This window comes from Astatotilapia calliptera, chromosome 14, assembly GCF_900246225.1.
Source record: "Astatotilapia calliptera chromosome 14, fAstCal1.2, whole genome shotgun sequence".
Classification (NCBI taxonomy): Eukaryota; Metazoa; Chordata; class Actinopteri; order Cichliformes; family Cichlidae; genus Astatotilapia; species Astatotilapia calliptera.
The window spans coordinates 5,739,490-5,882,625 of record NC_039315.1 but is presented as its reverse complement, the minus strand read 5'-3'; the positions used below and the strand labels follow the sequence as shown (position 1 = coordinate 5,882,625).

At 41.3% G+C, this 143,136-nt stretch overlaps 9 protein-coding genes, 2 long non-coding RNA genes and 1 pseudogene across 12 annotated transcripts; 7 read left to right on the top strand and 5 right to left on the bottom strand.

Moving 5' to 3' along the window:
• The first annotated feature begins 5,300 nt into the window (after nt 1–5,300).
• Nucleotides 5,301–12,261, top strand: LOC113036181 (cytochrome P450 2G1-like). Its single transcript, XM_026192336.1, has 9 exons — nt 5,301–5,488; nt 5,617–5,779; nt 5,921–6,070; nt 8,947–9,107; nt 9,941–10,117; nt 10,318–10,459; nt 10,604–10,791; nt 10,918–11,059; nt 11,232–12,261. Exons 1-9 carry the CDS (start codon nt 5,321–5,323, stop codon nt 11,411–11,413), a joined length of 1,473 nt encoding a protein of 490 aa, XP_026048121.1. The 5' UTR covers nt 5,301–5,320; the 3' UTR covers nt 11,414–12,261.
• A 1,740-nt stretch (nt 12,262–14,001) lies between these two features.
• Nucleotides 14,002–20,356, top strand: LOC113036184 (cytochrome P450 2C1-like; annotated as a pseudogene).
• An 8,642-nt stretch (nt 20,357–28,998) lies between these two features.
• On the top strand, nt 28,999–29,684 carry LOC113036188 (uncharacterized). The gene is made up of 3 exons (XR_003274427.1): nt 28,999–29,161; nt 29,255–29,432; nt 29,519–29,684. It is a non-coding gene; the product is annotated as an uncharacterized LOC113036188 (long non-coding RNA).
• Nucleotides 29,685–33,708: 4,024 nt separating this feature from the next.
• Nucleotides 33,709–34,811, top strand: LOC113036187 (uncharacterized). Its single transcript, XR_003274426.1, has 3 exons — nt 33,709–34,318; nt 34,412–34,589; nt 34,676–34,811. It is a non-coding gene; the product is annotated as an uncharacterized LOC113036187 (long non-coding RNA).
• An 11,431-nt stretch (nt 34,812–46,242) lies between these two features.
• On the bottom strand, nt 46,243–47,582 carry LOC113036182 (spastin-like). Its single transcript, XM_026192337.1, has one exon. It carries the CDS (start codon nt 47,480–47,482, stop codon nt 46,310–46,312), a length of 1,173 nt encoding a protein of 390 aa, XP_026048122.1. The 5' UTR covers nt 47,483–47,582; the 3' UTR covers nt 46,243–46,309.
• Nucleotides 47,583–52,845: 5,263 nt separating this feature from the next.
• axl (AXL receptor tyrosine kinase) lies at nt 52,846–77,110 on the bottom strand. Of its 2 annotated transcripts, none has more exons than XM_026192332.1 (20): nt 76,426–77,110; nt 73,021–73,231; nt 72,516–72,616; nt 72,243–72,425; nt 69,174–69,254; nt 68,954–69,069; nt 66,986–67,181; nt 62,635–62,774; nt 62,389–62,533; nt 62,205–62,225; nt 61,287–61,416; nt 60,930–61,021; nt 59,059–59,154; nt 58,711–58,788; nt 58,170–58,262; nt 57,623–57,744; nt 56,939–57,048; nt 56,210–56,369; nt 55,447–55,583; nt 52,846–54,695 (listed from the first exon to the last, which is right to left on the bottom strand). In XM_026192332.1, the coding sequence occupies exons 1-20, from the start codon at nt 76,586–76,588 to the stop codon at nt 54,248–54,250; spliced, it is 2,823 nt and encodes a 940-aa protein (XP_026048117.1). In that variant the 5' UTR covers nt 76,589–77,110; the 3' UTR covers nt 52,846–54,247. The 2 variants fall into 2 exon arrangements, with proteins under 2 accessions (XP_026048117.1, XP_026048118.1); XM_026192333.1 differs by having other exon boundaries at nt 62,205–62,222.
• Nucleotides 77,111–80,749: 3,639 nt separating this feature from the next.
• LOC113036186 (uncharacterized) lies at nt 80,750–85,719 on the top strand. The gene is made up of 5 exons (XM_026192338.1): nt 80,750–80,819; nt 83,249–83,507; nt 83,760–83,793; nt 83,938–84,124; nt 84,801–85,719. The coding sequence occupies exons 1-5, from the start codon at nt 80,765–80,767 to the stop codon at nt 85,154–85,156; spliced, it is 891 nt and encodes a 296-aa protein (XP_026048123.1). The 5' UTR covers nt 80,750–80,764; the 3' UTR covers nt 85,157–85,719.
• Nucleotides 85,720–88,169: 2,450 nt separating this feature from the next.
• On the top strand, nt 88,170–95,588 carry LOC113036180 (cytochrome P450 2F3-like). The gene is made up of 9 exons (XM_026192335.1): nt 88,170–88,471; nt 88,663–88,825; nt 88,955–89,104; nt 90,757–90,917; nt 91,095–91,271; nt 93,127–93,268; nt 93,396–93,583; nt 93,690–93,831; nt 95,089–95,588. Exons 1-9 carry the CDS (start codon nt 88,301–88,303, stop codon nt 95,268–95,270), a joined length of 1,476 nt encoding a protein of 491 aa, XP_026048120.1. The 5' UTR covers nt 88,170–88,300; the 3' UTR covers nt 95,271–95,588.
• Nucleotides 95,589–99,363: 3,775 nt separating this feature from the next.
• LOC113036179 (cytochrome P450 2F3-like) lies at nt 99,364–107,219 on the top strand. Its single transcript, XM_026192334.1, has 9 exons — nt 99,364–99,876; nt 100,092–100,254; nt 100,384–100,533; nt 100,968–101,128; nt 101,291–101,467; nt 105,911–106,052; nt 106,175–106,362; nt 106,469–106,610; nt 106,753–107,219. Exons 1-9 carry the CDS (start codon nt 99,706–99,708, stop codon nt 106,932–106,934), a joined length of 1,476 nt encoding a protein of 491 aa, XP_026048119.1. The 5' UTR covers nt 99,364–99,705; the 3' UTR covers nt 106,935–107,219.
• Nucleotides 107,220–110,399: 3,180 nt separating this feature from the next.
• Nucleotides 110,400–111,912, bottom strand: LOC113036219 (uncharacterized protein K02A2.6-like). The gene has a single exon (XM_026192401.1). It carries the CDS (start codon nt 111,900–111,902, stop codon nt 110,508–110,510), a length of 1,395 nt encoding a protein of 464 aa, XP_026048186.1. The 5' UTR covers nt 111,903–111,912; the 3' UTR covers nt 110,400–110,507.
• Nucleotides 111,913–114,641: 2,729 nt separating this feature from the next.
• LOC113036218 (uncharacterized) lies at nt 114,642–117,024 on the bottom strand. Its single transcript, XM_026192399.1, has one exon. It carries the CDS (start codon nt 116,863–116,865, stop codon nt 114,658–114,660), a length of 2,208 nt encoding a protein of 735 aa, XP_026048184.1. The 5' UTR covers nt 116,866–117,024; the 3' UTR covers nt 114,642–114,657.
• Nucleotides 117,025–130,234: 13,210 nt separating this feature from the next.
• Nucleotides 130,235–131,435, bottom strand: LOC113036843 (spastin-like). The gene has a single exon (XM_026193379.1). The coding sequence runs from the start codon at nt 131,418–131,420 to the stop codon at nt 130,302–130,304; it is 1,119 nt and encodes a 372-aa protein (XP_026049164.1). The 5' UTR covers nt 131,421–131,435; the 3' UTR covers nt 130,235–130,301.
• Nucleotides 131,436–143,136: the final 11,701 nt, after the last annotated feature.

Genomic DNA, 143,136 nt, shown 5'->3' with positions numbered 1-143,136 from the left:
GAATCAATTTTATTGGAATTCCACGTGAAAGACCAATACAAAGTGAGACGTGGAACGAAAATCATACATGATTCCAAACATTTTTTACAAATAAATAACTGCAAAGTGGGGTGTGCGTAATTATTCAGCCCCCTGAGTCAATACTTTGTAGAACCACCTTTTGCTGCAATTACAGCTGCCAGTCTTTTAGGGTTTGTCTCTACCAGCTTTGCACATCTAGAGACTGAAATTCTTGCCCATTCTTCTTTGCAAAACAGCTCCAGCTCAGTCAGATTAGATGGACAGCGTTTGTGAACAGCAGTTTTCAAATCTTGCCACAGACTCTTGATTGGATTTAGATCTGGACTTTGACTGGGCCATTCTAACACATGGATATATCTTGTTTTAACCCACTCCATTGTTGCCCTGGCTTTATGTTTAGGGTCGTTGTCCTGCTGGAAGGTGAACCTCTGCCCCAGTCTCAAGTCTTTTGCAGACTCCAAGAGGTTTTCTTCGAAGATTGCCCTGTATTTGGCTCCATCCATCTGCCCATCAACTCTGACCAGCTTCCCTGTCCTTGCTGAAGAGAAGCACCCCCAGAGCATGATGCTGGCATCCCCATATCTGACAGTGGGGATGGTGTGTTCAGTGTGATGTGCAGTGTTAGTTTTCCACCACACATAGCGTTTTGCATTTTGGCCAAAAATTTCCATTTTGGTCTCATCTGACCAGAGCACCTTCTTCCACATGTTTGCTGTGTCCCCCACATGGCTTGTGGCAAACTGCAAACGGGACTTCTTATGGTTTTCTGTTAACAATGGCTTTCTTCTTGCCACTCTTCCATAAAGGCCAACTTTGTGCAGTGCACGACTAATAGTTGTCCTATGGACAGATTCCCCCACCTGAGCTGTAGATCTCTGCAGCTCGTCCAGAGTCACCATGGGCCTCTTGGCTGCATTTCCGATCAGCGCTCTCCTTGTTCGGCCTGTGAATTTAGGTGGACGGCCTTGTCTTGATAGGTTTACAGTTGTACCATACTCCTTCCATTTCTGAATGATGGCTTGAACAGTGCTCCGTGGGATGTTCAAGTCTTGGGAAATCTTTTTGTAGCCTAAGCCTGCTTTAAATTTCTCAATAACTTTATCATCTATCTATCTATCTATCTATCTATCTATCTATCTATCTATCTATCTATCTATCTATCTATCTATCTATCTATCTATCTATCTATATTTGTTCGTGTTTTGGAGTTTGTAATTGCTTTGTCTCTAGCTGCCACCTTAAATATTAAACTTTTATTTATTCACTCCACATAAAATTTAATAAATAAATTATAAAATTCAAAAACCAATTATTTACATTTCAGCTTTTAACTATTTAAATTTTCAGCTTTTTCCTTTTAAACAAATGTAAAGTGAAACAACATAAAACACTGCAAACCACAATACAATCAAATATAAATTAAAATATGCAAAACAAAATGAAGATGCACACTCTCTGTCATTTAGGCCTGGGATGCTTTTTTGGGAGTGTTTTCCTGCTTGGAATTGCATAGGATTCACTGCATGAATAAACTTTCTGAATCCTTTATCATCCGCAACTGAAAACAGTTGTGGACAATTACTGTACCTTTCTAATGTGATCGTGTTGTCTCTTGTTGTCCCTGGCTCTCTTTCTCTCTCTTTCACTCTGTTCCTGTGCTACTGCGAGTGTAACTACCACCCCACCCCCTCTGCCCAGCGCAAGCACAAGGCTCACGTGCGGAGTGAAGTGAAAAAAAGTGCGAGAAAGTCGGTGAGAGAAAGAAAAAAAAAACGTGTCGTTCACGTCAAGAGCCAGCTCTAAGAGCCGTTTCGTTCGCGACCGACACATCACTACTGGTTTCCTCTTTCTGGCGCGGAGTGGGCGATAAACAAACAATAGAGAAAAGCCGATAATCGGTTTCATGATTGAAGTAGCAACAAGAGAGGGAGGGTCAATCATGACCAATTGGCCAATCCACCACCTTTCATTGTTTATACCGCCACAAAAAGAAACATAAAAACAAAAAATCTTTCCTGCTTGGCTCTGCGTCTTTCTCTAGTCTCGTCTAATTCTGGGCGATGCGATGGGCAAGGCCATGAGTACTCGGACTGTGCTTATTGAACGCAATATGGATAAGATCTTGGAGAAGCTCAAGACTCTGCAACAGGGAATCAATAGGTCTGGGGACCAGTGATGGACATTAGATCAGCTGCGAAATTGGATGCAGTTTGTTTGCACTAAACCTAACCCATCCATCCATCCATCCATCCATCTTCATCCGCTTTATCCGGAGCCGGGTCGCGGGGGCAGCAGCCTAAGCAAAGAGGCCCAGACCTCCCTCTCCCCAGCCACCTCCTCCAGCTTATCCGGGGGAACACCAAGGCGTTCCCAGGCCAGCCGAGAGATATAATCTCTCCAGCGTGTCCTGGGTCTGCCCCGGGGCCTCCTCCCGGTGGGACATGCCTGGAACACCTCACCCAGGAGGCGCCCAGGGGGCATCCTTGTCAGATGCCCGAACCACCTCAGCTGGCTCCTTTCGATGTGGAGCAGCAGCTGCTCTACTCTGAGCCCCTCCCGGATGGCCGAACTTCTCACCCTATCTCTAAGAGAGAGGCCAGCCACCCTTCAGAGGAAACTCATTTCTGCTGCTTGTACCCGCGATCTTATTCTTTCGGTCACTACCCACAGCTCGTGGCCATAGGTGAGGGTAGGGACGTAGATCGACCGGTAAATTGAGAGCTTCGCTTTTACACTCAGCTCCCTCTTCACCACGACGGACCGGTGCAGCGTCCGCATTACTGCAGCTGCAGCCCCAATCCGTCTGTCGATCTCCGGCTCCCTTCTCCCATCACTCGCGAACAATACCCCGAGATACTTGAACTCCTCCACTTGGAGCAGGAACTCATCCCCGACCCGGAGTGGGCACTCCACCCTTTTCCGGCTGAGAACCATGGCCTCAGATTTGGAGGTGCTGATCCTCATTCCCGCTGCTTCACACTCGGCTGCGAACCGTTCCAGTGCGAGCTGGAGGCCCTCACCCGATGAAGCCAACAGAACCACATCATCTGCAAAAATCAGAGATGAGATTCTGACCCTAACCCAAACAACCATTATCTTCATGTGGCTGCCCGGGGCCAGCCAGAAGGCTCCAAGGGCAAATGGCTCCAAGACCGAATGACTGGCTGGCACAACAATTTCTCCCAGATTACAAGACTGTGTTTTGACTCTCTGACCCTATCCTTCAAGCCTCAAGGCCACCTACATCGGCTGGAGGACTGTTGACTTTTTGCTTAACCAGGTGAAAGGACGGTCTCTCTCAGTTGAACATGGGACACACACACACATGCATACATATGCATGTGCACTGAAACAGACACACACTCACCCCCCTCCCTGCTTCCAAACACTTGCGATGCTTACTTCCACCCGATGAAGACGATGGGTCTGCGTCCCATACTGGAGCATAGCTGCAGGACAGGCTGTTGTATACACAGGTTCACTCCATGAAATTAAATTCCTTGCCAGTGCTAGTACATCAACCTTCAGAAAACCAAGAAGCCTATTACATATTACTTGTGAACAAGAGCAAGATATTTAAACTCTTCCACTTGGCTGTAATGCATCCCTTGGAGGGATTCCTTCTGAAAGCAATAGTTTCAAACTTGAAGGTGTTTATTCTAAGGAAGTTATAAGGAGTAAAACAAAGACAGAGCTATATATACACAGGGGCCTGGGGAATAGGGAAAAGATGGGAACATGTGGAACTAGTCACTGATAATGACAAAAGGAGGTAAAACAGCCACAAGACACAAAGAACAAAAGACTACCAAAATAAAACAGGAAGTAACATGATAAGGAAAAATGAGAGACAGAGAAAAAGTCTTGACATAATTCAAGAGAACACAGGAGAGGCACAAAACACTGAAAAACAAAGAATTAAATATGAACCACAAGCAGAAAGTAGATTCCAAAGGGTAACAAAACTATAAGACAAACTGAGAACATAATCATAAAGAAACCAACCAGACGTTTTCTGCTGACTGCAAAGAATACAATACTGTAAATGTGGGCACAGAACACAGTGTCCATGACATTGAATGGTTTAGTTTGCAAAAATCAAGTTCTTTCTAAATATTATTCACTGTTAATAATTATAAATTGCAGTTGCAAGGATTTTATTTAATGATAATTCAGTTATACCTGTCTTTAACAGTCATAATGATTATATAACTTTATATGAATGTTTAAGAATGTTATAATCATTTCCACTTTAAAAAAACATATTTAAATCATTAATCAGCGTTATCCTTTCATATAAAATAGAACATCAGATTGTGTCATAATTTATATAAATACATTCTCTCTGCTCTCTGAACTTAATGGATTATTAATTAATTATCCATTTACTAAATTCAGGTAACTTGTTACTGGTTTCTAAATGGATACATAGTTCAACATTTACTATAGACACATTATTAGGGAATTTTTGACTCGGGTCAAAATTGAACCAAACCAATAAGCACAGGCATGAAATATAAACAGTATGTGTTCCAGTTATAAGTTAACTAACAGCTAGTACAAATTACTTTAGACGTGTCAACAAAGCATAAAGGTTTTTTGAACATCAAATTGTAATTGCTGTTTAAACTTAACAAAACTATGTTTCTCCTTAGTGCTGAGCAGGTAACCCCAGTTTCATATGAAAAAGAAAATAAACAATCCAAATAAAGTCTGAAAAAGACTTGATATTGAATAATTTTGTGAAATGCTGCTTTTAGATCATGAGTATTTGCTACTTAAACAGCATTCACTATTAGTTTATATGTGCCTATGCTGTTACAGACAGCATATAACTGTTCAAACAGGTGTCAGAGCAGTTTGTGGGTCAAATCTTGATTCCAGTAGGGGGCAGTGTAGACTGTCAAATAACTGTCGTTCATGTGAGATTTTATTATCAGTTGTTCTTATCAACAAGGTCTGGTTATATTTTGTGTTAGTTGGCATCATTATCAAGTTTGTAGTGCAGCAAATTTACATTATTGCCAATTATTGTTATGGATATTTTACACCAATTTTCTATTTAAATCTAGCAAAGTTTTTATCTTTATTATTCAAATCAAGTATTGCAAAGGATTTTGTCAATGAGAATCATTAATGAGGTAAAAGTGTGATAAGGTGCACAAGATTACAGCATCATATTGGTCATGTGTGTCCAACCAGCCAAACCTCTGTTAAATATAAACTAGCTACAGGAGCCAATCACAGAGAGAAAGTAGGTATATAAGGAAGGGCAAAAATAAAAAAATGATACAACATTATGGAGTTTTCTGCCACAGTGATCTTGGCAGGGCTAATCTTAGCTCTGCTGTGGCTGTTTAGTGTAAAAAGAAGGAAGTATCGCCTGCCTCCAGGACCTGCTCCACTTCCTCTTCTAGGAAACCTGCCACAAATAGACAAAAATGTACCTTTTAAAAGCATACTTAAGGTGAGTTTGGAATTTTTAATTGTTCAGTAAGAATAAACAAGAGCACCCTCCATTACTGTTCTGGATTTTTATTTTAGCTGCATGTTGACGTTGCATAAATATAAACAAGGCTTTTTACTTTGTCTTAGTTCAGTGAAACCTATGGTCCTGTGATGACACTGTACATGGTCTGGCAGCGGACAGTGGTTCTGGTGGGGTATGATGCTGTGAAAGAAGCCTTGGTGGATCAGGCAGATGACTTCACAGGCAGAATGCCCATACCATTTCTGTTCAAAGCTACCAAGGGCTATGGTAACAAGACACCATATATCATTTTTCAAGACGAGTGATTTCTTTGGCATGACTCTAAGTCAACTTTACATGAAAATAAAGAAATTTCAAATAATAGTTAGTGTAAAAGTTTTTCCTAATCTTGACATTTCATCTTCTCAGGTTTAGTAATCAGTAATGGGAAGCGCTGGCGCCAGCTGCGACGCTTCACACTCACAACCCTGAGAGACTTTGGGATGGGACGCAAGGGGATGGAAGAATGGATCCAAGAAGTCAGCGAACACTTGAGGGTTCACATACGTACATTTAAAGGTGCGTTTTTAGCTATTGTATGGGCACATATTACATACAGGGTGGATTTGAAAAATCATTCATTGCTCAATCATTGCTTCTCTCTCTCTTTTTCCAGTACAGTAGCTTGACTATGACAAAAAAGATTTCAATTCAATATTTACCTCAGAATTGACTGGCAGTTTAAGAAATAAAACATAATAACAAGAACATTTCTAAAACTCTTAATTTGTACCTGCACAAGAAATAGGCTGTAGTAAGAAGCAAAAATAAATATGTAACAAAATGCACCAAATACACATAAAAGTGTTGATAAAATATGTCAAATAATTCAGTAACATTTGAAGTCTATCAGATTTTGCAATTAACATGCAAATCCTGCTTTGTCTGAACTCTTTAACGTTTGAACAGAAGACATGGAATATTGCATAACATGCTAAAACACTAAAGTATCGTTTATAGCGTCTGCTTGCTGTGACATGAGTGATGCACTTGGAAAGGATAAACTTATCCATGCCAATTTACAGTTATATGTTTTAATAAAATTATTTACTTTCAATTGTCATATCCACCTGAAAACTGAGGAAAAATGGATTTTTCAGTCAAACTTTTTTTGTGATTTGTGTGTCAGCTGCAGAGGACTTAACTGAATAGGCTAGGTCTCAGGAGAATATTATCAATAAAAGTTAATGATCTAACCACAAGTTTGGAGCAAAATCAGTTTATACAGAGTGGCCTATATAACAGAGAGTAAGTAGGCGTGAACACAGATAATTTTGTGCCATGCCTAGGAACTATGCTGCTGTTAATACTTAAAGTGTAATTACACTATAATGGAGTAATGCTGCTCTCTGGTTAGTCTGGGCCTTTATGTGAAGAGTTTGCAGCCTCAGAGTCCTCTCACAGTACAAACAAATGGGTTTCAGTGTATTTGTTCATCCTAACCTGGCTGTAGGTGTGTGTTTGTCTGCCTCTTTGTGTTAGCTTTGTGTTAACCTCGTGACTACTGGGGTACATGCTAGAAACAAACAATCCAAAAAAATACTTAAGTATTTACTCCATAGCAGACAGTGAAGTACAACAAAGTATTTGGCAAGTAGATTCCAATGAAGCAACATAGAAGGGTGGAAATTCAGCAATGGCAGGAGATAGCACATGCTGGTGGTAATAATAACACAGCTGGAGACTTGGATGAGCAACAATGATAAAGTGGACATGGCTGAGGGAGATTTTGAAAGGTAGAATGACAGAAAAACACTGAGATTTACACAGAGCAGAGATTTTTTTGTTATGAAAATCAAATCAAATTAGAGAATCAGCGTGATGATGAAAGAATTCGATTTAAAAAGAGGAAAGCAGAAGTGAGAAAAAGAAAAGAATTGCAATCCAAAAGCCCAAAAATCCAGACAAATGATTTCATTATTGAACTTCATGATATCATCATATGATAATTAACCTTAGTGGACTTCAGTTGATTAATGTGAAGAACTTTTTTTGTTTATCATAATGCTCTCTTTTGTCGGTTGTTGTGAAAGTGTAAACAGCCGAATGGCCAGTATATTTGTGGAGCAGACAAAGAAGCAGAATAACAAGAAACAAGACTGGAGTACAACAAAAAGCGAGTTGTTTATTTTGGCTGATGAAAACACAAAAGCAAAAGGCAAAGGCAAAAACTAAACTATAACCTAAACTGGGAAACACTAAGACTAGACAAGAAAAACATTAACATGAAAAGGAGCGTGCAAAAACTGAGACTAAAGACAACATTAAATCCATGGATCATAAGGAGAGGAAAACAGACGAACTGACAGTGAACAAAGGGAGACAGAGGAGTTAAATACACAGAAGGGTAATGTGGGAAGTGGAAACATATGGGGAACACAGCTGACACAAATCAACATGACACCAAAGGGCAAGCAAAACTAATACTGAACATGGAACACAAGACCGTCAAAATAAAGCAGGAAACGTGGAGAGATGTAAACTGGGAAGCACAAGCTTGACACAAGGTTCAAGAGAAAGCAAACATGAGAGACAGACAGAGGGACCGAGGGAGAACAAGAGTGAGGGAGCACTAGAGAGAGAGGGAGACTTAAACAAGGGGCACTTGAGAAAGAGGGAACGAGACATGACAGAAAGGACAGACATGGGACAGGAAGGGGAGACGAGACACCTGGACCAGACAACATGGAAGCAAATGTAACTAAGCATACTGCCAATGCTAAGAGTAAGTTAATACTAAATAATAGAAAACTACATCCATGAAGTTTTCTATTTTTCTTTTATTTAGTGCCAACCACCCATCCATGGTGCAGCACAGTTGCACGGTGGTCAGCTGTTGCCACACAGCAGGAAGGTCAATTCCATCATCAGGCTGGGATCTTTCTGTGTGCAGTTTGCATGTTCTTGCATGTGTTTGTGTGGGTTACCTCCGGGTACTCTAGCTTCCTCCCACCATCCAAAGACATGCAGTTTGTGGGGATATGTTAATTGATTAATCCAAATTGCCCATAGGTGTGAATGCTGGAGTGAATGTGAGCGCGAATGGTTGCCTGTCTCTGTGTGTTAGCCCTGCGACAGACTGGTGACCTGTCCAGGGCGTACCCTGCCTCTCGCCCTATGACAGCTGGGATAGGCTCCTGCGACACTGAAAAGGATAAGCGGAAGCGAATGGATGGATGCATCATTCCAAACAAAAAATTCACAAAAAGACCATAAACTTGAAAATGCTGGGTCACAGACCCAGCCAACTGACAGAAAGTTTCTTACTGTCAAATCTTTCTTCAAAAGAAACTAAACTAAATTAGATGATTTATTTAAATAAAAACCTAACATTTGCATTTTTAATTCGTAACTTTGCAAACTATTTCCAACTGTCTTTTTCCTTTTTTCTCCAGGTAAACCATTTGACCCCCAATTTTTGTTAAGCAGCACTGTTTCTAATGTGATCTGCTGCCTGGTTTTTGGGGAACGCTTCAGTTTTGAAGACAAGCAGTTCCTGCACCTTCTGACCATCATAACTAAGATCATAAGGTTCAACAGTACTCCTCTTGGTCAGGTCAGTGGACATGATTACAAAAAAATTAACATATAAAAAAAATACAACAAACATACTGATCAGATAGTTCTGCATTTTTTACCTCCAAACCAACAACGCTGAAGTGTCACAGTTAGCACTGGCCAACCGTGGGGATGTGAGGAAGGAGGACCCAAATGCTAGACTCTTTATGATAAACAGTGCCTTTATTTACAGTGGTGTAAATAATACACAGAATAATAAATCCCAGTGTGTTCCCTTGACTCCCATGTCGTGTCTTCCACCCACAAGTCCGTGCTCTTCTGCTCCTGTGTGTCCGCGCACCCAGTGCTCGCTGCTCTTGTCTTCCATGCTCCTTCCTGGAGAAAATAACAAAGAAGCAACCGTCAGGACACTCAGGCATGCACTCACTTAACTTGGCTCACGAAGCCCACTAACATGGAGTCTCACACAACGATCCCACACCAAGACGACCAAGACGCGCTCATCCACACTCTTAAGTAGCTCCCTGACTAGGCTTCATTAGCTGCAGGTGTGTGTGATCATCTGCTTTAGGTGTGGCCAGTCTCCAGACGGGACACACCCACCAGGCCTGCCTGAAACCCAGTGCTCACTCACAGACACATCCACTTGCCTATACATACAAGCATGGAGAACACAAGAACAGCAGCACAGTGCAGCCAACATACATAATATATTATATCAGTCCATAGCTGCTCATGGACCCTGGGTCGCTCAGATCCAGGTCCCTGACACGAAGTGTGTTGTCTAAAGAATTAATACTCAGTAATACTGATTGCATATTTTCATACGTCTTTAGACAAATAAAGCTGCTGTGTTTTTCCCTCCTGAAGATGTACAACATCTTTCCCCGGCTCATGGAGCATCTTCCTGGCTACCACCAAACTATTTTTGGGCATGCAGAGGAGGCCAGAGATTTTATCGAGAGGAAAATCCAAGAGCACAAACAGACACTGGACCCCAGCTCCCCCAGAGACTACATTGACTGCTTCCTCATCAGAATTAATCAGGTTGGAAAGAACTGAAGGATCAGTTGCTTTGTTTAGGGCACTTTGCATTGTGTCGTTCTTTTTTCCGTATTTGCATTAAACAGGTTGGAATTATTTAAACTATATTTCGAGCTGGTCTGTTATGTGCTGCTAAAAAGGCATTTGAGTATTTTAAATTTGGTTTCTGTTGAGACAACAATATTCCTAATTTGTCTCCTTAGGAAAAGGACAATCCCTCAAGTGAGTTCAATTATGACAACTTGGTTTCTACTGTACTGAATCTGTTTGTTGCTGGAACAGAGACCACCAGCTCCACCCTGAGATATGCTCTCAGTGTGCTGATTAAATACCCCAAAATACAGGGTAGGTGTACAGAAAAAAGTATTACCAACTTGCTTTTAGCCCTAAATATATTATAGTTAGGGATAAGTCTGTTTGTGAATCTAAAACTTAGCAGTCATTACAAACAGATCAGAGCGGTTATAGTTTTTGTTTTGCTTTGTCCAGAGAAAATGCAGCAAGAGATTGACACTGTAATTGGAAAAGATCGTTGTCCCAGGATGCACGACAGGAAGTCCCTCCCATTTTCAGATGCTGTCATCCATGAGGTCCAACGTTTTCTTGACATTGTGCCCTTCAGCGTACCTCACTATGCACTGAATGACATATCCTTCAGGGGTTATACAATCCCAAAGGTATTCTTAATTCCAAGACATTATACGTATTACAGTCAGTATTAAGTCCATTGTGCATCATGTCAGGGGTTAATGTCAAAAGTATTAAAAGCATCAATAGACTAACAACATATTTGTTCTGAACAGGACACTGTAATTATTCCTTTCTTGCACTCTGTGCTGAAAGAGGAAAAGCAATGGGCCACTCCCAGGTTCTTCAATCCCCAGCACTTCCTGGACCATAACGGCAACTTCAAGAAAAATCCTGCATTCATGCCATTCTCTGCAGGTACATAAAGTCCTGACACAGTTGATAAATTATACAATTTTCAGCTGTAGCTCTATATAAATCAGCTAACCTGGCCTCAAGGCACTTATTATTGTAAGGTAGAAAGCCTAAATTAATAAGAACAAGCAATTTTGGTTACCATAGAGTGATTTGTGATTGTGTGTCTTTACAGGGAAGAGAGCGTGTGTTGGCGAGTCTCTTGCTCGTATGGAGCTTTTTATCTTCGTAGTCTCACTGCTGCAGGATTTCACCTTTTCCTGTGAAGGAGGCCCTGACAGTGTAGACCTCGATCCAGAGTACAGCAGCTTTGCCAATTTACCTCGAAGTCATCAAATCATAGCTACAGCACGTTAAAATGAGAGCCACTCAGTCTGTCATCATTTGCAGCACTATCACTGACATGGATCTCTACAACATGCTGCATTGCGTTAATGTGGTGCAGTAACATTAAATGCACAATTAAAAGTAGAGTTAAATGAATGTGCAATAAATTTTTGCTGTTATGTCTGTGATATAGAAAAAAGACATGAAATAATAATAATATAAGTGAGATGTGGGGTTTTAGCTGGGAAGGCATGATTTCAAATAATGTGCTGAATCTAAGTTCTAAGAGTTTCTGTAGTGTTTTAAACTAAATAGTGAATTTACTGACAAATTGTTGTTGTTGTTGTTGTTGTTTGTTTTTTTTGTTTCTTTCATTTTTTTTTTTTGTCAAAACACAAACACAGAAACACGATAAAGTTACTCATAGGTTTTATATAATAATTTCAACAAGTCTTTCAGAGTTGATGATAAAGAATATCCACGCCCTGAGTCATTCCTGTGAATCATTAACGTGCAATCTTGGTGAAGAGGACGGAGCTGTTTTACATGTTTTGATTATAGAAATCAGGTCAAATGTTGTAATAGCTGTTTGGCAATGAAATGAGAAATAGGTGTACTAAGGTGAACAGGAAGATCACATGGCTCACCTGTGCTCTAATGCGGTGCTCCTGCCAACTCTCTGTCAAACATAAACTAACTAGCAATGAGTATAAACAAACAAGTAACAGAATACAAAGGTTATCTAATAGATGACAGTTGGAATTTTGCTGTATTGCATAGCTCATGTATGAAACCTGCTTTGCCTGTACTCTTTATTCCTTATGTATATCTGGATGCAGTGGATTCAAAATAAAGATACTACATAACCTGCAAAAGCATTACAGCTTCATGCATACCCTTGCTTTTCTAAGAAATCAAAAAAGATCTTTAAAACAAAATTTTAACTGTAACAAATAGCAGTTAATTGTTGCACCAGAGTGGATCAATATATTCATTGTAACCACACTATTACAACACCAACAGTCACAATATCAATAAATGTTAATGATTGAGGAGCTTTAAAAAGGTTACACTGAGTGACCTATGTGCCAGACAGCCAGTGGATGTCCAAGTAAACACATAGGCAACATTATGTCATGTCAGACAAAGCTAAAGACAATACTGTAAATACTGACAGCATTTACAAGTACTGACATGGTAGACCTAAAGTTAATCATTTGAAAACACAATATAATTTTGGATTTTTCTATGTATATATTATTGCTGGGTCTGTCTTAAAATATAAAGCGTCTTGAGGTGATTGTTGTTGTGATTTGGGGCTGTATAAATAAAATTGAATTGAAAATTGAATTGAATTGAATTGAAAATGGTCAAAGCATACCATCAGAGCAGCCTGTTATTACTACTTGTAGAGTGCTCCAATAGAATCCCCATTAACTTAAGAAAAACTAGTCATCCTCTAGTATAGAATTGAAGGATATCTATCTTCTTCCAGAAGCACATTGCTTTATTCTTTGAAGTCAACCTTCATATCTGCTTGTTTTTGCATTGTCATCATGATGCTGAAGCACCATGTCTTTATTTTAGGGCTTTATGTTAATATACAACTGTTTTCTATCAATAATTACAAATGTCATGCTCATTGTTTGCAGTATGACATGACTAGTGGGTTTAATTTTTTTCAAAATAAATGATGTAAAATCTAAAAAATATATTATCTCTGTTTATGGTGTTGAAATTAATAAAAAAAAAATGAATAGTGCATTTACTAATTTCAGGTAACTTGTTGCTGCTTTCTAAATTGATACATAGTTCAAAATTTGGTATAGACACATTATGACGGATTCCTTGACTCGGTTCAAAATGGAACCAAACCAAATGCAAAAGCAATATAAACAGTATGTGTTGCACTTATAAGTTAACTAATAGCTAGTACAAATTACTTTAGGCCTGTCAACAAAGCATATGTTTTTATGTAAACACCTAGTCTTGAACATTAAATTGTAATCACTATGTTTCTCCTTAGTGCTGAGCAGGTAAACCCAGTTTCATATGAAAAAGAAAATAAACAATCCAAATAAAGTCTGACAAAGATTTTTGTGAAATGTTCCTTTCAAATTTAGATCATAAGTATTTACTACTTTAACAGCATTCACTGTAAACATATTTTATGTTTCTACGAGTGAAGCACAGTATTGGATTGCTTGGATTCATTTCACAGAGTTGATTGGTTTGGTAAGAGAGCAGATTTGTATTAGAAACTGAACCTATTTTATAATAGTTACGTATGCTGTTGCAGACAGCGTGTAAATGTTCAAACAGGTGCCAGAGCAGTGTGTGGGCCAAATCTTGATTCCAGTAGAGGGCAGTGTAGACTGTCAAATGAGGATGGTTTACATGTTTTGACTTTATTATTCAAATCAAATGTTGCAACATCTTTTTGTCAATGAGCATCATTAACAAGGTAAAAGTGTGCTAAGGTGCACAAGATTAAAACATCACATTGGTCATGTGTGTCCAACCAGCCAAACCCCTGTTAAACATAAACTAGCTACAGAAGCCAATCACAGAGAGAAAGTAGGTATATAAGGAAGGACAAAAATACAAAATACAACATTATGGAGTTTTCTGCCACAGTGATCTTGGCAGGGCTAATCTTAGCTCTGCTGTGGCTGTTTAGTGTAAAAAGAAGGAAGTATCGCCTGCCTCCAGGACCTCCAGGATTTTTCATATTGTTAAATTGTTCAGTAACTTAAGAATAAACAAGGGCACACTCCCCAAAAGTGGATTCTGTTCATCTGGACGTAGCGTTTTGTGGGAGAAACGTTTCGTCACTCATCCAAGTGACTTCTTCAGTCTCAAGAGCACACTCCATTACTGTCTGGATTTTTATTTTAGCTGCGTGCTGACGTTGCATGAATACAAAAAAGGTTTTTTTCTTCTTAGCTTTGTCTTAGTTCAGTGAAACCTATGGTCCTGTGATGACACTGTACATGGGCTGGCAGCGGACAGTGGTTCTGGTGGGGTATGATGCTGTGAAAGACGCCTTGGTGGATCAGGCAGATGACTTCACAGGCAGAATGCCCGTACCATTTCTGTTCAAAGCTACCAATGGTTATGGTAACAAGACACCATATATCATTTTTCAAGACGAGTGATTTCTTTGGCATGACTCCAAATCAACTTTACATGAAAATAAAGAAATTTCAAATAACAGTTTGTGTAAAAGTTTTCCTAAGCTTGACATTTCATCTTCTCAGGTTTAGTAATCAGTAATGGGAAGCGCTGGAGCCAGCTGCGACGCTTCACACTCACAACCCTGAGAGACTTTGGGATGGGACGCAAGGGGATGGAAGAATGGATCCAAGAAGTCAGCCAACACTTGAGGGTTCACATACGTACATTTAAAGGTGCGTTTTCAACATGTTGAGGGTGGATTTGAAAAAGGACTGCTGTTTTTCTTTTTCCCTCAATCACTGCTCGAGTCTTTCACTCTTTTTCGAGTACAGTAGCTTGAATATGACCAAAAAATGTTCAATTCAATATTTACCTGAGAAGTTACTGTCACTTTGAAAAAAAGGAAACTTAATAACAAGAACATTTCTTGGAAACACTACAAAACTCTTCATTTGTGCCTGCACAAGAAATAGGCTGTAGTAGTAAGAGAGGTTAGGGAAACAAAACTAAATATGTAACAAAATGCAACAACACGCATTAACATTTTGATAAAATACATCAAATAATTTAGTAACATATGGCGAAGTCTACAACTATCAGATTTTGTAATTCATGTACAAATCCTGTTTTGTCTGAACTCTTTAATCTTTGCATAGAAAACATAAAGTATTGCATATCCTGCTAAAACACTAAAGCATCATTTATAACGTCAGCTTGCTGTGACATGACTGATGCGCTTGGAAAAGATTAAATTACCCATGCTGATTTACAGTTATATACTTTATGTGAAGAGTTTGCAGCCTCAGAGTCCTCTCACAGTACAAATAAATGTGTGTCAGTGTATTTGTTGATCCTAAACTGGGCTGTAGGTGTGTGTGTGGCTCCTTGTGTTAGACGTTCACCCTATTACTACTGGAGTACATTCTAGAAACAAACAATCCAAAACAAATATTAAGTATTTACTCCATAGCAGACAGTGAAGTACAACAACATGTTTGGCAAGTAGATTCTAATATAGAAGGGTGGAAATTCAGCAATGGCAGAAAATAGCACAATACCTATGGGCCTCGATGCTGGTGGAATAATAACACAGCTGGAGTCTTGGATGAGCAACAATGATAAAGTGGACATGGCTGAGGGGGAATTCGAAAGGTAAAATGACAGAAACACACTGTGATTTAAAGCACATTGAATAGAGACTTTTTTATTAGAAATTTATAGAAAAACAAATCAAATTATTGAATCATTGTGATGATGAAAGAATTCGATTTAAAAACAGGAAAGCGGAAGTGAGAAAAAGAAAAGAGTTGCAGTCGAAAAGCCCAGAAATCCAGACAGATGACTTCATTATTGAACTTCATGTTATCATCATATGATAATTAGCTTTAGTTGACTTCAATTGATTAAGGTGGATATTTTTCTTTTGTTAATCATAATGCTGTCTTGTGTTGATGGTTGAGACTGTTTCTCATTGTCAAATCTTTCTTCAAAGAGAAACTATAAGCTAAATGAGATGATTTATTTAAATAAAGATTTCACATAGTTGTATTTGTAATTCGTAACTTTGCTAACTATTTCCAACTGTCGTTTTCCTTTTTTCTCCAGGTAAACCATTTGACCCCCAATTTGTGTTAAGCAGCACCATTTCTAATGTGATCTGCTGCCTGTTTTTTGGGGAACGCTTCAGTTTTGAAGACAAGCAGTTCCTGCACCTTCTGACCATCATGCCTAAGGTCACAAGGTTTAACAGTAGTCCTCTTGGTCAGGTCAGTGGGCATAATAAAAAAAAGACAAACATACTGATTGAATAGTTCTGCATTATTACCTCCAAACCAACAAACCTGAAGTGTGTTGTCCAAAAAATTGATACACAATAAAATTTATTGCATGTTTCCACACGTCTTTAAACAAATAAAGCTGTTTTGTTTTTCCCCGGAAGATGTACAACATCTTTCCCTGGATCATGGACCATCTTCCTGGCTACCACCAAACTATTTTTTGGACATGTAAAGGAGGCCAGAGATTTTATCAAGAGGGAAATCCAAGAGCACAAAGAGACCCTGGACCCCAGCTCCCACAGAGGCTACACTGACTGCTTCCTCATCAGAATTAATCAGGTTGGAAAGAACTGAAGGATCAGTTGCTTTGTTAAGGACACTTAGGACTTTTTCAGTAGAGATGATGCATTCAAATATGTATTATTTATTCAAACTATATTTCAAGTGGGTCTGTTGCCTGCTGCTGAAAAGGCATTTAGTTGTTTTTTTTTGTAATTTCTTTTGAGACAAAAATATTCCTAATTTGTCTCCTTAGGAAAAGGACAATCCCTCAAGTGAGTTCAACTACGACAACTTGGTTTCTACTGTATTGAATCTGTTTGTTGCTGGAACAGAGACCACCAGCTACACCCTGAGCTCTCACTGTGCTGATTAAACACCCCAAAATACAGGGTAGGAATACACAAAAAATATTACCAACTTGTAGTGTTGGGAAGGTTACTTTTAAAATATATTCCACTACAGATTACAGAATACATGCCCCAAAATGTATTTTGTAACATATTCCGTTACGTTACTCAATGAGAGTAACGTATTCTGAATACTGTCAGTGCGCCCCAGGGTGGCTGTGGCTACAATGTAGCTTGCCATCACCAGTGTGCGAATGTGTGTGTGAATGGGTGGATGACTGGTTGTGTAAAGCGCTTTGGGGTCCTCATATGTGGATCTCATTTTTCTCAGAAACAAAAATCATGTAAAAAAAAAAAAAATAAAATAAAATCTGGAAATTCTTTGTTTTTACATTCATCAGGTCCCAATCTGCCCAAATAGGAAAGAGAAATTAAAAATGCATGCCATGAAAGAGTTTGGGTCTTAGGAGGTTAATATAAGGTGGACATTAGGCATCTCATATAGAAAACTATTCCACGTGTATATAAAACAGGTCCACGGCTCCGAACTGTAGTAAAGGGACCTCTGGATAATACGTCGGGTTCCGTGTCGGGCTCGTAGCCGAAAACTAGCTTTACTTTGTTGTCGATTACGGCGAAACTCGGGCCGATCCCCAAAATGGTCAAACCTTCATTTCTGGTCTTCGCCATGAAGACATTTTTCATTGTCATTGTCATCATGCTGCTGAAGCACCATGTCTGCAGTCTGCAGTTAACTTGTAATATGTAACTGTGTTATATCAATAATTACTTATTATTTGCTTAATAACAAGACTTTAATCAAAAAAAGTGAGTATTGTAGAAGCTTAATTCACAAAGCTTCTACAATACCTGTCATCTATTCTTCCATTTAAAGGTGCATTTCATGATCCAGTTGATACTTAACATTAGATATTAGATAAATATAACCCTTCAACTAGATGAACTGCAAACTGCTCAAATTAGACTCTTTCAGTCCCCTGGCTAACCACGTGACTTTAAAAAAATAATAATTTTGGACCATCAGACAAAGTAAGATAGGGAACAACAAAAGACACACTTAACAATTACAAAACTCTCATTTAACATAACATGGCAGAAACCTGACAATGGGAGACAGACAGGGAGAGGAACCAAAAATCACAAAGGCCGAACAAAAAATAAAAATTCAAAACACAACACCACAAAACTTGAGGAAAAAGATAAAGTGAGTATTTTGAATTTTGGCTCTATTTTGAGTGTCAAAGCAGTGTTACCAATTTGTCCTCTCAGGACATTATGACAGCTTGCTGTCTGCAAAGCCGGATCTTGGCTGGAAGAGAATCCACCAGTTCTAGCCTACAAAACAAGACAGTTCTAAGGAAGAAACAACTTTGGCATAGCTGAATAACTTTTAACTTTTCTGTTACGGTCATCAAAGAATAAATATGTAACTTCTATGTTATCTAAATAAATCCATAATTGTGCAACACTGCAGTGACACTGCTTATGTATAAACACAACGTCCTCTACCACTTCCATAGAAGATATTTGTTCCAAAGGTTAATTCTTGGAGTAATGCTACTTGTTTGTATGGTTGTATGTTTGAACATACTATTAAACCCAGTAGAAATATTGTTAACCTGAACCCATATTATTCTTGCTCACTCTTGCTTAAAAATACTGATAACCATAGCTTCATAGCGGACCTTGATTGAACATTCAGTAACTGATTCAAAAATTAAAAAACAGGAAAAAAAATATTGACAGATATCAATGACATCACTTGTATAAAGAAGAAAGAAGGATTTAAACTACTTGACCCTGTTCTTCCATTTATTTACTACAACTGTAATACTTAACCTTTGATGTACAAACTAACCTGATAGAACTGGCTTCAGGTACAAACTACAAACCGCAGTCAGTCTAGATTCCTTTATTATGTGTTTTTGTAAATGGCCTGTATTTGTATAGCGCTTCACATAGTCCCTAAGAACCCCAAAGCACTTTACACGTTCAGTCATCCACCCATTCACACACTGGTGATGGCAAGCTACATTGTAGCCACAGCCGCCCTGGGGCGCACTGACAGAGGCCAGGCTGCCGGACACTGGCGCCACCGGGCCCTCTGACCACCACCAGTAGGCAACGGGTGAAGTGTCTTGCCCAAGAACACAACGACTGAGACTGGTCCGAGCCGGGGCTCGAACCGGCAACCTTCCGATTACAAGACAAACTGCCAACTCTTGAGCCACGATCGCCCACAATTTTTAATGGAATCTTGTTTCTTTTTCTATTGTTTTTGTCTGCTGAATGTGTTCCTGTGAATGTTCTTGCTCTTGTGCATTTCCTTGTGAGAGGAAATTGTAATTTAAATAAGACAGCTCATGTATATAATATTTAATACCACAAAATTATATTTTCTTGCTGCCTCTTTGCTGATGCTCCACTCAATTTAATATGACTGGAAGTACTATGTCTAACAAAGAGGTGTTTGTTGTTAGCTCAATTATACGGTAAAGGGCTGACTTTTCATATGTCAACTGGGCCCATTTTGTTGTTTACATTTTTTCACATTTCTTAATTATTCAATGAAAATACTAACTCGTATTTTTACCAGTCTAAAAACAAAATTATTTTTTAAACACAAACCACAAAGTATTTAATACTTGTACTGAAACTCATTATTTGATCATTTGATTACGTCTGTATTTATTAATGTAACTTGTTCTTTTTTCTGTTTGTTTAACCTTTTCAAATAAACCCAGATGATATGACAGATTGGAGGCTAAACAAAAAGGTGCTTCGTATTTACTATGGAATAATGCAAATGTTGCTGCCACTGTCTCTAAGACAAAGGTTATTCCTTGCAGTACAGTGGCATTTTCTGCAGAGCTGATTTCCTTCGCTCTCATGTGGGTGTTTAGTAACATAAGCATAAAAAAGGGGTTTTCCTTCAGGACTTACTGTTCTCAACACCAATCTGAAATTAAACATGTAACCGACAGATTCAAGTATGACTACAAGGCTGAGCATATTGCTCAACAGCATTCTGCAGCACAGCGTGAAATCCAGGCAAAAGGTTGACCAGCGCCTGACAAGCAGCGTAAATGGCTGCATTTCAATTAGTTCTCTTTTGATCTCTCAGCCATTTCAACTCCAGGGAACAGCAAGAGTTTCTGTCCTGGAAAATCATGGAGTTTTCTGGCACGTTGATTTTAATAGGGGCTGTCTTGACGTTACTGTAACTTTTCAGCATCAAGAGTCATAGGCAACTTGCCTTACCTCCCGGACCCTCTGCCCTGCCTGTCATCGGAAATGTGCTGCAAATGGACAAAAGGGCCCCATTCAAAACTATGCTAAAGGTGACTGAATTACTTCTTAACACATAAACCCCCACATAATGTTTAACACAATGTTCTGACTGTTTTGATTGCAGTGTGTATGTGCATGTTTTTGTGCATTCTTATGGAAAAACCACTAAGCTGATTGTTATTTTTATTGTGTAAGACAGCATTATAGTATACCAGTAAACCATTATTTATTTATTTACAGACATCAGCCTCAACTGATTGTCAAAATATTTCATTGCTTGTGGCATAGGATTATGCTTTGGTGTTAAAGATCCCAGGGATTGGTATGTCTGTATAAGCTCACTCATTTTTCCATTTAACCCTTCAGCTCAGTGATAAATATGGCTCGGTGATGACGATGTATCTAGGCCCCCAACGCACAGTGATTTTGTTGGGGTACGATGCTGTGAAGGAGGCGCTGGTGGACCAAGCAGATGACTTCTCTGGCCGAGGACCTATCCCGTTACTTTTCAAAGCTTCCAAAGGCTACGGTAATATAGAGGATTTAATGTTACAATGTGTCTTTTTTGTGAAGGTCATGTTTATGAAACTATGCGTTACTTCTACCTTTCAAAAGGTTTGGGTGTTAGCAATGGAGAGTGTTGGCAACAGCTACAAAGGTTTACCCTGACAACTTTGAGAGACTTTGGGATGGGATGTAAAGGAATGGAAGAGTGGATCCAGGAGGAGAGCAGTCATCTGGTGGGCTGCATTAAAAAGATGAATGGTTGGTATAGAATATGGAAAGGTGACTGTGCTTGTCTTGTGTGTTCAGTTTGTCATATACAGAGTTATAAACTAATATTCACACATTCAAAATAAACTAAACTAAATGATGTTGTACATTTGAGCTTTTGCACCATGTCCATTGTGACTTGCTGTTTGTTTTTTGACCAACACTAAGTGATTTGCAGTCACAAATCATGTGATTATCAAGTTATAAATAAATCAAAAGTTGCTCCAGAAACACCATAATTTTTGGATCTGTTTTTGCACACATATAAGTAAATGTTGCCTATTTTTACATCATCCTAAAAGCTCTCAGGTAAAACAGTGTCATATATTTTGATGCGATTTTGACTGCTGGTAAGCCCAATTCCCAGTAAATATCAGTAAATTTTAAAGTTCACAGTTTCTCAGGGCTGTTGTACGTGTCAGTTGTCATGATGCTCTTTAGTTTTCTGCTGGATTACTGAGTAACAAAAGACAATTTCCTATCATCTGCAGGCGTTTTCTTACACAGGGATAAGGATATGGAAGAATAATGCTGGTCTTTGTGTGCCAGTCTGAGCAAGCCCATGGGAATAGGCACGTGTGTGTATCTGTGTGTGTGCGGGTGTCTATGTGGCACTGGGGTGTGGAAGGTTAAGGTCACTTGGTCAGTCCCTGAGACCGTCCAGTGAGAGAATCACTCGACACCTGTAAATGAAGTCGGGCAGGTGCACAAACCCTCTCGACCAGCGATGGATGTACGCGACAAGATTTTTTTTTCTTTTTAATACCACATCCAGTCCTATTTTAGCCTTAATCCATTTTAGGCATTGTACAAGACTTTGTACCATTATACATGATGACACAAAGTCTGGCACAAATTAAGGTTAGCATAAAGAACTTTTAAATTCCCAGCTGTTGCTTCTGGTGTTTTGTTTAATAATATGTGTGTCATGATCCTGGGTCTGCTGACCCAGCGTTTTGTGTTTAGTTTATGTAGCTTCAGGTTTCCTTAGTTCATTGTTTTCATGCCTAGGTGTTTCTAGTTATTTTCCCCTTGTGTTTCCACTATGTTAAGTCTCCCCTGCTTTTCATGTATTTCATGTCTGTGGCTTATGTTGTCAAGTTCAGGTTGTCATGTCTATATCTCACTGTGTTTCCTGTTTTATTGTGAAGAGGTCTGGTGTGTCTCTGTTCATCATGTTCAGTTACTCTCCCCCTGTGACGTAATTATGTTCATGTGTCAGCTGGGTTCCCATGTGTTGCCACTTCCCTCATTATCCTCCTGTGTCCATTTAGTCTGTGTGTTCTCAGTCATTCTTTGTCAGGTCGCCCGTTGTACTGGTCCGTTGTATTCGTCTGTTGTTACTGCTCCGTTGTTTCTATGTCTCCGCTCCAGGTATCCCTGTCAGTTCGTCATGTTTAGAGTTTTGAATGTTTCGTTTTAGTTCACCCAGTTTAGGTCATTGTTTAGTTTTCATCGATTCCCTATTATTTTGTACCCTCGTTTCTTGCCTTAATAAACGGCTTGTTTTGTTATTCACATCTCATTTCGGTCTGCGCTTGAGTCCTTCCCTGCAACATACGGTCTGCCCTAGCCAGACCGTGACAATGTGCCTAATACTGACTAGAATATATTGAGTCTGGGTTGATCTGTGGAGCATTAAATTCTGATCTTATAGTCTCTTAAAATATTTGCTTCCAGTATATGTTAACAGCAAAAAATGCATTTGCTGCATAATGGATGGGATCAGTTGTTGAACCTGCTGCTTGTCATCCAGCCTTCCCTAAACAGTTAAGCCACAGCCATCAAACGTTCAAACGTCCTAAAAATGAAAAGACATTTTGAAAGAAACACACACAGACACTTATAAACTTAAAATTAGCATCAATTTGGATTTATGTGACCACCAAAAATGAAACAATAAAACTTGCTCTCCTTTTAGCTCTGTTTTGGTTTCTATTACCACCTGAGTGAGAAATCTGGTTCTTCTCTGCATTCACCAGCTAGTTGCTAACTTTATCTGTTTTCATGTTGGGCAACCCACAAGTTTTGAATATAATCTGCCTGTTATCGGCCATGCACGGCCTACCAGTAATCTGTATCACATCATTCAATGCTGAAAAAGTGTAAAAGTCTTCAAACAGTCTCGGCGACTAGGATAGTGGTGTAGTGATTAGCTCTGTCGTCTTACAGCAAGAAGGTGCAGGATTTGTATCCGCTTGCCAAGATTGCCTGTCTCTTTCTAATAACACATAATGCGTGTTGCTCTCTATTTATTACGTATTACAACAGATGATAACCCAAGCAAGATTGGGATACCTACTGGTTATTGTGGCGCTATAACAACTAATCATGGCAATTTGATGGGCTTATAACACATCAATCAGCTGAGGTGATGTGTGCCATATATAGCTGATTTATCATTTTTTTAAGCACTCTTCTGTTGTTCAGTTGTTCCTAACAATGTTCGCATCAATATTCAGGTGATTTTCAGAACATGAGAGACTGAACTTTAATGCATGTGTGGGAATGTCAAGAGCTAATTACTTTTGCCATTTTTGAGTTTAGGCTATAAATAAGCCAATCTTTAATATAAACAGATATGTGCTTTGTTGTAACCAATGACATTGCACAGCCCTCATTAAGAAGCCATACTCGTAATCTTTAACTGCATCAAAGGATTGAACATACCACAACATCACAAAGCCATTACCTATGATCTCCAAAATGTTCATTCCCAGGCCTATGACTCATAAAATTCCCATTTGACAGTGACAATGCTGATCAAGTGTCCTGTCATCAGCTTAGGAATTAGGCTAGTGTGGACTTTTCTGACACTGCATCTAATAAAGCTGCAGATATCCCAGCAGCTATCCCGCACATTCTTCCTGCGTGAAGCAAGCAGAGAGGGAGACAGTGACATGGGGCAGCAGAGGGTGTACAATGTTATGAAAATAGACATGCAGGAGCACACACACACACACACACACACACACACACACACACACACACACACACACACACACACACACACACACACACACACACACACACACACACACACACACACACACATAAATAAAGGCTCTAGAAGTTCCAATAAATACATAGTGATTCTTGAAATTCTGTTAGACACAAAGACAAGGAGGATTAGATTCGTATAAACAAGGTTAAGACAGGTGTGTGTGTGACTGTGTGTGTGTATCTGTGTGTGTGTGCTGGGGTGATTGAGGGGATCACTTCATACTAAGAGGGATTGAGAAGGTAGTCAAGGACAGATAATCACTGTGAGCAAGAGCTGTCAGCTGTACACACAGTGGGAAAGCAAGTTAGAGTTTTGCATAGAGAAGGTCAAAAGAGAAGGGCACCATAGCTGTGTGTGTGGGTGTTCATGTGGGTATGTTTGTGTTTGTGAAAAGGAGACAAATTACCACTGATTCTCAATATTTAAGCGTGTTTCCCTCAGATAAGCAAAAAATGCAAAAAATACACACAGATCCGTGTTGAGGATTGTGACTTTTTGGTAAATGTGCTTTGCTTTCGTGCCAAGAGTTTGATGAGAAGTGTGATACCATTTACATATCTGCCAGGAGATGATTAGCTTAACTTAGCATAATGAATGGAAACTGGAGGAAATGGCTATCCTGCATCTGTCAAAGCAGCAAAGCCTACCTACCACGTTGCATTTTGCGCAACCCCCCCCCCCCCCTCCCCCCAAACGATGTACTATACAATATCCGAAGTGCGGAAACAATCTAAGTCTTAAAAACTAGAGTTAAAGGGGATAATGTACTGGAATATTTCTTGGCTGGTAAATGTGAATTCCCAGCAAGTCATGTAAAACACCAAATTGCTGTTTTTAGACCTGTGTTTTGTTACCTTTCTGACACAGCCAGGCCTGTTCTTTTCATGTTCTCCGCTTGTGCAAAACTAAGCCAACGCTATGCTTAAAGTTGCTCGTAGACATATGAGGGGTATATTAATCATCTCATGTTTTAATCAGACTATTTAACACGATCCTGGTGACTGGTGACCCCTAAAGAGACCAGCTGACAGAAGAAGAAGAAGATCAGTCATTTCATTCACCTCTGTAGGACAGTCTCATTTCTCAAAATGTTGAACTGTTACATAAAGAGTTTTTTCCTTAAGTTTGCTTAGTAAAAAACATATTTTTCTTAGTTTTTAATATGTGCATGTTTAAGTTCAAAATGTGCCTGTTTAGCACGAGGGTAATCAGGAGTGGCTTTTTAGGTGTTTTCTTTTTTTTTAAGCCTCTAGAAATTAGAGGAAAGAAAGCAACCCCTTTTTATCAAGAGTGAGAAAGTTTCAATATTGTCCCCGTTCTTGCTGCCTCGGTTTTGGGTTTGTTATGAAGCCATGCGAGACATTGACAGCGTACAGGGGATCAAACACTGCTTCCTAGGAAATTTTAATCACTGGAGCACCACCAGCTCTTTTTTCCCCCATCACTTGTTGCCAGGCAACAGGTGTGGGAAACCCAAGGTATTCTGTATGTGTGTGCGTGTGGTATATCTGTTGAGAGGAATAGGAGGGTACGCAGATCAGGGTGTGTATAGAAAAACCTTGGGGCTATTTTATTAATCTGCATGGGGAGCCCTTTCTTTCACTGCTCATGCTTTCTAGCAGGCGGCCTGTCTGCCCTCGACTTTTGTCCTGTGATCTTTCAGCTCTGCAGGAACCCATGTCGCCCTCCAAGACAGCCTGTGTGAGAGTAGCTGTGTGAGTGTGTGTGTGTGTGAGAGAGAGAGACTTTCAAAACCCTCCAATCGTTATGGAAAGTTTGCAAAGCCACATCTCTCTGGAAAAATCTAGTTTAACGTGCAAATACTGTTAATCACTTTTGTTGACTTTTTACAGAACACATGGTTCAAGAACAGCCCTCGAGAAATGTCAAGATTACTCACTATAGAAAGTTGAAAGAAGGCAGATGGCCTGAGCTTTATTTTTCTAGTGAACAATTTCCTCTCAATATAAGGGCTCTAATGGAAAGAGCCTGAATTAAAACATGTGTGAAAGTACAATTTCCCCCTTTGCTTCTCACCCAGGCAGAACAACCCTGGTGAACCGCACTGCAAAACGAATTTGTCTTTTTATTAAGTAAATTAATTCAAACATTTCTCCATCCAAAGAAAAAAAAAATTAGGACTCTTTCCCCTTTTCCAGCATTGCTCAGTGTTGGCCACATCTGTTCGGCCCCAATTACCAGTGGCTAATGTTGGGTTGTTGATTTCAGGAACTGTTGAGACAGTGCGGTTTTAACAGTCAACAAATAGCTCCTCAGATGTTCCAAACATTAGGTCAGTGGAGTGATGCTTCTCTGAAATGCACTGGGCAAAACATAAATCCTGTTGCTCTTTTGCCAGTGTTTTTTGACTTGGTTCAGTTGGTTGTTTTTGCAAGGGAAGTATAATTCCATATAACTGGATGCACAAAAACTACCTGTTCCATAGTCAGCCAAGCGCAATTTTCCAAAGAGCTTGTATGGGTGCTACAAACAAGAACACTGAAGACTTTTGAGCAAAACTAACTGCAGACGTGCAATTGGTCCTGTTATTTTGTGCTTACTAGTGCCAAACAAAACATGCTAACAATGAAAATTGTATCATGCTAATAAAATTTTGAGCGCATGTAAGGCTGAACTTGTTCAACTTCTTAGTTCATAGAGTTTGCACTGGCAACATTTATGAGCACTAAACAAAGAAAAAGGTTAGAGGTCAGGGGAATGTCTTTAACTTTGGAGGGATTTGGCCTCCAGATTACTGGAAAAGATCAGAGGTTCTTCTTGTAGTTGACAAGAACCTATATAATCTCCCAGTTTCAATTACAGTTAGTCACTGTAAAACTTCAAAAGTTGATCCTCGTAGAAAAGTTAAGGAGTCACCAAGCCCTTTTCCTGTTAACCATGACTGCTTGTACAACATTGCATGGAAATCCATGGCTGGGATATTTTGTCTGGGTAAGAGCCACAAGATTAATGTGGGGGAAAAAAATCCATATAGTGTTTTTCTTGTTTTGCTATGTCCCCAAATAAATGAAGAGATGAAAGTTTGTTTTTCATTTTGCCCAAGAAATGGCCCGCCTTTTATTATATAATATCTTTGCAATAGTCAGAAACCCAAATACAAGGAGACAGCAATGTTTACAAAAAAGAACAGGAAAAAAAAGCTTCACTTATCTGTCAAAACTCTTTTCTGGTTGAAGTTGGTCACACATTGTTATAGTAACCAACAAAAAAGAAAGAATCTCTCCACCCAGAGGCCAGAGGCTCTAAAAAATTAACAAGTGTTGATTATTTGCACACAAGAAATCCATCTCATGTTTGAAAACCAGTCATATAAAAATACCCGGGACCCATAAAACAGCTGGATTCATGGGCTGGTGTTTTTATAATTAAAGCCAAAGCTTATTTCTACTAATGACCAGAGTGGGAGTGTTTAGCGGGGACAGTACATGTGTGCCGCACACAGGGAAAATCCAAATGATCTGCAGCAGTTATAGGAAATGAAGTAAAATAAGAAAAAGAACAGCAAAAATGATTTAGGGGTTGAAATGTGAGCATGAGGGAGGTCTTTAAATGTTCCTGCAGTGCTAAACTGATCACAGTTTGATGATGACTTGACTTCACTAACAAACTAAGGCAGAGGTTATTAGTGCCAACGCAGTAATCAAACAATATCTGATTTATATTGAAAATATTACTGTTGTTAATAATAATTATTTTCAGTTCTGAAACAGAATATAAAACCTGTAATCACAAGAAATTTGAAAAGGAAAGCACAAAGTTTTCAACACTGGAACTATCAACCACTACAATTATAATAAGGTCATATAAAACTGTGACTGTTCCCAGAATTTTGTTTAAAGTCATCATTACTGTGGAGTCTAATTAGGGATGTTTCTAAATGTGCTCTCAATGTACATGTGAAGCATGCCTACAGTATTTACCCAGAGTGAACCTAAATGCAGCTGGACAGCACACATGTGAAGCACATGAAGCCAGTAAAACAAGACTGATTCTGCATCCAACCAAAAGAGCTGGGCAATTGAATACAGTGGCTGTTTATAGCCAGTGATAATGGCCTACATATAAAAGCAACAGTAGGCTAATTGTGCTTGTGAGCTTGTGACATACGGTAGTTCTGTCCTTAAAGAAGTCGCATGACGCAAAATGTCAAGTACACCCTTTATCTGATATTTTGTGTTAAAATATAATTTTTTTCTTGATGATAAGTGCAGTTTAAGCAAATAACTTCAACATTATGCACTCCACACTGTATATAAATGCCACTTGTTTTGCACATATTCAACTCTGTATATTTTATATATTTTATTATTATTATTATTATTATTATTATTATTATTATTATTAAATTTTTTTTTTTTACTATTTAATTTGTAAAAATGTGTATACACACACACACACACACACACACACACACACACACACACACACACACACACACACACACACACACACACACACGTAGGAAAGTATTTAGTATACACATCCAGAAATGCATACACTATTATATATTGTACATATATTTATTAGTTTCAGGTTGGCCATTCTTGTATTTTGCTCGTTTGTGTTGTTGTGTTTGCACATCTCTGTTGCTTGTGGGGCTCGCACACAAGAATTTCACTCGCATGTGCTGTGCCAGTGTGCCTGCACATGTGATGTGACAATAAAAGTGATTTGATTTGATTTGATTTGATTTGAATTCCAGTGTGGTTAGCCAATAGAAAGTTAGGTAGATAAAAGATCTGGAACTGATTAGAAGTGCTCCAGTTGCATTTGGTGGCTACTCACTGCAACACCCAATGAAGTCCAGTGACATGTGAATGCAAGTGAAGGAGGCCATCATTAATCTGAAAAAATAGAATTGGCTTAATCAACAATGTGGTTCAATGTTAAAAAGAAAGAATTCACTGACCAGCTCTGTCATGGTCCGGGTGTGTGCCAGTGTGTCTCCCTCCGAGCCGGCGTCTCCACCCCTGGGAGGGGCCTCAGTGTTTTTGCTGATCGTTTACATCTGTGGGTAATTAGCCGGGGACTCATAAGGCCAGCGTTCTCAATCTCTCTTCGCCAGATTCTCTGCTAAACATCAGTCAGTGCAGGCCACCACCATAAATTCCCTACGTGTTTTTTTGAATCACCTTGCCTCACTGTATGTTTGTTTTTTGTGCGCCTCCCTTTTCAGCTACACCTAACTGTCAACCCCTGGCGAAGAGCTTCTACTTGGATGCTGGACCTTCTGGTAGTCCCTCAGGCTATTACCAAAATTACCTACCTGCCTCTCTGCCTCCACGCCAGGAGTTTTTGGATTTACACACCCGGACTACTCACCCCTCTATGTCATCTCCGACCTCCGTTGGCAAGTACGCAGTACGAAGGAGGATTCTGAGCCAAATAACATATTCATATGCCTCCTTATCTATGTTTGAACATCTGCATTCTGTTACAGTGACCCCGACCTTTTCCTGGACCCTTTGTGACTTGCTTTCCAGTCCAATCCCCGGAATAGCTGTCCTCTCTGACCCGGACCAGATCGTTATTTAGTTTAACGTCTACGCTCACCTTTTGTTTATGAATATTTTGTGTAAACATTAAACATTATTCTTAAAATATACTTACGAGCTGTTCGGCGTCTTGCGTTTGAGTCCTGTCACTCGTCTGAAACGGTCTCGGCCGTAACAGTAGAATCTGGCCAGCAGTTATGGACTCAGCAGACGCGGAACGGTCAGCCATTCAGAGGCAGGGGGCGATATTAGGAAGTCATGAACAATCTATTCAGTTCCTGTTAGCCCAGCAGCAGACTCTTAGAGATGGTCAAAGTAAAATACTGGAGTCCCTCCAGGCTCTACAAGCGGATATTTCTACTGCTGCTGGTTCCGCCTCGGGCCCCGCGGGCCAAGACTCCGGTACACCAGCTCCTCTGCCTCAACCTGTTGCAGTTGCATCTCCACCTACATCAGCTTTCCGTGATGCTACGTCCCCGGAGCCCGAACCATTTTCAGGGGATCCAGGGAGTTGTAGCGGGTTTTTGCTTCAGGTCGACCTTGTTTTCGGTCGTTCTCCATGCACATTTGTTGCGGATTCTAATAAGATATCTTATTTGGTGGGTAAACTGCGTAATCGTGCACTTAAGTGGGCGGAGGCGTATCTATCGAAGAATCCTTTGTTAACCTGTTCTTATGAGGTGTTTTTGGGGGAATTCCAGAAAACGTTTGCGCACCCCATTTCTGAGGGTAGTTCTGCGCAGAGGCTGCTGGATCTTCGCCAGGGCTGTCAGAGGGTTGCCGATTTTTTGATTGATTTTCGTACTGCCGCCGCCGAAACCGGTTGGCCTGACGACGCTCTGCGTGGGGTGTTTTTCCGGGCATTGAACGAGGGTATGAAAGACCAGCTTGCCTCCCGTGATGAGCCAAAATCTTTTGAGGAACTGGCGTCCCTCTCCCTTCGCATTGACAACAGGTTGCGTGACAGGGAGAGGGACAGGAACTACAAATCCCAGCGCCGTTTACCGCGCTCGTTTCCGGGTACGTCACCGTTGCCGCCTCCGACTGTGGACTCGCATGAGTTTATCGCCTCGGCTTACGTCACTAATCCCGAGCCGGAGCCTATGCAGATTGGCCGGTCACGGTTGACACCGGAGGAGAGGGAGCGGCGGCGTCGGGCTCATGCCTGTTTTTACTGTGGCTCGCTGGAACACTTGATTGCTGCATGCCCGAAGGAGGGAAAAGGTGTCGCCCGCCGGTAGAATTGGGGATACGGGTGGGCGGTTCGAATTCTGGTCAGAAACCCCGTTTACAACTCCCTGTCACCTTGGAGATGCTACAGATTACTCATTCATGCACAGCCTTATTAGATTCTGGTTCTGAACAGAATTTAATCAGTCTCGATCTCGCTGAACGATTAGGCGTTCCGCTCGTGCGCCTTGAGCCGCCCATTCCAGTTAGAGCGATTAATAACCAGGTTTTCACTAAAATTTCTTTTCACACTGGTCCAGTGTCACTGTGCACTTCGGGGAATCATAGGGAGAAACTCACCTTTTTTGTCCTCGATTCACCTGATACTCCACTCACTTTGGGTTATCCCTGGCTGTGCTTACACAATCCGCACTTGGATTGGGAGGGGCAAAGGGTTGTCAGCTGGAGCCCTTTTTGCCACTCCAATTGTCTGACTTCCGCCCGTTTTCCTGGCCCGGGGGAGGCTACGGGGACTGACGAATATGTCACCGATCTCTCAGGGGTGCCGCCTGAGTATCATGATTTGCGGGAAGTATTCAGTAAGATCAAAGCGCAGTCCCTACCACCCCATCGCCCTTATGACTGTGCGATTGATTTGCTCCCCGGAGCGTCCCTGCCCAAGAGCCGGTTATATAGTATCTCTAGGCCTGAACGTGCTGCGATGGAGGAGTATATTAGGGATTCACTAGCGGCTGGGTTAATCCGTCCGTCTTCATCCCCCGTGGCGGCTGGGGTTTTTTTTGTAGACAAGAAGGATGGGTCTCTTCGGCCGTGTATTGATTTCAGGGGCTTGAATGACGTCACTATTAAAAATAAGTATCCCTTGCCACTCATTAGCTCCGCTGTTGAATCGCTACAGGGTGCCACGGTGTTCACTAAGTTAGATCTTCGCAATTCTTATCATTTGGTGCGAATCCGTCAGGGAGACGAGTGGAAGACCGCGTTTAACACCCCCCTGGGTCATTTCGGGTATCTCGTTATGCCTTTCGGTTTAACGAACGCTCCAGCGGTGTTTCAGGCCCTATTAAATGATGTCCTACGGGATTTCCTCGACCGTTTTGTGTTCGTCTATTTAGATGACATTCTTATTTTTTCTAAAACTTTGGCTGAGCATCATTCACATGTCCGAGCTGTCCTTCAACGCCTCTTGGAAAACAGACTGTATGCCAAGGCTGAGAAATGTGAGTTTCATTTGACATCGGTCTCTTTCCTGGGATACATTTTGGCAGGGGGGCAGGTGAAGACGGATCCGGCTAAGGTGAAGGCGGTCACAGACTGGCCTGTGCCTTCTACTCGCAAGCAACTCCAGGGGTTTTTGGGATTTGCAAATTTCTATCGTCGGTTCATAAGGAACTACAGTCTGGTGGCAGCTCCGCTTACACGCCTTACCTCTACGAAGCTTCCGTTCGGCTGGTCCGCCGAAGCAGACAGCGCGTTCACGAAGCTGAAACATCTGTTTTCTACTGCGCCCATCCTCGCTCAACCCGATCCGTCTAAGGCTTTTATTGTGGAGGTGGATGCTTCTGATGTGGGGGTGGGGGCTGTGCTTTCACAACGTGCCGGCCCCTCCTCTAAGCTACGGCCGTGCGCCTTTTTCTCTCGGCGGCTTTCACCAGCGGAACGGAACTATGATGTGGGGGACCGGGAACTGCTTGCCGTTAAGTTGGCATTGGAGGAGTGGCGTCATCATCTGGAAGGCGCGGCGCTACCGTTCCTGGTGTGGACGGATCATAAGAACTTGACGTACCTACGCGGTGCGAAGAGGTTGAATGCACGTCAAGCTCGTTGGTCGCTGTTTTTCGCACGTTTTAACTTTTCCATTTCCTATCGCCCGGGTTCCAGAAACACCAAACCGGATGCCCTCTCTCGGCAGTTTGACTCTGACACGGGTCGGGCGGAGTTTTCCACCATTCTTCCGGCCGGCTGTACGGTGGGAGCTATTACCTGGGAGGTGGAGGACGCCATCAACCGGGGCCTCCGGACGGAACCGGATCCGGGCACGGGACCGACTAACCGGCGTTTTGTTCCCGCGGCTGCTCGCTCCAAGGTACTGGAATGGGTGCACGCTTCGAGGTTTGCGTGTCACCCGGGCAGGGGCAGGACGACTTCTATGGTTAAGAGACATTTTTGGTGGGCCACTCTGGACAAAGATGTTCGGGAATATGTGGCTGCGTGCCCTGTGTGTGCCAGGTGTAAGTCGCGTACTCACCGTCCTGCTTGGCTGTTGCAGCCATTATCTACGCCTCATCGCCCTTGGTCCCACATCGCCCTGGATTTTGTTACGGGACTCCCGGTTTCGGCTGGGAAGACCACTATTCTCTCGGTCGTGGATCGGTTTTCTAAGGCTGCTCATTTCGTCGCTTTGGAGAAGTTGCCCACTGCGGCTGAGACGTCTACGTTGTTGTTGGACCATGTTTTTCGGGTTCATGGCATTCCTGTGGAAATAGTTTCGGACAGGGGTCCGCAGTTCTCGTCCCAGGTTTGGGGTTCTTTTTGCGCTGCTTTGGGGGCCAGGCCTTGTCTGAGCTCTGGTTACCATCCTCAGACGAACGGCCAGACAGAACGTTTAAATCAGGAGCTTGAGGCCGCGCTCCGCTGTGTGACCTGTCATAACCCTGCGACTTGGGCCTCGTATCTGCCGTGGGTGGAATATGCCCACAACTCCTTGGTTTCGTCTGCTACTGGGTTGTCACCGTTCGAGGCCTCTTTGGGTTATCAGCCGCCCCTGTTTCCGGAGGAGGAGGCTGATCTTGCTGTCCCCTCGGTCCAGCATCATCTACAGCGCTGCCGTCGGGTCTGGTCTCGTACGCGGGAGGCGCTGTTGCGAGCTGTGGCTCGCCAACGTCGCTGTGCCGACCGTCGCCGGTCTCCTGCGCCTGTTTACTCACCGGGACAAAAGGTGTGGCTCGCCGCGAAGGACATCCCTCTCAGGGCATCCTCCCGCAAGTTGTCTCCTCGTTACATCGGCCCCTATTCTGTGGACAGGGTCCTCAGCCCTACGGCTGTCAAGCTCCGTTTGCCTGCTGCCTTGCGGGTTCACCCGGTCTTTCACGTTTCTCAGGTGAAGCCGGTGGTGTCTAGTCGTCTGTGCCCGCCTCCGGTGCCCCCGCCTCCCGCCCGGCTCATTGACGGGCACCCTGCGTTTTCTGTCCGGCGCATTCTGGATGTGCGGCGGCGGGGTAGGGGGCTGCAGTTTTTGGTGGACTGGGAGGGTTATGGGCCGGAGGAGCGTTCTTGGGTTCCTCGTTCTTTGATGCTTGACTCTGTGATGGTTTCTGATTTTCTTAGGTCACGTCGTGGGGCGGGTGCTGGTCGGCCGCCGGGTGGCGTCCCTTGAGGGGGGGTACTGTCATGGTCCGGGTGTGTGCCAGTGTGTCTCCCTCCGAGCCGGCGTCTCCACCCCTGGGAGGGGCCTCAGTGTTTTTGCTGATCGCTTACATCTGTGGGTAATTAGCCGGGGACTCATAAGGCCAGCGTTCTCAATCTCTCTTCGCCAGATTCTCTGCTAAACATCAGTCAGTGCAGGCCACCACCATAAATTCCCTACGTGTTTTTTTGAATCACCTTGCCTCACTGTATGTTTGTTTTTTGTGCGCCTCCCTTTTCAGCTACACCTAACTGTCAACCCCTGGCGAAGAGCTTCTACTTGGATGCTGGACCTTCTGGCAGTCCCTCAGGCTATTACCAAAATTACCTACCTGCCTCTCTGCCTCCACGCCAGGAGTTTTTGGATTTACACACCCAGACTACTCACCCCTCTATGTCATCTCCGACCTCCGTTGGCAAGTACGCAGTACGAAGGAGGATTCTGAGCCAAACAACATATTCATATGCCTCCTTATCTATGTTTGAACATCTGCATTCTGTTACAGTGACCCCGACCTTTTCCTGGACCCTTTGTGACTTGCTTTCCAGTCCAATCCCCGGAATAGCTGTCCTCTCTGACCCGGACCAGATCGTTATTTAGTTTAACGTCTACGCTCACCTTTTGTTTATGAATATTTTGTGTAAACATTAAACATTATTCTTAAAATATACTTACGAGCTGTTCGGTGTCTTGCGTTTGAGTCCTGTCACTCGTCTGAAACGGTCTCGGCCGTAACAAGCTCAGTAAAATCAAAAGTTCTGAAAGACCACAGAAGGCAACTAAAGTGCATTTAGAAAAACAACTTTACAACATCTAACCAAGTCAAGAACACTGTTGAATAGGCACGAGTATTATTGTTAAGGATGTCTATGATTAAGAGAAACATTTATGAATGGAATCACAAAGGGTTTACACCAAGGTGCAAACCACTGCTTACTCTCAATACCTAACCAGATTGCACATCGTCAGAAAATAGCTAAAAAAGCTCGGTTCTGCAGAGTACTGAAAAAAATCTTTGGACAACAAAATCTCGGAAACCAAGACTAACTCGTAGCAGAAACAAATGTGGACAGAGACAAACAGTTCGTGATCCAAAGCATACCACATTATCTGTCAAACGTGATGGAGGCAATGTTATGGCATGGGCATGTATGGCTGCCAGTGGAATTGGGTCATTAGTGTTTACTGATGAAGTGACTGTTCATAGAAGCAGCAGGATGAATTGTAAAGTGTAAAGGGACGTACTCTCTGCTCAAATTCAAACAAATGCTTTATAAATCGGACAGAATTTCACAGTGTGAATGGATAATGACCCAAAGCATGCTGCAAAAAGCAAACAAAGAGTTTTCTCAAGGGAAAGAAATGCAGTATTCTTCAAAAAACAGAAATCAAATGGCATCTGAGGGTGGCAGCAGTCGGTGCGTGGCAGAGCATCTCAAGGGAGGAAACATTCCAGGGATCTCACCAAACAAGCAATTTGTGAGATCCCTGGAATCTACACGTCAGGCAAATATTGGCTGCAAAGATGTTTCATTTAATTATTAAACAAAATGATAAAAAATGGTGGCAAGGTGATTAGCACTTTTGTCTCACAGCAAGAAGGTCATGAGTTCAATTCCACCATCAGGCCAGGGTCTTTCTGTGTGGAGTTTGCAGGTTCTCCCCGTGTTTGCGTGGGTTCTCCCCGGTTACTCCGGCTCCCTCCTACAGTCCAAAGACATGCTGTTATTGGGAAATGGATAATTGGAAACACTAAATTGCCCATAGGTGTGAATGGGGGAGCAAATATGAGAGTGAATGGTTGTCTTTGTCTATGTGTTAGCCCAGCGATAGACTGGTGACCTGTCCAGGGTGTACCCTGCCTCTCGCCCTAAGACAGCTGGGATAGGCTCCAGCGCCCCCTGCCACCCTGAAAAGGATAAGCGGAGGCAAATGGATGGACAAAAAACAAAAATAAAATAAAATAAAAGCTGAAAGTCTGACCTCCAATCAGATCTTGCTTGATTTAAAATCCACTCTGATGGTATATGAAGAAAAAAACTTCAAAAGTTACTTAACTGACTAAAAACCTTTGGACCTTACTATAAGATGATGTTTTATTTATTCTTTCCTTAAAAAAGTGAAGATTACAATAATGATTTCTGCACCGATCAGCAATCCCGCTACAACGCCCGGTCGTTTTGGAAGTGTGGACAGCAGGCTGGATTCCAAAATGGGTTTTGGATAATCCCCAAATGACATGAGTTCTAGTGTGCCAGGGCAATTATTTCTCTGACTGAATCTTGAGCGTTTACTGTTTATTAAATGAAGTTTTGGCATATACCATTTTTTTTAATCAGTGGACCTTTATGTTCTCAGAAGAACTCTTATCCAGGTCGAGGGGCAATCTTACCTAGACATACACTGACATGCAATGTGGGACTGGCTGTTGAGAGGGGCTAATGCAGCACAGATCTGGGGGCTCGGAGGGACTATGGTTGGATGTGAGTGATATGGGCAGGTTTGTTGTACTTGGACGATTTGTTTGGCAGAAGATATTCTCATCCTTTATCGTTACTGAAATGAGCTGGCTCTGATGGTTCACACCAGGAAATACCACTTACCTTACTTTACAATAATAAGTGTTTTATAATCAGGTATGCTTTAGTTTACCTTGGGCTATGCAACTGAACAAAAAGAGAAAGGGATCTGGCTGCAAGTGCAGACACACAAAAACACACAGAGAGAAAGAGAGAGAGAGAGAATTTGATGGATATCATCGACCTCCTAAGAGATGACTCATTGTCACTTCAACTTGAACTTACTGGAATATCCAAATTATCAACAGGTGGTAAACATGCTGTGGAAGTGTTTGCCTGTGTGTGTGTCTGCTGTGTGACCTTGTGAACCAAATATGGGGTGCGATTCAGGGAACAGATGGAAACACACGGCTAGGCCTCGAGCACTTTTGAAAACATTTTAGCATGAACATTTTACAGTGCGCAGATATATATTATGACATCAAAAAGGACTAGTGCAGTAGCAGTGGTTAACAGCAGCTTCTTCAGTCTCAGAGTGATTATAAGCAGTGACCTCAAACAGAACTTTTTGCTTGCCTTATCGACAGCCTTGCCCCTTTATTTTCCAGCCGTTAATTTGTCTTGGACTTGTAGTGATTAGTGTTTTCGACAAGTGAAGAAAAACAAAAAGCTCAACAAATTGTTGCCAGCAGCTGTGGCCTAGACTGAATTAGTTGATTCATGTGTTTGTTATAAGGTGTTAAATCAAAGTTATTAGGCTATAATCATATTTTACAAGACATGACTAGCAGCTCAGTTCCTGGCCGCTGTCGTGTCGTGCATGCTTGGTTGTGGGAGATAAAAACATCTTCTATGCTTTTTTTTCTTCTTCTTCTATGCTCTGTGCCAAAAGGAATTTATGATTTCCTTGATTGTTTTTCTTTCTTTCATTCTGGTTTCACAACATCTTCACAGCCAGTGGTTGTTGAATTATTTACATCACGTACCACGTTTCATTTAATGCATTTTTTTTTTACTATAGCACAGAATTAAGACAACAGTCACCTTAAAGCTGGGTAGGGTAAAGCCCCTATAACATGAGAGTGAAAACACCAACAATCAGATAACCCCTTATGACTAAGCACTTGGTGACAGCGGGAAGGGAAAACCAGGCTCAGGTAGAGGTAACCATGACCAGCTAGGGAGTGGAGGGAAAGAGAAGAGAGCAGAGCGAGACAGTACAAGAGATAAACTTAATTAAAAACTATTATTTAATTGCAGCAGTAGTATATAAAGACATGGGCAGTTAAAAGAGGTGAGTGAAGTGGTACTCATATAGTTCTTTTCTACTTTAACTGAGCACTCAAAGTGCTTTACACAACTTGCCTCATTCGCACAAGCACTTTTTTCTATGCTCTTTCTGCATTACACTCTGATGGATGCTTCAGAGAGCAACTTGGGGTTAACATCTTGTCCAAGGATATTTGGCATGCAAACTGGAGCAGATGGGGCTCAAACCACCAGCCTTCTAGTAATTGACTTTCTCTACCACGTGAGCTACATCCACCCCAGCGAGAGAAGGAGGGAAACCCAAGCAGTCTAAGAGATGATTCAGAATCATCAGTGTCAGCCTTAACCATAAGCATTATCTTAAAGAAAAGGTTAAGTCTAATCTTAAAAACAGCAATTGCATCTGTCTCCCAAATCCAAACAGGGAGCTGGTTCCACAGAAGAAGTTGAAGAGTCTGACTTTTAGAAACACTGGGAACTGGATAGCCAGTGAAGAGAAGTTAATATATCAGTACTCTCGCTGCCATGCATCGGATTAACTGAAGCTTTTTCAAGGAGCATTTGACTCCTCCTTGAAACAGCTGACAACTGACAATAATAAATTGCAGGTGTCCGACCTAGAAGACATGAATACATGAACTAGTTTTCAGGATCATTCTGAAAAAGATGTTTCTATTTTTAAATAGAATAAAACAGTCTTACATATTTGTTTAATATACACATTGAAGGACATATCTTGGGTATAAATGTCTCCAAGATTCCTCACGGTGTTGCAATCAGTGGTATCGACTGCTCCTCTAAGGTCTGGCAGGACATGCACACAAATGAGTCCAGTATCAGAGGCCATGATCATCATTCAGAACCGTCAATAGCGCTCTTTCTTGTTTTATTATGCACTGAAATGCTTCAGATACACCACTTCTCTGCAGATGATCACCCAGCTGCTTAGAACTAGACTTTTAAGAAATTAGAAATTGGCCTGTAATTAAGATAGACTCATCATGTTCATAACTGTATTATCAATTAATGGTAAGACTTTGTTGAGAAGTCTTGTAGAAAATGAACTGTAATGGTTTAGTTTAAGTAATTGCTGATGTTGGAGCGAAAGGGTCTAAATAAATACCAGCAGTTTTAAAAGTTGCTGTACTTGATGATACATCAGCAGGACAGCTGTGAATCATTATTTCTAGAATGGTTACTTTTTTTGTGTTAAGAATTTCACAAAGTCATTACTAGTTAAAGCTAGAGGAACGCTTTAACTTTACTTCTGGACTTCAAATATTTACAAGCAGACATTGCAACCAAGTTACTTGGATGTTTTTTGGAAAAGTGGAACATTTTAAAATTGCTGGATTTGTTATGCCAGCTGTGAAATACCTACATTAGATTGTTGGAACTTTAAACACTAAATCATGTGGAACACATAAATGTCATAAGTCTTTTCGTGGTGTTAATATCCATGTTGTTTGCATTACTCGACTATTTCTTTTAAATTCAGCTATGATAGCTTAACAACACTTAATCAAAGACATAACCAGAAAGCGGAAGACAAAGCAGAAAGCTGAGAAAGAGAGGAAGAATGCAAGAAGAGACACAGAGGGTGGGGGAAAGATGAAAAAGCCTCTGTCTGCAAATAAATCACACACCAATAGCATCCTTGTGTGCCAAAGTGAGTGATGACAATGTAATGTAAGACACAGAGAAACTGAATTAAGCAGAGTAACCGTGAGGCAGACATTTTTTGATGTTTTACTGTAGATTAAAAGCCATGAGGTGCATCTCCCCTGGATTAAAATCCACAGTGTGACACTCTCCCAGGCTGCAGTATCAAGTAGTTGCCGTTCAGGTAATCAATGAGTAATTTTTTAGTGTCAGTACTTAATTACTAAAGATTTATGGGTGTGCACAGGGGTGTTGCATGAGAACAGAAAAACATGAAAACATGAAAAGCAGTCTTGCTTGCCCAATCATAAAGCAGAGCAGTGTGAAGAAGATTGACAGGTTTGGGTGGAACTTTACCTTTATGTCCAACTGGTCTCACCAAATCATGTCTGCATGTTTACGTGTTTATCATCTTACCCCTCATTTACGACTACATTATAATGAGCTTAACAGGAATAGCCTATAAATTTAATCTTGAACAGCTAACAGCTACGCTGACAAGTCTGTGTGCGCGCATGAGAACACACACTGAGAATGTACGCAGTCTTGGAAGAACACTCGTTGTCGTAAATATGTCTGCAGTTCGTAATGCAGGGACACATTCCAGTGTTTTCATCAGCACCTGAGTAAACAAATACACTGAACCAAGTGGAGCTGGTGGAGAACAGGTGGAGGGTTCACTGGCAAAACAATCTAAGGTATTTATTTAGCATGAATACTTCCATCATCATTTCATGCATAGCATTTCTATCACAGTTGGACAGCTGCGATAAAGAGAGAACACCCGCTTTCAATTCTAAAGCTTTACATACCAATACAAAACAATGTGGTCCTCAGTAGGTTTTAATACATTCTTGTTTAAATAAATCCTCAAATACAATACAACTGTATTTATAAAGCACATTTAAAACCAAAGGATACACCAAAGTGCTTCACAATAGTACAATAGATCAAAATAAATTAATATAAAAGGCATTAACAAAATACAAAACAAACACTAGCATTAACACTAACAGATGGGAAGCACTAATCAGGTCAGAAGTGTGGGCTAAATAAGCTAGGTATCATACCTCGATTCGGAGATAGGGTCATGTTGTGTGGTGTTAGTTCAGCAGGCATTACACACACATGCATGTAGGAACAGAGGATCACCAGAGATAACTCCTTTCTTTATTTTTCTTTTTTCTTCTTCAAAACCACAACCAGAACAACATACTCACTAGCACCCTCTAGCGCTTCTGGTAAATGCATCTACAGAACAAATGCAATAGTATGTGTGGACACAACATCTCCCCCTTTGAACAAGGATTTCTTATGTGAACCTGACTTCATCATTCTGATGTATGTCACCTAATACACGTTTAACATATTTCACATTACTCAGTAACATTCACTTTCCCATGACAAAGTCTTGGGTCCAGCAAGGTGGGTTCCTCATCCTGGTGGGCCTAAGCCTACTATCAGACTCAGAGTTAGATGCTAGATCAGTTCCTGGTTTATGACAGTCCATTGTTGTGTCAGAATCAGTACCTGTGTTCAGCTCTGACAGAGCCGATAAGTGTAAGGCGTTCCAGGTCCGTCCATCATCCAGCAAATAAGTGTTTGGTCCTTTCCTTGTCATGACAGTCCTTGGTTTGGAAAACTTTAACTCGCCTTTCTTTACCTTCCACGGCTTCCTAACCCGTACCTTGTCACCAGGCTGAAAGTTGGATGGTTTGGCGTGTCTGCGAGCATCAGTGTATTCTTTCATTTTCATTTGCTTATTCTTAAATCTGTCGCACATGGTATGCCTCTCTGTCTGAGGAACAGGCATATCCATTACCTGTAACTTTGTTCTCATTCGTCGTCCATGGAGCAGTTCTGAAGGGGAAACTCCAGTTGTTGAATGAGGGGTTGCTCTGTAGTCCATCAGGTAAGTTCTCAGGAACGATTTCCAGGGTTGTCCTTGAATCGAGGCAGTCTGTAGGCAATCTTTAACGCATCTATTGAATCTCTCAACTTCCCCATTAGCTCTTGGGTAATACACTGAGGATCTCAGTTGTTGGATTCCCCTGCTTTTCAGGAAGTCAGCGAACTCAGCAGAGAGAAATTGAGAGCCATTGTCACTTATCAGTGTCTTTGGATTCCCTTCACGAGAGAAAACTACAGAAAGGAACTGAATGATAGTAGCTGCATCAGCTCGGGAAGCAAAAGCTACTTCAGGCCACTTACTAAAGTAGTCTACCAATGTGATGGCAAATCTACAGTCAGAAGGGGCTATTTCAAAAGGGCCTATGATGTCCACAGACACCTTTTCCCAAGCAGCAGCTGGTAAAGGAATGGGTTGGAGTGGAGCATCATGGGTGACAGTGGACTTGTCATTCTGTCTGCACGTTGCACAGTTCTTTATCAGTGTCTCTATGTGACAATCCATTTTGGGCCACCAGTACAATTCCCTCAGGTGTTGTTTGGTACGTACAATGCCTTGGTGAGTTTCATGAGCTATATCAGTGAGTTTTTTCTGCAACAACTCAGGCACTAGCAATCGATGTGTACCTCTGATGATGCACTTGTTCAAGACCGCGAGTTCATGGCGGATTGGGAAGTACGGCTGTAAGTCAGGTTCCAGTGACGTCTTCCTTGCAGGCCAGCCTTTCTGTATCTGCACACGGAGCTTTGTGAACACTGGACAGGCTTTGCACTCTGACTGGAAGTCATCCTCAGACACAGCACTCAGATCAGTGAGGATGGCTGCAACTGACTCCACATCCTCTGCACATGCCATGTCTGTCTCGGAAAGTGGGAGCCTAGAAAGACAATCAGCAACATGGTTCAATGACCCAGTTCTATATTCCACTTCATAGTCAAACTCCAACAGGCGAGCTGACCATCTGGCTATGCGTAGACCAGCTCTGTTATTGCCCTTAGTAGTCAGTAGTGTTGTAAGTGCTTGGTGATCTGTTCGTAGGAGGAATTTTCTGCCCCAGAGCCATGTGCGCCATTTTTCAGCAGCCCAGCCGCAAGCTAGAGCTTCCTTCTCAACGATTGAGTATTTCCTCTCTGCATCAGACAAGCTGCGAGATGCAAATGCAACAGTATGTTCTGCATCATTACTGTCAAGTTGAGTCAAAACAGCACCTACACCGTAGTCTGAGGCATCTGTTGAGACTATGGTTGGCTTACTGGGGTCGAACATCACCAGGGCAGGGCTGTGCACGATTAACCGCTTGACTTGATCAAACGCTGCTTGAGCTGCTTCGTTCCAGTGGAATGAACAGTCCTTACGCAGAAGAGCTCTCATAGGTTCAACAACTGTCGCATAATTTGGCACAAACTTGCTGTACCATGCACTCAAGCCAAGAAATGAGCGCAGGGTTGCAGGATCAGTAGGGGGCGGAGCTTGCAGGATAGCAGTGACATGAGAGTCATCTGGCAGCAGACCTTCTGGACCGATCTTTTGACCCAAAAAGCTCAGAGTAGTTTGACGGAGTTGACATTTGTCAACATTGAGTTTCAGTCCTGCATTGTTGATTCTGTGTAACACAGCACGCAGGTTGGCCTCATGTTCAGCTTCTGAAGTTCCGTATATGATGACATCATCAAGATAGCATTGCACCCCTTTCTGGCCACGTAGGATTTGTGTCATCATCTTTTGGAAGGCTGCAGGTGCTGAACTCAACCCATAGGGAACTCTGCAGTACTGGTACAGTCCTTCATGTGTAATGAAAGCAGTGAGCCCTCTACTCTCTTCATGTAGTTTCAGCTGATGGTAGGCGGATTTAAGATCCAGGGTGGAGAACATGACAGCCCCACGCAGCTCAGACAGTATGTCCTCTATCAGTGGCAAGGGATGACTGTCAGCGACCACCGCTTTGTTAGGTTCTCTCAAATCAACGCACATGCGTATGCCACCAGTCTTCCTTCTAGTGACTACAATCGGGGAGACCCATTCAGATGCATCGATTTTCTCTATGATGCCATGTTCCTCAAGGTTCTTGAGTTCTGCGGAAACTAGGGCTGCTCAATTAATCGAATTTTAATCACGATTACGATCTGGGCTTTCAACGATCATTAAAAATGACTGAGCCGATTATTAGCCCCTCCCTCATTTATCCGCGACACCTTAAAGGCCGGTCCGTGAAAATATTGTCGGGCATAAACCGGTCCGTGCGCAAAAAAGGTTGGAGACCGCTGATTAAGAGGACCCGAGGGAAGCTCGGAAAGCTAAGCAGAAGTTATTTGGAGAGGAGAGTGACTGCTGTTGGTTGAAAAGAGAGTTTAAAAAAAAAAAACTTCAGTGGTGTTGCACACTATTTTATATTATTTTTTTAAAGTCATTGTTAACCCTTTAAAGCCGGTCAGAGCTGCATGCTCCGTTTTGCGTAACTATTGTTAAATCCCTGTAGAACCTGAACCGTGTAAGCTAGCGCAATAATTTGTTTTGCATATGAAACCGGAGGAGTTGTACTTACATCTGATGCCATCAGCTTGTCCTCGGTCACGGTTTCGTTCCACATATAGCTTTGCAAAAATTGCATAAAAAGCGCTTGCAGGAACAACATAATATTCCAGAAACACGTTTTGCCGTTCCTATCAGCTGTTCGTAACACTTCCCACAGTGAAATGATGCACATGCTGTTTTCTTTGCAAATTTGCATCATAGGATTGTTTTTTGTTTTTCCTGCAGTATATAAAAATTGCTGTATCTCCAAAATAAAACTATGAAGACACTCAAAATAAATTTCCTGTTGTTGTAAACTATTTTTTGCAACTTTATTGTATTTAAAGTTTTGAGGGATAAACCTCTTAAATTTCTCCAAGTAGAAATATATGTAAACAAAACAAAAGTGATTTTCAATTTTTTTTGTAGTTTATTGCACTTTTTTGCAATTTATGTAATTACTATGGACTTAATGCATACATATTATTAAAATATGGGCTATAACAGTTGTATTGATGTATAGCAACTTGAAATGCTCCCACAAATGGCACTACAGCATGTCAGCATCACGGACTGACAGGGGTAAGCGTCGAAGTTTCTGCTGTATTGGCTTCACTTCAGGTCGCACCTTCACTTTATGTACAAAGTCCTTTGCACATCCGAATGCAACTGGAGACTCAGATTCCTGTTTACATTGAGTGGGCAGAGCAGAGGTTTGCTGAAGTGTAGCACAGACCATGGGACTGTCAAGAACTAATTGTCCCCCTTTTATGTGTAGCTGGAGGGCAGTCACCAAGTCCATTCCCAGTATGGGTGTTCCTGTTCTCACAATGTAGAGATCAGTGGAGGCACACTTGCCATTGTAAGTAATGTCAGCTCTAAGACACCCTAATACATCCAGTTTCTCTTTTGAATATGTAATAAGCTGAACAGCTGGATTACTTAACTGAGCCAAAATTTGTGCTGTAAACATGTTCAGGCAGTATGGAAACACCAGACCCTGTGTCTACTAGTAGCTTAACAGTACATGCCTGCGCAGTATTTGGTACAGTGACAGCAACAGTGCACATCAATTTAGCCGGATCACCACTGACACAATTGTCAACAGTTAAAACACACATTTCAGGAACAGTCACTTCATTAACAAGCTTATGAGAAGATTTACACACTCTCGAAAAATGTCCGATTTTCCCACACGTATTACATTTGCAGTCTTTTGCGGGGCAGGATTTATCATTGGTTTTGTGATCAGCTGAACCACAACGGTAGCACGTCGGAGCTGTATCCGTCTTTTTAGCTGCTTTGTATTTTGGCTTGCGCATCTTCTTTTGTACTTGAACAGCGGCAACAGGCTTCGTTTCACCAACAGCAATGGCCTTTGCATCAGCTATTGCAGCCTCTGTACACCTAGCAATTTCCAAAGCTCGATCGAGCGTCAAATCCTCCTCCGTTAGCAGTCTTTCACGTATACGAGCATTATTTGTCTTCTCTACAAGTTGATCCCGCAACATTTCATTCTCCATAGCCCCGAACTTACATTGTTTCACGAGCTCACGCAGTGCTGCAACGTAGTGATCTGTAGACTCACTGACAGCTTGGGCTCGTTGCCTGAAATGGTATCTCTCGGCGACAACATTGACTTTAGGATGAAAGTACGTTTCCAAAGCCTTTACGGATCCCTCGTAATCATCCGTAGCGAGTGATAAGGCGCTGTAGATTCGTTGTCCCTCCATTCCCAAGCAGTGAATGAGCAGGGCCCTCTTCCTCTCTGTAGCAAAGTCATTACCCCCGATCGCCAGCAAGTAGTTATCGAACAACTTTTTCCACGCAGCAAATGGAATTTTCGGTTCGCCCGGGCAATCCAGGAACACAGCCGGGGGTTGCAAAGAGAGCAGAGCCATAACTTAATCACCACTACTCTCGTCGCCACTTGTTGTGTGGTGTTAGTTCGCAGGCATTACACACACATGCAGGTAGGAACAGAGGATTACCGGAGATGACTCCTTTCTTTATTTTTCTTTTTTCTTCTTCAAAACCACAACCAGAACAACATACTCACTAGCGCCCTCTAGCGCTTCTGGTAAATGCATCTACAGAACAAATGTAATAGTATGTGTGGACACAACAGGTCCCAACTCTCTTATTGGGCCAAGTGCAGCATCTTTGGCTAATGCTGTCAAATCGCTCCCTGAATATCCTGCAGTCACTTTTGCAAGACAGGACAGTTCGTTTTGGCTCAGTGGACTCCCGTGCGTTCCCAAAAGATTTTTCAGCAGCGTAAATCTTGTCTAAAGGTCACATATACTCTTTTTGCAAAGTGCCTTAATATTGCTTCATCGAGCTCCTGGGGCCTGTTAGTTGCTCCCATTACAAGTACCCTGTCATCCCTTCCTGACTGCAACCCGTCAAACTCAATGAGGAACTCAGTTTTTAAACGGCGAGAGGCGTCGTGCTCCCCCTCCCTCCTTTCACAGAGCAAGCCGTCCACTTCATCGATGAAGATTACTGAGGGCTGTAACTCTCTCGCAACTGCAAAGAGTGCTCGTACGAGCTTCTCGCCTTCTCCCACATATTTGGAGGTCAAACTAGCAGCACTGATGTTGAAGAATGTTGCATTAGACTCTGCAGCAACTGCTTTGGCGAGCATGGTCTTCCCATTTCCTGGTGGGCCAAATAAAAGCAAGCCACGTGCAGGAGCTCTCAGACCAGTAAAGAGATCAGGTCTTAAGGCAGGAAGGATGACAATTTCTTGAAGTGCTTGCTTTGCCAGATCCTGCCCTGCGATGTCATCAAATGACACAGTCGCTCCACTGTATACAATTTCATTTGTAATTAAGCTGACCAGTTTACTGTCCACATTCTTTTTCATATCCCTCTTCGGGGGCTGTTTCACAGCTGCCGGTCTTCCATTCTGAGTTTTTCCCACCCGAGCGGTTTTCTTTGCATCAGTTATTCTTAATGGAGGTCTTACAGAAGTGGAGGGTCTGATGGTGGTGGAAACACCTGCGGGTTGACTTTTAGGAACTGACTTTGGCTTTGAAGGAGCATGATGTGATGTCCCTTGGGGGTCATTTCTCCTTTTAGAGGCTAGTGTCGTCTCTAAAAGGGTAAGCTTGTCTTTTGCCATGGTGAGTTTGGTGACCATTTTATCCTGAAGTCTCTCTGCTCGGTCATACTGCTCTCCAGCTTGCCCAGTGAGCTCTATTGCAATACCCCTTTCAAGCTCAGAAATCCCTTTCTTGTACCACTGCACAGCCTCCTTCTTCTCACCTGTGTCGTCCTCGTCGATCTTCAGTGCCTTGAATATATACTCAAGCGCCTGCTTGTGGATGTTTTTTATAACTTCAGCGCTGTCTTTTGGCTTACTTGCAATTGTTTTGGTCGACATTTCTCTTGCGCGACTTCCCCCCTGTTCACAGTCATAACACGGTAAACTAGTCATAAACGAAAACGTTTAGGCTATTTATCGCATTTAAAGGTCTTTCTTTGGGACAACGTCACAGAACACAGAAACGTCACAGGGCTTTGGAGCGTGATGTTACAGGAGGCGGGCCACGGCCCCCGCCGCCATCACAGTAGGCCAGACAAAGGATACAGCTTCAGCTATCCGATTGTTCAGTCTGATGTCACTAGCCGTGTCTGGGCCTAAACTCTGCTGCAGGTCCATATATCAAATGATCACTGTGGCATTACTGAGAGTTAAAACACTGTCTTAAGTCTTTCATCTTTAATAAAATTATCAGCGTTCTGCTCTACCAGGTGTAACAACTGAGTTTAACATCCAGGCATCCATGAAAATGGAATTTATGACATTTAACGGAGTTAGAAGTTAGCAGCAAGTTAGCTCGCTAGCTTCTATCTAAATACAATATAGCATGTCCTGACTGCGGGGTTTTGGAAACAAATTAAAACGTACAGCTTTCTTATCACTTCCAACATAAATGAAGACAGAAAACTAAACAGCAGTGATGTTTGTAGGGTTACTGAAGTTGGGCTAGCTGGTATATAATGATGTGCTACGTGACCGCTAGTAACACAGCTATGTTAGCACAATATAAACACGCTAACTTTTTTTCCACTCGATAAAAGTTAACGTGAGTGTTCTCGGTGGTCAGGAACAAATGGAATCGCATGGCAGGATGCTGTAAAGGGACCAAACTAAAAGGCTTTTAGTGGGTTTTTTCATAGATAACGAGATAAAACATGCTAATGTGTGATGCTGCAGAACCACGTCATGTCGACTGAGTAGCTTTTGATTTGGCATTATTGCAGGCAAACCAGCATATGAAATGGATGTAACAAATCCAGACTGGGCACCAACACTGCACATGGGGCACGACGACAAACCTGTGTCAGACTCGGACCGGCACGCAAGGCGTATGCAACGGAAGCGAAAAAGAGCACCCATTGCAGGTAAACACCCCCCCTCTGAAAACATACTAAATTGCTCTTATGGTACACTAATCTACGGAGCCCCGCAGGGAACATGGGAGAAAAAAAAATTAAGACGGACTTTTGCGAGATCTCGCAAAACAAACTCGGGATCTCGCAAAACTTTTAGCCTCATTCTTCGGACGCCGGCTCGAAGCCAACCGGGAGGTCGAGGCACGATGTGCCGGGAAAGCGGTGTTCCACCCGGCTGTAGTAGGTCTCGACCTCCCGTTAGCTTCGAGCTAACGGGAAGAATGCGGCTAAAACTTACAAAAGACCATCTATACACAGTTGTTATCACCAGCTTTGATTCCTATCCCCAGGGCTAGTTTAATCGCCAGGGTTCAGTTCACCAACACTATTAACAGACCAGATCTCCACATTGAAGCACGAGCAGGCTTCAGTTCAGCTGACTGAGCCAACAGGCCCTTTCAGAAGCGACTGGAGTAGAAGGCTATAACAACCCACAACAGAAAACAAAATGTCAAGTTCAAACTTACATGAAATACACTGCACTAAAATTAGGTGTTAAAACATTTATACACAGTGTTAACTGTATATGCTTTGGAGTAACCAACATTTACCTTTACATAATATTCATAACCCAGAAATAAAGTAAACAGAGCAGAGCACAGAGGTTCGTTTTGCGTCCCTGTACCGTATGTCTGTCTTCACTGATCCACAAAGTGCCCTTTAGTTGTTTTCCTTGACTATATGGTTTAAAACATCAAAATAGACTAAACAACTAGTCTAAAACTAAGAGACACAGGATAAAGTTGGTGTGAAGGTTTCAGTCTGTGAATGAATCTAAGCACCATCACCTTAACTTTAAATTCATCTCTGTTACCCTCTTTGTGACTGAACTCTGACCGTGAGCACCACAGCCACTGCGCACCAGTCACACACACTTTAAATCCATCACAGTAAACCAGTTAGTTTACCTCAGTTTGTTTTGCAGCACATTTCACAACATGCAAAAGCATAATGTGCCATGTACAGACTCAAAATCTGATTTAAAAACATGAGGACTGACCTGTAAGCTTTACATTTACAGTTTATCACATACCACTGAGCAGTTCTTACCTGTAATTCTAAGCCCTCTTCTTCCTTTTCTGGTTTAAAACATCAAATTAGACTAAACAACTAGTCTAAAACCAAGAGACACTTAAATATTAAGTTAAACCTCTGGGCGTCAAAATCACATGACCAATTTAAGACGACACAGCTACAAGATGCAGCGATTCAGAGGCTGTATCCCAATTCAGGGTCTGCAGCCTTAAAGGCCGCATTTTAAGGCCGATTACGTCACAGCGACGCGACGAAGGCCTAAAAATAAATGTTTGTTTCAGTTCTATGAAGTTCTATGAGTATTTTGGATTAGTAGCACTGCTGTGTTTGTTGCATCATATTGCTGTAATTGTTTATATGCTTTATATATTCTGAGGTAAGTTGATCTATAGTGTTACATCATATTCTATAAGGATGTTATGTGTTTGTGTACTTTCTGCCCAGTTTGACCCATTTAGCAGAAGTCAGCTTGGTTCCACTTGCCTCTTACCCGTGATTTCAGTGGAAATTTCAAATTCAGGATCTGACACACACTGATTCATGTCCTACACAGTTCTTGCAAGTTCATAGAAATTTCTGTTCAATTAGAACCAAATATTTGAGTTGATGGTTGAAATTGTTGTTTTGTTGTTGTTTTAATATCGGTCTAGCTGCACGCAGCACGCAATTGAACCACATATTTTAGAAGCCAAAGGTTCAAAATAGTTGGGAGCACCTTCACTTAATTATAACAGTGGCTCTGTTAGGAAAACAGTTCTGTATACCGATACTAAATTGCGTTAAAAAGGGCGACTTGTGGTATTCTCACACTAGACACTAGATAGCTGCTACTACAGTCACACACATATACTGTTGCCTCAGTAGTCAGAGTGGCACAAAGAAAAAGTTTGTGAAATCTTTAGAGTTGGCAAAACTTCTGTTTTACTTATTTAAAATAATAGTGCAATATATACATGCAGTAATTACTCTGCAGTAATTACATCGTTTAAGAAGATGAGCATGTGTTGAATGCGTGCTCATCCATATAAATAAAGGCATACAAAGTCAGCTTACAAAAAAGTTGTGCTCAAGAAATATTGATGGGTATGAATAATGCCCAACAACAACCTTTTTACAGATGGAAGAAATTCAGGACGACTGCTCTCCTGAATAGTAGATGTCCTACAAAGACCATCGCTATGAAACCTACAAAACGTGGTACAATCTTTGCTCATATGTTCATTATAAGAAAAACCCTGAATAAGAAGGGGAAACTGCTGCTCTCTACATAAATATCCATATGCAGTGTAGAACGCTAGGTCTGAAGAAGAAACATTGAAACTTAATTTCAGCAGTCACCGCATGATGTCAGGAACATCATGGAGGGGCAAGGCCATCATTTCACCAATCAAAGGTAAGCAGAGGTTCGGTGATACACTGACACAAAACAGACACAAATAACTAAAAAAAAAAAATTCTTATTTTCCAAATTCGGGTTTTGAAATGACCAAATGCAACATTAATGTATTTAAAAAATAAAATGTTATGACACAAAAACATTTGTCAGATGGGTGACTAACATTTACAGCCACAGTGTGTCCATTTACTGAGGATGTTCCCTAAGAGGACCATCGTCATCAGAGGCATGGTTCCCTATGGAGCACACAAGTGTGTGATTTTAAGACTACTTGCCGAAATCTCTAGTGCAGTACTAAAGTGCTAACATGAATGTTTAACGCTCATTGATGTGTGTTTCAGATTAAGGATCAAGTTTTTGGTGAGCAGATCTCAAGATGTCGCTTTCCACATCCATCCGAGATTCAGGGAAGGAATTGTTGTAAGAAACAGTATGATTGGAGGAAACTGGGGCCAGGAGGAGAGAGAAATGAGCATGAATCCATTTATGGAAGGCCAGTACTTTGATGTAAGTAACATCAGTCACGCAGTCGTAATATCAAGTCCTTATGATGAATTTTAGAAGCAAATTTTAATGTGATTTTGGCAAATTCTAGATAACTTTGTGTGTCAGCATTCAAAAGTTTTCTCTCTGTCCCTCAGATGTCAATTCGTTGTGGGAACCAGAGGTTTAAGGTGTTTGTGAACGGGCAGCACCTGTTTGACTTTTTCCATCGCTGGCAGTCCTTCAATGAGATTGACATGCTGGACATAGAAGGCGATGTGCAGATCTCCTACATCCACTTCTGATACCACCCATTAAAGAAATAAATAATTTTGTGCATCTTTCAAAAAATGTTATTTTTTTAAATAACATATTTCAAAAAAAATATCTCATCCACAGAGTTGCTTATCTCAGTTTCTTACCTGCTTTGAGATCAGATATCTCAATAAGATCAAATGTCACCTCAGTATCTGCTGTATCGTTTATACCAGTTAACTGAATTAATAAATCATGAATCATTTATGAATTAACTGATTTATTTCTTATGCAAAATAGTGTATATACTGTATAAAAATTTGTTTACAATTCATTACAGTGTCAATATAAGGCAGTTATAGTACAATTTTCTCCCAATTCAAAAAAACACAACAGGAAAAATCGCAGTCGACACACACATGCACTGTAATGCAAAATACTGGCTCTGTGAAGGCACTTGGTAAAATCATGAAATTTAAGGCTTTGAATGTAAGATGGAGTTTCAGTTTTTGCTGGAATACAGTTGGAAGCTCATTTTTGGACCAAAATACTCCAAAGACACAGATATAAAACAGGAGACATATGTGCATTCAAAGTGGTATAGCATCTGAACATGGAAATTTAAACCAGTACCTCAGCCTCAGCACCACTGTTTGTGGTTCAGAAACAATGTGGTACTCCCACTGAGTCTACAGTACCAAAGCTATTACAAGAAATGTACACTTTTAACAAGAAATTTCCATAATGCTACTAGTATAACATACTATTTTATATACAAGTACCTTTGATGTATACAACTAAGAAACACAGCGCCTCACTGACATTTTTTCTCATCCTGAAATGTGTGCCAGATTATTGTCAAGGCCATTCCAATGACAAAATTATAAACTAATGCAAATACATAAAAAATAAGTGCATACTGCTGTGTCTTTCTCTTGGATTCTGCTATGTACAGCGCCAAACAAGTGGCAGGATGATGTCACATGACGAGGTTAGTGATGTTTTCCAGTCTCCCAGACTCTTCCCATCAACAGAAAATACTGCAAATGTGTCATGTTCTCTCAGGTTTGTTTTCTGCTACTAAGAATAGGAAATAACTGAAATACAACAAAAAACCCCAAACAAAAAGGATACACACATTATAAACACACACAGATACAAAAACATTAGTGCAAGTTGTAGAGATACAAAAATCAGCATTTTAAAAAAAGTGTAATAACACTGTGCTTGACATAAAAAAGTAAAGGTAAAGAGTTTATCCCATCAATTGTCATGGATAATGGATTCGTTTCCTACATCCATCCACCTGTACCTTGAATCATCTCTGTCCTCCTGATTTGACTAGTACGTCTGTCCCTCTAGAAAATCCTCAGATTCCTGAGTTATAGCAAAGATATATACATACGTGAATCAGGACATGCACATGTAACAACTGTCAGTGAGGAAAGACTTGCTTTGTTCACACTATGAATCGCTCAGTGTACTTGATGCACAACCAACAGTAAAAACCCTGGGGAAGATACAAGACTTTGTTACAGCGGCACACCGGGCTCCGATGCTCCTGTATTATTACTATGTTTTTTAATGAAGTACCTTTACTTTTATTTGCAATTTATTTTTTATTTTTTTTAAAGATGTATATTGGGAATAAATCCTTAGATGGAGTGCAGCCAACACTGTGCAACTGTTGGTTGCACTCCATGGTGGAGGTTGAGCATCATGCACAACCTCCTCCATGAAGTTCATATTTTGACACTTTTGACAATTTGTAAGATAATGAAAAATAGGGTCCAGTTAAGGCAATCAAGCAAGGCATTCTGAACCTCTTCATAAACTTTCTTACTGTAGGTATTAACATAACCTTAAAAACAACAAGTTTTCTGATCAGATAATTCACCTTGTGTAAAACAGGCTCTGCTGGTTCTTTGTTCCAAGAATGAGTGGACTTTCTGCTTCAAAAAATGTTTCCTTGGGTGTGACAGGTCCTCCATACAAGTGCTGACTCACTGTAAAGTTCAAGCTTTTGGGTTTAGTCTGGCAGTGTCTGAGCTGGTTTTACCAAGAGGTTTATTTATTTTGTTTTTTTTAGCTTAATTACTCTTTTGCATTCAGGTAGTTAAACAGAAATGGTGTGTTACGGCTAAAGCAAAAGGGAATTCATTTCACTGATTCTGCTGCAGTGTGTGTGGCATTGTAACATGTAATGTACACCTCTTCACCCTCTTATTGGTAAGGGTGTACCCAGCTGCTACAGCAAATGTAATTTTACACTCACTTGGCTCTGGATAGTGTAATAAAACTTCATAAGACAAGGTTGGCTTATAAGGCGTTTTTTCAACCCGTCATCTTATAAGAAAGGGGTTGAAAATAAAATATCAGTCCTTCACGTCCTTGGAATGAATTTGGCTGCTTGTTTATGAGTACGTCTGTGCAAACTATATATAGAGAGCCACATAAGGTTTCTTCTTGCTGTTAGAAGGAATCAGCGACGGGCTGGATTATGTTCTTTGTACTTGAACTGGGATAGCACACTTTGGCAGTGACCAGTCTTGTCATTTTTAGGCAGTGAGTCTGTCACTGCCAGGGCATTTTCTTGGATCCATTCCTGTCCTCGAGCAGCTCAACAGTTGGAGTGCGATTGGGAGTGGAGTGGCATGATGACTGTAGAGGCAATGTGGCTGTGGAGGATGATACTGGCATGTCCAGGCTCTCCATGGAGTCAGAAAGGGTTCGGTTGGTTTCGTGCTGTGGACAGAGGACATAACGGTTGGGGTGGTGGACCTCCACTGTGGTCACAGACTCCAGGCCTTTTAAGCAGAGAGGGGATGAGCGTCCAGTGGGGTCACGACCACCAACGGCTCCAAGCTCCATGGAGGACTCGTCCATGTTCACGTATAGAATCTCATCTGGATCTTGTGGGTCTGGCAGATCCTCAAGGGCTTTTTCGAGCTCACAGCGCAGTGACTCGAATGATGGACGATCTTTTGGGCTCAGCAGCCAGCAGGAGAACATCAGGGAATAGCTGGAGGAGACAAAAGAATGTTAGTGGAGAATGTACTGTTAGCATGATAACAGTGAACAGTGACATTTAATATCCCATGGTGACCAAATGTTTTTATAGAAATAAGCAGTTCTGCATTTCTATGTAATTTATTTTCCTGGACAATACTTTTAAATATCGGATAATTTCTAATAATAAGCTCTATATTTCCCACTTGATCTTAAAAGGTCCGTTTGGCTCATGTTAAATTTTGGTTTATATTTTAATACATTCCGTGTTTAAAATCCTCTTTTTTCCTCACTTCAGTTTTCTGTGCAATTATGTATAATGTCAGTGTGACTGCTGTAAAAGCAGAAAGACTGGAGAAGTCTTTAAGCGTGTAGCCTTGGTTGAGTTATGGAAACAGGGTACTTCTATTGGAGATTATGTATCGGAATTTCTGGAGCGGGACCACGCCTCCAAACACGCTCCTTCCGGTTGTCATCTATATAGGTTCCCCCAGTTCTGTAAGCTGTTCATTCTCGTTCACGTGCCCCACCCTCCCTCCCTCCTTGTTCTCAATTCTTTAACTTCTTCATTTCTATGTAGTGCATGGGGATCTGCCAGGCCCCTTCGAGGCCTTCCCCAAACCGCAGCTCAATTCATGTCAAAACATTCACTTTTACCTACTAAAACGCTCTCAAACCTAAAATGAGGACGTGGGCCCAGCTAGTGAAATGAAAAGGGAAAAGATTTCATTATCAGCAAAGTGTTTTTTATCAAGGATACTCACATGCTGTCCAGACAGTCTGGAGGCTGCTTGAGACGGTTTCCTTGTCTCAAATAATCATAAATCTCACTATTTTCGACCCCAGGGTATGGCGTCTGACCCCGAGTGGCGATTTCCCACATGGTGACTCCAAATGACCACTAAGAGGGAGCAAGAGAAAGATGGAGAGGCGTACAGGGAAATAAAGAGAGAGAGGGCGAGGAAGGGTTTAGCATGAATTCCTGTAGACTTTACACACCTTGTCACACATTAGTGAAACATGAGTCTACACTGGTCAAACACTGGCTATGGAAAAATATCACAGTCATGTTTGTCTTGGATTTTTGGACATCCTGCTTTATGAACAAGCACTAAAGAATGCAGATCATTTTAAGTGCTGCACTGTATAAACACAACTGCACATGTGGATGGACACTTAGGCCCTTAAAAATACTGTATATGTCATTAGCTTACCAGCTGCTAAAATTGATATCACCCACAGATGTTGGTCAGGACATATTTATGCATATTTATACTGACATTTACAGATATTTTGGTAAATAATTTTGTCTTCATGACCAGCTGGTATGCTTAAGCAATGTATAAAGTACTTGTTTCTGAGTACTTCAGGTCTTCTAAAAAAATTTGACTATACAGCTTTAATTCCCAAAACACATTGTTAACTGTTTGAGAAGGGGTATTTTTGTTCCCAAGCCTCTCTAATACTGAAAGCCTTTGCTCTGTATTGTAGGGCACACAGTAACAAACACACAGAAGATGAACTTACCACATCACTCTTTGTGGTGTAGACGCGGTCAGCTAAGCTTTCAATGGCGATCCATTTTACAGGCATCTTGGAGATCCTGCCCTGTCTGTAGTAGTCTCCATTGTAGATCTTCTTGGAGAGGCCAAAGTCAGCCACACATACATTCATATTCTCATTCAGCCTGCGAAAGGGCATTTAGACACGAGCTAGAGTTATTACACTTGTGTTGGTCCTATATATATTGAACAGTATCTACATATCGACAGTCTTATTTAGGTTTGACATCCAAAACATTTGTTTTGTACCACTCATAAACTGGCAAGGCAAGTTTATTTATATAGCACAATTCAACAACAAGGTGATTCAAAGTGCTTTACCGAGACATTAAAAAACAAAAACAATAAAATGCATTATTTAAAATTGATTAAAAAAAACAGTAGATAAAATCAGAACAGTAGGTAAAATCAGTAGTTAGAATATAAGTTTTGAAATTTAAGCTTAAAAGTGTGGATGGCAAGGCTTGCTTGCATCATTAGTCTTTTATTCTAGCAAAAAAGAGACTAATGCCTAAAACTGACATCTAATAGTCATGTTTAATATTAAGCAAAGTCTGTAGTTCTTGCTTTACTTCTTTACCGAGATCTTCTCCAACCATTGTATGTTGGATAAAAAAAAAGGAAAGAGAAAGAGCAAACGAGAACACCCACAGGAAGTGAAAGAGCAAAATGCAGAAGCAGAGATTGTGCTTACATGCAGTTGCGGGCAGCGAGGTCTCTGTGAATGAAGTTCTTGTTGCTGAGGTATTCCATTCCCCTGGCAATATCGGTCATGAACTTAACCAGCATTTGAGATGGGAGGTACTGCAGGATAATACAGAGAGAAATAAGTTTTGTTTTTGTTCTTTGTCTAACAAAGCTGATGTGTACTTTCTGTGCAATAGAGGGCACCAGAGCCCATCGTGTTTCAAGTCTGAATGGAGCACTCCTTTGCTCCAGATACTCCTCATGTGGAAACAATAGAGTTCAGCTCCACTGTGTTCTTGGAAACTGTGCATGGGTGTTTCAATACTGTGTATGGATCTTGTTTTGATTAGGCTTGTGTTACCCAACTTCGCTCTTCAGGGACTTACTGCGTAAGTCAGTTTAAAAAACCAAAACCAAAAACCAAAATAAGTATTAATACGTAACACTTCAAATAAAGACTTGTGTTTCCATAATCTCTGACTCTACGTGTTGCCGGAAAAAGTATGGGTGGAGACTTGTTTAAGAGATCTTTGAATCTCTGTTGAACTTTGGAACCCATTTAGCTGACAGACACGTGAACTTATTAAGCTGTTAAACTGTGTGGGACTGTATGTGTGCATATGCATAGGTGACTGTGAGTGTGCATGTCTGTTGCTGATTTTGTGCATTTGTTTGCTGTAATCAGACTAACCACAGGACAGTCTCCCAGCCTTGAGTATAGCAGATAACTGTGCAGATCTCCATGTTTCATATACGGCAGAATGACCACAGGGGAGGGATATCCTTCACTCTCCACAGTCTGTAGACACACACCTATTAAAAAAAACAAAACACAAAAAGAGCTTAGTATGCACAGAGACTTCATGCCTGTTCTGTCTATTCAGAAATTAACGTCATTTTACTTTTAATCCCCAAAGTCTTGACTGTGTATTTAAATAAGTGTCTACATCTATGAAGAAACAACACACAATAACTACAACACAAAGGATTTGTTTTCTTTGGCTCTTACACAGAATACACAGTATATCGCTAACATTTCTCTGTGAGTTTTCTGGATCGTCCTAAAAAAACAGCTGCATTGAGCAACAAATGCCTCCAGCGTTTTCAGTTGGATGCAGACAGAAATTTCAAAACCTAAATGGCTATGTATCATTAAGTGTAAATTAGAAAAAACACAACCTTTTGCAATTCAAAATTGCCAACTTTTGACATGCCAAGCAGCAAAAATGCCAACTCACCAAGGAGCCTCATGACATTGGGGTGGTCGAACTCTTTCATGCAGGCAGCCTCTCGGAGAAAATCTTCCATCTCTGAGCGTGTGCATATAGCAACTGGGGAGAAGAAGGTACAGAGGTGAAGCCACATCACCCATATGTTACTCAGTAGGTAATGCATGGCACTAAAACCAAAAGGTTGACAGTTTGCAAGAATAAGAAATAAACTATTTGAGAAGGCCTTTTGACTCCCTGGATTTATTTAACTGTGAATTTATACATGTCAGCATTTTTAACCACTGAAGTTGTTTAAATTTTTCAACTAGAGTCCCTCCATAATTTAGTTTTGAAAAAAAATATCTAAAAAAAATTATATGGGGTAAAACTTTCTCTTCTGCCAATATTTTCTAAAAGCTGACTTTGTCCGTTTTCTGATGAAAACTGAGATTTTTGCCCTGAACACTTGTAAATTTTTGACCTAAGAGGCTGCTTATCAAATGCCCTGTGTTCCAGAGATGAAGGGATTCATTGTAGAGATTGCTGAGTACTTTTACTGTCTACTCACTTTTCATAGTCTTGACAGCGACTTTGAGAACAAACTCTTCTTGAGTCAGCAGCCCTTCCATCACAGAGCCAAACTCCCCTGAAGACAGAAAAACGTAGTTTAAAAAGCAATTGAAAATTGCCACTCATTCATTTCTCAACTGTAAACAGTTTATACAGCTATTAAACAGCAAACCGCTTTACTATACAAATATATAACATATTTGTCTGACAGGAGATAAGTAGAAACCTGCATTGGTGCTATGGCAGACAAGTCTATGAACATGTACCAATTTTGATAAAGAAGTGTTAACAAAGCCTGTGATTAAATATATGTATATTAAAAAAACAACAAAACATCGAGCACTACCTTCTCCCAAGGTCTTTCCCAGGGTTAATTTATGTCTGTCCACCATCACATCTTGGAGCTTCTGCTTCAGCTCGTCGCTGATGCCCAAGCTGTTCACTGAAGAAAGGGGAGAAAAAGAATTTTAATGCTGCTTAGCTGCCTGAAGCAATTTAATTAACAACACAGAAATGAGAGAATAACAGCCTGAGTTTGCCAAACAGCCTCGCTAGCTTTCCCAAAACCGCAATGCATGACACTAAGCCAAAAACAAAGTGTTTACTTGTAAAACTCCCCCAAAATGAGCATTAGTCTTTCCAATTTTAATCAGTTTGTTAGTAACATTATTTGAAGTTGCATTCAGATAGTACATTATCTTTTTTATGCACTTTTTCAGGTACATGTGTTTGTTGCAAGTCTAACATAGTTTTATGTCTAAAAGACAAAACAAAACCATTAAAAGTGAATCAAAATGTTACCAGGACCTAATAAATAATATAACATACTGAAAGTAAAAATGCTTCAATTACAATGCAAAAAAGTGCAATATTCTTTAAAAAGCTCTGTTGGGAATATGTGACCCCAGTTTTGTTTATTACCCTTTTCTATAAGTCTATATGATCCTGCAGAGACCAGGTTGGGTTGAGGGACACGAGGTCAGAGGATTAGGCTGGTTTAAATACTCACTCCACAGCTGGCTGTCATTGAGCAATAGTGGTAAGCTGACTGCGCTACACATTTTAGCTCTGTTTTCACATCTGGGCCAGGATGTGACAAGGCTACAACATGCTCAGAGATCCCCTCCAGCTGCTGCTACACCATCAATCTGTCATGCATTGGACAACAATCTACTCGGTCTTCAGGCATGTTCCAACACATGCTGGCGTGACCAGCTATTAGCCAAGGCTTCTAACATCTAGAGCTTCGGGGTTTGACTCCACTCTGAGAACTGGCTGAAATTACCGGTCAGTGTCCACAGCTTTAATTCTGTCTAAATCTCTCCAATCTGATCCTTTCCCTTTTACCCAGTGCAACTTTCTTCATTCACTCTGAGTCTATAATATCTCTTCATCTCTGTATCTTGGCCCCTCTTATTTTACTCACTGAATAGTTTTTCTCTCTCTTTTCCCTGCAGTTTTATCTTACTCCTGGCCTCTTTGCAGCTATTGCAAGCTGAGACTTGACCACGAGGACTAAAATACTGTGTGTACTGGTTACAATGGCAAGACAGGTATATCAAATCACGAGGACTCTCAGGGACTGCTGGCTGGGGAAAGCACACAAACTACTGCTTCTATGATGCTACCAGTTTGAGTTAAATGGCACTGTTACTTTATTTCCCAACACCACATGCCTTTTCCCAATTTGGAAATGTGGAGCGGTTATTTTAACTTGTTTTTAACATCTCCAGTATCAAATTAAATTTAACTTTAATTTGCTTATCTGAAGAGTCTAGTTTAATTTTGATGTTCATGCTTCATTGCACAGGCCATAACTTCATTACTACATTTCCTGCACATCTAATTAATAGGCCTATTAAAAGACTGTCTTATGTAATATAAAATGCTCACTGTTGCTATGGTGTATGTCAGCTGAATGAACTCTCCAGGGCTATTATTACTGTGGGAAATGAATTACCTGTCAGAGCATTTCTGGCTTTGATCAACCAAAACAAACTAAAGATGTTTTTCTTGCTTTGAAATAATGAGAATAGAGCTGTAATTGTGTGACGCTTTTCTTCCACAGAACTGCTGGTTCCTGTTATGTCTCTTTCTTTAAGGGCATGTTTGGGCATGCTGTTAATAAAGAGTACCTATTTCTGCCAAAAGGACAGCTGGATGCAAATACAGAGTATCAGCTTTCTGCCAAACATGGCAGACTACAGAGGAACTCACATGTTGCTTCTGTAGTCCTACGGCTGTACGAGCGGCGAGCACGGTACCTGACCACCAGCTCTCCACTCTCCATCATGGGTTCAAACGCCTCTCTGTGAAAGGATACATCACAAGAAACAGAGCAAAACACAAAGTCAGGTCACACCAGTGAACAAAAGTGAAAAGATGGATTTGGGCTACATTTCACGAAGCTATTTTTAGTCTTTCAAAACAAATGTTATTGCTTTATATAAATGCTTTAGAAGTGTGCAAGTGAGGCAAGCGGGCTGAGACCCAGAAAAAATTGAAACTTTTTGGTTTGGCACAGTCACTGAGTCCCTCCCTTCCAGCCACAAGGAGCAGTAACACCCTACGCACCCAAAGCGCGTCTCCTTGCGCCGCAGCTTGGCCACGTAAACAGCCAGGAACACAGCTATGGACACAGCACCGGTAATGGCCATCACCACATAAAACCAGTGCCAGGAAAAGGCTGGGGGCGATGATGGACCTGAAGGAAAGGGTGTGGATGGAGACAGATGAGCGTTTAGTAGTGTAGGTCTTGTAATTTGGAGTGGGGATTTAGGAGTTTAAAGCAGTAATTAAGTTATTTTATCAAAGAAGAAAGAAGACATGATTTGTGTAAGTTATATTAGCTAGATGACAAAAAGCATGCTAAAATATACATGCTGAATTGTTGGGAATAATGGTATGAATCAAGTGAAGAAAGTGATAAAGCAGACTCTTTAAGCTAAATCAAAAAGTCCTTCTTTTCCTAAAAATATAGTCATTTTCTTCACTCTAGAAATACTTTGCTGTGCCATTTCCCACACTGAAATTTACTCTCCAGTCACTGCCACAATCTACTGCTGAACACTCACAAACTCTACCCAGTGTTTACAACTTCTCTTTCTTTTCATACTCATCCTCCACAACTTTGCTTGCTTGTTTTTCTCCTTTCATTTGCCATTTTGTTGTTTGAACTGTCTGTCTAGCTCTGTTAGACAAAGCAAACAGAGATTCTCACTGCTCCTGCCAGTTATAAATATTTATGATTCTTCTCCTCATTCAGCCCCATACCCCTCTTCCCCTTTCCCTTCTCTGTGAGATCATCTTCTCTTTTTTTTTTCTCTTCGTTCCCTTTTTTCTCAAAATACACAGTGAAACAGACTAAGAAGAAGTAGTCCAGTTATGGAGAAAGAAACATGAGCTCACTTCCACTATCACTGTCATTGTGTGCTACTCAGAGAGGTGACAGAAGAATGTTTGTATGTGTACATAAATCCAGTCATTGCTCACCTCTAAATTCACCCATTTCTGCTGGTGTAAAAAATAGAGAGCATGTGTTAATATTTTGACTTTTTTAAAACAGATCATATCAAGTATATTTTAGCAACCACAATTTCATCAAACGAAATCATTGCTTTATAAGAATAATACGTTAATCACACCTGTTGCAATGAATTACGATTTTGTTACTCACCAGGAACGTTGAGTGTCAGAGTCTGAATGGGTGCCCAGGGTCCTTGACCCGCCCCTGTATAGGCACACACTCGGAAAGAGACATTGGACAGGGGGACAGACAGATTGATTGCAAACTCAGTGCCCAATCCGGTATTGACGACAACCTGAAAGAAAAAAATCGGTCTGTCATTATTAAGAAAAATGGACATTTTCTCCATGCATTTGTAAATTTAGCAACTTTGTTGACTGTGAATGTGTTCCTCACCTGCTGAGTAGCAGGTGTGCTGTACTCCACCATGTAACCCTGCAGCTGCCCATTTAGTTTTCCTGATGGCTGCTCCCACATTACTAGTACCTCCGTCCCATTTAACTTAGCAGTCACATTAGCTGGTGGATTTTCAGGCACTGAAAAAGAAAAACAACAACGAAGCTCTGAAGCATCTCAGTTTTCTCTCTCCCTCCTGCAGACTAGGATTGCTCAGTTTTCCTGTTTATCCCTCTGTGTTACCTTGCCCACTGGTAGGTGGAATTAATCAGTGCATCTGGGAGCACCCGTCCACTTAACTTGTGTCTTTCACACAATTTGTAATGACTCATGGAAACAATCAAAACAATTTTTATTTATAATTATTGTAAGTGTACCATCAGTACTTTAACTGTGTGCTAAGTGGCCTGTGTCAGGCGGACTGGAGTTAGCCAGGCATGTGTTGTTTTGACAGCTTAGAGCCTCTAGGGTGTGGATAACTCTAGCAGCTGGAGGGAGAAGATGTCAAAGAATGTGGAGAATTTGGCTTTATTAGGACAAAAAGGCATCTGAGGGCACCGCAGACAGGGGTGATTAGTCAAGTTCAGAAGCTGCTCGGGTCTTTCTTTGTCATTATGGTTCAGTAAAGTCCTGTGTCTACTTCACTTCACACAGTTCCTTTTCTGTTGGCCATTCCTGTTATTGTTTTATTCATATTTATCTGGCTTTGTTTTTGGCATTTGGGAGAAGAGAGGGGAAAAAAGGCATCTGGCTACCAAAATACCCACTGGAGAGAAAATCTAGCTGAATAACATGCTAGAAATAGTGTGAGGAATTTATGCACTGTGTGTCTAGTGTGTGTGTGTGTGTGCGCATATGTGACTGACGCACTGTTTAGGACAGAAAACCAAGAAAACTTTCAATAAGAAGAAGTGAAGGCTTATTTCCTGTGTTAGTGTTTAAAGCTTACTTTGTGTTTGCTTCTCACTCTTGGTATGCTCCCAAAGTCACACAAACAAGCTGGACACCCACACACACCCACGCATGAGCTAAGTCACCGTGCGTTTGGGAAACACAGCCCAGCCCTATGGATGATGTTATCAGGAAGCGTTTGGCGGGTGATTGTTTCCACATGTGGTCCTTATTCTTCCTGCCAGCGGCAACAAAAGCAAACTCTAAGTCAAGTTTGTTCCAGCAGTTCGGCTCCGCATTTGCTTAATCATCTGTCGGACTTTCTCTCTCTGCGTTCTCCACCTCTTTGTTGCCCATACTCTTTTACTCTCCTTCTCATTTTCTCTCTTTCCCTGACTTCTATCCAACATAATTCCATCATCTTCTCTCCAAGTTTTCTTCTCCTTCATTGCTCGCCCTGTTTTAATGCCGTTCTTTGTTCATGGAGTAGCGAGTTCAAGTGAACAGACATGTTGATGTAAAATGTAAGATTAAAAAAAAAAAAAAAAAGAGTTTCCCTTGGACAAAAATAATTAGATTTGCAAACTTCAAAAAAGGAAATGAGATGTTTATTTGTGCTTTTTCAAAAATGCCTCGTGTTTTTTATTCTTCTGAAAGAATGAAAAGCAAGCCCTGACTTGGCAAGAGATTGAGAAAGAAACTCTTGAGCCACAATTAGTTCACTACAGCAAAGGTTCAGATTTGAATCCACAGCAGACTTAGTGTTTCACATCCTGTTGGGGTGAAGAAAGTGTCAAATGATCAGATTTGGAAGATTTTGAAAAGTTGTTTGAAAGCAGGGATGTGACTCTTTCCTCATTCTTTATTCTTTTTTCCATTCTTACAGGCTGTAGGCCCTTTATGTGGTTGAACATATGTATGGAAAAAGGTCATCCTTAAGCCAGAAACTGACTGGTTCCCATGCATGAGAACTAGGAAAGCTCTACACAGGAAACATGTGCAACACAAATGTTAGTGTCATCAAAAATGTCTTAACTTTTAAGGCCATCCACCTTCTTTCAATTTAACAGCACAACCGACTGCTGTCTGTCTGGGAAAAAGAGTCATTTAATGCTTGAGAATGCATTTTTGTTGGCAATAGTATTAAGCAGGATTAAACGTGACACGTGTGCACATTGGGGTATGTCATCATGACTCACTTCCATTGGGACAGTGAATCGGGCTGTTCTGTGACTGTTTATTACATCTCTTTGGGGGTACAGACTGACGTTATGCAAGGTGTGTACAGAGAATCAGGACTCCATTAACAGCCATTTAGTTTCTTAATAACTGATTCTTTGTTTATTCTGTCTGTGTGTTTGTGATTTTTTTTTTATTCTGGGGTTCTTTTCAGACAAATAAAATAGACTTGTGGTATGTAAAGAAACGCAATAAATGTAAAATCTCATCTCATCGCAGTGTTAGGATTAGCGGGGTGACATGGGTCGACTCGCTTCCTCTCCCTCTGACCAGCCCTACCCCCTCGTCCTCCTGGGAAAAAAGTAGACTGGGAAAATAGCTAGATGAGTGTTTTCTCAAAGCACCCGCTTCTCCCATTTTTTTTTCTGCTCTTCCATCCAGTCCTTCCCTACTCTCACCACCACCACCACTTTTTCCCTTTTTCCCACAGTGCCTCGCTCTGTGTTCTGGAAAGGAAAATCATAAGTCAACTGAGGTTAAAAAAAGGGGGGGTGGAATGAAAGATGAAGGAGTCAAGCTGAAAAACTGGATTCAGAAAAACTTGTTCAGCTTGTTCGGGGGTGCAGGAAATCACATCCTCAGCAATGTTTGTTGGATGACGTAGAAAACACTGGCTGAAAGATAAATGAATAAAAGCAAGCCCAGTTCATCTGGAGGAACCAGATGAAGAACACGAGACATAAAGGGAGAGAGAGTTCAGCATACATGCACAATTTATGAAGGATTTAAGGAGGCAGAAAGCTACAGAAGGCTTCAGGCTCAAGAGAAAAACCTTGTGGGAGTTTGTCAGAGACTTCAGCAATGAAGCACATGGAAAATGTGGAAAATATTGGTGTGCTGTAAACAGCCAAACTCTCTCTATTGTTCTCTAACTCAGTTTACCCTTAATGCCTCCTGAACTATTTTTCTCAAAAGCTAAATGTTATGTTTCATATGTTGTCATTTTTTTCCCTGTAAAATGAAATGAAGATTGCTTTAGCTCAAAAAAAGAACTGAAAATTCTGCTTGTTCAAGGACTGCTTCCCTTTTGCGTCTTCCATTTATGAGAAAATGAGAAATACTGTGTTTACAGATTACAAGCAGCTTCCCTCATGGAAACCCCCAATCACTGCTCCTGTGGCATGTCTCCTCTCTCCATTCCTATTTATCCAGGGATACAGAAAGCATGAGCTGGCATGGAAAATCCCACCTCAGTCTAAACTCAAACACAGGCTAGCATTAGAGTTTGGACAGAGTGCAGCAATCCTAACTGAAGCCTTTCAGGAGAATTTAGCATCTACCTTCCTTTTCTCCATCACAGCCTTTTCTGTCCCTCAGCGCCAGTCAGCCTTCTACTTCAAGAGTTTATATTTAAAGCTGGGTTCACAAGGGTACAGTCACTCACATCTGGTAACCTTCATAAACACAGACTAAGGAAAAGGGGCACAGTAAGGAATATTATGACTAATGGTGCACTGTAAACTAATTCCCTAACTTCATGTTATCAGAATTCAGAATAAGTCTTGACTTATAATGATCCAAGTTGAAAATAATTCAAAAGACTCTGCAGGGAATTACATCCACCTTAAAATAGATCCAGAAAAAAGGGGTCGTGGGGCTAAAACACTGAACTTTTGCCAGCTTGAATTCTAGACAAGACAGAAAACAGTCAAAGTGACTCATGCCCAAAGCATAAGACAGCAATGAAACACAGCTGGAGTATATTAACTACATCTTAAACATAACATAGTATCAGATATGCAGACCTAATAAGTGAATTAGGCTTAAGTCAGAGTTCCAGAACTATGATTTGGGCTTTAATCTACTTTGTCATCCTGGAACAGAACAGCTAGGCCCTGTGAAGCCATCATCTTTATTATTACTGTTTTAGTCCCATTGAATAGGCTTAGCTGAGAAAACAACACTAACACATGTTCAGTGTGACTGAGGACATCATTCTGTTAGCATATACTTGCACATTTAGCAGTAAAAGTATCCCGCTGGCATTTGTTTGAAATGCACTTATAGAAAAATGACCCTTACTACAGAACAAAAACACCATAAAAAGCAACTCAGTGGTGTTTTTGTTACTGTGTAGATTCTGTCCTGGTCTGGTTACAGTTCACAGAGCCTTGACCTTGAAATACTTATGAAGAAATAATCTCACACACAGCGACATAAAAAGATGCGCACATCCGGACAAGACATCCTTGGTGAAAACAAACAACTCTGCAAAACTAACCTCCTTCTTTGGTACGTAGCTCCACCCAGGGAGACCAATCAGATGGGCCTTGGCTGCTATGGCAGGCCACTCTGACAGCATAGAGGGTGTGAGGCTCCAGGTCTTTGATGATGTGTGAGGATCGTGGCATGGACACAGTCTGATTATGGATCAGCTGATGTGGGCCTGCTATGATGGACTCTCCTGAATGTTTGGCCTGGAACATTAAGATGATAAACATTATACTTTGTATACTTTGTAAACAGTGGTTCCTAATAATCAGATTTACTGGTTTACGTGCAAACAAGAAGATGATGTGCTGTTTTTGAGTCCAAACAATGACTGAAAACGATATAAGGAGAAAATAGAAAATCCCTTTGAGCCATGCCAATCTCTTTAACAAATCAAGGAATTTCTGTATGCATCTCTGTGCTTTGCTTGTTTATTTAAATTTCTTCACAGACAGGCGAATTGGTTGTGCAGACAAAATGGAAAAAACTGAATTCTTTTCTGCAGTTTCTTAAGCTATTATTTGTTGCTGCTGCTGGTGGTGGGGTCATTAAGTGTTAATTTTTAACAATGCTGTAAAATGTTCCTTTGCTGCTCTGAACAAAAGCCAAACTCAGCAAGGTAGACTAAAAGCAGAACCCGCCAACCAGACATCACAGGCAGAAACCTGCTGTCTCTGCAAAGTCTTTATGGTAAACACATTTAAAGAGGAACACTAGAAAACAAAAGCTTCTTTGCAGCAATTTTATAACCACATTAAAGTTGCTGGTCTAGGCCATTGTTCTGCAGCATTGTTCATTATCAACAAACTTGTTTGAGATGGGTGGAGTTCACAGGTGGAGTTAAAAACATTATAAATAATATGCCTAAAAATGAGCAGCCACACAAACATATGTTTGTAGCAGGTGCTGATGTGTACTGTTTTACCATATAAAGCAGGAATGGGTAGAGGATGAGTTATGGCAAGAAAAGCAAAGCAAAATCTCTTTAATTTAAAACTAGGCTAGCAAAAGGCTCTGAACTAGAGAATTAGCAAAAAAAACACCATGAGCAGTCAGAGGTCATGTGCTATAGGAAGCTTAAGTCTTTTTCCTTATGGCATGAGTTAGACATCTGAGGATGTCTTCAGTTGCATGAATGAGGAGAACTGTATGAATGTGTGTGGGTTTGTAAAAGCTCGATGAATCACCGTCCAGCCTGCAAAACAAGTGTGTTTAATCGAATAGTACAACTCAGCCCTGAGTCACACTCCAGCATGCATTCCCCCTTGTATGGCTCAGACCCACAATACCTGCTGTCACTGACCCTTCCTGTTTTCTTTTAACAACTTTCTCCACGCCTTTCTTTCCTTCTTTCTTCCCTTCTTTCACCTCTCTAAACCACTGCCTTTTCATGTTTCTCTTCACTACACAAACAACCGTTAAATTCAGCTTTTTGCCCCATTCTCCTGAAGTAGGCCCCTTTTCTTTTTCCCCTACAAGGGTAAAGGGGTTAGAGAGAGATGGAGGAAGGGAGGGGGCAATAGTATCAAGAGGTATGAGGGGCAGCTTTATTAGAACCAGACGTTTAGGGGTGGTGCTGCAGTGTTCCCTTCTCCAGGAGAAAATTTTCCTCCTCTCAGCTATGAGCTATAACGGCCTCAAAGCATGATAGTGGCAGAGAGACACTTACAGAAAGAAAGAGAGGGAGGGAGCGGCCCTACATAAGTCCAAGAGGCCACTTTCCCAGAGTGAAACATGACCCACTGGTACATGAATAAAGCAGGGAGGGGTAGAGGATGAGTTATGGCAAGAAAAGAAAAGCAAAATCTCTTTTCTTTAGAACTAGGCTAGCAAAAGGCTCGAGAATTAGCAAACAGAGGAGTCAACGATCAATTGTTAACAGGTAGAAACAACAAACAGCTGCTGTGGTTATTCCAGCTAGGGTTCTGAGCTAGTTGTGCTATTCACATCTCCCACATTTACGTCTAGTTTTTCTCACCTGAACAGAACAGTTGACTATCTGGTAAGTACCTCCGAAACCAGGTTCCCACGATAAATGAAGTGCGGACTGAGTGATCTCTACAGCTCTCACATCCTGAGGTTTGTTGGGGAGAACTAAACAACAAAAACAACCCCCAAAATTAAAGATGTAAACATAATTATATGCAGATAAACTAGCAATGGCTGAAGTGACACTGCTTTCATGGGCTGACACCTACCAGTGATGGTACCAGATCGGGAGCTGGCCACACCCTTACGGTTCTGGGCCTCACAAGAGAAGGTGCTGGTCCTGTTCAGGCCTGGACAGAGAAATGAAACATCCAGGTGTGAGGAGGAAACACTTCAGTATGCTGAGTTGCATGTGATGTCAATGTGAGAAAAATATAACTAGAGTGAGAATAGCACGAGGGTAAAAGTTCCCATTCAGTAACATCCTCTGTTTGTCAGTAGTATTAGGTAGTAGGGTGCTTCTTCCTGAGAGTGTAATGGTCGTTAATCCAGGAAAGACTTACAGATTTTACATTTTGATTTGTGGTGTAAAAAAGTGAAAAAATGTGCAGCTGCTTCAGCTTTGGCAAGACAAGACAGTGTTAAACGTTTATACCTTATCTAAACATTTCAAGAAATTAACTTTATTCCATTGTGAACAATGAATCTTAATGTGAGTAAATACATGCAGAATTCAGGTTTACTTGTTGCACATGTTTAAGCAACGAGAGCTGACCAAAGCTGTGTACTAACACAAATAAAAGAGAGGAAGAAAGAGCAGGATAAAAAAAGTGTAGTATGAATTTCAATGATAGAATATCAGTTACTATAATATTAAGTTTGATCAAGCCAATAAAAAGCCATATAAAGCGTAGGTGGAGATTTGCTGATATTCAGGTTGAAAGGCATCAAAAATGTCCTTATTCTGGTATAAATCATAATATTTTTAGGACTTGGATGTAGTTTTGATTAAATAATTTTTTTCTCAATTGGCTACTATAACCAATATTATTTTCCACAAGATCATCAAAAAAACCCATTTTGGTTTTAACTGCTATTTGACGTAATTTGAGGTTTGGTTTTTCAAAACTGCAGCTTCATGATAAAGCAAAAGTTTCAGGAGTTGCAAATGCTTTTTGCTTTGTAGGCTGGAGAACAAAGAGTGCAGCCTAGCTGAAGTCTAGGTGTAATATGCTGAGCTGCTGCCTTCAAGAGGAGCTGGGGCTCCCGTGAAGGGGGAAAACAAGTATGACACACTGACATTCAGCAGAGAATGAGTCCTCTGACAAAGTGACTCACAGCGTGCTCACACATTGAGCATTTTGTAATGAAACACAGGCCTACACACACAGACAGACAGTGAAACATGTGACATTCAAGTTTATCACTGTTATCTAACACCCCAACATTGTCAATAAGCCACAAGCTGAGAGTGACAGAATCATGCAGTGTGTTTGTCCTGCGCCGACGGCACCATGCCCCCATTGTGCCGTGGCCGGAAAAAGAACAGGGGGTACGATCCTCGCTGGCTGTAGTGAGGGGTTGTGAGAGGGGAAAAGGAGGGAGGGGAGCGTGAGCTGACCACTGGCTGTGTGCGACAGTGAACTGCTCATCAAGCCAGATTGCGCCACTTGCTCGTGTCTCCTTCCTTCCTCATCAGAAAACCACAAAACAACATCCTTTAACAGCTGGAAATGTCATTATCTGTTACTAGGAAGAACCTCATGATCCGTGCAGTATTGACCAACAGTGTCAGCTGGGAAAGGCAGTGCGTGGCTTTGGTACTTTTTTTTTTGCTAGACTAACATTTTCTGTGAACAAAGTAATAGTGTTAGATTTCTCAACTTTCTTAAAAGGAACTGGGATTGTGAATACTTTAATGGTTCATGAATAACCAAAATGGTTTAGAACTGAAGGAGAAATGAAACTGATAATGAAGTTGAAAGCGTTGACTTTAGCAGGGGAGTAAACCAAATCAAAATCAAATCAAATCACTTTTATTGTCACATCACATGTGCAGGTACATTGGTACAGCACATCTGAGTGAAATTCTTGTGTGCGAGCTTCACAAGCAACAGAGTTGTGCAAAATACAATAATGTAAACAAGCAAAATACAAGAATGGCTACATCTGAAACTAATAAATATATGTACAATATATAATAGTATATGCATTATGCAACATAAATATGCAACATAAATTTATTTTGATGAATAGATTTTTTTTGCCCAAGACACAATAAAAAAAGAAAAAGAAGAAAGAAGAACAGTTTATGAGGACTTCTCAAATCATGAAGCCACACATGTATGGCTCTTGGTTTCTTGCTGGTTGGAATGTTCTTCATTCCATTTTTCTTTATGGGCTCCTTGAAAGATTATTTGTGTTTGCCTTGGTTTGGATCTGTGGTCTGCCAGGCCAGCTGTCCATACCAGAGTTGTGAGTGTAGGTTACCATCAATCGGGTCCTAGTCAACACCATGAAGCCTGCTCCGATGAGTCAAACCAGAGCCTTCAACTGAACTTCAACCGCTCCTTACTCCTCCCTTTTTCCTTCTGACTCAGCCTCCTCTGTTTTTCAGCCTACCAGTGGTAGGCTAGCTGGCAGGCATCTGTAGTTTGCATTCAAGCAGCAACAGAATCCCCCTCCTTTATCTCCTTCTTTCTTTTATCTCCTTATGTCCTCTGCACATCAATTTTCCATCTCCCAATTTCCCAATTGTCCTTTCTGTGCTTGCTGCTCCTTTTTACCCACAAAACCACAAGGCATGTCCTCAATGGATTCACTGGCAATGTGCCAGCCTGGCTCTCTCTGGGGAGGGTGGTTATTTGGTAGTATTGTTTTGGCCATGAAAGGAGGATTTGAAAGTCTTTCAAACACAGGAGATAGTTGCTATACAGTTTTTGAAGAAGGTCATTATAACCAGTCTAAATAGATTAGATTCAAAAACTCAACTCTGAACCACAACTTCTTGAAGGAGGACTTTTTACTCGTCTAATATTTAATTTGCATATTATTTTTTTTACCTGCAGAAATTAGCATTTGTAACTCATTAATCATTTAAGTAATTAATCTTCTCAGTTTTTAAAATGTGAGGACCCACTTCTCTTGCCAACATGTCAAGTTTGGGGAGAATTTTTTTCTTTCGTTTTTTTAAAAAACTTTTTTTAACTTGATCATTCGTTATTGTTTTTATTTTCTCCTGTCCATTTCACTGTCAGTGCAAAATGAGGATTTGAGAAATCTGTTTGTTTAAACTGGACTAACTAGGCTGTTGTGCTTGACTGAGTAAAACATGATACCTGTGAGGTTGAGGGTTGAGGGTGAGAGGGCCACTGGATCCGTCAAAACATTCAGAGGATGGCCATCCTGTAGCCAGATGACCCTGACTGGTTCAGGAGGCCCGTGGGCTGCACAGTGAAGGCTGAAGGAGACATTCGCCACGACAGTCATGTGGTAGGGCTCCAAAGAAAAATGAGGAAGGCCTGAGAAAGACTTAGCTGAGTCAGGGTCTCCACTCCTTTAAACAATCCAAATCTATAGACTTCTGTAGCTGTGGTTGTTTAATAACTCACCTTCCAGCTGAATACCACCCTCATCAGAAAAGGTCTCATTGCTTCCTGATCGAACAGCACATTTGTAGTAGCCCATGTCAGGGAGCTGGACTTTCTCAATTCTGTTATGTATATAAAGAGGAATATTTTCAAAGGTTTTGTAAAGAGCAAAAAATGTCAAAGCAAACTGGTAATACAGGGAGCTGATGTTTACTTTCTTTCTAAATTTAACATTCAGTCAAGCCTGAATAAAATATTTCAAGTTACAGCAGATTAGACAAATGTGATTTTCCTTGGATTGCATAATTTCTTTGAGAATTGATTTCTCTGGTTCTCTACTGAGAGTGGAAGTCAACATGGTGACATAATCCAGCAACAGCCCTGTTTGAGCTAGAAACAAGACGGGGTGGAAGAACAGGAAATAAACACATTTTTAGACCAGGTGTGACTGCTTCACAATACATAATCCTTAAATCTTAAAACGAAAAGAAACTTCCACATGTTAGCAGCCAAAACTGCATCCTACCTCAGTGTGCTTATGATAGTCCTACTGTTGCTGCCAGTGAGAACTTGGTACTGATTATTTTCTGCATGCTCCAGTGGCACACCATCTTTCAGCCAGATCACATCAGGGGACTCCACGTCCTCACTCCCTTTACCATTCAATTTGCACTGCAATGTAACAGGTTTGCCCAGTGAAGAGATGACAGTAGTGGGACTCTTTACAAACTCCAAATCTTTGAGAGAGGAAAGAAGCAGAAGAAGAGGTTAGCATTTTTCAAATGCAAATTTTTTGCAGTCCAACTGCAACTGAAAACGTATCTTTAAAGAACAAGATTTCCCACTCTTCTCTTTTCTATAGAATCTGTGCAGCTACAAACTGAGCGTAGCATTACTTCAGACAATGTTTAGCTTTGTCTGCAGTCTTTTTACATCAACTGATAACAGCTGATCTCAGTCCAGCCCAAAAAACCTACTGCTGGCTCAGATGGTACCCTTCTGTGCATTCTTCAGGCAGATATCATACAGGCAACACCATGTCCTGCTCCTGCAAGCTGCTTTGCAACCCACCGTGACCCCCAGTGCCTTCATTTCATCTTCTGCTTGACCTTAATGTGACGTATGTTGTCACTTTGTTGATGCTTGCTTTGAGCTGTACATGTTTGTCTTGCTGTTTCTTTCATAGGACATAATTTTTCTACCACAAACAGTCATTACTAGAAATGAAAGGTTCACTCTTTTTTTGGGCTAAAGTGGTCCTGACTCAACTGTGATTGTTCTGCATGCATGCGCATGACACCTTTCAGTAGTTTAATTCACATAATTAGATTAACTACATTAATCATGTCATCTATCCAATATAAAACAAAAATAAAGAAAATGCCTAAGACAAACTCCCATAGATTAAGGTGAAATAGTCCAAACAACAATTCAAAACCCAAAGATATTTAAATCACAGTGACACAAAACACAGAAAAGTAGTAAATCTCCACAATCCACAGCAAGTAGCAAATTTTGGTTTAATAAATGTCTGGAACATTAAATCATAAACAGAATTGCTGTTGTCCTATTAATCAATCAGCTAATATGTCCAGCACTAAAGTCTTCACTTGATTCTGTCTGATAAATATTTATTGCTTGTGACAGACTTACTTTTGCAGTTGCCAGGATATGATAACCCGAGCTTTTGAAAGACTCTGGTTATCTCGTGCTCCTACTGATAGTGAGGCTGACCTGAGAAGGGCAGCACTGATACTGAGACAAAGGCTTCTTGTTAGAGGAAGGTTGCCTATGTTGCTTAAACAATGTCTGAGAACTGAGAGCCCAACACAAACTAAACGTAATTATAATCACAGCTTCTTCATAACAGTATTCACAGACCTGCAGCCTATAGATGTCTGATGTCAGAAAAATGTTGAAAACGGAGGATCATTCTTTCTTTTTACCTTCTGAAACTTTCAATGATAATGAATTAGAATACGTAACTTAAAAACCCAGATTTTCTTTAAACCATCAAACTGGCAAGCGCACATAAGATGTGCACAGATTTGTGATACAAGAATTCTTTTCTTTTTTTCGCAGTATCACATAAAAATGCAAAGCATCCACTCAACCAACCAAGCCAAGGCAACTCCTTGTAGATAAAGAAAACATAAATCATTTGAGGATGAGCAAACTTGGTTTTCAGAGCAAGAATGAAAAAGCACGATTTTCTCAAGCTTGTCAACACGCCCTCCTCGTCTATTTCATGGTCACCTTTCAACCTTTGACCCTTTACAAAGACCCCAAAGACCCATTTCACTATAACACATAAATGGCCATAATTCAACAACCAAAAACAGATTTAAAATGCACCTTTTTGCAGTACTTATTTTACTCTTAACTATAACATGTCTTGACAGAGTGTGTGCTTCCCCACCTCTTTGTCTCTGTGTGTTTTCTGGCATTAAAAGTCATTCATCCCTTTATTTTTTAAGCTTGGCTGAGCTCTTTCAATATTCTACATGACCCTGGCTTTGTCCTCCTCCCCCTCCAGTGCATTGAACCAAAAAAGCCTCATTTTCTCTCTCTGTATCTTTTTTTTGCTGAATTCATATAATAATAACCTTGTAAACATTTTACAAGATTGCAGACAGACAGAGAGGGGAGGCTACAGACAAACTGTGTGTCTCTGTTTGTGTGTGGCCTGTCTCCACTGATTCATTGGTGCCTAACTACTTCATCGCCTCCCTATTGTTCCCCGAATTCCCTTCAGGTCCCCCACTTTTTCCCTGATCTTTTCTTTCCACCCTGCCTCTACTCCTACTCTCCACTCTGTGAGAATGCTCAGATGTTAAATGTCATTGGTTGTGCACATACCAAAAATGTCTGACACAGTCTTAAGCATTTATCCTCCTCTCCCTCCCTGCTTTATCCTCCTGCATTTTTAACAGTGTGGAATCCATTCACTGCCGCGCCTTTGCCCTTTCTCCTTTTCATGCCATTCATCACTATACATTTTGCCACCTCCCCTCCAAACTCTCTACTCTTGCCCTCGTACCCCATCCATCATTGGATTGGAGTCTGAGTCAGACAAGCTCTGACTCACAAACCAAAGCATTTGGCCCCCTGAACCCCTCCTCATCCTTCAGATCCTCACATCCAAATAGGAACTGAGACATCCGAATAAAATTCTCCATTCTTCACATCGGTGTCTCGTAATCTCCCTGCCTGCTAGTCATACATATACTTAGGGCAGCTGCCCAAGAGACAGAGTGACCGCAATTGTCAAAACACATAAGCTGACAGGTGGACGTCCATGTAGGGATACTGTTTTCATCAACTTGGTGCAAACTGAAAGTTCCCAAACAGTCAGTAAAGTTTGTTTTAAAAGATAATTAACATACTTTTGAAATGATTCTGTATAGTGTAGAAAGACTATTTTCTTAAGAAAGCAGAAATTTGGCTTTCAGCTTTCATCTTTGGCGTTCAGCAAACATTCTCTTTGCTGATTATGATTCACCCATGTCTCAAGATGTTTACATTAAATGCCCACCTTTCACTTGTTTCAGTACATCTATCAAATTCCAAATCTTGTTCGCTTGAACTCCCAGCATGAATAAACATTGATCACCTGATTTCAGAAACATTGCCCTTGAGCAGTTAGTGTTACTGGTTGTTACCTGTCAGGTAAAACTCCCCTTCACTTACTTTGATTGTATTATAATATAATAATAGTATACAATAATATCAATCCTTTACTTGCTTTTGATAACTTTTTTATGTTGGCCAGATGTTGAACGCCCCTGCAGCTGTGGTTAGCCAAAAACAAATTGAGTTAACGAGGCAGAGAGCTGACTGTGCTAATTGCTCTTTACGATGTTTCCCCCTGCACACAACTAACAGGCATATTGGGTAAATAAAAAAGCGCCCCGTTTCAGTTAAACCTTACCTGTCAGCGAATCTGCAGATGTTGGTATCCAAACCGAAAACATGACGGTGAGAATCACAAACGACCATTTAGACAAATTCATATTTTCTCTCGAAAACAAATGACCTCGGAAAAAGAGCTTCATGAGGAGAAGAGTCATCCTGGAAACATCACCAGACTCCATTACCGCATCGCAGCAGCTCAGAGATTCAAAGTTACGTTTTGCTCTAAAGAAAAAGAAAAAATTTCTCTGACTTGGCAGGTGCTGAAAATGTTGAGTATCCACAAATCAAGACCCAAACAAAGCGAATCCGAGCGTTTCAGTTCCCCGTTTTATGAAACATGCGGTTAAAAAAAAGTCTCTGAATTGCCACAAACTCTTGAGTTTCCCTTATCCTGTTGCTTTGGTTGGTTTCAAACGGAGCAGGGCTGTCTCCATCAAAAACTTTCATCTACCATGAAAAAGCGCACAGCAAACGACGCTCTAAACTTTTCCTGTCCAAACGAGAGTCTATTTCTAGCGATCAAGAGCATATTTTTAAACCAGTCTTTCCTGCAGCCGGTTGTCCAAAGTCTCTATCCTGCCTACAGGTTCCCTGCGACTCCAGACATTCCCCTGGCTTTCTTATCCCTCTCCCCCTTTCAAACACGATTCAAATTCCTCAACTCAAGTTCTTTCCACCCTCCTCATCCTCCTCCCCCTTCTCCACAGTCTCCCTCCTTTTCTCAAAGGATGTGAGAAACTCTGCGGCATGCTGATTGTCTCGGCCCAATCTCCCATTCGCTTTTTAATTACACAGGGATGCCCAGAAGTTGTAAATGTCTCCGTAAATCAACCGTTTCGCGCTTGAAACACTGTTTAAAACACAAGCCTGTGCATTTCAGTGTGTGCAACATGACAGCATCATGTACATATAATAAGAAAACATAATGTTACAGACCTGCCTTTTTAATAATAAACGTTTTTCTTTTTTTCCTAAGAAAAATATATATTTTTAAATCGCGCTGTCAAAGTTAATTGCTTATACACGTCTATTGTTTTTCTGTATACTGTTTTATAATAATTAAAACATATAAATGTTTAAAAGTACTACTATTAAAATACCATATCCAGGTTTAGCAGGTTTTGTTATTAATTCTTCATTATCTTGCTGCTGTTTAAAACATTTGAACATGTCGATTTGTTATTCCAACCAGTCAAAAGCAAACGTGATGTCAGCAAAAATGCATTAACGCATTACAGAAAAATATTCAAACTATTTTTGTTTGCATTTACTCCATTCTACACAAACAGAGTCACCATCACGATGTCTGGGAATTTGTTTGAAAATCCGGATTCAGTCATAACAATTTGAAGCACTCTCAGCTGTAGTCTAAATAACTGCGACTTTCCTTGATTTACATCTAAGTTACTGTTGTAGATCGCGATGTCTGAAGTGTGTTCTGTGTGTGCGAGAGGAAATGCTTCTTGCTGCGTGAGAGAAGTCCCTGCAGGGTTCTCGTATCATTCATGAATGAATTGATCTGCTGTGTATATTTCTGTTTTTTTTTTTCTTCTTCTCTGAAAACAATGAGATGGGCTGGAACTCAGGTTGCGAAGAACTCAGTCCGACTGCCCCTTTAAGAGTAGCTCTGCGGACAGTGTTGTGTTCCCAGGGTTTTTAATGGAGACAGAGAGCCACTGAGAAAGACCCCATTGTATATGCTCTCCTTTCAATCGGGGCCTGAGCAATGGTGCTCTCACTGCTCCCTGATAGAAGCACAGAGTGGAGGGAGGGAAGAGGGTCGCAGAGGGTGGTCCTGCATAAGAAAGCGGGGTGTTCAACTCCAAAACACAAAGTTTCGTGGCTAGTTGGACCTGGAAGGAGTGAATGTTTGGCTATAAAGGGGGAGGGGCATCAGGTCTAGGACTCAAGGAGTGTTTAGGTTCAAGTCACGCTAAAATCTGATTCATCACACACCAAGACCCAAAGATTTAAAGACCTTTACACGAAGCTCAAGTGGATTAACAGAATTAAAAGCGAATGGTCTAGGTTATAAAACACTTTAACCCGCAAAACAAACTGTATGGGCCCCAGCTACTCACAGAGTAGTAGGCTAGTGCTGAGCTCATATCCCTGATAATCTCAAATGCTTATTAACAAAACAACCTGTCTTGAAGAAGAGTGTCTATTGGCTGGAAGACATGAGAAACACCTTCCTGCTACTCTCCCAGCTACACATCCCCCCGGTGGTGCGGATAATGAGCTGAGGGCCTCTTCTTTTTCCTTCTCCTTACTGCAGACTTGACAGCCAAACTGCTCCACTCAACCCTGATGATTCATTAAAATAGACTGTAGTGACTGACTGCCTGAAGTTGAAGGCTCTTATGCCCCCTGCTGGTGATTTTGTTCAAACTGCAACTGAATTCATGGAAGAACAATCAGTCCTGAGAAAGTCTCTGAACAAACCTAAATGAAGATCATTTAAAGGCGGTCAGCTTAGGCTCCTGACCCAAACTGACCTCATCGGTCAAACACATTGGTGTTTTTGTTATGACTTGAGTATAGCTGCCAATGGATCTAACACCGGCATTTGCTGATAAATCTGAGCTATACAAGAGTGTGAGCTCAGATTCAGCCAAATGTACAAAACCTATTGGGAAAACATTTAATTTGAGCAGGGCAGCAATGCCTAACATAGTGCAAAAACCACACAAAAGCTTAACAGGGTGAAAAGGCGATGTCCTCAAATAGTAGAGTCAATCCCCTGATTTAAATCAAATTGAGCTGCACTCCATCAGACTGAAGACAGACGGACTCAACAAAAAGCAGACGGTGAAAGTTTACTTCAGCCATAGAGTGTAAAAGATTTTATACTCAATACTTAATATGATGATTTTTTTCTACACTCCCAAATAATTTGAAAGCACAATTTAATTAACATCCTTCTATCAGTACTGATGTCAGTTTTTATTTTAAAGTTGACTAAACCAGGCCAAAAACACCAGATATTATTACTTCATGTTTGTTCTTTGCTTGGAGAGGTGTGCAACAAGATTAAACCTTGCAATGAGAGCTTTCTGCTGTTTTATTTTCAGCTCACTGGTGAAATTAGCCAGTAATAGAAACGCTGAATTAGCAACAGACAGCAAAGCAAATGATATCTATGTGCTACAGTGTAAGATCCTGTTTTTCTGTCACACATAGAGTTCAAAGGGAGCTGTCTGATGGGAAAATAAAATTTCCAGTGGGATTATCTGATTTTATGTCATCTCCTGGCTTTGACTAACTCCTCAATAGCTCTGCTTGTCATAAACTTTAAACAGAGACAGATATGTCTGTGAACAAAAACCTAGAGACACGCATCAAGGGCTGCAGTAACAATTTCAAACAAATGCTTTGGCATGTTGGTGATCCCATGTGGCATGTTACACATTACTGTAGGCAGATCACTAAACCAGAGGTCAAAGATTTAAGCCTCATGTATTCAAGGTGTTAAAGGTACAATATACAATGTACACTGAAGGTGTGTAAATATTTTTGCCCATTTATTTTCACATTGCTTGCTGAAATCTGCTTCCTGTATTTAGCCCCCACATCTTTCAGACTACCACCACCTTACAACCCATTTATTGAAGACCAGTTTCATCAAAGCATGAGAGCGTCTCTCTAGGATCCCTCCTGTTACGTAACGTCATTCTAACAGCGATTAGCAAACCCAGAATGTCACAGTGAATAGCATTTAATCTCACTTGGATATATGATGATGAAAGACATGTAATATCTTAGAGGTGGTTACTTGGATGGGGCCACATATTCCAGGTTTGAACAGATTAAAATCTTGGTTGGGCCTATCCACAGCAGTGCAACAACAGGCTTCCAGCTGTGCAAGAATAATAATCCCTCTGTTTTAATCTCTCTGAGCAGGAGGTGATCCGAGCCCTTGTTCGGAAGCCATTCAAGGGCGCAGGGATGCGCTAAGATACAGGTTTGACAGGTTTACCAGTTTAATGATAAGCAATTATGCACCTCTCATATTTTCTGTGTGGAACTGGAAATTGAAGCGTGTGTGTGTGTATGTTGCTCAGGGAGGGTGTCCAACATGACATCTGGTAATGGTTGCAGTATAAACCATAAATCATCTTTTTGGTGGGATTTATGCTTTGCTGTGATGATTATTTGGGCCTCTTATGCTCATATGATGTTTATATGTGCATAACCAGGCATGGCTCCAATTCCACTCACAACAGCATGGGTTTAAAGAGGGAAGGCCTAAATAGTGGGGATTATTCTCTCTCCCGCTTCTCCCTCTCCCTCTTTCTCTTACCCTATTTTTCAGCATCAGTGCTCTGCCTTTCATTTCAGTTCCTGTTGCTGTGATGACCACAGACATGAGCACAGCAGGTGTTCATCGAGGCTTCCTCAAAAAATATGGTAGGGCTGCTTCTATCCTTTTATCCACAGTAACCCCTCTGCAGTCGTCATGTAAAGTTTGATGTGAATGCTTTGGTCTGATTTTGTTTACTGTCCTTTTGTGCTCATTCTGCAAATTAGGCCAAAGTTAGTAATTATATAGGGTTTTTGAAGATCTCAGTTGCTTTGCTGTCAAATATGACCAAACTATGTCTTTAATTTAGATTTTCTGATTGTCTTATGCTTATTTTCTCCAAGGTGTAATAAATTCTTAGTGTTTATTCTTTTAAAGCCAGTATAGATTATATGGCTGCTGACTTCACAATCGGTGGAAAACAACACTGTCTCAGAACACCAATCCAACTCTTACATGAGCAATGTCAGCCTAAGAGCCAGCCAGTATGATTTTCAAGCTAAGTCATGAACCGGCTCTTGGCCAGCGTCTCTCTTTACTTATATTACATCTGTTTTTTATTGCCCTTGTTTTCATTTCAGAGTGGTGTCACAGTTGATAACAGTTAAGTAGCTATTTTGGTACTTCAAATGTTTTTCTTCCTCTCTTGACTTATGCAGACTAATAGAGCTAATAAAATTTAGGGATATTAATCTAAAGGTTGAAATCTGCAGTCAAATTAATGCAGTTGTTGTCATATTAGTATTCCCAGGTATAGTAGACGCCATAATAACAAACAATCAATCAAAAATTCCTATACCCCCCTCCCTTGCTCGCTTGCAAATCCACCTGCTTTAATCCGCTGTATGGAGAAATAAAGCAGATCTTGTCTATCAACATGTGCTCACCTTCTACTGTCTGCAGTCTAACACCGTCGTGTGCGTCCTGTCCTGAAAACTCATTGTTCCAAAAATGAGAATATTTCAGTTTCTTTTTAATACAAAAACGCATTACATTTGACTCAAGCTGTTTCTATTGATTTTTGATATTATGGATCTGCCTTGTTTCAAAGACAAGGTATCATTATTTTTGTATTATTATTGGTATTGTTGTTGTTTTCATAAGTTGATCCTGTGACTTTCTCTGACTGTTGTAATTTTTAATCAGTGTGATTTTGAGGCTGCTGTTTGTGCTCATAAAACCCCCCAAACAATTTATTGGACATTGTTATAGTTGTGTTTATGCCACTGCAATAAGTATCCAATTATATCACTGAAACTGACAAAAATAGAACATTTCTATCAAAGAACCTGCTCATTAAACAATTGTGTTATTTGTTTGTGAAACTTTCAGTTAAGTTAGTGAAAGTACAAGCATACAACCAAACAAACAACACCGTTATAGTTCTGGACATACAATGCCAGCAGTAACATTACTACTAATACGGAAGTATCTTGATTCATGTTCAATCATCCAGGTAAGGAATTCTCAAAAAATTGATTCTGTTCATCTGGATGTAACATTTTCAGTGCAACAAATGTTTCGTCACTCATCCAAGTGACTTCTTCAGTGTCAGCTGAATGCCAGTTTCCCTAACCTTATAAACAGTAATGACCGAAACTAACAACACTGACAAACAAAGGGAGTGAGATCAGATCAACTGTCATTGATCAGTGCTATGGTGTACATTTTAAGACATCTTCAGGTTTCAGGAAACCATCGTCAGACATCAGATCAAACGGTCTCAGATGTCAAACCATAAACAAAAAACATCACATTCCATTGAAAAACACATGAGACTTCTGACTAGATTAGATTAGATAGAACTTTATTAATCCCTCGGGTGGGTTCCTCTGGGAAATTCGATTTCCAAAAAAGCACAGCACCGACAGAAGTTACAGAGTTATACACACACACATATATATAAATACAGAGACAATATAAATAAAATATACGAAGGGGATAAATATAATAAATAGGAATAAAAATAAAAGTGAATTGCACATTTCAAGTATTGAGTCTATTGCACTGTTGACTATTTACAAAAGTATTGCACAAAAGGTATTGCACAGTGAGGTGAAGAGGCACTACAGCTTAGTTGTTCCCCCCTCCTTTGTCCTCCTGTTTCCCCTCCCTCTCCCCTCCAGAGAGGAGTTAAACAGTCTGATGGTGTGTGGGACAAAGGAGTTTTTAAGTCTGTTAGTTCTTGTCTTTGGGAGAAGCAACCTGTCACTGAACAGACTCTTCTGGTTGTTAATGGCCGTGTGCAGAGGATGCCTGGCATTGTCCATAATGTCCATCAGTTTCTTTCAGTCAGACTAAACAGCACCAGACTGAAAAGCCTCAGAAAAAACAACTTCAGATGATATGATAAATGGCAGAACATAACATTTTCTCTGTGCTTTTGCTACAGTTATTTTTTTACAGTTGTTTTTTTGGGACTTGTTTGTCTGATTAGTCAGAAGGACCTCCTGTTCAGCTTGTTTTGGCTGTTCTGGCACTTTTTGATTCATCTCCTATTTATGAGCCTACTTGTACTGTTTTCTTTTTTCTGGAGGTGGCTTCATGTTTAAGCAGTGGAAGGAGAAGTACCTTGTGCTGACCATAGAGGGTAACCTGCTGGTGTGCCGGGATGCAGAGTCCCCTCCAGACCAAGTAGTAGCACTACATAGCAGCTGTGAGTCAATTGCAGAGGGACGAGAAATACTTGACCTGCCCAAGTTGCCTCCAGGGGGCAGGAGGGACTGCTGCTTTGCTCTTATCCTGCCACAGAACAAGTTCCTGCTGCTGCTCTCAGACAACCCAGACGACTGCACGTAGGTCTCACGCTCTCTCTTTGTCTCCTTCCCTCTGGAGCTCAGATGTCCTTTACCCATTCACTATCAGTTGTTTTGCACATGGTGGCATATTTACACACACATACATTCTGAAATTTAGGTTTCCTTTGCTCTACTTGTTACCAAATAAATTTACTGCACGTGATTATCAGGCTTTTCTGCTGTTGAAAAAATAAAAAATAAAACTTTGGATCTGTTTCAAACATCATGACATGTCATTATCTTTCACAGGCTCTGGCTGAAGGTCATCAGGAAAGTGAGAGAGGTGAGTTAGGTAGCACTGTTTTATTTAATATTAAAACAAATTGTGTTCTCTATGTTTCTCACTGCTAATTTGTTAGATTCCTGTTCCAATTGTAGACTGTTTATTTCTATCATATAATAACGTTTACTTTTTCCAATTTGCTAGGGTGTCATGTCACCCCTGACACTTCAGAGACAACGCAGCCTCACTCCCTGCATCACAGATAGAGACCCCCTGCCCGACTCTGCCAGTGATAAAGACCCCGGGTCACCAAGGGTTGGTGAGGGCACCCCTCCTTTGACTAGGGTCACTGAACGGGGAGGCTCCTTCAGAGAGAGAGGGCAAAACCAAGGTCAGCTCTTAGGCCATTTGTAATTACTTGACAGTAGATTGAAGAAGGGTGCTGATTAATTTCACAAAACAGAAAAAACAAGACAAATGAACAAAAACTCTAATCTGGTTAATTAATGAACTAATGGATATAAAATGATTTGTGAATAAAACAAATGGGAAGCACATTCAGAAATTTGACAATACACATTTCTGAAGCATTTATGCCTAAAACTACACATTATCACATCTGTCACACAGCTGTTGCTTTATTACAGTTACAACTGCATCTTAATTACTGAAGCTCTGACTAATTTAATTTGCTAAATGTGATGCATTTGGACAATTCATGTTTGTTTTTTCCTTTATAATTTAGTGCTCTGTTGTTTTGAGCATGACAGATGGTGTCCTTAAGCACCTGCAAAGCCGTAACAGAGCACACAGAGGCAGAGTTGGGGTTAATCGTGTTTTGATCTAATTTTGAGTAATGAAAAATATAGCTTAATTGTATTTCTACTGTGTCCCATTTAATTTAAGTAGTTTATGAATACTAAGTCTAGTACACACATATACACTATTGCCAGTAGTAGTATAATAGTATTATAGTAGCCAGTTAGTATAATATATGCTGTCTGGCTGGTAAATAAGCCAAACTACACATAAATTTGTGAATTTAACAACATTTACATCTTTTACAGCAAATGTGTCACGGCAGCCTCTGCGTAGTGTTTCTGTGGCACCACCTCACCGTGTGTCCGACTGTCTTCGCCATGGCAACAGCAGTGATGCCCGGGCAGTGAGGGCAGTATGCTTACTGATGGGAGGGGCAGCAGCCTCCTCTGCTTTGGGCTACCTCAATTCCTGCTCCCCTTCCTCTCCCCTTGCCACAAGACCCCCAGAAATTGCCCATGGCACAGGGGGCTTCTCTGAGCTTTCTGCTGGGGGCTCCTTCCATGCCTGCAGCCAGGATGTCGATTCCCCACACTTTAACAGCTTCGACTTCGAAGGAGACTCCGACTTTGATGCATTTGACTGTGGAGGATTTGCTTTTTAGTTGACAGGGCTTTCAAATTCCTTATATTGATGTTTGTAATATAAGTATGTTGTTATTTACTAATCAGCTGTTGGGTAATCTGTAGGACTAATTTAGCAATCAATAAAGGTGTGCTTCCTGGCTTTGTGCCAATGCTCCTCAGGTTAATCATAAATAAGCCCTACTCCTGTAAACACTGTCTGTGTTGTATCACTTTTTCCATGCCATGATGACTTGATATTAACTGGGTCAGCAGTCTGATTCCAGTCACACAGACATTTATAAGAACATATTAGTCTCAGATTTCAGTTCAATTCAATAAAACTTTATTGATCTTGAAGGTTGATCCTGAAGGAAATTGGGTATGTTTTTTTTTTTGTTTTTTTTTCTTCTCAGATTTGGATTTGTGTCATAAATTTGAGAAAAGATGATCTCACTGAACTGAATGTTTTTTTTCTCGTCCACATTTCTCTCAGTGTCTTCTGCCCTGCTTTTGGAAATTACCCTTTCACCTGTGTGCACAGTGTAATTATACATGGAATGCAGTTTAAAGGTTAACACATTAAATCCTTTTGTCAACATGACTTTGTGCTTGTCTCTCTAGAACAAACAAACTGCAGCAGTGCAGACATAGGCCAGGGTCTGGGGAGGAGGGATTTTGAAGCAAATCTGTACAAGAGGGGGATATGCATAACCTGAAAATGCACATGCTTAATGTGTGTATCAAGCAGATTATTATAGTCAAGACATCCATTCATTTTTTTTATCATAAGCATCACTTTTTTAAAATTATATTATGACTGCTTTAAAATACCCAAAGTCTTACTGCTTGGCATTACTTTACTGTTTGACAGCCAGGACAAACAGTAAAGTACAACTTTTTCCTGTTAGAGTTACCCACACTGAAAGGAACAAGTTGTACCATTTCTTGTAGATATAAATCTGACTGAAAAGACAAAAAACAGTTTGAGTAACAGCTAAAATAGCAATGTCATTACATCTCTATCATTGAAGTTCCCTCTGGGTACTCTGGCTTCCCCCCACAGTCCAAAGACATGCAGTTAGTGGGAACAAGTTAATTGATTAATCAAAATTGCCCATAGGTGTGAATCTGTGCGTAAATGTGAGTGCGAATGGTTGTCTGTGCCTCTATGTGTTAGCCCTGCGACAGACTGGCAACCTGTCCAGGGTGTACCCCGCCTCTCGCCCTATGACAGCTGGGATAGGCTCCAGCATCCCCGCAACCCTGGAAAGGATAAACGGAAGCGAATGGATGGATGACAAATCAAAACAACAATCACCTCAAGGTGCTTTACGTTGTAAGGCTAGAGACCCTACAATAATGCAGAGAAAACCCCAACAATCAAAAGATTCTCTATGAGCAAGCAATTGACAGTGGAAGGAAAAACTACCTTTTGACAGGAAAAAAAAAAAACAGGCTAATCAAGGAACAGCCAGGTTGAAGGCTGAGGTTGAAGGAGGCAGGCAGGATGAAAGACACACTGTGGAAGAAAGCCGGGGATTAATAATGACTAATGATTAAATGCGGAGTGGTGTGTAAACACAAAGTGAGTAAAAAAGGTGAGTGAAGAAGAAATGCTCAGTGGATCATGGGAAGCCCCCATTAGAGTATGCGTATTGCAGCATAACTAAGGGATGATTCCAAGAGCATCTTGGATCAACTGAAGGCTTTTTGGGGATTTGTGTTTGATTTGCATTTTTAGCAATCCCACAAGTTTTCTCAGAAAGTTTTCTTGATCTTACTTACACATCACCCTGGCAGCTGCTATTTCCTAGGCAAACTTGCTTTGCTAACTTCTCTTGCTTCACAGGGATCAGGTATTTTGTTCCTATAATCATTCTAGAACCTTACATACAGTTTGCATTGTGTTCTCACACAAAAACAGTTTCAGTAAAACTGGTTTACAAACATTTATGTCAATAAGCAAAAAATGACATTTAGCTAATCTTAACAGTTTTTTAAAAAAAAACAAACCAATCTTCAGAAAAGGAAGTTGGGAATCCTTACATCACATAGCTCACAGTCTCCTATTACAGAGCTTATTATCTGTCCCTTCCCCCCAGCTAGCCCCCATGGGGCAAAGGGCTTTTTGCTGCTCTGCTCCTCGACTCTGCAATTCCCTTTCCCCTCATATAAGAAATATCACCTCCCTCTCTCTTTTTAAATCTAGACTCAAAACTCACCCGTTCACAATGGTCTACTTTACATGAGCTTCTCCATTCTGCTATTTTAAATTTGCTCTACGTTTTATGTTTATAATTTTATAAATTGCTATGCCTGTTGTTGTTTTGCTTGTCTCTATTCTGCTGTGTACAGTGTCCTTGAGTGTTTTGGAGGGTTATTTTTTTTAATTAAAATGTATTATTATTGTTAAGAAAGTCATTGTCTTTACAAACTTTGTCAGAGTGTCTGTGGAAATGGCCTCGCTAGAAGTCTGACTAGCTATCCACACAGCTAAACATGAACCTAGGAACTCCAGACAATAGATGAGATCTTATGAAGTTTACTGGTTCTTTCATTTTGTGAAACTGTAACAATAAAGCATATGTGGAAATGTACATTACTCATCTGTACTGTTTTAACAACAACATGTGCCAATGACCTAACAATGCATTTGAGAAGCTAGCATGACGATTAGCACCGCTAATTAGCATATGAACTGGCGATCTTATTTACATATGAATAGCACATAGAAAACTTGTTAACTGTGGTCCATCACACATAAAAACAACACTTGGAGTGTCTCATTGCTTTTTACCATTAAATACTTACAGACAATGCTTTAACAAACACCCAAAGAAGGACACAAATGTGGAGCAGCCATCTTGAAACAGCATAGCAAGAAAACATGAACTTCCTGTCTAACTCTTCTTCTACTGTCACAAAATATCGACTTAAAGGGGCCACAGGGTGGCGCATTTTACTAACATTTAAAACATGAAATTAACTAAGCAGTAACATAACAGTCTGTTTATTTACCTTGTGTGTGCCCTGTCAGTGTTCATTTTCTGTTTACTTTTGCATCTAGACTGACGTATTTTCTGGGTTAGTTCAGTTGTTTGCCTTCGAGTCTGGCATTTGAAACTATTTCTTGTCAAGTGACAACATAATAACAGTTAAGATAAGAAAGTTTATACAGCATCATGGAATTTTCTACAACTTTGATCTTGGCAGGGCTAATCTTAGCTCTGCTGTGGATATTTAATGTAAAAAACAAAACAAACAGGCGTCTACCTCCAGGACCCACTGCACTTTCTTTCATAGGAAACCTTCTACAGATAGACAAAAAAGCACCCTTTAAAAGTCTTTTTAAGGTAAGTTTACAATAGTATATTTTGTAATATGAGGAGAGTAAAAACTGTCTTCAAACAGACTAAATTTAACAGCATCTTAACACTTCAGAATCAGAATACTTTATTAAGGGTGTGCAATTACTGCAGTGTGTTTTTGCATAAAACTCATAAAAAGCTCAATGCTTATCATTAAAACAAATAATTTTTATTAGTTCAGTGAAACCTATGGGCCAGTGATGACAGTATACCTAGGCTGGCAGCGGACAGTAGTTCTGGTAGGATATGATGCTGTGAAAGAAGCCTTGGTGGATCAAGCAGATGACTTCACAGGCAGAGCACCAACTCCAGTTCTACACAACCCTAACAAGAAATATGGTAAAGCGTGATCACTCAAATATGTTGTCTTTGTCAAGGCACAAGTGATTTGTTTCCTAGTGCTTTAATTCTTTCATGAATCAGCATGGCTTCTCTTCCATTACTTTGATAAGTGGTTTAACCTTTCAGGTATAGGGAGCAGTAACGGGGAACGCTGGCGTCAGCTGCGACGCTTCACAATGACCACTCTAAGAGATTTTGGGATGGGACGCAAGGGGATGGAAGAATGGATCCAAGAAGAGAGTGAACATATGAGGGCTCACATACATAAATTAAAAGGTATAGTTTCAGCTGATGTGAAAAGGGCTACTGTGCAATATGCCAAGCTACGTTTACTATGAACAGCATGGTACCTATATGTATATAACATATTAAAAAATTGAAATGCTGATAAGTGAAAACAAATACTAGCTCAGTGGATCTGCGTTCGACTACTCCGCCTAGGCTGCACTGTCCAGCGCAGATCCACTGAGCGCAGCGCAAGCTAGCAAGACAGAAGCTAAGCTCATTGCAACATGGCAAATTGAACCTCCCCCACCCTCATTCAGATCTGGCCTTTGGAACTATTTTGGTCTTCATGTGAAGTATGACCCTGAAGGTAAGCAAAGTAAAACAGTATGTCAGATGTGCCACGCAATGCTCAATTACATGGGTGGGAACTACTGCGTTAGCGCAGTTTGCTCGTTAACGTGTTGACGCCGTCCAGCCCCACGCACGGGGCGATCCGCGGTAGCTCGTTAACGGAGATTTGCCGTGTTGTGGCGTTAACGTCATTTGAGATTAACACTGACAGCACTAGTGGGAACAAAATGAATATGACTGCACATTTACTCCGACATCATCCTAGTGCAAAGACAAGTGGAAGCAGACAAAAACAACAAGCACGCATGCTACAAACTTTACCTGAGTCATTTAGACAGCCGTTAGCACATGATTCTTCTTATGGGGACCTGATATGTTTAATGTGCTGCTGAGAATATACTCCAGAAGAAGCGTATAGTATAGCTTTTATTTTGAAAAGAACCATTTCTCTGTAATAAACTCTCTTTTCCAACGATGAGTGATTTCTCGATCAGATAGATTTATTATTTTATCCCTTTGTTGTTTCAGCAACATTAAATTTAAAAACTGTACGTTTGAGTTAAAATATATATTTATAATTTTAATAAATGACAAATTAAAAAAGCATGAACAGTTTTTTGTATCGAAAAAATATCCAACCGTGACACCAAAGTACCGAACCGAACCATGAATTTTGCGTATCGTTGCACCCCTAACAAATACATATATATTTTGATATATAAAACACTATATGGAACACTATCATCCCTAGTGACCACACCCATATACCGATTTTCATCTACAACTCTGGTTGTCCCAAATGTACACACTCTTTGCCATGAGAATGCTCTAAAGAAAGAGACAAGGACCAGTGTTAAAGTCACTGACACATCATGCCAGATAACCAAAAAGGAAACACAATAAGCTGTCCATGAACATAACAGGACACTACAATACTAACGGAAAATAATCAGTCTTCACTTTGGAAAAACAGAAGCATATTACAGTAGGCTAATCCCACTAACCCAATATTCTCCACTACTGAATTGACATCCACTACCACCACCACCACCACCACCAAAAAAACAATATGATCTGCTAAAACAGAGAGCTTTTGTGAGCTTCAGGTTGTTAACACATCAGGATGCACAACTGATATCAGAAATCACAGTCAAATGCATGAAAACACCATTTTCTGGAAAACCAACAAACATACGCTTTGAATCTTTTTAAAAGTTGATTGACCAAACTTGTAATAGTTTGAAACGGAGAAGCGCAGACTAAACAGTGGGAAAGTCGGAAGTGTGGGCATGTCATAACTAAAGTGAAGTCCTTAGTTAATTTGACAGATGATTCCTCTTCTCTTGCAGGTGCACCATTTGACCCCACATTCTCATTGAGCCGTACTGTGTCTAACGTGATCTGCTGCCTGGTTCTTGGTCAACGTTTCAGCCATGAAGACAAGCAGTTCTTGCGCTTCCTTACCATACTTTCTCATATAGGAAAGCTTAATAGCAGCCCTGTGGGTCAGGTAACTGAAAGTGGGAGCAGAATTAAAAATTAAATGCTTTTAAATTTGGTTTTCATATTTTGTATAAGAATATATACATCAGTCTGTCCTGCATCTTTTGAAAATCATACTGGAAAAATGATCCAAACACAGTACATGCTTTACAAGAATGTATGGTGCTATGCTTCCTTACAACAGATGTACAACCTCTTTCCGAAACTCATGGACCATCTTCCTGGCCCCCACCACAAAGTTTTTGCAGAGTATGAAGAGGCGAGAAAGTTTATCAAGATGAAGATCCAAGAACACAAAGACACATTGGACCCCAGCTCCCCACGAGACTACATAGACTCCTTCCTTATTCGAATCAACCAGGTTGGAAAACTTAAGCATAATATATAAAAGAATACACAAAACTACAACTACTGTGTTTATTAATGTAGGTAATTAATATAATCTAAAGTGCTAAAAATTATATTGTGAACCCCCAAACAAGGAAAACCTAGGATGAGTGGTGTATCTGGAGAATGAAATGTGAAAAAGTTGAGAGTCTCTCCGTGGTTTGTAATGTAATTACAAGTAAATTAGTAATGCGACGGGCGCAGTGCAATGATTGATGTGGGCAAAACCTTCATCGTTTAAGGCTTTGGCAGGAATGGGTGGATCTAGCTTAACCAGTGAGATGTTCAGTTGTCTGGCTAGCTCACTGCCAATGAGACTCTGTTCGGTGCCTGAATCTACAAGTGCTTGACAGGTTGCTTTAGGTTAAACAAGAGTGTGACTGGTAGCTGTAAACGGGGCTTAGAATATATTTGCATTCCACCCAGACCATGACACTAAGTTAAAATCAAGGAACAAACCATAATCAAACTTATTACTTGAGAAGTTGGTTTCACTAATGTAGTTAGTTCAATGCTCAGATGAATATCGAAGGATCTCTCCCATCTTAAAAAATAAATAATAAAAAATAATGGCAAGATAATCAACTGATGACAAACAGATGAGGTCATTCACCTCAGGTGTGCAGGGACAAACGGCTAGAAGCCAGAACAGATTCTGCCCCTGCAACACCAGACATGGTTAGATGCACACACAATTATACACTCACACAGACAGAAAGAAAAAATAGAGAGAGGAAAATGAGGAGAGACCAACAAGGACAAAGAAGCGCTGGAGTTCTGAAAAATCGCACAGAAAGGGTAAAGGTGGCCCCCACATCTCCTTGGCCATCAGCATCAGCTCCGTGATGTGAACCCGGAGACGTGTCCTCCGGGTTCACATCACGGAGGACACGTCCTTGGGTCTGAACACAGCAGAGCTGGCACAGAAGGTTTAGCAGAGACTTTATTTCCTGAGAATCCTCAGTAAAAATAACATCCCTCAAAGGCTGCTGATGTCCTTCTATCGATGTTCTATCGAGAGCATTCTATGCTACTGTCTCTGTGTGTGGTTTTCCAGCTGGACAACAGCACAGAAGAAACCACTTCAGGGGATTGTAAAGATTCCCCAGGGCATAGGTGTCAAACTCTGGCCCGCCAAGCCATACCAAATTACTATTAGAGCTGGCCTACTGGTATTATACAGCTAATATATACATTGTTTAGTATTAAGCTTTGCTTGTTCCACATTCAGTTTTTCAGCAAAACTTGTTTGAGTCCATAAGAAGAGATTCATTCTTAAATCTGGAGGAAGATATTTTTCAATAAACATTAATGTTAGCCTGCGACCTTGTTCTAGTTTTGCATTTTGGCCCACTGTGTATTTGAGTTTGACACCCCTGCCCCAGGGGATCATTGCCTGTTCTTTACCCTGTCTGGACCAACTGCACCGTTCTCGCTGTCTCAGGAAAGTAGGACGCCCCCCTCATAACCTGTTTGAACCGCTCCCATCAGGCAATAGATATAAAAGCATCAGAACAAAGACTAATAGACTAAATAGCAACATCTACCCTGCAGCTGTTAGGGTACTGAATTACAGGTAATCACCTACAATTAGCCCGACAAATACTGTGCAATGGATGACATCCTGTGACATCCTGTGCAACAGTGCTTATGTGCAATAAGGTTCTATTAATTATTACTGAATATAGTCTTCTGCCTCTTTTTTTATATTTCATTTGTAATTATATTTTAAACTTTGCTTGACAAGGCAGGGACTGCATTTATTTTGTTGTACTTGTTAAAATGACGATAAAGATATTCTGAGAACAATGGCAACTTTCTTCTCTCAGGAAAAGGAGATTTCCACAACTGAGTTCCACTATGACAATTTGGTCTCTACAATAATGACTCTGTTTATGGCTGGAACACAAAGCACCAGCTCCACCCTGAGATATGCTCTTAGCGTGCTGATTAAATACCCCAAAATACAGGGTAAGTTTACAAAACAAGACCTTGAATTTACTTTACGAGCCCTAATACATTATGGTTAGGAATACGTCCCTTGGTGGACGTATAAAACAAATCAGAGTGGTAATCATTTCTGCTTTGCTGTGTCCAGAGAAAATGCAGCAAGAAATTGACACTGTTATTGGAAAAGGCCGTTGTCCCAGGATGGAGGACAGGAAGTCCCTCCATTTTTCACTTGCTGTCATCCATGAAGTGCAGCGTTTTCTTGACCTTATCCCTCTCAGCATCCCTCACTACACACTGAATGACATATCCTTCAGGGGTTATACAATCCCAAAGGTATTTTCAATTCCAAGATCTCATGTGTAGTACAGAATCTATTGTATATCAAGTCAGAGAATAATGTTGAAAGCAGCAACACTAACAAGATATATGTTTTGAATAGGACACTGTAATTATTCCGCTGTTGCACTCTGTGCTAAAAGAGGAAAAGCAATGGGCCACTCCCAGGTCCTTCAACCCCCAGCACTTCTTGGACAATAATGGCAACTTTAAGAAAAGTCCTGCATTCATGCCATTCTCTGCAGGTAAAGAGTCAACACACAGTTATTGATCATCCAGTTCTTTTGCATGTTGACGTAATTTTTTTTTTCCAAATATCTTGATATTTACAGTGAAAAGCAATTCAGGGCTCTAGAATGTGACCAGTTTGGACACACATGCAACCTAATTTCTCAATGGTGTGACTAAAAAAATCCTAGTTCGCACCGGTGTGACCAGCCATTCAAGTAAAAGAAAATGTCCCTACAACTCTGAAAGTCTCCGTGTGGTCAACAACAGACACACACTATGCCCATATCATGGTCTAAACCATTTAGAGACCTCTCTGAATAGCTGTGGTCCACATATTTCTGTAGGCCTGCGTGTGTGTACGTTTGAAAGTGCAGGCGAATAGAGAGGTGTGAGTAGCCTAGGCCCGATAGAAGTAGATATAGCTGTGGGTAATGATAAAAGATGAAAAGAACGATTGATAACTTTTTCCTTAAGGCCTGATCCGTCCGTAGCCAGTGCTATGACACGGAGCCATCAACCTCTCAGGTTGTGTCTAACACTGGTCTGGAGATGGCATAAGATAATGAGCCATATACGTTTGCAGCAAACAGGTCACCAGAGGAGGCCAAGATGATGATTAAGTTTAACATTGCCTATGTAATGTTACAATATGCCTATTGTACGTCCGAAATAATTCTTCACAAGAAAAATGGCTTGAACGTAAACCCTACATACAGTAATGATGTCGCGTATGTGAAGTTTATAGGTGTCATCCCGAACACACAAGAAAAAAATGGGAAAAAGGCCAAATTACAGGAGTTGGCCATCTGAGGGGCATGTGACTGCAGTGGAGGATAATCTATAAGATATCAAGCTGTTTAGATGTTCAGATACTGAGATGTTCAATTTGAAGGCTTATCAGACACTTTGAGGTCTTTTTAATTAAGATTTCCTTTTCTTTAATATATCTTGAGATGTATTAAGTTTCAATTTCAGCTCAGTGAAGCACTTTTTCAGTCACTTATGTTTCTTGTAGAACTGTGCTCCAAATAAAGAACTTTGTGTTGACAAGATTGTCATTTACAAATCAATACTGTCTGTATGGACAGCTGCCCCCCCCCCCGAAAAAAAGTGAATATGTAAAATTGTGGTGGTAAGCAATGTGGTTGAAAAATTTGGGTGCACCTAACTTTTGTGCTGGCGCACCTTAGAAAACAAGTGCAACCGTGACAAAAAGTTAGTCTAGAGCCCTGCAGTTATTTTTAATCAGAGTCCTTTGTGTATCTCTACAGGGAAGAGAAACTGTGTTGGCGAGTCTCTGGCCCGTATGGAACTTTTTATTTTCATAGTATCATTGCTGCAGGATTTCACTTTTTCCTGTCCTGGAGGCCCTGACAGTATAAACCTCATTCCCGAATACAGCAGTTTTCTTAATGTGCCCTGTAGATACCATATTATGGCCACACCTCGTTAAAAACATGATTTGTTCAGACAGAGTTATAGTCTGGTTGAAGCACTCGAACAAGGATGTCTTCATCAGCTTCTTGTGAAACAGTGATTTGATGTTTATTTTACAGTTAGTTTGCTAGTACCTCACTGATGTAGAACACAAGACCATTACATGAAAATCTTTCATCTCATTATAACTGTGTTTATGTTTTTTGTCATTTATTCTTCTTTTTTTTTATGAGTTGATTAATGGACTGTTTTTCTCTACAAGCAATAAATATTACAACTATCTACTAAATGGCTTTACACCTATCAACAAATCATAAAGACTTTTATATAAATACTCAGTCTCATCATCATTGTTGAAACTGTAGAAAACAAAAAAATACAAGGATTAACGTGAATGAATTAAAAATTGCTCTCCTGTCTGAAATGTTGTTTCAACATTAAAATCTTAGTATTTGCTTTAATAACATTCTCTCCAATGATGTATTCAGCTACAAGTGTAGCACAATGTTAACGCAGCTGGTTTTCTGCAGAGATTACTTTGACCTCTTTTGGGTCAATATAGCACATTTTTAACTACGCCACTTTGGGGTAAACACACGTGAACCCTGCAAAGAGAGTCCGAGGTTATCCTCTCTCTTTCCCTTTGACAGCTGGTAAGGACCCAGCACCTTGTAACGCTAAGTGGAAAGGAAAGTGGACGGTTGGAAGCACCAACTATGTCTCTAACTTGCTTGAGGCCAAGTCAATTCCATGCAGACTACCTAAATGATCACAGTGTGTTTCTGATGCGTTCAGGGTCAGTAGTTTGCTAGTACCTCACTGATGTAGAACACAAGACCATTACATGTAAATCTTTCATCTCATCATAACTGTGCTTTCTGTTTTTTGTCATGTATTGTTTTTTGTTTCCTTTTTTTTTTTAAAAGAGTTATTGTTTCTTGTATTAATTGGACTATTTTTCCTCTACAGGCAATAAATATTTCTACTATTATTAACCAATAACTACTGTAAATGGCTTTACACCTATCAACAAATCATTAAGGTTTTTATGTAAATCGTCTCATCATGGCTGTTAAAACTTTACAACCCCCCCCCCAAAAAAAAGCCTAACAGGGACAAAGTAAATTAAAAAAAAATTGTTCTCATGTGTGAAATTTTGCTTTAAAATTTAAATCATAGTATTTGCTATGGAAGCGTAGAGCTGACACCCAGGCAATAAAACAACAGAGGTATATCACGTTATACGTGAAAACTTTATTGTTCTAACAATATACTTTTCATGTTTGTACAATATACTATCATGTTAGTACATTATAGTTTCACGTTTGAACGACAAAATATTACGTTATTACAATATACATAATTATCACGTTACAACAAAAAACCTTTAACGTACAAACGAGATAATTATATTGTTTGAACAATAAAGTTTTCACGTTATAACATATCTTTTATTGTTTGAACATGATATATTCGTTTGCCTTAAAACATAGTGAAGTGGATGGCAGTGCAGATCAGAGTGCGAGAACATGGCTTGTTTATCGGAATTAATTAAGTTCTATTTTATGCTTGGATTGAGGCATGGGGAGATTTTCTGTTACTGAGCAGGTGGGACAGTATTGTGATAAGCATGCAGACACTCAGAAGAAACCTAAAACGCATGTGGCTATACTGGAGAAAGAATGAGTCTGAGTCGACTGAGGTGGCACGATTTCTTTTTGATCAACTGGAGGGACACGGGAGGCTCCATGGATACAAACTACACCAGCTGAACTGCATTTATACAGGTTATGTTGTCACGCAGAGTATACTGCGAGACATTTACTGAAATATCTTGACCCTTATGGGGTTGAGCAATGACGCAGAAATCACCTAATGTGACGCACGTATGTTAATCCTGGACCAAATTTCATGGCATGTTGACTTCTATGACAAACTGAAGCCTTTTGGAATCTGTATAAATGGCTGTATTGATGGCTTTTCTAGAGTTACGATTTGGCTTCAAGCCTATTCAACAAACAATGATCCCAAAGTCATTGCTGGATATTTCATAGTAAAAGTAGAAAAGAAGATGGGCACACCTGCCAGGATTAGCTCTGCTTTGGGTCATAATGGCAGAGATGCAAAGACTCTTGCATTGGATTATGGATCGAAACAGTTTTATTACTGGGCCCAGCAATCACAATCAGCATATTCAAGGCTGGTGAGCCTTTATGAGAGTCAGCACTGGAAAAATCGTTTCCAGAAATTAAAAGACAATGACTGTTTTTCTGGATGTTTTTTGGACAAGCAACTCATATTGTTTACATGCCTGAACGTCATCGAGGTATGTAACCACATTTATATTCTTTTATTGAGTCAGTGTGTGTCTGTGTGTTAGAGAGAAAGAGAGACACAGAGAGAGAAAAAGTTCGCTTTAACACCCACCATGCACATAAACCAGGCTTATTACCATTATGTTCAGGATATGAAAAAAATGCATATTTCACTGGCCGGAAACATAAAATCACAATGTTTTAAAAAAAGGCACGTGTGTGGTGCTTTTGGTCAACATGTTGAGCCAAAAGAAATGTGCTCTCGTGAGATTTTTTAAAAATTGTTAATATTTAACAGAAAGAGCTGCAACAAGTTGCACATTTGTGGAACACCCACATAATGCGCAGAAGCAGAAATGCAGTTGCTCCAAGTGGACGTCCGATTCTCATGTACACCATCCCTAATCTTGTTGTTGTTGTAAGTCAGAATGCGTATCTTTGTGCATCTGTAGATAAGAATTTGTGTGTGCATAAAAAAGATTTGTGTGTGTAAAAATATTTACACAAATTACAAATTCTTTTTGTTAAGGTCTGTTTACAGATACAAAGCAAAAAAAATAAGAGTGAAACTCTGCACTCAAGTTTCAACTTACGAGTACGAATTTTGACCTGATTTTTCTTCCTTTCAGCTGATTAGTCGATGTCATGTCAATCACAAATTTCACTATCCAATCAGAGAACAGATGGGTTTGGCTCCCGGAGGGGTGCTTTACTGAGCTGCAGGTCAAACCCACTTTAGAAAAACTAAATTAGTATTTACGTCTCTTTCAGTTGCACAATGCACAAAGGGTTGAACTCATTGGATATCAATATAAACACAGTTTAATTCATTTGTTTTTAGATAAACAAAGAAACATTGTGCTCAAAATAATATAGAGGAGGGAAGTGAGACCGTAAGTGATGGAAGTGACGGGAGAAGGTAAGCGAATTATGCTGTAGGTGACGTCAGACGCCGGAGATTTGGAGGGAAAAAAAGCAAATGGTAGCATAGAATATAAAAAACGCTTTAAAACTTAAAGTATTCCTAAATTTAAAAAAAAAAACTTGAAGTATTCCAAATACACTAATCAATTGTCATTTAACTAACCACATTTGTCCAACTATCTCCAACACCCTGGAGGACAACGAAGAGAGTTTAGACGCTCTCCAAGATTTCATCGACCGGTGCTTCCACGACCTAGTAATGAAGAAGGCCCAGAGCGCATCTTCCCCGGCCAAAGTTGAGACGCCGTCATATTAAAGATTCAAGGCACCTAAAGCGCTTTACAATGCCACTATTCATTCACTCTCGCATTCACAAGCAAGCGGTAAGCTACAGTTGTAGCCACAGGTGCCCTGGGGCAGACTGACAGAAGCGAGGCTGCCATATCGCACCGCCAGTAGGCGGTAGGGTAAAGTGTCTTGCCCAAGGACACAACGACCTGGACAGAGAGCCCGGGGATCGAACCAGTGACCTCCCGGTTATAGATGCGCTTCCCAAACCCCTGAGCCACGGTCGTCCCCTATTAGACAGTTTTTGCAGAAGTCTGTGACCCCCAGCAAGACAGAACTCAATTGATAAAGACCTATCAAAAATGATTGCAAGAACAAATAGCTCAGAAGTGCATTTAACGTGTTTATTGTTGTGTGTCGTCTAGCCTGCCGCTGCTGTTGGTTTTGGAGCCGCAATAAAACATTTGACAGTTTTAAAAAAATTCTAAAAAACATAATAAATTAAAGGTTAACTAAGAAGAGTGGTTAATCAATAAGCTCACCAGTGTCCTATTCCATGCTTACGCAAACTCCCTGTTAAATATAAACAGATCTCCTATGTGTGACTGTCCTGGGTCTTGGAGCCAGGCTTTTGGGTTGCTGGCATATTAAGTTCTGTTTTTATTACAGTTTGATTTATCCTGTTCTATTAGTATAGTTTTACTCTTAGTTAGACTTTGCAGTCTTAATCCCAATTGATATTGTCTTTGAGTTCTTCTTTCAACAGGGCTCTCTGTTGCTTTATTTGTGTAGCTGTAGTGTGAACTTCATATTTCTCATAACCCTGAGTCTTGTTGAAATTTCTTTTTGCTTCTAGTTCCTTGACTTGCTGCTGTCTTGTATTTTTTTTCATTATTTTATAGTTTTTATATTATATAGAGCAGGATGGAATCTTGTGCAACTGTGATCTTAGCAGGTTTAATCTTAGTTCTGCTGTGGATGTTTAATATAAAACACAAAAGGAACTGGCATTTGCCTCCAGGACCCACTGCACTTCCTCTCATAGGAAACCTTCTACAGATAGACAAAAAAGCACCTTTTAAAAGCTTTGTTAAGGTAAGAGTTCACTTTTTAAAATATTTGTGCGGTTTTTTTACGTTGTACAATATATTTTCTCGTAATTTGAGGAGACTCGCATACTTTCTATAAACACACCAAATTTAACTTTAACAGCATGTTGGCATTTAGACAAAATTTCAGATGAATGCGCATTTAAATAAATGATTTATTTAATTTAAATGATTTAAATAAATCATTTTACCTATCTTTAGTTCAGTGAAACCTATGGGCCAGTGATGACAGTATACCTAGGCTGGCAGCGGACAGTAGTTCTGGTAGGATATGATGCTGTGAAAGAAGCCTTGGTGGATCAAGCAGATGACTTCACAGGCAGAGCACCAACTCCATTTCTACACAACCCTAACAAGAAATATGGTAAAGCGTGATCACTTAAATATGTTGTCTTTGTCAAGGCACAAGTGATTTGTTTCCTAGTGCTTTAATTCTTTCATGAATCAGCATGGCTTCTCTTCCATTACTTTGGTAAGTGGTTTAACCTTTCAGGTATAGGGAGCGGTAACGGGGAACGCTGGCGTCAGCTGCGACGCTTCACAATGACCACTCTAAGAGACTTTGGGATGGGACGCAAGGGGATGGAAGAATGGATCCAAGAAGAGAGTGAACATATGAGGGCTCACATACATAAATTAAAAGGTATAATTTCAGGTGCTGAAAGGTCATTTCACATACCCTAAATATTACAGGACACTATAACACTAATTGAATATAATCAGTCTTAAGTTTAGCAAGATAGAAACATACCACAGTGGGCTAATGCCACTAACCTATTATTTTCCAGTACTGAATTGACACCCACCACAGCCACCCAAAAAACACAATATGATCTACTAAAACATTGTTTTTGTGAGCTTCAGGTTGTTAACACATCAGGATGCACAACAACTGATCTCAGAAAACACATTCAAATGCATGAAAACTGTTATTTGGGAAAGCCATGTGCCAACAAACATACTCTTTAAATCTCTTTAAAAAACTGACTAAACAGTGGGAAAGTTGGAAGTGTGGGCATGTCATAACTAAAGTGAAGTCCTTAGTTAATCTGACAGATGATTCCTCTTCTCTTGCAGGTGCACCATTTGACCCCACATTCTTATTGAGCTGTACTGTGTCTAACGTGATCTGCTGCCTGGTTTTTGGTCAACGGTTCAGCTATGAAGACAAGCAGTTCTTACGCCTTCTTACCATACTTTTTCAAATAGAAAACGTTAACAGCAGCCCTGTGGGTCAGGTAAATTAAAAATTAAATAGAAATGCTTTTTAATTTGGTTTTCATATTTTGTATAATAGTATATACGTCTTTTGAAAATCATACTGTAAAAATGATCCAAACACAGTAGATGTATCATTGTCTCTTCACAAGAATGTATGTTGCTATGTTTCTTTACAACAGATGTACAACCTCTTTCCGAAATTCATGGACCATCTTCCTGGCCCCCATCAAAAAGTTTTTGCAGAGTATGAAGAAGTGAGAAAGTTTATCAAGATGAAGATCCAAGAACACAAAGACACATTGGACCCCAGCTCCCCACGAGACTACATAGACTCCTTCCTTATTCAAATGAACCAGGTTGGAAAACTTAAGCATAATTTATCAAAGAAAGCTCAAAACTCCAAATACTGTGTTTATTAATCTAGGCAATTAATATAATCTAAAGTGCTAAAAATTTCCTAATCTTGCTATGAATGATTTTAAACACTCCTCTGTGAATTGCCTTCTTGTGATGGAAAGGTTTGCATGTTGTTGGAGGAATTTGTTTGTGACAGAGTCTCCTAAGGCAAACTTGTCCTGGCTAAGGGACCAAATGAAAACTGATTCAGATAATCCCTATGAAGAAGGGTTTTGGGACAAGGAACATTATCTTTCTAGTGGGTAAGGAGCATGATGTTAAATTAAAAGACCCCCAGCTAGATGTGGTCAGGCTTATTTCAACACATTGCACAGGCTCTGGAACCAAACTCCTTTTGAGGGTCTGGACTCAGTGCCAATCTGGAGTTTCAATCAGTATACTTGTATCTCCTCAATTTTTCGCCTGCACATTGGAAGTTTCACTGGTGGACAAGTGAGTTGTTTCCCTGCCCCTTCCGGTTGGGGACTGTGCACTTACAGTCTTTTGCACTAATGTGCTTAACAACAGTTCAGAGTTCAAATTCAAATTTTATTTGTCACACACGCAACCATACACAGTATGACATGAGGTGAAATGCTTGTAGCTGTGCAATGCCCGAAATGACAGTGGTTTTACAGTATTTACAATTTACAGGTTATACAAAATTTACAGATTTAACTTAGAAATTTACAGTAAAAAAAATGTGCAAATAGCAGAAAGAGATTATAAATTATAGGAAGTGTGCATGAAGAAAAACCAGAGTGCATGTGGTGATGTGATATGTGTGGGAGAGTTCAGTCCTACACCTGGTTCAGGGCCCGAATAGCCTGGGGGAAGAAGCTCCTCCTCATTCTCTCTGTTTTGGCCTTAAGGGAGCGGAAGCGCTTCCCAGACCTCAACAGTGAGAAGAGTCCATTGTTGGGATGGGAGAGGTCCATCATAATCTTCCTGGCTTTGGTCTTGCACCGCTTGGTGTAGATGGACAGCAGGTCAGGGAGCTCTGATTGAATGATGCGTTCGGCTGAGCGCACCAGTCTTTGCAGATCTCGTCTGTCCTGCTTGGTGCTGTTCCCAAACCAGGTGCAGAGGTTTCCCGTCAGGATGCTCTCGATGGTGCAGGAGTAAAAGTTCTTGAGCACCTTCAGTGGCAGATGGAAGTCTCTAAGTCTTCTGAGGAAGAAGAGACGCTGACGGGCTTTCTTAACCAGGGTGTTGATGTGACAGGACAATGACAGGTCCTGAGTGATGTGGACACCCAGGTATCGGAAACTGTCCACTCTCTCCACTGGCGTGCCACTGATGATTGAATTGAATGAATGCTTTATTGGTTTATTGGCCATATGCAGGTTGCCCCGCAGAGGAATAGGACCCCCCCCCCCCCCCCCGACTTACACACACAACAAAGACATCACATGGGAATACAGTCGGAGATTGGCAGCGTTGCAGAGAAAACACTGAAAAATTACACAACAATGGGAAAAGTACAAGAGGAAAAAAAGAGACCTCTTCTCACGCTGGGCACCTATGGGAGGACAGCATGAGAACAGGAAACAAAAAAAACTCCTCTGCACAGAGAGCACATTAATGTCCACATCACAACATTAGAGCACGTGACTAGCCTCACTGTAGAACTGAGGGGCTTGTAATTCCTCGCCTGCTTTGTAGTGAAGTCCACGATCAGCTCCTTAGTCTTGCTGATGTTTAGGAGGAGATTATTCTCCTGGCACCAGGTCTCCAGGTTCCTAATCTCCTCCAGGTAGGCCGTCTCGATGTTGTCGGAGATCAGGCCCACAACAACAGTGTCGTCAGCAAACTTGACAATGGAGGTGGTGTCTGATGTGGCTACACAGTCATAAGTGTACAGTGAGTACAGCAGGGGGCTTCAAACACAGCCCTGAGGCGCTCCAGTGCTGAGTGAGATGGAGACTTGTTTTGCCACCCTCACTGATTGGGGTCTGTCTGTGAGGAAGTTGAGGATCCACTGACACAGTGATGAGCTGAGTCCTAGATCCGTCAACTTGGTGAAAAACTTAGAGGGAATTATTGTGTTGAATGCTGAACTGTAGTCCACGAACAGCATCCTAACATAACTCCCTCTGCCAGTGTCCAGGTGACTCAGGGATGTGTGGAGCAGGTGAGCTATGGCGTCGTCTCTGGAACGATTAGTCCAGTAAGCAAACTGAAGTGAGTCGATGGTGACAGGAAGTGAAGAAGTGATGCGATCTCTTATCAGTCTTTCAAAACACTTCATTACAACTGAAGTCAGTGCTACTGGACGGTAGTCATTGTGGCAAGCGGGCTGTTGTTTCTTTGGAACAGGGACAATGATGGACTGTTTGAAGCACGTGGGAACCACTGCTTGGGCCAGTGAAAGGTTGAAGATTTCCGTGAACACCGCTGCTAGCTGGTCAGCGCAGGCTCTCAGGACCCGGCCAGGGATTGCATCTGGTCCTGCTGCCTTCCTGGTGTTCACCCTCCTGAAGGTGTTCCTCACGGCATGCTCTGTGATGATGAATGCATTGTCTTCACTGGTGCACTCCGAGCGCGCGCAGCCGTTTGTTGTTTTAATTGCTGCGGTGTCATTCTGTCCACTTTTTTATGGACAGAATTTCTAGGTGTAGCAAAGTGGTGGAAGGATTCCACTTTGGGGGTCTCACAATCTCCCTGACCTTTACAGATTATGTGGTTCTGTTGGTTACATCAAGTGATGACCTTCAACTTGAACTGGAATGGTTTGTAGCCAAGTGTGAAGTGGTGGAAATGAGAATTGGCGCTTCCAAGTTTAAGGTCAAGGTTCTCAGCTGGAAAAGTGCACCCAAGTGCTGCTAGTGGTTAGCTTTAAGTATCTCAGGGTTTTATTCCCAAGTGAGAGGAGAGGGACATGGGAGATTGACAGATGGATTGGTGATAGTTGCAGTAATGTAAATGATATCCAGCTGGTGAAGAGAGAGCTGAGCATAAAAGTAAGGCCTTTGATTTACTTGATTTCAGGTTCAAGGTTCTTTATTTGTCACATGCATAGTTATACAAGTATAACACACAGTGAAATGTAGCCTGACACGCTCCTCGACATGTGCAAAAATTTGGGGGGGGGGGGTGTAGAGGAAGAACATTATATATATATATATACATACATATAGTATATACACTGGGTGAATGTGCAGTAGTAGCATTTACTGGTTAATCTATGTCCCTCACATCTTGCAAGGGACATAGGTTAACCAGATTAACCATAGACCACTACCCAGAGCTAATGAGCTCTGGGTAGTGGTCTATGGTTTAGCTCTGGGTAGTGACTGAAAAAAAAAAAGACCATTGTGTAAACAAGCACCAAAAATGACATTTCTTCAAAGGGTGGCTGGTTTCTCCTTTTCGAGACAGAGGAAGGAATCCGGTAATTTTGGAGGAACTCAGAGTACTTATTTGTAACACCCTATCGACAGGGGCTCTGGGTTCTGTTGTTATACCGGGCTTGGACCGGCAAAAGTGACTCGAAATAGGCACTCTGGTGGAGTTACTTTGTGTGTGTGAGGTGCTGTCGTAGAGCTTGATTTATTTGTTTGATTTATTTGTTGTGAATAGAAGTAATTATGCCACAATAATAAGGGAACATTGAAAATATACAACCCGTTGAGGGGACGGATGACATATATGCTTGGGCAATGGAAAGGTTTTATTTTTTGGATTTCTTTTGTTATACTTTAGCTATTATTCTCACATGCAAGGAAAGTTAAAGGGATAAATCAGGAATTAGTTCATTTCTCAGGCGAGAAATGAAAAGGGGGAAACTGTTTCGAAATAAATATATATTGTTAGTGCTTATTTTCTGTTTATATTGTTTTATAGAGGCCAGTGTAGGAAAACGCCCCTGGACATGGACTCTGGAACACAGAAAATGCAGAGGAAGAAACACAGACAAACCAGCAACAAACACAGGAAGACACAGGGCTTAAAAGACAGAGGGATAATGAGGGAATGATACACAGGAGGAGAGCAGAGCTGGGAATAATCACACATAACCATGTTCTAGCTGACCTGCATTGGCTACCCATTAAATACCACATCCAGTTTAAAATACTGTTGCTTACATTTAAAATTACCAACAACACAGCACCGAGCTACTTTAGCAAACTCCTTAAATCGTATGTTTCTGCCAGAGGGAACATTGACACTGAACACGGGTCAAGTCTATTAAAGTAAGATATGATGGTAAGATAATAACTGATGACAAACAGATGAGATTATTCACCTCAGGTGTGCAGAAACAAAGGGCTAGAAGCCAGAACAGATCAAGATGCACACACAAATATACACTCACACAGACAGAAAGAGAAAAAATATAAAGAGAGACAGATTGAAGTACAGAGAAGCACAGAAAAACAATGACAACTTTCTTCTCTCAGGAAAAGGAGATTTCCACAACTGAGTTCCACTATGACAATTTGATCTCTACAATAATGACTCTGTTTCTGGCTGGAACACAGACCACCAGCTCCACCCTGAGATATGCTCTTAGCGTGCTGATTAAATACCCCCCAAAACAAGGTAAAACTGTGAATTTACTTTATAATACATTCAATACTAATACATTATGGTTAGGAATACGTCCCTTGGTGGACGTATAAAACAAATCAGAGTGGTAATCATTTCTGCTTTGCTGTGTCCAGAGAAAATGCAGCAAGAGATTGACACTGTTATTGGAAAAGGCCGTTGTCCCAGGATGGAGGACAGGAAGTCCCTCCCTTTTTCACTTGCTGTCATCCATGAAGTGCAACGTTTTTTTGACCATGTCCCTCTCAGCCTCCCTCACTACACACTGAATGATATATCCTTCAGGGGTTATACAATCCCAAAGGTATTCTCAATTCCAAGATCTCATGTGTATTACAGAATCTATTGTATATCAAGTCAGAGAATAATGTTGAAAGCAGCAACACTAACAAGATATATGTTTTGAATAGGACACTGTAATTATTCCGCTGTTGCACTCTGTGCTAAAAGAGGAAAAGCAATGGGCCACTCCCAGGTCCTTCAATCCCCAGCACTTCTTGGACAATAATGGCAACTTTAAGAAAAGTCCTGCATTCATGCCATTCTCTGCAGGTAAAGAGTCAACACACAGTTATTGATCATCCAGTTCTTTTGCATGTTAAATCATGCAAAAGAATAATTTTTTTCCAAATATCTTGATATTTACAGTGAAAAGCAATTATTTTTAATCAGAGTCCTTTGTGTATCTCTACAGGGAAGAGAAACTGTGTTGGCGAGTCTCTGGCCCGTACGGAGCTTTTTATCTTTATAGTATCATTGCTGCAGGATTTCACTTTTTCCTGTGCTGGAGGCCCTGACAGTATAAACCTCATTCCTGAAAACAGCAGTTTTATTAATGTGCCCTGCAGATACCATATCATGGCCACACCTCGTTAAAAGAGATGAATTTGTTCAGACAGAGTTATAGTCTGGTTGAAGCACTCCAACAAGGATGTCTTCATCAGCTTCTTGTGAAACAGTGATTAGATGTTTATTTTACAGTTAGTTTGCTAGTACCTCACTGATGTAGAACACAAGACCATCACATGTAAATCTTTTACCTCAACACAATTGCAATTTGTGTTTTTTCAGTCATGTATTCCTTTTCTTTAGTGAGTTATTTTTTCTTGTATTAATTTGATTTTTTTTTCTCTATCCAATAAAGATTACTACTGATTTTAACCAATAGTTACTTTTAAAAAAACTACACACCTATCAATGTTAGATTTGTATTGTTTATTGTCATTTATGCTTAGAAATATTTAACCATATATGCTTAGAGGTGTACAATCGATTGTGTAGTGATAGGATGTGTGATCCTTTGTGTGCATTCCAGAGTGCTCTGGCTTTCACACCCACATTCTGGGAGCATGGGAGAGGTCGTACATTGTCTTATTGTTTTATGGTAGGATGAACGTATCTATATCTGTTTTAGGCTAAGTGCCTTTTGTTTAGATGAACTGCTGGACTTCAAGATTAGCAGGTTTAGGGAAGTCATTTATGGGGTCACACTCTGACCCCCCCCCCCACACACACACGCACGCACACTTACACAACGCACAGGCAAGGTACTCTTTGTTTGTATGTAGACGTCATATGTTAATGAACCTATGTATATTCATGTAACCTCAATAAAAGAGCAGTGTTACGGGGGAGCGGACGAGAGCGACTGGGGTCAAGCGAAGGAACGGCGCTTGTCGTGGTTCTCTCCCTCAAAACACGAAGAACTTTGCCTACTTGGTGTTTAATGCTTTTTGCTGTGCAGTTGAATTGTCCTTAACGTTCCAGCGAATAGGTTTATGCTACAAACCTATCATTCAACAAATTGTAAAAGCTTTTATGTAAACAGTCTCATCATTGTTGTTAAAACTGTACAGAAAAAAATACATTAATTAAGTCTAACACGGACTTCAAAGTAAATTCATTTAAAATTGCTCTCCTGTGTGAGACGTTGCTTCAAAACTAACATCTTAGTATTGGCTTTTATTACATTCACTCTTTGATTGTTTGATTGTTTCAGGTTTTTTTTCATGAACACCAAAACTAACAGCTCTAAATAATTACATTTTTATGGAAGAAGGTTATAAAAAGTAAGTGGATAACTTGTGGGATTAGTTGCGCTAAATTTAAGACTATAGAAACAGAGCGCTCACTGTGAAACCGACCTCAAAGCTGAAAGCTTTAAGAAACACATTTTAAGTAATTATTTTAAAAATAGAACAGGCAAAGTTTATCATCTCATCCACATCTATCTCTGACCACCAAACCCGCAACCTCTCATCCAACATCCAGACCGCTAAGTCTGCAAGCCTTTACTGAAGGATATAAAAAAAACAACAACAGCAATAGAATAATATTAAACACAAAGTGAACCCGTCTTCCTTCATTAAATAGGTTCTTTTAGATGTTAAGGAGGAATTGACTTAACCAGGCTGGCGGAGAATGAAGACAACCGGACACCTGCTGCAGATGGGGGAATCAGTGAACTTTTATTGAGACAGAGACAACCTCTCAACACAGCTCACATCAGGAGATTCCTCATATTTGCTGTGAGGATGGGTATATATTCTCTAAAACTTACAGGAGGGGGTTGTGAGGAAAGTGCTGCATTAGCAGAAAAACAACTCCATAAAAGGAAAGCGGCCTTGGGTGTTCTAGTCTCTTCGCTTGCAGATATCTTGCACCTGCAGGATGAGGCGATCGCTTCTTATCGCTCTCAAGGCCAAAGTCGTGAGCACATTTTTATTACACAGTTGCACAGTAACTTTAAAGCTGAACAATATTTAAAGCTGAATAATGTTTGATCAGATTATATTTTCTTCAAATCCCCCTTTTGACCCATCTTAAATGGGTCAACACACAAACATAAGTAACATTCAAAGGAACACAGAGACGTGTCGAAGCCTGGCTCGAAAAACTCCTCGGGTCTTATCATTTGTCTTTATCTGTCATTGCAGATGAGGAGAAAAGAGTCCAGGCACCACCCTGCCCAGGGGTCGGCTGCAAGCAGTCTCGGTTCCCGACGAAAGCAGTAACAGCTGTCCTGCACACAAGGATACAACGAGTTAGTGCAACCAGGGTAGTGACACAAAATTAACAGTTCCTGTAACTCAGCAACCAAAAAGCATAAGTAATGATAAAAATGTGGAGAGTACAGAGTATACTATAATAATGAGAGATATAAACGTGAAAATGTGAAAGAATAAATCAACCGTAAAATAAACTCAGAACGGTAACTGCTAAGGACATTCAAAAGTGAATATGTTAAAAAGTGAGGAAGGGGTGTGGAATAAAACAATTTATATCCAGTGGTGGGAGTACACATTCGCTCAGGCTTAAGTCCGGAGACCCTGAGAACATCGCTTAACCCTCACAACCCGACCGGACACAGTTCAACCAGATATATCCTTCAAGAGGAAGTGGGTGAGGGAAACAATTAATAACAAGCCTAATACAAAACACCACAGAGAAACAACCATTCTAGAAGAATTTAAACAAGAGAAAGACGATAATGTTCGTCACCCTCACGATCAGAGTTTTCATCATCCGTTGGCGAGGAGGTCAAGGCCAGATCCTTTAGGGTAAAAATTAAGCCTGAAAGATCCGGTTATTTTGCTATTCTGAGCATATTTTGGTTTCTCCAGTGCAAAGCCTGACCCCTAGAGTGCTTGGACCAATCGAGGTCCGTTTCTGACACTAAACTGGACCACTTCCACTGATGCCAACCTCCCAGGGTTATATACCACACTGAGGAGGAGAGATGTACTGCAAGGTTAAAAAGATCCCCCCCTTGGTCTTTGGTGACGGGAGTGACTGGGAAGCTCGCGAAATCTATTTCGACTACCCAACTTTTATTGTTGGGGACACAGAGAGTAATCATTCTAGTCGTACTTGGGGTGCAGGAGGTAACCGTGTGTCGTTTTTTTCTAAATGGGTCGGGCGTGGGCAAAACTGGAGAGGAAGTGGTGGGCAAGACCCTAGGGGCTACATTTGTCAGATTGGGACTGTCAGAAGGGGGCGAAGCTTTTGAACTTGAAAGTGTCAGAAGTGTCGGGGGCCCTTCACAGATCAGGATTATGCCAATGGGAATGAGACCCAGGGCCAGGAAGCAAACAAAGACGCAACATCTTTGCCTGCCTGTCATTTCAGGGGGAAAGGGCCAAGACATGTTTACTTAGCTTGGATGTCGTCTAATAGAGGATGATGGGGCACAGAAAGGTGGTCCAGTTCCCCCCACCTCGCCAAGGGCGTGTTCTAGGAGTTAAAGAGCAACAAAAAGTATCAGTGACACAACTTTAAATGAGCTTTCAGCGGTTAAAACTATTGCAATGTAAAATGTAAATCTTAAAAACTCAAGCCAATATAAAAGCAAAGTCATAAAAGATGTTAAAAATAAAAAAAATGTTTAGTTCAGTATGAAGAACACCCCCTTTTGTAACCAGCCGGCTTGTAGGTTGAGTTTTGGCTCCCTCAAGTGGTTGGTGATGCTGTTGCAGCTCCTTCTGACAGGTCCTTCTGCACCTCTCTTAAGGTTCTTCCTGGTTCGGTGGCAGCAGCGCACTGTGTGTAATGAAACCAGGTGTCACCTTTCCCTTCGAGCCTGACAGCGTGGGAGGTCCGCTCTGTTATGCGGTAAGGGCCTGTCCAGCGAGGCTCAGCCCACTTTCTCTTTGTGACTTTCAGGAGGACGTAGTCCATTCCAGGTGTAGCCACCTCTTTCAGCTCTTGCTGGTTTCTTTCAGCGACCTGTGAGGAATACTGGGCAACAAAACTGCGGAGCATGTTATAATATGTCCTCGGATCGAGGTCTGAATCAGCTTCATCCGACATTAACAGGCGAGAGGAGGGGCCAGGAAAAGGCCTGCCATGCTCCAACTCAAATGGAGTGTAACCAGAGGTTTGATTTACTGAGCATCTTATGGACATTAATGCAAGAGGCAATGCCTTAACCCAATCTAATTTGGTCTGTGCACAGATTTTAGCCAATTTAGTTTTTAGAGTTTGATTCATCCTTTCCACTTTCCCCTGGGACTGGGGGTGGTAAACTGAGCCAAACTTATGTTTCAAACCTAATGCGGCTTCAACCCTCTGCAGATCGTGGTTCCTGAAATGTGAACCATTGTCCGACCTTATGACCTCGGGAAACCCATGCTGTGGTATATAATGATTAATCAGACACTTCACCACAGTTCTACTGTTTTCACTTGCTGTCGGCCAGGCTTCTGGCCAACCTGAAAATGCATCCACAGCCACCAGCAGGTACCTGTAACCACCCACTCTGTCCACCATGTCTGTGTAATCAATGATTATTTCTTTCCCTGGGCAAAGTGGGATGGGGAAGTACCCTGCTATTGGCTTGAAGGCGGGCTTGATTCCAAATTGGTTGCACTCCTTACAGGTTTTAACCATGTATTTTGTCATGTCTTTTAGATAAGGGTGCCACCAGGCGGCTAAGTTCCTCATCATTTGTGCAGGTCCCACATGCCCCACTCCATGTGCCTCTTCCATTGCTGTCTGTCTGACCCCTGGCGGTAGAATGGGCCTTCCATCTGGGCCACGCCAAACATCTGTGTTTGTGGCCCCTCTTGTTACCCACAATGATTTTTCCTGGGGGCTGGCTTTGTCCTGTAACTCTCTGATTGTGGCTAGGCCTAGTTGTATGGGTGGTCTTTCTGGAGGGGGTGTGGCTTCTGGGTCCATTACCATAATCAGGGAGGGTAAGTAACCAGCTGTCTGCTTAGCTACTAAGTCGGCCTGTTTGTTACCTAATGCCACTAAGTCCAATCCGGCACTGTGTCCTTTGCATTTTACCACTGCCACCTTAACAGGTAACAACAGTGCTTCCGCTAATTCCCTCATTTCCATCTCATGTTTAATAGGCTTTCCGCTGGCTGTCAAAAAAACCAGCTCTTAGCCACTGCTTGAGCTCCACATGCACTGCTCCCACAGCATAAGCTGAATCACTGTATATATTCACTTTCTGTCCCTTTCCCATCCTTAAGGCTTCAATCACCGCTCTCAGTTCAGCTCTCTGTGCAGACTGTTGTCCTGTCAACTGCTCTGCTTTCACTGTTTTCCATCTCATGTCTGTCTGTTCCACTATTGCCCATGCAGCCTTCAACATTCCACTTTCAGTTCTGAAACAACATCCATCTGTGAACCAATCTTTTTCTGCATCCATTAGAGGTTCTGCCTGCAAATCTGGCCTGATTTTCTCCTGTACCTGCACAACCTCTTCACACATATGTGGTTCCCCCGATCCCATGTGATCAGCCATGTTTATGCCTTCATGTGAGTAGGTGATGTGTGGTGCTTCCAAAATGGTACTGAGGCGTCTCTGCCTGAGTGAAGTGAGTGTGAAGGCCTGTGAGGAGACGTAGGCCACCACACTGTGTGATGTCAAAATTTTTAGTGGGTGGTTCATCACTATGTGTGCTGTTTTCTGAATGATTTTTGCAAGTCCAGAAACGTGTTGTGTGCACGGTGGGTGGCGTTTTTCAGTGTTGTCCAGCATTACGCTTACATATGTCAACACTTTTCTCTCTCCCCCTTTTTTCTGGAACAGGATACCATTGATATGGGTTCCAGTTCCAGAAACATCAAGATGAAAAGGCAAAGCATAATCTGGCACAGCAAGGTCAGAGGCGACAGAAAGCTGTTGTTTTAACTTTATAAACGCCTGTTCTGTTTCTGTAGTCCATGAGAGGGGAGCAGAGAGGTTTCTCATGCCTTGTTCATTTACCAAAGCGCGCAAAGGGGAAGTAAGGCCAACATAGTCTGGGACATAGGTCCTGCTGTAACCAGTCAGGCCCAAAAATGACAACATGTCTTTTACAGTTAGAGGTTTTGGATGGTGCAAAATGGAGTTCCTGTGTTCTGGGGACAAGGAAATACCGGACTGTGAGACCATGCGGCCTAGAAAAGAAACCTGTTTTCTTGCAATCTGTAGTTTGTTTTTGCTCACTTTAAAACCTGTGTTGGCCAGGTGTTGAAGCACCACTCTGGTGGCCTCCAAACAGATGTCAGCCGTGGGGGCAGACAGCAAAAGGTCATCCACATATTGTATTAACATACAGTCAGATGGTAGTGGGCTGGTTTGTAAAAGTTCTTTCAAACACTGATTAAACAGTCCTGGGGAGAGGGCAAATCCCTGTGGTAAGCGAGTGTAACGCCATTGTCGGCCTCTAAATGTAAATGAGAAAATGTCACGCAGTGACTCACGAAGTGGGAGGCAGAAAAAGGCATTAGCCAAGTCAATGCAGGTGAACCAGGCATGAGATGGTGGGAGGTTGGTCAAGGCAACATAAGGATTAGGCACAGGCAAAGTAGGAGTGCCAAGTAAGGCATTAATCCTTCTCAAATCATGTGCCATTCTGAACTTCCCCGTGCCTTTTTTCTCAACGGGTAGGATGGGCGTGTTCCACTTAGAGCAGGAGGGCTCCAAGACACCGGCAGTGACCAAACCAGAAATTGTTTCTGCAATCCCAGCCTCAGCCTCCGGTCTGTGTGGGTACTGAGGCTGCCACAAAGGGGTAGCAGATGACAGTTGAAAAGAGACTGGCTCCACATCAACTAAACCTACATCTGTGGGTCCAAGGGACCACAAACAATCTGGAAGAGAGTCGAGTAAAGGCGCAGCATCACAGTGGTCTGTGTGTTCTCTGCCATGTGACCCGCTGACCACTCCATGTTGCAGTGTTGAGGAATTAAAGCAATCATTTAAAATTTGGTATGTCTTGGTAGATGGAGAAAACAAAACCTGTGGGAGTTTTGTAGGTGTCCAGTCAGTGGCCGCAAGGGAACGTTTAACCATTCCACCCAGCTCCTTAGCCTGGTGTCCAGGATGTAAGGCCAGTGACACATGGGGAGCTGCCTCATCAGACATCATGTACCACTGTAATTGATCTGTTGTAAAAGTAACCGCTGCTGCCACTCCCTCCGGTGCCGCAAAAATGCACGACATGTTCAGAGACCAAGCCCGCCCCTCACACTGCTCTTGGAACATGTGCTGGTACCAGGTGGTGTCATGCCTGTCATAAAACAGTGTAACATGAGGTGGGTCAGGGGGAGGGACATAAGGATGTAGGAGTGAGAGCCACGGCCGCCATTGCTGAAAAGCAGTACAAACTCCTGGTTCAGCAGGTGTTTCAACTTCCAATAATGCCCAGTAGATGTCAGCAGAGTCCGTCAAACAGGAGGAGGGTTGCAGCAGAAACTGACCACCTCCCTCTGGCCCATTAGAACAGGGAAGCACAACCCCAGTAGGGAGAGTCACAGTTAGGCCTTGTGAAGAGCAGAGTATTGTGGCTCCTAATTTAATCAACAAGTCTCTTCCCAGTAAATTCACAGGCGCCTGTTTTGAACAAACATAGCTGTGTAACAAGGTCTGATCTCCAACCGTTGTGGGGAGGGGCACGGTGTAAGGCAGAGTTTTAGGTTCCCCAGATATGCCCACCACTGTAATCACTGTGTCAGTAAGTCTTTCACGAGCAACATCCTTAATGGTGGAGTACGTAGCTCCAGTGTCCACTAAAAAGCTGCTTCTTCTTCTATCTACAGTTATGGACAGCATAGGGTCCGCCGTTGTCCCTTCACCGTCCTGGGCAGTCTGTGGGGTGTCCTATAGCTGGGGACCACCCTCGTAGTACTCCCACCCCATCACAGGCATCTGTGGGGCCGGGGGCACTTCAACTAAAGCACCACGAGGTCCACCTCTGTGGCCAGGATGCTGATAGGGCCCACCACGGGCTCCCCTGCCTCTTCCAGCAGCCGGGTTCAAAGGGCACGCTTTAGCCCAGTGTCCAGGTTGTCCACACCGAAAACAAACATACATCTGGCCTCCCCTACCACCTCCCATCTGACCCCTTCCCCTGAAACCACCTCTGTTTCCTCCAAATGGGGAACCTCTCTGCCCATAAGGGGCCGGTGAGTGATAAGCACCATACTGGGGGGGCTGTGGATCAGTTGGCCATGGGTTCGGATACAAATCAGGGGCAACTGGACCAGGAGGGGGAGCTGCAGCGGCCACAAGCTGCTTTTTAGGCTTGTCACCTTTTCCACCCAGGTCGTTTTTAGCTTTCTGCAGCTGAACCTTCAACAGTTGCAACTGTAAATCTTCGACGCTCTCCGCTTTATCATCAGACTTAATCTGCACTTTGTTAAGATTAAAAATCAAATGTTTCTTCCAGATTGCAAAGTCACAGTCCTGCAAATCAGGATTATCCTCCATTTTCTGGCTTACTGACTCCGGAATGCCCCTCAGCACCGCCCTTCTAAACCACATGCTCTGTGAACAAGTCCTACTGGGGTGATGACCTGTATGGTTCACCCAGTCTTCAACAGCCTGATTTAGATAATGGGTGGGATTTTGCTTTCCCTCCCATTTAAATTTCTGTAAGGTGCCTTGATTTTTGGGTGGGAATTGTTTGCGCAGGGCCGGTCCAATAAACCTCAAGGCCTGCATTAGTGGCACCTCGTTCTCATGCGTGGTAGTACCCGCATTTTGTTCCAGGTCCGCTGCCTGAGATCGGGATGTGCACCTAGTTATAATAGCTCTAAAATCTCCCAGTGCGAGGTCCTGTCCAGCTGTGTATTTATCCAAACCAGCCAACCAGGCATTCCCTCCCTCCATTATGTCAGGGAGTTTGTCCACTAGGGCCTGGACATCTCCGAATGAATAAGGTTGATACACTGGTCTACGTTGCGCTTTAGTCTGGACCAGGGGAAACATGCCTGGAGGCTGAGGCACAGGGCCCTTAGATCTAGTCTGATATCCTAAACTGGGAGGGGTAGAGGGGGGTGTATGGTTAAGGTCACTGAGTTCATCATCAGTATCCTCAGTTTCTTCCCCGCCTGGTGGGGTATCAGTGTCAGCAAAAACGTGGGCTAAACTCATCTGTGTTTCCGGATCCTGACGGCCCACCAAAGACATGGTAACTGTGACATTTGGTGAAGTGCCAGGCTCAGTTTTTGCAGTAGCGGTCAGATCTCCCTTAACAGCGACAGGAGTGCTGGCAAAGGGGTTGGACCGGGAAAGAGGGGCTGACGCAACACGATTTTTCACCTGGACCACTGACCTATGTTCATTTAAGCAGCTGCGTAATGCTGCTTCTTGATCAGTTAATTGTTGTTCAGTGGGTTCCTGTCTGTTCATTCGAACCGCAAATGGTGCGCTCGCAAATGGGTCAGTTAGGCCCTCAGATCCGGTTCCAAAACAATGGGACATGGAAGAGGGGGCTCTACTACTAGCTGAGGATGTCGCCGACAGAGAGGAGCTTCCTGGGCAAAAATGCTTGGTATCTATGGGAGTTGGAGCTACGGGCGGTTCTTCTCCAATAGTCATTATTCCACCAGAGATATTAAGTACCGGATATATGCCTGCTGAGGGAGGAGTTGAGGCAGAATAGGGAGGTGGCTGAGACCTATTTTTCTTCATGTGTGGTTTTGCAGTTTCCCATAAACACACCCAGTGATTAAATTTAGCTTTGCGGCCTGCGTGCTTATCTGCTTCCTTTCTGTGTCTCACCCCGCTCATCACACCTGCACCTGCTGCTGCTGAGTTGGCTTCTTCCTCTTTCTCTTTTGCCTGCATAGCCTTATTCTGCCAAATTATTCCCCAGTTACCACTACTCCCCTCGTCCTTTCCCTTTTCTTTCATTAACCTTTCAGCTGTTTTCCTCAATGACTCTTTCTGCTTTTTTGCTTCTTTAGGCTGGTGTGTGGAGTTGATGACTGTCTCAACACATGTTAATTGTTCTCCCAATGTGCTAAGAATAACACCGGGACCCCAACCATCATCATTAGTTTCTCGATCTAATTCTCCATCCATTTTACTGTCAATGGAGGAGTGTTCTTTTATTGATTTTAAAGGAGAATTTGGGCCAGCTGGGTTTCTGCCTCTGTTAGGCACTAACAGCTGGGGCGCTGCTTTAAAGGTGAGTCAGCACTGAAATATCCCTTCAGGTGTTACCAAGCTTCTACCAAACCGGAGTCTGGCGGGTAACCTTGCCTAGAGCTTCCTGATAGGGGTGCTAGTTGGTTGTCACCTTGTTCACACGTCTCATTCACACTTCATACATTACCTGCAGTCACTCATTACCCTCCTTATGTATGTAATAAATGTGTAAAAAAAATTCTATGTGTGGTGTATTATTTTAACCAAAAGAGGAACCTAGTTCCTTTAATTGTGTAATCTGTGAACAACGGAGAACCAAACTGTCCTGCCCAGTGTTCCACAGCAAGCATTCAGCGTGTATTTATGTGTGTCCAATATCAAACAGAACATCAAAACATTTAAAACACTAAAATCATCGGGGTTTTAAGAAGAGATCCGTTTTCTCCTATTGATCAAAGGGACCCCTCCTTTGGACTCCAACCAGTACTTCTCCTTTTTAAGTTTTAGAGGATCTTTTCTAATAAAGTCCTCTGGGCCTTCCTAACCCTTCTGTAGTTTAGAGAATATTACTAAAAAATATTCTCAAGGCCTTTAACCTTTTAATTTGTTTAGAAAGGCGTTACTAATAAACCCTTTCAAGGTCCCAGACCTGCACTGAGGTATTTATCCGACACCGGAGAGCAACCCGTCGGCTGCAACCGTGGTCAGACCTCAGTTCACTCTTATCTTTATTCACTTATTCACTTATTTCTTATTCACTTATCTCTTATTCACTTGTCTGATTCTCAACAAGCCTTAAGTAAGCCAGACAATTTTGGTTATGAATTACTAGGAGTTTGGACACTAAGTATTTTTATAATGTTCAATATAGCAGAAATAAAAGGTCTGCTTACCTTGTTTTTGTGTGCACACAGCTTTTGTCCAAACTCCGTTCACTCAGACCACTGCCGATGTCCTCCCATCCGTTCCAGTTGACCTGGAGCGGATCCTGTTCCGTGACGCCAATTGAAGGATATAAAAAAAACAACAACAGCAATAGAATAATATTAAACACAAAGTGAACCCGTCTTCCTTCATTAAATAGGTTCTTTTAGATGTTAAGGAGGAATTGACTTAACCAGGCTGGCGGAGAATGAAGACAACCGGACACCTGCTGCAGATGGGGGAATCAGTGAACTTTTATTGAGACAGAGACAACCTCTCAACACAGCTCACATCAGGAGATTCCTCATATTTGCTGTGAGGATGGGTATATATTCTCTAAAACTTACAGGAGGGGGTTGTGAGGAAAGTGCTGCATTAGCAGAAAAACAACTCCATAAAAGGAAAGCGGCCTTGGGTGTTCTAGTCTCTTCGCTTGCAGATATCTTGCACCTGCAGGATGAGGCGATCGCTTCTTATCGCTCTCAAGGCCAAAGTCGTGAGCACATTTTTATTACACAGTTGCACAGTAACTTTAAAGCTGAACAATATTTAAAGCTGAATAATGTTTGATCAGATTATATTTTCTTCATTACCTCCTTGGCTGTCTTGCTCATGTAACAGTTTGCTGGTCATGCAACACAGAGCACCTGTATAAAAAAGCCCAAAGCCGACTGTACTTCCTCAGGAGGCTGAGGTCTTTTAACATCTGCAGGAAGCTCCTGAGGATGTTTTACCAGTCGGTGGTTGCTGGAGTACTTTTCTATGCTGTGGTGTGCTGGGGGAGCAGCACAGCAAAGAAGGACTCATCCAGGCTGGAGAAACTGATCAGGAGGGCTAGCTCTGTGGTCGGCATGAAGCTGGACACTCTGGTGACAGTGGCAGAGAAAAGGACATTAAAGAAACTGATGGACATTATGGACAATGCCAGACATCCTCTGCACACGGCCATTAACAACCAGAAGAGTCTGTTCAGTGACAGGTTGCTTCTCCCAAAGACAAGAACTAACAGACTTAAAAACGCCTTTGTCCCACACGCCATCAGACTCTTTAACTCCTCCCTGGAGGGGAGAGGGAGGGGAAACAGGAGGACAAAGGAAGGGGGCAACAACTAAGCTGTAGTGCCTCTTCACCTCACTGTGCAATACCTTTTGTGCAATACTTTTGTAAATAGTCAATGGTGCAATAGACTCAATACTTGAAATGTGCAATTCACTTGTATTTTTATTCCTATTTATTCTATTTATCCCCTTCGTATATTTTATTTATATTGTCTCTATATATATATATATATATATATATATACATATATATATATATATATAATATTCTGTAACTCTGTAACTTCTGTCGGTGCTGTGCTTTTTTGGAAATCGAATTTCCCAGAGGAACCCACCCGAGGGATTAATAAAGTTGTATCTAATCTATCTAATCTAATCTAATCTCTTCTGTGGAAATTCCAGAAGATGATGAACTCATTCTGGTGTAAATAATAACTTGTGGCAAAGGATTTATGTTTATTCTTTTGGATTTGGATTATTTAGCATTGTAGTTGCTCATTTTTAACATGTATTGTTGAATGTTATGGTTGTGACTAGAGATGGACCGATCCGATCGGTATCGGTCCGATACTGACCTAAATTACTGGATCGGATATCGGAGAAAAATAAAAAAAAATAAAAAATGTAATCCGATCCATTAAATATCACGAAAGCACCTCGCAAAACTTGCAACACGCCGTAACTCACCTCAGAACGTTAGCACGTCGGAGCAGTATGCATCACGTGATAGAGCGGCTGTGGCATGCGGGACCTGTCGGTGGTCTGGATAGCATTTGGAGCTTCGCTAGCAACCCGGCATTTCATCTCCCATAAAGTTATCCCCGAGAGAAGTAAAGCAAGTGTGTAAGTCCATCTCTGAATGTTTGTAAAGCATTCCTGCGTTAAGCTTAACAAGCGACTGCCTCTTCTTGCTGTTACTTCAATCATGAAACTGCTTAACGATCAGCTGATCGGCTTTTCTGTCGCGAGTCCGTCTGTCTTGTTTGTTTTTGGCCCACTTTGCACCAGAAAGAGGAAACCAGCGGCTGAACAACAGCAGCACGTTTAAGCTTGATAAGCTGTTGTTAGAATTTATTTAATATTACTTTCTACTCGAGGATCTTTTTCTACGTAGCTGACGCTGGTAACTGTGCAGGGGCGGATCTAGCAAAGTTTAGCCAGGGGGGCCGATAGGGCATTAACAGGGAAAAAGGGGCACAAAGACATACTTTTCTTTCTTATTCTCATTTAAAATGTCGAGCTTTTAATAAATAATTATTTGACACCCAAAGTTTTAATTTGATGTAAAATGAATAGAAGTCAATTACTGTATATAGTAACTACTAAGTCTAATATATATATATATATACACCCTAGTAAGCTATAGTACTTTTTCCTTTGGGAAGGTACCATCTGTGCAGTCTGCAATTTTGTTGAAGAAAGATGTTGAATCTATTTAATATTTCTTGAAAAATAATTGATTTCTGTGCATTTTTTTCACACTTCATCAAATTAAGGTTGATTACGTCGATTAAGCATCATGAGGTGGAGCGTGAGGGGTGGTTCCCTATTTTTTATTTATTTATTTTTGTTGTTGCTGGGAGTTGGAACCCTATTAGTTAGGTTTCTTAATATTTACGCTAAGTACTCTTTAAAATACCAGAATAGTGAGGATGGTGTAGGTTTAAGTTTATTAGATTTGATCAGTATTGCTGAACTAGGAAATTTTTTTTTGTATACAGGTATAACAGAATAGCTTTAGTGTAGTTGTTGTTTTAAACTTGAGTATGAACTTGCAGACTTGCAAAATGCAGCAAGATATTTAAAAAAAAAACAGTTTTGTTGATTAAAAAACACTATATCGGTATCGGCAGATATCCAAATTTATGATATCGGTATCGGACATAAAAAAGTGGTATCGTGCCATCTCTAGTAGAAAGTATGACAACTGTAATTGATAATTTACTAGAATGTATAACAATTAAAATTTATAAGGAAAAAGAGAAAAATGTAATAATTAGCTGTATATATAGAACACCTGGCTCTAGTATTCAAGTATTTAATGACTTCATAGAGGAAATATTCTCTAAAACAAATCAAAAAGTTATGTTTATCTGTGGTGATTTTAATATTGACCCGTTGAATCCGAAAAAGCATAAAATGACCGACGAATTCCCAAACACTATGTACAGTTTGAGTTTACATCCTAAAATAACCAGGCGTAGCAGAATTACACCACATTGTGCCACCTTACTTGACAATATTTTCACTAACAATATGGAAAACAACATTGTGAGCGGAATATTAATTAATGACATCAGTGATCACCTACCAGTTTTTGCAGTTTATGACACTAATTATAAGAAAAATCAGCATGAAGAAAAACTGAGATACAGACGTGTAAGGACAGAAGAAACTATGAATGCATTTAAGAACGATCTATTAAATCAGGACTGGGACAATGTGTACAAAGAAGCTGATATTGATATTGCATATGGTATATTTTTAAGAATATTCATGGAGTTGTACGATAAAAACTGTCCAACAATAAAATACAACAGAAAGCACAAATATTCAGATAGACCATGGATCACTAAGGGTTTACAAAATGCATGTAAAAAGAAAAATACACTCTATAGGGAATTCCTAAAACAAAGAACAATAGATACTGAAAATAAATATAAAAAATACAAAAATAAGTTGACCAATAGTATACGTGTATGTAGAAAGGAATATTATAGTAAAATATTGAACAACAATAAACATAATATGAAGGGAATATGGGATGTTTTAAACGGTATTAAAAAAAATTCTGGACAACAAAGTTATCCTCAATACTTTATCGACAATGGCAATATTATGGAAAACACTGCTGATAAGGTCAACAGCTTTAATCATTATTTTGTAAATATTGGACCAAAACTGGCAGAACAAATTCCTGAGTCACTGCCATCAGTAGACTGTAGTGAAAACCTGATTGATAGGAACCCTAACTCAATGTTCCTTACATCAGTGGAGGAAAAAGAAATAATTGACATTGTACACATGTGTAAATATAAAACATCTACTGATTGTAATGATATTGACATGAAAATCGTCAAGAAGGTCATTGAAGGAATTGTAGGACCTCTAACATATATTTGCAACTTATCATTTCAGACGGGAAAAGTGCCAAACAAAATGAAAATAGCTAAAGTTGTGCCGCTGTATAAAACCGGGGAAAGATGCCACTTCACAAATTACAGGCCTGTTTCTTTACTACCACAATTCTCCAAAATCCTAGAAAACCTGTTTAATAAACGATTAGACAAATTCTTAGATAAATATAAATTACTCTCTGATAGTCAATATGGATTCAGATCAAAAAGATCAACATCTCTGGCATTAATCGAATCAATTGAGGAGATTATGAATGCTATAGATCAGAAACAGTATGCAGCTGGAGTATTTCTGGATCTCAAGAAAGCATTCGACACAATCAATCATGACATATTAATTAATAAACTGGAACGGTACGGGATAAGGGGGGGTTGTACTGCAATGGGTGAAAAATTATTTAAGTGACAGGAAACAATTTGTGAAGCTGGGTGTCCATTAGTGATGGGATTTCCGGCTCTTTTTAGAGATCCGGCTCTTTCGGTTCGGCTCACTAAAAAGAGGCTCCAAACCGGCTCTTCAGGTTGTTTTGTTTCTTTAATTAATTTATTATTAACAATAATGTAAAATTATGCACAAAAGGAATTACTAACGTTAAAAAAAAGTGGTTTTATTTATATATGTTTATATATAAATATATGCGGTGGCCCCTGGAGACAAAACACGTACAAACTCCAAAACACATTTCTAGCATGAACTGAACTCCCAAAGCAGAGCTACTAGATCACTTAAATTACACAATTGAAAGCATGTGTGTATTGTTTGTGTATTTATACACAGGCACTCATATATATTCAAATAATTAAAAAAAAAAACAAAGTTCATTTACCTGTTACTACCACACACCAAATCCGATGGTTGGTACTTGCTGGCTTGTGTAGCCACAAGATAACAAAAGCCCAACACTGCGCCCAGCATCCTGGAGCACTTCTGTTGTCTTTTATACGTGTTTTGAGTTTTTATGTGCTTCGGAGTTTGTACGTGTTTTAGAGTTTTTACGTGTTTTGGAGTTTGTACATGCTTCCGAGTTCGTACGTGATTTGAAGTTTGTATGTGCTTTATCTCTAGGGGCCACCGTAAATATACTTTTATTTATTCACTCCACATAAAATGTAATAAATAAATTATATAATACAAAAATCAACTATTCACATTTCAACTTTTAACTATTTAAATTTTCAGCTTTTTCCTTTTACAAATTTAAAGTGAAAACAACACAAAACACTGCAAACCACAACACAATTAAATATATATATATATATATATATATATATATATATATATATATATATATTTTTTGTAGGTTGTGTATCCTTGAGGTGTTAATGGGGTTATTGAAAATGTGTATGTGCGTATATACGTATGTATGGATAGATAGAAACATATGTGTATATATATATATAAAAAAAAATTACACATAACATATAATGTAATTGCAAGGAGGTATTTCTGTAGTCTATTGATACTAGATAGTGGAGAAGGGGTGGGATTAAATAAGCTTATGCTTCTTCCTGCTCCTTTTTGAACATGAGCATTATTTGGAGTTGTGGTTGCTCATTTTCCTTTTGTTTTGCTTTGTTCATTTGTCTCTTTTAATTCTATTTTGTTGTACTTTTTCAACATGTTCAAAATAAAGATTCAATCAATCAATGAATGCATTTATTGAAGAAGGACCACCAAAATCTTTGTTCTATTTGGTGTACATATTAAGAGTTGCTGGACTAACAGTTGGTTTGATTTGCTTCAGAGAATCCTCAAAGTCTTTCATCTTAATGTTGCACACCTCAGCAGCAGCTATAATACGGACTTGTTCTGGTCCTGTTGTGTGGTGTTAGTTCGCAGGCATTACACACTGTTGGGATTCAGAGATTCTTTTAAGTTTCAGCTTTGCAACCATACTCCCCCCGGAACCCAAAGACTTTGGTTTCCCGGACGCTGCCCGGCGGGTCATGGGAATAACGCCGCCGGATCGCTAGTTGGCATCGTTTATGGTCGGAACTACGACGGTATCTGATCGTCTTCGAACCTCCGACTTTCGCTCTTGATTAATGAAAACATTCTTGGCAAATGCTTTCGCTTTCGTCCGTCTTGCGCCGGTCCAAGAATTTCACCTCTAGCGGCACAATACGAATGCCCCCGGCCGTCCCTCTTAATCATGGCCCCAGTTCAGAGAGAAAACCCACAAAATAGAACCGGAGTCCTATTCCATTATTCCTAGCTGCGGTATTCAGGCAACCGGGCCTGCTTTGAACACTCTAATTTTTTCAAAGTAAACGCTTCGGACCCCGCGGGACACTCAGCTAAGAGCATCGAGGGGGCGCCGAGAGGCAGGGGCTGGGACAGACGGTAGCTCGCCTCGCGGCGGACCGTAAGCTCGATCCCGAGATCCAACTACGAGCTTTTTCGCCAGAGAGAAAAGAAAGGAAAAAGAGACTTTTAAAAAGCCTCACACAGCCAGCCTGCAGGCGCCTGGCACTTTAAATTATTTCAGACAGTTTCCTACGTCACAACCTCAGTTCAGTTCAAGGCGGATATGCACACTGCCGCTCGTCTTTCAGACGCCAACAAGGATAACAACAAAAACACAGCTTTTCACGGACCACGGCGGGCCCAAAAATGCACAGGTAATAGCTCACAGTATTTTATTATCAGACTTCTCACTTTTAATAATCAGCTCACTTCACTACAAAACCTCAAGCTCACGGCTTGGCCTGAGTTTCTCTTCAATCACATATCAACACCTCGGACCTTCTTGTCCGGTATTTATTCTCAACACATGTCACAATTCCTCGGAGCTTCTGTCCGGTATTTACTCTTAAAACATGTATTTATTAAGTGTCTCTCAAGATGATCCTCTGCGATCACCAGGGCTATATCTGAGGCCACAAAGTCTCAGCGGGGCCCCACCCCTAGTTTAATACCCAGGAAACGTCTTTCCCGGGGGTGGAATCCTTCGGTTCCGTGACTTTAGACACTTCTGAATCCCTTTATTCCTTACACACAAATCAGTCTCTCTTCTCTATTTCTTTACCAGCGACGTCTCAAGTTACTTTTAGCTCAGTACTGCTTTTTTCCTAGTGAACCGTGAATGCAACAATTCTCTCAAGTTTCACTTTCGTTGCAAATAAAGATTTCTATTTTAAACAAAACTCAAAACAGAGATCAACGGATGACCACTTGACTACTTGTTTTAGAATTATAATCCAATACAGCACAATTTCTGTTTAAGAGGTTTGTGCCTTACCTTTTTATTCTGTGGGCCCACAGTAGTCAAGAAATCACCCGAGACGTCTGCCCGTCTGACCACTAAATCCGGCCTCAACATCCGCCGACATCAAACACCTGAACCTCGTTCTACTGATCTTCAGTTGCCCGCATCCTCCACCAAATGCTGCGAGATCGATCAACTTTAGACCAGACAACAAACTACGGAGCCTCCGGAAAAGTGCAATCAAACGATGAGTTTTATTATCACAGGAGAACAACCAACCATCAGCATACGGAATGTGTTGCTCTGACAAGAATACATTGGGTTCTGGTTTTATAGGATAAAATATCACACCTACGTCAATACAGTTCAAAAATACATGGTGACAGATGGGCAAAAGTTCAACCCATGCAGACAAGGGTACATCACGTACATATAACCTTACACCGACATATAACTTCTCCTTTCTACATTACTTGCCTTTTAAGGTAATAACTTCAGGTCTTAGCATCTCTGAGAGCTAATAATGGACCCTCGTCATTAATCACTAAGTAGAGTACTTTGCAGCCAGTCTTAAACTGAAGCAGAAGACGCTTAGGCCTTTGCTCAGACCTGCTACTAGATTAATATGTGTATCGTAAGCGTGCATGCAATTAACCTGCTATGTTCTCATCTCCCCTCAGCATGTATCATCTGGACACTCTCACCAGTGAAGCTTAAAACCTTCTAGAATGGAACATCAACTCTAACCAAGCACATTTATGCATTCTGTATAAAATGAACTCAACCTATAAAAATAGAAAGGTCAATGTGAAGACAGACATATTCAATGCAATATAAACCCTGTAGGAAATATTACTGATAAATGATACTGTGAAACATGTTATTAATACATTCTTCATAAGGCAAATTATATGGTAGCAATAAAAGAATCTCTGAATCCCAACAACACACATGCAGGTAGGAACAGAGGATTACCGGAGATGACTCCTTTCTTTATTTTTCTTTTTTCTTCTTCACAACCAGAACAACATACTCACTAGCGCCCTCTAGCGCTTCTGGTAAATGCATCTACAGAAGCAATAGTATGTGTGGACACAACATCTCCCCCTTTGAACAAGGATTTCTTATGTGAACCTGACTTCATCATTCTGATGTATGTCACCTAATACACGTTTAACATATTTCACATTACTCAGTAACATTCACTTTCCCATGACAAAGTCTTGGGTCCAGCAAGGTGGGTTCCTCATCCTGGTGGGCCTAAGCCTACTATCAGACTCAGAGTTAGATGCTAGATCAGTTCCTGGTTTATGACAGTCCATTGTTGTGTCAGAATCAGTACCTGCGTTCAGCTCTGACAGAGCCGATAAGTGTGAGGCGTTCCAGGTCCGTCCATCATCCAGCAAATAAGTGTTTGGTCCTTTCCTTGTCATGACAGTCCTTGGTTTGGAAAACTTTAACTCGCCTTTCTTTACCTTCCACGGCTTCCTAACCCGTACCTTGTCACCAGGCTGAACGTTGGATGGTTTGGCGTGTCTGCGAGCATCAGTGTATTCTTTCATTTTCATTTGCTTATTCTTAACTCTTTCGCACATGGTATGCCTCTCTGTCTGAGGAACAGGCATATCCATTACCTGTAACTTTGTTCTCATTCGTCGTCCATGGAGCAGTTCTGAAGGGGAAACTCCAGTTGTTGAATGAGGGGTTGCTCTGTAGTCCATCAGGTAAGTTCTCAGGAATGATTTCCAGGGTTGTCCTTGAATCGAGGCAGTCTGTAGGCAGTCTTTAACGCATCTATTGAATCTCTCAACTTCCCCATTAGCTCTTGGGTAATACACTGAGGATCTCAGGTGTTGGATTCCCCTGCTTTTCAGGAAGTCAGCGAACTCAGCAGAGAGAAATTGAGAGCCATTGTCACTTATCAGTGTCTTTGGATTCCCTTCACGAGAGAAAACTACCGAAAGGAATTGAATGATAGTAGCCGCATCAGCTCGGGGAGCAAAAGCTACTTCAGGCCACTTACTAAAGTAGTCTACCAATGTGATGGCAAATCTACAGTCAGAAGGGGCTATTTCAAAAGGGCCTATGATGTCCACAGACACCTTTTCCCAAGCAGCAGCTGGTAAAGGAATGGGTTGGAGTTGAGCATCATGGGTGACAGTGGACTTGTCATTCTGTCTGCACGTTGCACAGTTCTTTATCAGTGTCTCTATGTGACAATCCATTTTGGGCCACCAGTACAATTCCCTCAGGCGTTGTTTGGTACGTACAATGCCTTGGTGAGTTTCATGAGCTATATCAGTGAGTTTTTTCTGCAACGACTCAGGCACTAGCAAGCGATGTGTACCTCTGACAATGCACTCGTTCAAGACCGCGAGTTCATGGCGGATTGGGAAGTACGGCTGTAAGTCAGGTTCCAGTGACGTCTTCCTTGCAGGCCAGCCTTTCTGTATCTGCACACGGAGCTTTGTGAACACTGGACAGGCTTTGCACTCTGACTGGAAATCATCCTCAGACACAGCACTCAGATCAGTGAGGATGGCTGCAACTGACTCCACATCCTCTGCACATGCCATGTCTGTCTCGGAAAGTGGGAGCCTAGAAAGACAATCAGCAACATGGTTCAATGACCCAGTTCTATATTCCACTTCATAGTCAAACTCCAACAGGCGAGCTGACCATCTGGCTATGCGTAGACCAGCTCTGTTATTGCCCTTAGTAGTCAGCAGTGTTGTAAGTGCTTGGTGATCTGTTCGTAGGAGGAATTTTCTGCCCCAGAGCCATGTGCGCCATTTTTCAGCAGCCAAGACGCAAGCTAGAGCTTCCTTCTCAACGATTGAGTATTTCCTCTCTGCATCAGACAAGCTGCGAGATGCAAATGCAACAGTATGTTCTGCATCATTACTGTCAAGTTGAGTCAAAACAGCACCTACACCGTAGTCTGAGGCATCTGTTGAGACTATGGTTGGCTTACTGGGGTCGAACATCACCAGGGCAGGGCTGTGCACGATTAACCACTTGACTTGATCAAACACTGCTTGAGCTGCTTCGTTCCAGTGGAATGAACAGTCCTTACGCAGAAGAGCTCTCATAGGTTCAACAACAGTCGCGTAATTTGGCACAAACTTGCTGTACCATGCACTCAAGCCAAGAATTGAGCGCAGGGTTGCAGGATCAGTAGGGGGCGGAGCATGCAGGATGGCAGTGACATGAGAGTCATCTGGCAGCAGACCTTCTGGACCAATCTTTTGACCCAAAAAGCTCAGAGTAGTTTGACGGAGTTGACATTTGTCAACATTGAGTTTCAGTCCTGCATTGTTGATTCTGTGTAACACAGCACGCAAGTTGGCCTCATGTTCAGCTTCTGACATTCCGTATATGATGACATCATCAAGGTAGCATTGCACCCCTTTCTGGCCGCGTAGGATTTGTGTCATCATCTTTTGGAAGGCTGCAGGTGCTGAACTCAACCCATAGGGAACTCTGCAGTACTGGTACAGTCCTTCATGTGTAATGAAAGCAGTGAGCCCTCTACTCTCTTCATGTAGTTTCAGCTGATGGTAGGCGGATTTAAGATCCAGGGTGGAGAACATGACAGCCCTACGCAGCTCAGACAGTATGTCCTCTATCAGTGGCAAGGGATGACTGTCAGCGACCACCGCTTTGTTAGGTTCTCTCAAATCAACGCACATGCGTATGCCACCAGTCTTCCTTCTAGTGACTACAATCGGGGAGACCCATTCAGATGCATCGATTTTCTCTATGATGCCATGTTCCTCAAGATTCTTGAGTTCTGCGGAAACAGCATCACGGACTGACAGGGGTAAGCGTCGAAGTTTCTGCTGTATTGGCTTCACTTCAGGTTGCACCTTCACTTTATGTACAAAATCCTTTGCACATCCGAATGCAACTGGAGACTCACATTCCTGTTTACATTGAGTGGGCAGAGCAGAGGTTTGCTGAAGTGTAGCACAGACCTTGGGACTGTCAAGAACTAATTGTCCCCCTTTTATGTGTAGCTGGAGGGCAGTCACCAAGTCCATTCCCAGTATGGGTGTTCCTGTTCTCACAATGTAGAGATCAGTGGAGGCACACTTGCCATTGTAAGTAATGTCAGCTCTAAGACACCCTAATACATCCAGTTTCTCTTTTGAATATGTAATAAGCTGAACAGCTGGATTACTTAACTGAGCCAAAATTTGTGCTGTAAACATGTTCAGGCAGTATGGAAACACCAGACCCTGTGTCTACTAGTAGCTTAACAGTACATGCCTGCGCAGTATTTGGTACAGTGACAGCAACAGTGCACATCAATTTAGCCGGATCACCACTGACACAATTGTCAACAGTTAAAACACACATTTCAGGAACAGTCACTTCATTAACAAGCTTATGAGAAGATTTACACACTCTCGAAAAATGTCCGATTTTCCCACACGTATTACATTTGCAGTCTTTTGCGGGGCAGGATTTATCATTGGTTTTGTGATCAGCTGAACCACAACGGTAGCACGTCGGAGCTGTATCCGTCTTTTTAGCTGCTTTGTATTTTGGCTTGCGCATCTTCTTTTGTACTTGAACAGCGGCAACAGGCTTCGTTTCACCAACAGCAATGGCCTTTGCATCAGCTATTGCAGCCTCTGTACACCTAGCAATTTCCAAAGCTCGATCGAGCGTCAAATCACCACTACTCTCGTCGCCACTTGTTGTGTGGTGTTAGTTCGCAGGCATTACACACACATGCAGGTAGGAACAGAGGATTACCGGAGATGACTCCTTTCTTTATTTTTCTTTTTTCTTCTTCAAAACCACAACCAGAACAACATACTCACTAGCGCCCTCTAGCACTTCTGGTAAATGCATCTACAGAACAAATGTAATAGTATGTGTGGACACAACAGGTCCCAACTCTCTTATTGGGCCAAGTGCAGCATCTTTGGCTAATGCTGTCAAATCGCTCCCTGAATATCCTGCAGTCACTTTTGCAAGACAGGACAGTTCGTTTTGGCTCAGTGGACTCCCGTGCGTTCCCAAAAGATTTTTCAGCAGCGTAAATCTTGTCTAAAGGTCACATATACTCTTTTTGCAAAGTGCCTTAATATTGCTTCATCGAGCTCCTGGGGCCTGTTAGTTGCTCCCATTACAAGTACCCTGTCATCCCTTCCTGACTGCAACCCGTCAAACTCAATGAGGAACTCAGTTTTTAAACGGCGAGAGGCGTCGTGCTCCCCCTCCCTCCTTTCACAGAGCAAGCCGTCCACTTCATCGATGAAGATTACTGAGGGCTGTAACTCTCTCGCAACTGCAAAGAGTGCTCGTACGAGCTTCTCGCCTTCTCCCACATATTTGGAGGTCAAACTAGCAGCACTGATGTTGAAGAATGTTGCATTAGACTCTGCAGCAACTGCTTTGGCGAGCATGGTCTTCCCATTTCCTGGTGGGCCAAATAAAAGCAAGCCACGTGCAGGAGCTCTCAGACCAGTAAAGAGATCAGGTCTTAAGGCAGGAAGGATGACAATTTCTTGAAGTGCTTGCTTTGCCAGATCCTGCCCTGCGATGTCATCAAATGACACAGTCGCTCCACTGTATACAATTTCATTCATAATTAAGCTGGCCAGTTTACTGTCCACATTCTTTTTCATATCCCTCTTCGGGGGCTGTTTCACAGCTGCCGGTCTTCCATTCTGAGTTTTTCCCACCCGAGCGGTTTTCTTTGCATCAGTTATTCCTAATGGAGGTCTTACAGAAGTGGAGGGTCTGATGGTGGTGGAAACACCTGCGGGTTGACTTTTAGGAACTGACTTTGGCTGTGAAGGAGCATGATGTGATGTCCCTTGGGGGTCATTTCTCCTTTTAGAGGCTAGTGTCGTCTCTAAAAGGGTAAGCTTGTCTTTTGCCATGGTGAGTTTGGTGACCATTTTATCCTGAAGTCTCTCTGCTCGGTCATACTGCTCTCCAGCTTGCCCAGTGAGCTCTATTGCAATACCCCTTTCAAGCTCAGAAATCCCTTTCTTGTACCACTGCACAGCCTCCTTCTTCTCACCTGTGTCGTCCTCGTCGATCTTCAGTGCCTTGAATATATACTCAAGCGCCTGCTTGTGGATGTTTTTTATAACTTCAGCGCTGTCTTTGGGCTTACTTGCGTTTGTTTTGGTCGACATTTCTCTTGCGCGACTTCCCCCCTGTTCTCAGTAAACTAGTCATAAACGAAAACGTTTAGGCTATATATCGCATTTAAAGGTCTTTCTTTGGGACAACATCACAGAACACAGAAACATCACAGGGCTTTGGAGCGTGATGTTACAGGAGGCGGGCCACGGCCCCCGCCGCCATCACAGTAGGCCAGACAAAGGATACAGCTTCAGCTATGGTACGTGTTGTGTAGTCGGTTGCAACGTTAGAGCTCACGATCGTGAAGGCAAGAAACTGGATTAATCTTTTAATCGTTTTCCATCCTGGCGGCAACGTGAGGGATCCCATGTATCCCATATCACCAAACAAAGACGCCAGGCATGGATTGCAGACGAGCGGATATCGAGTTCCGTGCAATCCCCAGCTTTTTGTTGGTTTGCTCGCGGCATTTTCTCTCCGGTGAGTTCTAAATTAATTCATATCACTATCCGATTGTTCAGTCTGATGTCACTAGCCGTGTCTGGGCCTAAACTCTGCTGCAGGTCCATATATCAAATGATCACTGTGGCATTACTGAGAGTTAAAACACTGTCTTAAGTCTTTCATCTTTAATAAAATTATCAGCGTTCTGCTCTACCAGGTGTAACAACTGAGTTTAACATCCAGGCATCCATGAAAATGGAATTTATGACATTTAACGGAGTTAGAAGTTAGCAGCAAGTTAGCTCGCTAGCTTCTATCTAAATACAATATAGCATGTCCTGACTGCGGGGTTTTGGAAACAAATTAAAACGTACAGCTTTCTTATCACTTCCAACATAAATGAAGACAGAAAACTAAACAGCAGTGATGTTTGTAGGGTTACTGAAGTTGGGCTAGCTGGTATATAATGATGTGCTACGTGACACAACTATGTTAGCATAATATAAACACGCTAACTTTTTTTCCACTCGATAAAAGTTAACGTGAGTGTTCTCGGTGGTCAGGAACAAATGGAATCGCATGGCAGGATGCTGTAAAGGGACCAAACTAAAAGGCTTTTAGTGGTTTTTTTCATAGATAACGAGATAAAACATGCTAATGTGTGATGCTGCAGAACCACGTCATGTCGACTGAGTAGCTTTTGATTTGGCATTATTGCAGGCAACCCAGCATATGAAATGGATGTAACAAATCCAGACTGGGCACCAACACTGCACATGGGGCACGACGACAAACCTGTGTCAGACTCGGACCGGCACGCAAGGCGTATGCAACGGAAGCGAAAAAGAGCACCCATTGCAGGTAAACACCCCCCCTCTGAAAACATACTAAATTGCTCTTATGGTACACTAATCTACGGAGCCCCGCAGGGAACATGGGAGAAAAAAAAATTAAGACGGACTTTTGCGAGATCTCGCAAAACAAACTCGGGATCTCGCAAAACTTTTAGCCTCATTCTTCGGATGCCGGCTCGAAGCCAACCGGGAGGTCGAGGCACGATGTGCCGGGAAAGCGGTGTTCCACCCGGCTGTAGTAGGTCTCGACCTCCCGTTAGCTTCGAGCTAACGGGAAGAATGCGGCTAAAACTTACAAAAGACCATCTATACACAGTTGTTATCACCAGCTTTGATTCCTATCCCCAGGGCTAGTTTAATCGCCAGGGTTCAGTTCACCAACACTATTAACAGACCAGATCTCCACATTGAAGCACGAGCAGGCTTCAGTTCAGCTGACTGAGCCAACAGGCCCTTTCAGAAGCGACTGGAGTAGAAGGCTATAACAACCCACAACAGAAAACAAAATGTCAAGTTCAAACTTACATGAAATACACTGCACTAAAATTAGGTGTTAAAACATTTATACACAGTGTTAACTGTATATGCTTTGGAGTATAACGAACATTTACCTTTACATAATATTCATAACCCAGAAATAAAGTAAACAGAGCAGAGCACAGAGGTTCGTTTTGCGTCCCTGTACCGTATGTCTGTCTTCACTGATCCACAAAGTGCCCTTTAGTTGTTTTCCTTGACTATATGGTTTAAAAACATCAAAATAGACTAAACAACTAGTCTAAAACTAAGAGACACAGGATAAAGTTGGTGTGAAGGTTTCAGTCTGTGAATGAATCTAAGCACCATCACCTTAACTTTAAATTCATCTCTGTTACCTTCTTTGTGACTGAACTCTGACCGTGAGCACCACAGCCACTGCGCACCAATCACACGCACTTTAAATCCATCACAGTAAACCAGTTAGTTTACCTCAGTTTGTTTTGCAGCACATTTCACAACATGCAAAAGCATAATGTGCCATGTACAGACTCAAAATCTGATTTAAAAACATGAGGACTGACCTGTAAGCTTTACATTTACAGTTTATCACATACCACTGAGCACTTCTTACCTGTAATTCTAAGCCCTCTTCTTCCTTTTCTGGTTTAAAACATCAAATTAGACTAAACAACTAGTCTAAAACCAAGAGACACTTAAATATTAAGTTAAACCTCTGGGGTCGCCGGACGCGCCGGTGCGTCAAAATCACATGACCAATTTAAGACGACACAGCTACAAGATGCAGCGATTCAGAGGCTGTATCCCAATTCAGGGCCTGCAGCCTTAAAGGCCATTTTAAGGCCGATTACGTCACAGCGACACGACGAAGGCCTAAAAATAAATGTTTGTTTCAGTTCTATGAAGCTTTGAGTATTTTGGATTAGTAGCACTGCTGTGTTTGTTGCATCATATTGCTGTAATTGTTTATATGCTTTATATATTCTGAGGTAAGTTGATCTATAGTGTTACATCATATTCTATAAGGATGTTATGTGTTTGTGTACTTTCTGCCCAGTTTGACCCATTTAGCAGAAGTCAGCTTGGTTCCACTTGCCTCTTACCCGTGATTTCAGTGGAAATTTCAAATTCAGGATCTGACACACACTGATTCATGTCCTACACAGTTCTTGCAAGTTCATAGAAATTTCTGTTCAATTAGAACCAAATATTTGAGTTGATGGTTGAAATTGTTGTTTTGTTGTTGTTTTAATATCGGTCTAGCTGCACGCAGCACGCAATTGAACCACATATTTTAGAAGCCAAAGGTTCAAAATAGTTGGGAGCACCTTCACTTAATTATAACAGTGGCTCTGTTAGGAAAACAGTTCTGTATACCGATACTAAATTGCGTTAAAAAGGGCGACTTGTGGTATTCTCATACTAGACACTAGATAGCTGCTACTACAGTCACACACATATACTGTTGCCTCAGTAGTCAGAGTGGCACAAAGAAAAAGTTTGTGAAATCTTTAGAGTTGGCAAAACTTCTGTTTTACTTATTTAAAATAATAGTGCAATATATACATGCAGTAATTACTCTGCAGTAATTACTAGAGATGGACCGATCCGATATTACGTATCGGTATCGGTCCGATACTGACCTAAATTACTGGATCGGATATCGGAGAAAAATAAAAAATGTAATCCGATCCATTAAATATCACGAAAGCACCTCGCAAAACTTGCAACACGCCGTAACTCACCTCAGAACGTTAGCACGTCGGAGCAGTATGCATCACGTGATAGAGCGGCTGTGGCATGCGGGACCTGTCGGTGGTCTGGATAGCATTTGGAGCTTCGCTAGCAACCCGGCATTTCATCTCCCATAAAGTTATCCCCGAGAGAAGTAAAGCAAGTGTGTAAGTCCATCTCTGAATGTTTGTAAAGCATTCCTGCGTTAAGCTTAACAAGCGACTGCCTCTTCTTGCTGTTACTTCAATCATGAAACTGCTTAACGATCAGCTGATCGGCTTTTCTGTCGCGAGTCCGTCTCTCTTGTTTGTTTTTGGCCCACTTTGCACCAGAAAGAGGAAACCAGCGGCTGAACAACAGCAGCACGTTTAAGCTTGATAAGCTGTTGTTAGAATGTATTTAATATTACTTTCTACACCAGGATCTTTTTCTACGTAGCTGACGCTGGTAACTGTGCAGGGGCGGATCTTGCAAAGTTTAGCCAGGGGGGCTGATAGGGCATGAACAGGGAAAAGGGGGCACAAAGACATACTTTTCTTTCTTATTCTCATTTAAAATGTCTAGCTTTTAATAAATAATTATCTGACACCCAAAGTTTTAATTTGATGTAAAATGAATAGAAGTCAATTACTGTATATAGAGATACGTGGAAGCAATTACATTACATTTTAATATTCTTATGATAACTTTTATTTTATTTTAATTTATTTACATTGATCGGTAGAGAGTTAATACCATACAGCTTATGACAAAATTTGATCCGAAGTGATTGATGGCCCTAATCACGACCTTTTGACCTCCCCCCCTCCCCCCCGGAAGTGTGTAATGAGCGTGACGAATCGCATCCAGAGAAGGGGGGTGGGAAACCTCCGGAAGCGCGCCATCTGTTGCTAACCGTGTCGAATTGCATCCTGAGAAGGGAGGGGGGAAACCTCCGGAAGCGCGTCATCTGTTGTTGGGAAAAAAAGTTTTTAGAGGGAGGGGGAAACCTCCGGAAGCGCGCCATCTGTTGGAGGGGAATAAAAAAGCAGAGAGGTGGAGTCCGTCACAATTTCTAAGGCACAGACACAAGATGGATTTCCTTCTGCAGCCCAGCAGCGTTCCTGTGTCCGATGAGATCTGCTCTCCCAAAGAAGAAGGCTTTGAATATGTCATATTCAAATACAGCATATTTACTATGGAAGGCCTCGATCCGGACCTTATGACCCTACCGGAAATACTCCGGAAGTGTCTAGTCATTTTCAGACCTGATGCGTCATGTTCCCTAAGCACAGCGGTGATGCAGCAGATGATTCTGTGATGTATAGAGAGACAGAGCGGATGTAATTTTACTTTCTTAAGCTGCACCGGCGTTTGTAATGGAAATAAAGAGTGACTTCCTGTAGAGATTTCAATAGTATTTTATTTTCCTATAATACAGACGCTGTAAAAAAACCTTTAAGATACACCATAGCTTGTGATGAAAAGAAGAACTTTCTATCCGCTTGTAACCTACAGGCTGCCTATGTGTAAAAAACGAATAACTATCCCTTAGTGAATACTACTTTTCCTTTTGAGAGACTGAAAAACAAACCATAATTGCAGCGACAGGCGATCTTGTTTCACACACACACACACACACACACACACACACACACACACACACACACACACACACACACACACCCCGCGGGCCAAGGAGGAGTTTTTTTCTTCAATACTTTAACAATAAGTTTTCTCAATAGATAGAAAATGATGACGCTGAGGAGTCAACATCCGATATTATCATTGCTTGTAACCCGGTAAATAATTTCGTACATCTCCCCATAAAACAAGTCTTAGTGGAAAAAAGCTCATATTCGAATAAGTTTATTCCCCTCTGTGGGAAAGAGTTTTTTTCTCAGAGTCAAGTTTTGTCAACAGCAATTGTCCATTTGGTAAAACAAATATCCGCCTCTAAGTCGTATTTTACCGTTGCAGAATGTGGAAAACAGACAGCCCTCACCGGAGGCACCATAGTTAAAATATTTAAATTTCAACTAAATTTGTAGTAATGATCGGATTTCCTCACTTATCTACACCACACTCCTTGTCCAAATGGGCAACAGTTGTCTGACCTTGTTCTTGCTGTTGACAAAACTCGCCTCATGGTTGACTCTTTCCCACAGAGGGGAATAAACTTATTCGAATATGAGCTTTTTTCCACTAAGACTTGTTTTATGGGGAGATGTACGAAATTATTTACCGGGTTACAAGCAATGATAATATCGGATGTTGACTCCTCAGCGTCATCATTTTCTATCTATTGAGAAATCCCATTGTAAAAGTAATGAAGAAAAAAACTCCTCCTTGGCCCGCGGGGTGTGTGTGTGTGTGTGTGTGTGTGTGTGTGTGTGTGTGAAACAAGATCGCCTGTCGCTGCAATTATGGTTTGTTTTTCAGTCTCTCAAAAGGAAAAGTAGTATTCACTAAGGGATAGTTATTCGTTTTTTACACATAGGCAGCCTGTAGGTTACAAGCGGATAGAAAGTTCTTCTTTTCATCACAAGCTATGGTGTATCTTAAAGGTTTTTTTACAGCGTCTGTATTATAGGAAAATAAAATACTATTGAAATCTCTACAGGAAGTCACTCTTTATTTCCATTACAAACGCCGGTGCAGCTTAAGAAAGTAAAATTACATCCGCTCTGTCTCTCTATACATCACAGAATCATCTGCTGCATCACCGCTGTGCTTAGGGAACATGACGCATCAGGTCTGAAAATGACTAGACACTTCCGGAGTATTTCCGGTAGGGTCATAAGGTCCGGATCGAGGCCTTTCATAGTAAATATGCTGTATTTGAATATGTCATATTCAAAGCCTTCTTCTTTGGGAGAGCAGATCTCATCGGACACAGGAACGCTGCTGGGCTGCAGAAGGAAATCCATCTTGTGTCTGTGCCTTAGAAATTGTGACGGACTCCACCTCTCTGCTTTTTTATTCCCCTCCAACAGATGGCGCGCTTCCGGAGGTTTCCCCCTCCCTCTAAAAACTTTTTTTCCCAACAACAGATGACGCGCTTCCGGAGGTTTCCCCCCTCCCTTCTCAGGATGCAATTCGACACGGTTAGCAACAGATGGCGCGCTTCCGGGGTTCACCCCCCCTTCTCAGGATGCAATTCGACACGCGGGGGGTTTCCCACCCCCCTTCTCCGGATGCGATTCGTCACGCTCATTACACACTTCCGGGGGGGAGGTCAAAAGGTCGTGATTAGGGCCATCAATCACTTCGGATCAAATTTTGTCATAAGCTGTATGGTATTAACTCTCTATCGGTATCTTACACCAAATACAAATAAAATATATGTTACCTTGTGAATTTAAATTCTCATCTAGTAAGTATTGGCAAATTTAACTTAAATAATCCTCTGGATATGTTAACAGTGTGTAGAATAAAAATAAATTTCCCAAGGAGCTTCTTGCAATTGCACACATTTTTTTGACAAAACAACTCACCTGCATCATTATATATACTGTAACAAAGGCAGGTTCAGGTTGAGTGGAGTCGGGTATGGTAGTAGGACCCCTAAGCCTTAGCCAGAGGTTTGATCTTCTTGGTCAGGCACCAGGTTGTCAGATACGTCTATATACAGTGGCTTGCAAAAGTATTCGGCCCCTTGAACTTTTCCACACTTTGTCGTATTACAGCCACAAACATGAATCAATTTTATTGGAATTCCACGTGAAAGACCAATACAAAGTGAGACGTGGAACGAAAATCATACATGATTCCAAACATTTTTTACAAATAAATAACTGCAAAGTGGGGTGTGCGTAATTATTCAGCCCCCTGAGTCAATACTTTGTAGAACCACCTTTTGCTGCAATTACAGCTGCCAGTCTTTTAGGGTTTGTCTCTACCAGCTTTGCACATCTAGAGACTGAAATTCTTGCCCATTCTTCTTTGCAAAACAGCTCCAGCTCAGTCAGATTAGATGGACAGCGTTTGTGAACAGCAGTTTTCAAATCTTGCCACAGACTCTTGATTGGATTTAGATCTGGACTTTGACTGGGCCATTCTAACACATGGATATATCTTGTTTTAACCCACTCCATTGTTGCCCTGGCTTTATGTTTAGGGTCGTTGTCCTGCTGGAATGTGAACCTCTGCCCCAGTCTCAAGTCTTTTGCAGACTCCAAGAGGTTTTCTTCGAAGATTGCCCTGTATTTGGCTCCATCCATCTGCCCATCAACTCTGACCAGCTTCCCTGTCCTTGCTGAAGAGAAGCACCCCCAGAGCATGATGCTGGCACCCCCATATCTGACAGTGGGGATGGTGTGTTCAGTGTGATGTGCAGTGTTAGTTTTCCACCACACATAGCGTTTTGCATTTTGGCCAAAAATTTCCATTTTGGTCTCATCTGACCAGAGCACCTTCTTCCACATGTTTGCTGTGTCCCCCACATGGCTTGTGGCAAACTGCAAACGGGACTTCTTATGGTTTTCTGTTAACAATGGCTTTCTTCTTGCCACTCTTCCATAAAGGCCAACTTTGTGCAGTGCACGACTAATAGTTGTCCTATGGACAGATTCCCCCACCTGAGCTGTAGATCTCTGCAGCTCGTCCAGAGTCACCATGGGCCTCTTGGCTGCATTTCCGATCAGCGCTCTCCTTGTTCGGCCTGTGAATTTAGGTGGACGGCCTTGTCTTGATAGGTTTACAGTTGTACCATACTCCTTCCATTTCTGAATGATGGCTTGAACAGTGCTCCGTGGGATGTTCAAGTCTTGGGAAATCTTTTTGTAGCCTAAGCCTGCTTTAAATTTCTCAATAACTTTATCATCTATCTATCTATCTATCTATCTATCTATCTATCTATCTATCTATCTATCTATCTATCTATCTATCTATCTATCTATCTATCTATCTATCTATCTATCTATCTATCTATTATTCGACCACAAAGAGGCCGTTTTCCAACTCCGCCTCATCCTTTTCACACAACTCATATGGATTTTATTGAACTAAGCGAATGTCAAGGGTCGAAATATGCCCTAGTGGTTATAGACGTGTTCTCAAAGTGGCCGGAAATCTATCCAGTGAAAAAGGCAGATGCAATTTCAGTAGCAAAGTGCCTATGCAATCACTTCATACCCACATATGGCATCCCAGCTTTGATACGGTCAGACAACGGCACTCATTTTGTAAATGATGTCATCACTAAGGTCTCTGAAGCACTCGGTTTCAGCATAAAACACCACTGTGCTTATCACCCTCAGAGCGCAGGCCTTGTAGAGAGAACTAACGGCACTATAAAACAAAGGCTCAGGAAATGCATGGCAGAAACAGGAAGGCCGTGGCCTGAATGTTTGGGTTTAGTGAAAATGTGGATGCGCTTAACACAAGGCTCCCATAAACTAACTCCATTTGAAATCATTCATGGCAGGCCGTTTCCACTGCCTATTACCAGTCAACCAATAGACAAATCAATCAGAGAAAACACATTAGCAGAGTGGATGTCTAAGCTGTTAGAAAACAAAGAGATCGTTGTACATAATCAACAACCTGATGATGTTTCTCCAGTGTCTTGCAGACTAAAGCCCGGTGACTGGGTTCTGATCAAGGTGCTCCAAAGGAAAAACTGGAGCACACCCAGGTGGGAGGGACCATACCAAGTCCTCCTCACTACACCGACCGCTTGCAAAATTGCGGAACGACCATCCTGGGTCCATCAGAGTCACTGCAGGCGTGTCAGTGAAGCCATCTAAACACAGCTGACGGCAGGCTTGCCCGCTTGTTGTGATCTCGCCCGGTGGAGGGGTCAGCTTTCCTGGCCGGGGGGTCTACTCGCGACAGGAGGGTGTGTTCCGTCGTCATGACGTGGTGGCTCTTATCAACTGCAGCGGCCCTGACCATGGCCGGGCTCCTCACCTTTGCTTCCGTGAGGGACAACAAGTCACGCTACATGGAGAAAAGGCAGACACTGTATGACAAAGGAAAGTACACCAAGTTTCCCCATGGATACGCCACCAACTTCTGGTGGCAGTTTATGAACACTACAGCTCACCTGAATAACAAAACTGACTGCTATGCATGTACCCATATGCCCCTATCCTCGCAGACGTCTGGCCTGTGGCCGTACAGCATACCTGAAGATCGCAGTTGGTGTCTGTTGGGCCTGGCAACACATCCAGGCTACGGTACTCTTTGGTCCAAAGCCAACTACAGCATCCCAGCAAAAGCAACCTGGAGGTCATCATCACTCACAAATGTGAACTGTTCCGGACAGACCTACCTACTGACCTGGCCCCAAGTCTCAGACCCACTGCCTGATGTAATTCTACTGAACAAACTGAACGCATCACAACTGCCAGTATGTGTGATGAACAATGGCTCGCGGGCAGTGGGGGAGCTGCCTACTCACCTATGTAAGCACATATACACTTTCTGCCCACCAAGGAACGAGAGGAAGTGTATGGCCTGTTCAATCAACGCCACCTGTGCCAGTAACACGACGCTGATGGGCCTAAACTGTCGCTCCGACTACAGCTACCGAATGCCACTACAAACAAAGACTCAGTACCAGACAGGATGTGCACGGACGGCACCCAGCAGCAGAGGAACCAGAGTTTTGGCTGACTGGTACTTCCTATGTGGCAACAAGGCTTATCTGTCACTCCCTGAAGGTTGGGGAGGTCTGTGCGCCCTGGTGGAATTATCAGATCACGTTTTCTTCATGCAAAGTGTTGCACATCACCCAAGCAGCCGGCAGAGACGTGAAGTGGACATCGCCTCCCCCAATTCTTTCGGCATTACCGTGGACACTGGAGTGCCGGGAGAGTTTCGCATCTGGGGAGGAGGAGTGAAATTCTTACAGAGCTTGATCCCCGGCATTGGAGTTGCCGAGGTGCGGGATCACGTGGAGATCAACCGATATGCTCTGCTACGACACATCAACTTGACTAAGACCCTGGGAACTGCCTTAGCAGGAGAACAGCAGGCCATCAGAACGATGGTGCTGCAGAACAGACTGACACTAGACCTGCTAACAGCATCACAAGGAGGAGTTTGCAAGCTGATCGGGGAAACATGTTGCACTTTTATCCCTGATGGATACGAAACTGGAGGAGACATTTATGAAGCTTTGCAGAATTTGACCGCTCTGCAAAAATATGTCACTGACCACACACCTGGAGCAGCTACAGCACAAGGCTGGCTTGACTGGCTGTTCAGCGGTTCATGGCTGGCTGCTGTAGCAAAGCCATTTTTTCTTCTAGGTCTCATCATGATAGCACTGCTCATATTAGTGTTGTGTGTGTTGCCATGCCTAAGAGTAATGATTTCAAAGATGATAACAACTACAATGACTGCTTATGTTGCCGTGCCTGAAGAAGAACAACATCCCGTTGCAATTCTGTTAGAGGAGAACTTGTACTAGCTACTAATAAATGACGTGGTGATTAAAAATGACTTGTCAAGTGATCATGCACTGATTAAAACATTAGTAGGTTATGCAAGTTTTCATGCTTTTATTTTTTTTGAAGTCTTGACTTTTAAACATAAAGTTTTTCATTTTTATAACGTTTTCATACTCTTATTTTTTTTGAAGTCTTCAGTTTTAAACATAAAGTTTTCATTTTAAATATGAAGTTTTCATTATTTTACATATAAAGTTTTCAATTTAAGGTTTGCATCATTTTAAATATAAGGTTTTCATCCTTGTATTTTTTGAAGTTTTCATTTTAGTTTTCATCCTTTTATTTTTTGTAGATTTAGTTTTATTATTTTTTCTTGTTTATTCCACTTGTTATTTCATTTACTATGATTTTCATTTACTATGTTTTTCTTTTTATTATTTTCTTTTGTTTTATTCTTTAGACCAAATGACTGCCATTTCTGCTATGATGACATTTTGAAGATTTTGGAAATTAAAAATTGCCTAACATACTTGATAAATAATTTTCATAGACAATTGTTGTATACATTTAAAATAAGTTAAACAGGGGGGAATGTTACAGGAAAAATGATTCTATGTTTCTTTACCTTCTTTTAAATGTACAAAGATGCCTTTTGTCTGCCCTTTGCCTATGGTTAGATTAGTTTAGAATTATCTTTTTAGACTTTCTCAGCAAAGACATACTGTTTTGGGACATATTGTTTTAGATTGTTTTATCTCTCACAGCCTTCTCCCAGCTCTCTGCTGACGAGACTAGCGTCACATATGGAGTTGTTTATTTTATTTGTTTTGTATTTTCTTATCCTGTTCTCACTGTCT

What these genes read in the sequence shown, in the direction of transcription:
- axl (XM_026192332.1), bottom strand. Translation starts at nt 76,588, where the DNA reads ATGGAGTCTGGTGATGTTTCCAGGATGACTCTTCTCCTCATGAAGCTC. An exon ending in GGCTGGGAGACTGTCCTGTG is followed by an intron (nt 57,049 to 57,622) that starts GTTAGTCTGATT and finishes ATTATCCTGCAG; the next exon opens with TACCTCCCATCTCAAATGCT. An exon ending in CCAGACTGTCTGGACAGCAT is followed by an intron (nt 54,696 to 55,446) that starts GTGAGTATCCTT and finishes TGTCTCCTCCAG; the next exon opens with CTATTCCCTGATGTTCTCCT.
- LOC113036182 (XM_026192337.1), bottom strand. Translation starts at nt 47,482, where the DNA reads ATGACTAGTTTACCGTGTTATGACTGTGAACAGGGGGGAAGTCGCGCA.
- LOC113036218 (XM_026192399.1), bottom strand. Translation starts at nt 116,865, where the DNA reads ATGGATGGAGAATTAGATCGAGAAACTAATGATGATGGTTGGGGTCCC.
- LOC113036179 (XM_026192334.1), top strand. Translation starts at nt 99,706, where the DNA reads ATGGAATCTTGTGCAACTGTGATCTTAGCAGGTTTAATCTTAGTTCTG. An exon ending in TAAATACCCCCCAAAACAAG is followed by an intron (nt 106,053 to 106,174) that starts GTAAAACTGTGA and finishes TGCTGTGTCCAG; the next exon opens with AGAAAATGCAGCAAGAGATT. An exon ending in GGGGTTATACAATCCCAAAG is followed by an intron (nt 106,363 to 106,468) that starts GTATTCTCAATT and finishes TGTTTTGAATAG; the next exon opens with GACACTGTAATTATTCCGCT.
- LOC113036219 (XM_026192401.1), bottom strand. Translation starts at nt 111,902, where the DNA reads ATGGAAATGAGGGAATTAGCGGAAGCACTGTTGTTACCTGTTAAGGTG.
- LOC113036843 (XM_026193379.1), bottom strand. Translation starts at nt 131,420, where the DNA reads ATGTCGACCAAAACAAACGCAAGTAAGCCCAAAGACAGCGCTGAAGTT.
- LOC113036186 (XM_026192338.1), top strand. Translation starts at nt 80,765, where the DNA reads ATGACCACAGACATGAGCACAGCAGGTGTTCATCGAGGCTTCCTCAAA. An exon ending in AGGCTTCCTCAAAAAATATG is followed by an intron (nt 80,820 to 83,248) that starts GTAGGGCTGCTT and finishes TTTTTTCTGGAG; the next exon opens with GTGGCTTCATGTTTAAGCAG. An exon ending in GACAACCCAGACGACTGCAC is followed by an intron (nt 83,508 to 83,759) that starts GTAGGTCTCACG and finishes TATCTTTCACAG; the next exon opens with GCTCTGGCTGAAGGTCATCA.
- LOC113036180 (XM_026192335.1), top strand. Translation starts at nt 88,301, where the DNA reads ATGGAATTTTCTACAACTTTGATCTTGGCAGGGCTAATCTTAGCTCTG. An exon ending in CAACCCTAACAAGAAATATG is followed by an intron (nt 88,826 to 88,954) that starts GTAAAGCGTGAT and finishes TTAACCTTTCAG; the next exon opens with GTATAGGGAGCAGTAACGGG. An exon ending in ATAGCAGCCCTGTGGGTCAG is followed by an intron (nt 90,918 to 91,094) that starts GTAACTGAAAGT and finishes TCCTTACAACAG; the next exon opens with ATGTACAACCTCTTTCCGAA.
- LOC113036181 (XM_026192336.1), top strand. Translation starts at nt 5,321, where the DNA reads ATGGAGTTTTCTGCCACAGTGATCTTGGCAGGGCTAATCTTAGCTCTG. An exon ending in CAAAGCTACCAAGGGCTATG is followed by an intron (nt 5,780 to 5,920) that starts GTAACAAGACAC and finishes TCATCTTCTCAG; the next exon opens with GTTTAGTAATCAGTAATGGG. An exon ending in TCACATACGTACATTTAAAG is followed by an intron (nt 6,071 to 8,946) that starts GTGCGTTTTTAG and finishes TTTTTTCTCCAG; the next exon opens with GTAAACCATTTGACCCCCAA.